Raw genomic sequence first — 144,179 nt, forward strand, 5'->3', positions numbered from 1 at the left:
ATTCGCAAAGAAGAGCACGAAATCTACAAAATCATCATTTTTTACCAAGATTCAACAGCTGAATTGCAAGAAAACAGCAGAATTCTGCACGAAATTATCAAAATTCTTACAGAAAACCGCATATTTCGATGCAAAACGACGATTTCTCGCCGATTTTCGTTGTTTTGTGGCTTGAATTCGCAAAGAAAAGCACGAAATCTACAAAATCATGACTTTTTACCAAGATTCAACGCTTGAATTGCAAGAAAACAGCAGAATTCTGCACGAAATCATCAAAATTCTTACAGAAAACCGCATATTTCGATGCAAAACGACGATTTCTCGCCGATTTTGGTTGTTTTCTGGCTTGAATTCGCAAAGAAGAGCACGAAATCTACAAAATCATGACTTTTTACCAAGATTCAACGGCTGAATTGCAAGAAAACAGCAGAATTCTGCACGAAATCATCAAAATTCTTACAGAAAACCGCATTTTTCGATGCAAAACGACGATTTTTCGCCGATTTTCGTTGTTTTCTGGCTTGAATTCGCAAAGAAGAGCACGAAATCTACAAAATCATGACTTTTTACCAAGATTCAACGGCTGAATTGCAAGAAAACAGCAGAATTCTGCACGAAATCATCAAAATTCTTAGAGAAAACCGCATATTTCGATACAAAACGACGATTTTTTGCCGATTTTCGTGGTTTTCTGGCTTGAATTCGCAAAGAAGAGCACGAAATCTACAAAATCATCACTTTTTACCAAGATTCAACGGCTGAATTGCAAGAAAACAGCAGAATTCTGCACGAAATCATCAAAATTCTTAGAGAAAACCGCATATTTCGATGCAAAACAACGATTTCTCGCTGATTTTCGTTGTTTACTGGCTTGAATTCGCAAAGAAGAGCACGAAATCTACAAAATCATGACTTTTTACTAAGATTCAACGGCTGAATTGCAAGAAAACAGCAGAATTCTGCACGAAATCGTCAAAATTCTTACAGAAAACCGCATATTTCGATGCAAAATGACGATTTCTCGGCGATTTTCGTTGTTTTCTGGCTTGAATTCGCAAAGAAGAGCACGAAATCTACAAAATCATGACTTTTTACCAAGATTCAACGGCTGAATTGCAAGAAAACAGCAGAATTCTGCACGAAATCATCAAAATTCTTACAGAAAACCGCATATTTCGATGCAAAACAACGATTTCTCGCCGATTTTTGTTGTTTTCTGGCTTCAATTCGCAAAGAAGAGCACGAAATCTACAAAATCATCACTTTTTACCAAGATTCAACGGCTGAATTGCAAGAAAACAGCAGAATTCTGCACGAAATCATCAAAATTCTTACAGAAAACCGCATATTTCGATGCAAAACGACGATTTTTCGCCGATTTTCGTTGTTTTCTGGCATGAATTCGCAAAGAAGAGCACGAAATCTACAAAATCATGATTTTTTACCAAGATTCAACGCTTGAATTGCAAGAAAACGGGAGAATTCTGCACGAAATCATCAAAATTCTTACAGAAAACCGCATATTTCGATGCAAAACGACGATTTCTCGCCGACTTTCGTTGTTTTCTGGCATGAATTCGCAAAGAAGAGCACGAAATCTACAAAATCATGACTTTTTACCAAGATTCAACGGCTGAATTGCAAGAAAACAGCAGAATTCTGCACGAAATCATCAAAATTCTTAGAGAAAACCGCATATTGCGATGCAAAACGGCGATTTCTCGCTGATTTTCGTTGTTTTCTATCTTGAGTTCGCAAAGAAGAGCACGAAATCTTCAAAATCATGACTTTTTACCAAGATTCAACGGCTGAATTGCAAGAAAACAGCAGAATTCTGCACGAAATCATCAAAATTCTTAGAGAAAACCGCATATTTCGATGCAAAACGACGATTTCTCGCCGATTTTCGTTGTTTTCTGGCTTGAATTCGCAACGAAGAGCACGAAATCTACAAAATCATCACTTTTTACCAAGATTCAACAGCTGAATTGCAAGAAAACAGCAGAATTCTGCACGAAATCATCAAAATTCTTACAGAAAACCGCATTTTTCGATGCAAAACAACGATTTATCGCCGATTTTCGTTGTTTTCTGGCTTGAATTCGCAAATAAGAGCACGAAATTTACAAAATCATGATTTTTTACCAAGATTCAACGCATGAATTGCAAGAAAACAGCAGAATTCTGCACGAAATCATCAAAATTCTTACAGAAAACCGCATATTTCGATGCAAAACAACGATTTCTCGCCGATTTTCGTTGTTTTCTGGCTTCAATTCGCAAAGAAGAGCACGAAATCTACAAAATCATCACTTTTTACCAAGATTCAACGGCTGAATTGCAAGAAAACAGCAGAATTCTGCACGAAATCATCAATATTCTTACAGAAAACCGCATATTTCGATGCAAAACGACGATTTCTCGCCGATTTTCGTTGTTTTCTGGCATGAATTCGCAAAGAAGAGCACGAAATCTACAAAATCATGATTTTTTTACCAAGATTCAACGCTTGAATTGCAAGAAAACAGCAGAATTCTGCACGAAATCATCAAAATTCTTACAGAAAACCGCATATTTCGATGCAAAACGACGATTTCTCGCCGATTTTCGTTGTTTTCTGGCATGAATTCGCAAAGAAGAGCACGAAATCTACAAAATCATGACTTTTTACCAAGATTCAACGGCTGAATTGCAAGAAAACAGCAGAATTCTGCACGAAATTATCAAAATTCTTAGAGAAAACCGCATATTTCGATGCAAAACGACGATTTCTCGCTGATTTTCGTTGTTTTCTATCTTGAATTCGCAAAGAAAAGCACGAAATCTTCAAAATCATGACTTTTTACCAAGATTCAACGGCTGAATTGCAAGAAAACAGCAGAATTCTGCACGAAATCATCAAAATTCTTACAGAAAACCGCATATTTCGATGCAAAACGACGATTTCTCGCCGATTTTCGTTGTTTTCTGGCTTGAATTCGCAAAGAAGAGCACGAAATCTACAAAATCATCACTTTTTACCAAGATTCAACAGCTGAATTGCAAGAAAACAGCAGAATTCTGCACGAAATCATCAAAATTCTTACAGAAAACCGCATATTTCGATGCAAAACGACGATTTCTCGCCGATTTTCGTTGTTTTCTGGCTTGAATTCGCAAAGAAAAGCACGAAATCTACAAAATCATAACTTTTTACCAAGATTCAACGGCTGAATTGCAAGAAAACAGCAGAATTCTGCACGAAATCATCAAAATTCTTACAGAAAACCGCATTTTTCGATGCAAAACAACGATTTATCGCCGATTTTCGTTGTTTTCTGGCTTGAATTCGCAAATAAGAGCACGAAATTTACAAAATCATGATTTTTTACCAAGATTCAACGCATGAATTGCAAGAAAACAGCAGAATTTTGCACGAAATCATCAAAATTCTTACAGAAAACCGCATATTTCGATGCAAAACAACGATTTCTCGCCGATTTTCGTTGTTTTCTGGCTTCAATTCGCAAAGAAGAGCACGAAATCTACAAAATCATCACTTTTTACCAAGATTCAACGGCTGAATTGCAAGAAAACAGCAGAATTCTGCACGAAATCATCAAAATTCTTACAGAAAACCGCATATTTCGATGCAAAACGACGATTTCTCGCCGATTTTCGTTGTTTTCTGGCTTGAATTCGCAAAGAGGAGCACGAAATCTATAAAATCATGACTTTTTACCAAGATTCAACGGCTGAATTGCAAGAAAACAGCAGAATTCTGCACGAACTCATCAAAATTCTTACAGAAAACCGCATATTTCGATGCAAAACGACGATTTCTCGCCGATTTTCGTTGTTTTCTGGCTTGAATTCGCAAAGAAGAGCACGAAATCTACAAAATCATGACTTTTTACTAAGATTCAACGGCTGAATTGCAAGAAAACAGCAGAATTCTGCACGAAATCATCAAAATTCTTAGAGAAAACCGCATATTTCGATGTAAAACGACGATTGTTCGCTGATTTTCGTTGTTTTCTATCTTGAATTCGCCAAGAAGAGCACGAAATCTACAAAATCATGACTTTTTACCAAGATTCAACGGCTGAATTGCAAGAAAACAGCAGAATTCTGCACGAACTCATCAAAATTCTTACAGAAAAGCGCATATTTCGATGCGAAACGACGATTTCTCGCCGATTTTCGTTGTTTTCTGGCTTGAATTCGCAAAGAAGAGCACGAAATCTACAAAATCATGACTTTTTACTAAGATTCAACGGCTCAATTGCGAGAAAACAGCAGAATTCTGCACGAAATCATCAAAATTCTTAGAGAAAACCGCATATTTCGATGTAAAACGATGATTGTTCGCTGATTTTCGTTGTTTTCTATCTTGAATTAGCCAAGAAGAGCACGAAATCTACAAAATCATGACTTTTTACCAACATTCAACGGCTGAATTGCAAGAAAACAGCAGAATTCTGCACGAAATCATCAAAATTCTTAGAGAAAACCGCATATTTCGATGCAAAACGACGATTTCTCGCCGATCTTCGTGGTTTTCTGGCTTGAATTCGCAAAGCAGAGCACGAAATCTACAAAATCATGACTTTTTACCAAGATTTAACGGCTGAATTGCAAGAAAACAGCAGAATTCTGCACGAAATCATCAAAATTCTTACAGAAAACCGCATATTTCGATGCAAAACGACGATTTCTCGCCGATTTTCGTTGTTTTCTGGCTTGAATTCGCAAAGAAGAGCACGAAATCTACAAAATCATCATTTTTTACCAAGATTCAACAGCTGAATTGCTAGAAAACAGCAGAATTCTGCACGAAATTATCAAAATTCTTACAGAAAACCGCATATTTCGATGCTAAACGACGATTTCTCGCCGATTTTCGTTGTTTTCTGGCTTGAATTCGCAAAGAAGAGCACGAAATCTACAAAATCATGACTTTTTACTAAGATTCAACGGCTGAATTGCAAGAAAACAGCAGAATTCTGCACGAAATCATCAAAATACTTAGAGAAAGCCGCATATTTCGATGTAAAACGACGATAGTTCGCTGATTTTCGTTGTTTTCTATCTTGAATTCGCCAAGAAGAGCACGAAATCGACAAAATCATGACTTTTTACCAAGATTCAACGGCTGAATTGCAAGAAAACAGCAGAATTCTGCACGAACTCATCAAAATTCTTACAGAAAACCGCATATTTCGATGCAAAACGACGATTGTTCGCTGATTTTCGTTGTTTTCTATCTTGAATTCGCCAAGAAGAGCACGAAATCTACAAAATCATGACTTTTTACCAAGATTCAACGGCTGAATTGCAAGAAAACAGCAGAATTCTGCACGAACTCATCAAAATTCTTACAGAAAAGCGCATATTTCGATGCGAAACGACGATTTCTCGCCGATTTTCGTTGTTTTCTGGCTTGAATTCGCAAAGAAGAGCACGAAATCTACAAAATCATGACTTTTTACTAAGGCCCGAATTCATAGTCAGTTCTCAAGTCATTGCTTGAGTCAAACTTAATGAAGTCGAACTTATTGAATAAGTCTGTCTTATTCGGAGTACTGTTCCATAGTTGCAATATAAGTACGACTTGATTAAGAAATGCTTGTTTCTTATTTCTTGTTTAAAATAAGTTTTTCTTGAATAAATAGCAAAATAAGAAGACGTTTTGTATATCGACGTGAAATAATTTGTCAAATATAAACAGACTGGTCTATAAAATTTTACCGGAGAATTGTGCAGTGATTCCTGAAGGGAAATCGCTTTGTCATATTGAAATCGAAGCTTATTTGGTCTTATCCAATTCCATTAATATTCATTTTCTTTAGTACTACCCAAAAAAAGAAATGCCATTTTTCAAAATTTTAGATAATAGACTTATCCTTGAACCAGAGAACATGAAAATGTAATCATTATGATATTTGCGAAAAACGTAGGCATGCATTTTGTAAAATACTGTTTTTTGAGATTTCTGACTTTAATAAAATGATAAATGCTAATATATACAATGCATACTTAAATATAATCTTTTGACTACTTTAGTACACATTTTTGCCTGCAACAATTACAGTTGAATGTCGATAATTCTAATTATCACTGAGTACTTTAATTTAGCGAGTTTTCTTTCTTTTGAAATTAGTTTTATAAAAAAAATTGGATTAAGAAAAAATTTTTTTTAAATATAAACATAAAACAATAATTAAATGATTTGCCAAATAATCGTGGCAAAATACAACAAGAATTTTTTGTAACCATTTGGAAAAATTCGATTTACTTATAAAGATTTGTAAAGTAAAAGTCTCTGTTTGAATTATTATCAATCAATTCTTCTCATTTCCAAGAAAAAATTGTTTTAACGAGTAATAAATTCAGAGTTTGTTCGAATTATACAAGGGGTCAAGTATTTAGTTCGAATTATCGAGAGTTATTAAGAGATCTAAAAACTTAAGGATTGATGCATGTTATAAGACATTATAACTAAAAGAATAACTTGCATTTCTTAATGCAGCGGTTGTAAATTTACAGGAAATTTTAAAATCGTAAGTGCCTGTAAAATTTGTGATCCGCATTTAGAAATATAATACAACTTGCGATAATGTGGACGATTCATCACTACAAATGCAATCTACTGAAAAGTTTTAAGTTAATTTCGAAGAACAATAGATCAAAAAATAAAAGGGAAAGGAATTTTTAATTTTTTATCTGATATTCAGAATTGTCTGCATAATCAGGTCGTACACTGTTGATGCGCCATTTTTGATACATCCTGTTTAAGAAAAGAATAAGAAATTCTTAAGTCGACCTATGGGTGGACTTGGCCAAGTTCGACTTATCTATCAAATAAGTTAGAAACATATGCTCAAGTTGTGACTATGAAATCGTATGTGCATAATAAGTTTCTCTCCAAATAAGATTTACTTCATTAAGTTTTTTCAAATAAGAATTACTTGTTTGGCGACTATGAATCAATAACATCGTCTTAAGCACGCAAATAAGATCGACTTGATCAAGCAATTGCTTAAGCAAGGACTATGAATTCGGGCCTAAGATTCAACGGCTCAATTGCGAGAAAACAGCAGAATTCTGCACGAAATCATCAAAATTCTTAGAGAAAACCGCATATTTCGATGTAAAACGATGATTGTTCGCTGATTTTCGTTGTTTTCTATCTTGAATTAGCCAAGAAGAGCACGAAATCTACAAAATCATGACTTTTTACCAACATTCAACGGCTGAATTGCAGGAAAACAGCAGAATTCTGCACGAAATCATCAAAATTCTTAGAGTAAACCGCATATTTCGATGCAAAACGACGATTTCTCGCCGATCTTCGTGGTTTTCTGGCTTGAATTCGCAAAGCAGAGCACGAAATCTACAAAATCATGACTTTTTACCAAGATTTAACGGCTGAATTGCAAGAAAACAGCAGAATTCTGCACGAAATCATCAAAATTCTTACAGAAAACCGCATATTTCGATGCAAAACGACGATTTCTCGCCGATTTTCGTTGTTTTCTGGCTTGAATTCGCAAAGAAGAGCACGAAATCTACAAAATCATCATTTTTTACCAAGATTCAACAGCTGAATTGCAAGAAAACAGCAGAATTCTGCACGAAATTATCAAAATTCTTACAGAAAACCGCATATTTCGATGCAAAACGACGATTTCTCGCCGATTTTCGTTGTTTTGTGGCTTGAATTCGCAAAGAAAAGCACGAAATCTACAAAATCATGACTTTTTACCAAAATTCAACGCTTGAATTGCAAGAAAACAGCAGAATTCTGCACGAAATCATCAAAATTCTTACAGAAAACCGCATATTTCGATGCAAAACGACGATTTCTCGCCGATTTTGGTTGTTTTCTGGCTTGAATTCGCAAAGAAGAGCACGAAATCTACAAAATCATGACTTTTTACCAAGATTCAACGGCTGAATTGCAAGAAAACAGCAGAATTCTGCACGAAATCATCAAAATTCTTACAGAAAACCGGATTTTTCGATGCAAAACGACGATTTTTCGCCGATTTTCGTTGTTTTCTGGCTTGAATTCGCAAAGAAGAGCACGAAATCTACAAAATCATGACTTTTTACCAAGATTCAACGGCTGAATTGCAAGAAAACAGCAGAATTCTGCACGAAATCATCAAAATTCTTAGAGAAAACCGCATATTTCGATACAAAACGACGATTTTTTGCCGATTTTCGTGGTTTTCTGGCTTGAATTCGCAAAGAAGAGCACGAAATCTACAAAATCATCACTTTTTACCAAGATTCAACGGCTGAATTGCAAGAAAACAGCAGAATTCTGCACGAAATCATCAAAATTCTTAGAGAAAACCGCATATTTCGATGCAAAACGACGATTTCTCGCCGATTTTCGTTGTTTTCTGGCTTGAATTCGCAAAGAAGAGCACGAAATCTACAAAATCATGACTTTTTACCAAGATTCAACAGCTGAATTGGAAGAAAACAGCAGAATTCTGCACGAAATCATCAAAATTCTTACAGAAAACCGCATATTTCGATGCAAAACAACGATTTCTCGCTGATTTTCGTTGTTTACTGGCTTGAATTCGCAAAGAAGAGCACGAAATCTACAAAATCATGACTTTTTACTAAGATTCAACGGCTGAATTGCAAGAAAACAGCAGAATTCTGCACGAAATCGTCAAAATTCTTACAGAAAACCGCATATTTCGATGCAAAATGACGATTTCTCGGCGATTTTCGTTGTTTTCTGGCTTGAATTCGCAAAGAAGAGCACGAAATCTACAAAATCATGACTTTTTACCAAGATTCAACGGCTGAATTGCAAGAAAACAGCAGAATTCTGCACGAAATCATCAAAATTCTTACAGAAAACCGCATATTTCGATGCAAAACAACGATTTCTCGCCGATTTTTGTTGTTTTCTGGCTTCAATTCGCAAAGAAGAGCACGAAATCTACAAAATCATCACTTTTTACCAAGATTCAACGGCTGAATTGCAAGAAAACAGCAGAATTCTGCACGAAATCATCAAAATTCTTACAGAAAACCGCATATTTCGATGCAAAACGACGATTTTTCGCCGATTTTCGTTGTTTTCTGGCTTGAATTCGCAAAGAAGAGCACGAAATCTACAAAATTATGACTTTTTAGCAAGATTCAACGGCTGAATTGCAAGAAAACAGCAGAATTCTGCACGAAATCATCAAAATTCTTACAGAAAACCGCATATTTCGATGCAAAACGACGATTTCTCGCTGATTTTCGTTGTTTTCTATCTTGAATTCGCAAAGAAGAGCACGAAATCTACAAAATCATGACTTTTTACCAAGATTCAACGGCTGAATTGCAAGAAAACAGCAGAATTCTGCACGAAATCATCAAAATTCATAGAGAAAACCGCATATTTCGATGCAAAACGACGATTTCTCGCTGATTTTCGTTGTTTTCTATCTTGAATTCGCAAAGAAGAGCACGAAATCTACAAAATCATGACTTTTTACCAAGATTCAACGGCTGAATTGCAAGAAAACAGCAGAATTCTGCACGAAATCGTCAAAATTCTTAGAGAAAACCGCATATTTCGATGCAAAACGACGATTTCTCGCCGATTTTCGTTGTTTTCTGGCTTGAATTTGCAAATAAGAGCACGAAATCTACAAAATCATCACTTTTTACCAAGATTCAACGGCTGAATTGCAAGAAAACAGCAGAATTCTGCACGAAATCATCAAAATTCTTAGAGAAAACCGCATGTTTCGATGCAAAACGACGATTTCTCGCCGATTTTCGTTGTTTTCTGGCTTGAATTCGCAAAGAAGAGCACGAAATCTACAAAATCATGATTTTTTACCAAGGTTCAACGGCTGAATTGCAAGAAAACAGCAGAATTCTGCACGAAATCATCAAAATTCTTACAGAAAACCGCATATTTCGATGCAAAACGACGATTTCTCGCCGATTTTCGTTGTTATCTGGCTTCAATTCGCAAAGAAGAGCACGAAATCTACAAAATTATGACTTTTTACCAAGATTCAACAGCTGAATTGCAAGAAAACAGCAGAATTCTGCACGAAATCATCAAAATTCTTACAGAAAACCGCATATTTCGATGCAAAACGACGATTTCTCGCCGATTTTCGTTGTTTTCTGGCTTGAATTCGCAAAGAAGAGCACGAAATCTACATAATTATGACTTTTTACCAAGATTCAACAGCTGAATTGCAAGAAAACAGCAGAATTCTGCACGAAATCATCAAAATTCTTACAGAAAACCGCATATTTCGATGCAAAACGACGATTTTTCGCCGATTTTCGTTGTTTTCTGGCTTGAATTCGCAAAGAAGAGCACGAAATCTACAAAATTATGACTTTTTACCAAGATTCAACGGCTGAATTGCAAGAAAACAGCAGAATTCTGCACGAAATCATCAAAATTCTTAGAGAAAACTGCATATTTCGATGCAAAACAACGATTTCTCGCTGATTATTGTTGTTTTCTATCTAGAATTTGCCAAGAAAAGCACGAAATCTACAAAATCATGACTTTTTACCAAGATTCAACGGCTGAATTGCAAGAAAACAGCAGAATTCTGCACGAAATCATCAAAATTCTTACAGAAAACCGCATATTTCGATGCAAAACGACGATTTCTCGCCGATTTTCGTTGTTTTCTGGCTTGAATTCGCAAACAAGAGCACGAAATCTACAAAATCATGATTTTTTACCAAGATTCAACGCTTGAATTGCAAGAAAACAGCAGAATTCTGCACGAAATCATCAAAATTCTTACAGAAAACCGCATATTTCGATGCAAAACGACGATTTCTCGCCGATTTTCGTTGTTTTCTGGCATGAATTCGCAAAGGAGCACGAAATCTACAAAATCATGACTTTTTACCAAGATTCAACGGCTGAATTGCAAGAAAACAGCAGAATTCTGCACGAAATCATCAAAATTCTTAGAGAAAACCGCATATTTCGATGCAAAACGACGATTTCTCGCCGATTTTCGTTGTTTTCTGGCTTCAATTCGCAAAGAAGAGCACGAAATCTACAAAATCATCACTTTTTACCAAGACTCAACGGCTGAATTGCAAGAAAACAGCAGAATTCTGCACGAAATCATCAAAATTCTTACAGAAAACCGCATATTTCGATGCAAAACGACGATTTTTCGCCGATTTTCGTTGTTTTCTGGCTTGAATTCGCAAAGAGGAGCACGAAATCTACAAAATCATGACTTTTTACCAAGATTCAACGGCTGAATTGCAAGAAAACAGCAGAATTCTGCACGAACTCATCAAAATTCTTACAGCAAACCGCATATTTCGATGCAAAACGACGATTTCTCGCCGATTTTCGTTGTTTTCTGGCTTGAATTTGCAAAGAAGAGCACGAAATCTACAAAATCATGACTTTTTACTAAGATTCAACGGCTGAATTGCAAGAAAACAGCAGAATTTTGCCCGAAATCATCAATATTCTTAGAGAAAACCGCACATTTCGATGTAAAACGACGATTGTTCGCTGATTTTCGTTGTTTTCTATCTTGAATTCGCCAAGAAGAGCACGAAATCTACAAAATCATGACTTTTTACCAAGATTCAACGGCTGAATTGCAAGAAAACAGCAGAATTCTGCACGAACTCATCAAAATTCTTACAGAAAAGCGCATATTTCGATGCGAAACGACGATTTCTCGGCGATTTTCGTTGTTTTCTGGCTTGAATTCGCAAAGAAGAGCACGAAATCTACAAAATCATGACTTTTTACTAAGATTCAACGGCTCAATTGCGAGAAAACAGCAGAATTCTGCACGAAATCATCAAAATTCTTAGAGAAAACCGCATATTTCGATGTAAAACGACGATTGTTCGCTGATTTTCGTTGTTTTCTATCTTGAATTCGCCAAGAAGAGCACGAAATCTACAAAATCATGACTTTTTACCAACATTCAACGGCTGAATTGCAAGAAAACAGCAGAATTCTGCACGAAATCATCAAAATTCTTAGAGAAAACCGCATATTTCGATGCAAAACGACGATTTCTCGCCGATTTTCGTTGTTATCTGGCTTCAATTCGCAAAGAAGAGCACGAAATCTACAAAATTATGACTTTTTACCAAGATTCAACAGCTGAATTGCAAGAAAACAGCAGAATTCTGCACGAAATCATCAAAATTCTTACAGAAAACCGCATATTTCGATGCAAAACGACGATTTCTCGCCGATTTTCGTTGTTATCTGGCTTCAATTCGCAAAGAAGAGCACGAAATCTACAAAATTATGACTTTTTACCAAGATTCAACAGCTGAATTGCAAGAAAACAGCAGAATTCTGCACGAAATCATCAAAATTCTTACAGAAAACCGCATATTTCGATGCAAAACGACGATTTCTCGCCGATTTTCGTTGTTTTCTGGCTTGAATTCGCAAAGAAGAGCACGAAATCTACATAATTATGACTTTTTACCAAGATTCAACAGCTGAATTGCAAGAAAACAGCAGAATTCTGCACGAAATCATCAAAATTCTTACAGAAAACCGCATATTTCGATGCAAAACGACGATTTTTCGCCGATTTTCGTTGTTTTCTGGCTTGAATTCGCAAAGAAGAGCACGAAATCTACAAAATTATGACTTTTTACCAAGATTCAACGGCTGAATTGCAAGAAAACAGCAGAATTCTGCACGAAATCATCAAAATTCTTAGAGAAAACTGCATATTTCGATGCAAAACAACGATTTCTCGCTGATTATTGTTGTTTTCTATCTAGAATTTGCCAAGAAAAGCACGAAATCTACAAAATCATGACTTTTTACCAAGATTCAACGGCTGAATTGCAAGAAAACAGCAGAATTCTGCACGAAATCATCAAAATTCTTACAGAAAACCGCATATTTCGATGCAAAACGACGATTTCTCGCCGATTTTCGTTGTTTTCTGGCTTGAATTCGCAAACAAGAGCACGAAATCTACAAAATCATGATTTTTTACCAAGATTCAACGCTTGAATTGCAAGAAAACAGCAGAATTCTGCACGAAATCATCAAAACTCTTACAGAAAACCGCATATTTCGATGCAAAACGACGATTTCTCGCCGATTTTCGTTGTTTTCTGGCATGAATTCGCAAAGGAGCACGAAATCTACAAAATCATGACTTTTTACCAAGATTCAACGGCTGAATTGCAAGAAAACAGCAGAATTCTGCACGAAATCATCAAAATTCTTAGAGAAAACCGCATATTTCGATGCAAAACGATGATTTCTCGCTGATTTTCGTTGTTTTCTATCTTGAATTCGCAAAGAAGAGCACGAAATCTTCAAAATCATGACTTTTTACCAAGATTCAACGGCTGAATTGCAAGAAAACAGCAGAATTCTGCACGAAATCATAAAAATTCTTACAGAAAACCGCATATTTCGATGCAAAACGACGATTTCTCGCCGATTTTCGTTGTTTTCTGGCTTGAATTCACAAAGAAGAGCACGAAATCTACAAAATCATCACTTTTTACCAAGATTCAACAGCTGAATTGCAAGAAAACAGCAGAATTCTGCACGAAATCATCAAAATTCTTACAGAAAACCGCATATTTCGATGCAAAACGACGATTTCTCGCCGATTTTCGTAGTTTTCTGGCTTGAGTTCGCAAAGAAGGGCACGAAATCTACAAAATCATAACTTTTTACCAAGATTCAACGGCTGAATTGCAAGAAAACAGCAGAATTCTGCACGAAATCATCAAAATTCTTACAGAAAACCGCATTTTTCGATGCAAAACAACGATTTATCGCCGATTTTCGTTGTTTTCTGGCTTGAATTCGCAAATAAGAGCACGAAATTTACAAAATCATGATTTTTTACCAAGATTCAACGCATGAATTGCAAGAAAACAGCAGATTTCTGCACGAAATCATCAAAATTCTTACAGAAAACCGCATATTTCGATGCAAAACAACGATTTCTCGCCGATTTTCGTTGTTTTCTGGCTTCAATTCGCAAAGAAGAGCACGAAATCTACAAAATCATCACTTTTTACCAAGACTCAACGGCTGAATTGCAAGAAAACAGCAGAATTCTGCACGAAATCATCAAAATTCTTACAGAAAACCGCATATTTCGATGCAAAACGACGATTTTTCGCCGATTTTCGTTGTTTTCTGGCTTGAATTCGCAAAGAGGAGCACGAAATCTACAAAATCATGACTTTTTACCAAGATTCAACGGCTGAATTGCAAGAAAACAGCAGAATTCTGCACGAACTCATCAAAATTCTTACAGAAAACCGCATATTTCGATGCAAAACGACGATTTCTCGCCGATTTTCGTTGTTTTCTGGCTTGAATTTGCAAAGAAGAGCACGAAATCTACAAAATCATGACTTTTTACTAAGATTCAACGGCTGAATTGCAAGAAAACAGCAGAATTTTGCCCGAAATCATCAATATTCTTAGAGAAAACCGCATATTTCGATGTAAAACGACGATTGTTCGCTGATTTTCGTTGTTTTCTATCTTGAATTCGCCAAGAAGAGCACGAAATCTACAAAATCATGACTTTTTACCAAGATTCAACGGCTGAATTGCAAGAAAACAGCAGAATTCTGCACGAACTCATCAAAATTCTTACAGAAAAGCGCATATTTCGATGCGAAACGACGATTTCTCGGCGATTTTCGTTGTTTTCTGGCTTGAATTCGCAAAGAAGAGCACGAAATCTACAAAATCATGACTTTTTACTAAGATTCAACGGCTCAATTGCGAGAAAACAGCAGAATTCTGCACGAAATCATCAAAATTCTTAGAGAAAACCGCATATTTCGATGTAAAACGACGATTGTTCGCTGATTTTCGTTGTTTTCTATCTTGAATTCGCCAAGAAGAGCACGAAATCTACAAAATCATGACTTTTTACCAACATTCAACGGCGGAATTGCAAGAAAACAGCAGAATTCTGCACGAAATCATCAAAATTCTTAGAGAAAACCGCATATTTCGATGCAAAACGACGATTTCTCGCCGATCTTCGTGGTTTTCTGGCTTGAATTCGCAAAGAAGAGCACGAAATCTACAAAATCATGACTTTTTACCAAGATTTAACGGCTGAATTGCAAGAAAACAGCAGAATTCAGCACGAAATCATCAAAATTCTTACAGAAAACCGCATATTTCGATGCAAATCGACGATTTCTCGCCGATTTTCGTTGTTTTCTGGCTTAAATTCGCAAAGAAGAGCACGAAATCTACAAAATCATCATTTTTTACCAAGATTCAACAGCTGAATTGCAAGAAAACAGCAGAATTCTGCACGAAATTATCAAAATTCTTACAGAAAACCGCATATTTCGATGCAAAACGACAATTTCTCGCCGATTTTCGTTGTTTTCTGGCTTGAATTCGCAAAGAAGAGCACGAAATCTACAAAATCATGACTTTTTACTAAGATTCAACGGCTGAATTGCAAGAAAACAGCAGAATTCTGCACGAAATCATCAAAATTCTTAGAGAGAACCGCATATTTCGATGTAAAACGACAATAGTTCGCTGATTTTCGTTGTTTTCTATCTTGAATTCGCCAAGAAGAGCACCAACGGCTGAATTGCAAGAAAACAGCAGAATTCTGCACGAACTCATCAAAATTCTTACAGAAAACCGCATATTTCGATGCAAAACGACGATTTCTCGCCGATTTTCGTTGTTTTGTGGCTTGAATTCGCAAAGAAAAGCACGAAATCTACAAAATCATGACTTTTTACCAAGATTCAACGCTTGAATTGCAAGAAAACAGCAGAATTCTGCACGAAATCATCAAAATTCTTACAGAAAACCGCATATTTCGATGCAAAACGACGATTTCTCGCCGATTTTCGTTGTTTTCTGGCTTGAATTCGCAAAGAAGAGCACGAAATCTACAAAATCATGACTTTTTACCAAGATTCAACGGCTGAATTGCAAGAAAACAGCAGAATTCTGCACGAAATCATCAAAGTTCTTACAGAAAACCGCATTTTTCGATGCAAAACGACGATTTTTCGCCGATTTTCGTTGTTTTCTGGCTTGAATTCGCAAAGAAGAGCACGAAATATACAAAATCATGACTTTTTACCAAGATTCAACAGCTGAATTGCAAGAAAACAGCAGAATTCTGCACGAAATCATCAAAATTCTTAAAGAAAACCGCATATTTCGATACAAAACGACGATTTTTCGCCGATTTTCGTGGTTTTCTGGCTTGAATTCGCAAAGAAGAGCACGAAATCCACAAAATCATGACTTTTTACCAAGATTCAACGGCTGAATGCAAGAAAACAGCAGAATTTTGCACGAAATCATCAAAATTCTTAGAGAAAACCGCATATTTCGATACAAAACGGCGATTTCTCGCCGATTTTCGTGGTTTTCTGGCTTGAATTCGCAAAGAAGAGCACGAAATCCACAAAATCATGACTTTTTACCAAGATTCAACGGCTGAATTGCAAGAAAACAGCAGAATTCTGCTCGAAATCATCAAAATTCTTAGAAAAAACCGCATATTTCGATGCAAAACGACGATTTCTCGCCGATCTTCGTGGTTTTCTGGCTTGAATTCGCAAAGAAGTGCACGAAATCTACAAAATCATGACTTTTTACCAAGATTTAACGGCTGAATTGCAAGAAAACAGCAGAATTCTGCACGAAATCATCAAAATTCTTACAGAAAACCGCATATTTCGATGCAAAACGACGATTTCTCGCCGATTTTCGTTGTTTTCTGGCTTGAATTCGCAAAGAAGAGCACGAAATCTACAAAATCATGACTTTTTACTAAGATTCAACGGCTGAATTGCAAGAAAACAGCAGAATTCTGCACGAAATCATCAAAATTCTTAGAGAAAACCGCATATTTCGATGTAAAACGACGATTGTTCGCTGATTTTTGTTGTTTTCTATCTTGAATTAGCCAAGAAGAGCACGAAATCTACAAAATCATGACTTTTTACCAAGATTCAACGGCTGAATTGCAAGAAAACAGCAGAATTCTGCACGATCTCATCAAAATTCTTACAGAAAACCGCATATTTCGATGCAAAACGACGATTTCTCGCCGATTTTCGTTGTTTTCTGGCTTAAATTCGCAAAGAAGAGCACGAAATCTACAAAATCATGACTTTTTACTAAGATTCAACGGCTGAATTGCAAGAAAACAGCAGAATTCTGCACGAAATCATCAAAATTCTTAGAGAAAACCGCATGTTTCGATGTAAAACGACGATAGTTCGCTGATTTTCGTTGTTTTCTATCTTGAATTCGCCAAGAAGAGCACGAAATCTACAAAATCATGACTTTTTACCAAGATTCAACGTCTGAATTGCAAGAAAACAGCAGATTTCTGCACGAACTCATCAAAATTCTTACAGAAAACCGCATATTTCGATGCAAAACGACGATTTCTCGCCGATTTTCGTTGTTTTGTGGCTTGAATTCGCAAAGAAAAGCACGAAATCTACAAAATCATGACTTTTTACCAAGATTCAACGCTTGAATTGCAAGAAAACAGCAGAATTCTGCACGAAATCATCAAAATTCTTACAGAAAACCGCATATTGCGATGCAAAACGACGATTTCTCGCCGATTTTCGTTGTTTTCTGGCTTGAATTCGCAAAGAAGAGCACGAAATCTACAAAATCATGACTTTTTACCAAGATTCAACGGCTGAATTGCAAGAAAACAGCAGAATTCTGCACGAAATCATCAAAATTCTTACAGAAAACCGCATTTTTCGATGCAAAACGACGATTTCTCGCCGATTTTCGTTGTTTTCTGGCTTGAATTCGCAAAGAAGAGCACGAAATCTACAAAATCATGACTTTTTCCAAGATTCAACGGCTGAATTGCAAGAAAACAGCAGAATTCTGCACGAAATCATCAAAATTCTTAGAGAAAACCGCATATTTCGATACAAAACGACGATTTCTCGCCGATTTTCGTGGTTTTCTGGCTTGAATTCGCAAAGAAGAGCACGAAATCCACAAAATCATGACTTTTTACCAAGATTCAACGGCTGAATTGCAAGAAAACAGCAGAATTCTGCTCGAAATCATCAAAATTCTTAGAGAAAACCGCATATTTCGATGCAAAACGACGATTTCTCGCCGATCTTCGTGGTTTTCTGGCTTGAATTCGCAAAGAAGTGCACGAAATCTACAAAATCATGACTTTTTACCAAGATTTAACGGCTGAATTGCAAGAAAACAGCAGAATTCTGCACGAAATCATCAAAATTCTTACAGAAAACCGCATATTTCGATGCAAAACGACGATTTCTCGCCGATTTTCGTTGTTTTCTGGCTTGAATTCGCAAAGAAGAGCACGAAATCTACAAAATCATGACTTTTTACTAAGATTCAACGGCTGAATTGCAAGAAAACAGCAGAATTCTGCACGAAATCATCAAAATTCTTAGAGAAAACCGCATATTTCGATGTAAAACGACGATTGTTCGCTGATTTTTGTTGTTTTCTATCTTGAATTAGCCAAGAAGAGCACGAAATCTACAAAATCATGACTTTTTACCAAGATTCAACGGCTGAATTGCAAGACAACAGCAGAATTCTGCACGATCTCATCAAAATTCTTACAGAAAACCGCATATTTCGATGCAAAACGACGATTTCTCGCCGATTTTCGTTGTTTTCTGGCTTAAATTCGCAAAGAAGAGCACGAAATCTACAAAATCATGACTTTTTACTAAGATTCAACGGCTGAATTGCAAGAAAACAGCAGAATTCTGCACGAAATCATCAAAATTCTTAGAGAAAACCGCATGTTTCGATGTAAAACGACGATAGTTCGCTGATTTTCGTTGTTTTCTATCTTGAATTCGCCAAGAAGAGCACGAAATCTACAAAATCATGACTTTTTACCAAGATTCAACGTCTGAATTGCAAGAAAACAGCAGATTTCTGCACGAACTCATCAAAATTCTTACAGAAAACCGCATATTTCGATGCAAAACGACGATTTCTCGCCGATTTTCGTTGTTTTGTGGCTTGAATTCGCAAAGAAAAGCACGAAATCTACAAAATCATGACTTTTTACCAAGATTCAACGCTTGAATTGCAAGAAAACAGCAGAATTCTGCACGAAATCATCAAAATTCTTACAGAAAACCGCATATTTCGATGCAAAACGACGATTTCTCGCCGATTTTCGTTGTTTTCTGGCTTGAATTCGCAAAGAAGAGCACGAAATCTACAAAATCATGACTTTTTACCAAGATTCAACGGCTGAATTGCAAGAAAACAGCAGAATTCTGCAAGAAATCATCAAAATTCTTACAGAAAACCGCATTTTTCGATGCAAAACGACGATTTCTCGCCGATTTTCGTTGTTTTCTGGCTTGAATTCGCAAAGAAGAGCACGAAATCTACAAAATCATGACTTTTTACCAAGATTCAACGGCTGAATTGCAAGAAAACAGCAGAATTCTGCACGAAATCATCAAAATTCTTAGAGAAAACCGCATATTTCGATACAAAACGACGATTTCTCGCCGATTTTCGTGGTTTTCTGGCTTGAATTCGCAAAGAAGAGCACGAAATCCACAAAATCATGACTTTTTACCAAGATTCAACGGCTGAATTGCAAGAAAACAGCAGAATTCTGCACGAAATCATCAAAATTCTTAGAGAAAACCGCATATTTCGATACAAAACGACGATTTCTCGCCGATTTTCGTGGTTTTCTGGCTTGAATTCGCAAAGAAGAGCACAAAATCCACAAAATCATGACTTTTTACCAAGATTTAACGGCTGAATTGCAAGAAAACAGCAGAATTCTGCAGGAAATCATCAAAATTCTTACAGAAAACCGCATATTTCGATGCAAAACGACGATTTCTCGCCGATTTTCGTTGTTTTCTGGCTTGAATTCGCAAAGAAGAGCACGAAATCTACAAAATCATGACTTTTTACTAAGAGTCAACGGCTGAATTGCAAGAAAACAGCAGAATTCTGCACGAAATCATCAAAATTCTTAGAGAAAACCGCATATTTCGATGTAAAACGACGATTGTTCGCTGATTTTCGTTGTTTTCTATCTTGAATTAGCCAAGAAGAGCACGAAATCGACAAAACCATGACTTTTTACCAAAATTCAACGGCTGAATTGCAAGAAAACAGCAGAATTCTGCACGATCTCATCAAAATTCTTACAGAAAACCGCATATTTCGATGCAAAACGACGATTTCTCGCCGATTTTCGTTGTTTTCTGGCTTGAATTCGCAAAGAAGAGCACGAAATCTACAAAATCATGACTTTTTACTAAGATTCAACGGCTGAATTGCAAGAAAACAGCAGAATTCTGCACGAAATCATCAAAATTCTTAGAGAAAACCGCATATTTCGATGTAAAACGACGATAGTTCGCTGATTTTCGTTGTTTTCTATCTTGAATTCGCCAAGAAGAGCACGAAATCTACAAAATCATGACTTCTTACCCAGATTCAACGTCTGAATTGCAAGAAAACAGCAGATTTCTGCACGAACTCATCAAAATTCTTACAGAAAACCGCATATTTCGATGCAAAACGACGATTTCTCGCCGATTTTCGTTGTTTTGTGGCTTGAATTCGCAAAGAAAAGCACGAAATCTACAAAATCATGACTTTTTACCAAGATTCATCGCTTGAATTGCAAGAAAACAGCAGAATTCTGCACGAAATCATCAAAATTCTTACAGAAAATCGCATATTTCGATGCAAAACGACGATTTCTCGCCGATTTTCCTTGTTTTCTGGCTTGAATTCGCAAAGAAGAGCACGAAATCTACAAAATCATGACTTTTTACCAAGATTCAACGGCTGAATTGCAAGAAAACAGCAGAATTCTGCACGAAATCATCAAAATTCTTACAGAAAACCGCATTTTTCGATGCAAAACGACGATTTCTCGCCGATTTTCGTTGTTTTCTGGCTTGAATTTGCAAAGAAGAGCACGAAATCTACAAAATCATGACTTTTTACCAAGATTCAACGGCTGAATTGCAAGAAAACAGCAGAATTCTGCACGAAATCATCAAAATTCTTAGAGAAAACCGCATATTTCGATACAAAACGACGATTTCTCGCCGATTTTCGTGGTTTTCTGGCTTGAATTCGCAAAGAAAAGCACGAAATCCACAAAATCATGACTTTTTACCAAGATTCAACGGCTGAATTGCAAGAAAACAAGCAGAATTCTGCACGAAATCATCAAAATTCTTAGAGAAAACCGCATATTTCGATGCAAAACGACGATTTCTCGCTGATTTTCGTTGTTTTCTATCTTGAATTCGCAAAGAAGAGCACGAAATCCACAAAATCATGACTTTTTACCAAGATTCAACGGCTGAATTGCAAGAAAACAGCAGAATTCTTCACGAAATCATCAAAATTCTTTCAGAAAACCGCATATTTCGATGCAAAACGACGATTTCTCGCCGATTTTCGTTGTTTTCTGGCTTGAATTCGCAAAGAAGAGCACGAAATCTACAGAATCATGACTTTTACCAAGATTCAACGGCTGAATTGCAAGAAAACAAGCAGAATTCTGCACGAAATCATCAAAATTCTTAGAGAAAACCGCATATTTCGATGCAAAACGACGATTTCTCGCTGATTTTCGTTGTTTTCTATCTTGAATTCGCAAAGAAGAGCACGAAATCCACAAAATCATGACTTTTTACCAAGATTCAACGGCTGAATTGCAAGAAAACAGCAGAATTCTTCACGAAATCATCAAAATTCTTTCAGAAAACCGCATATTTCGATGCAAAACGACGATTTCTCGTCGATTTTCGATGTTTTCTGGCTTGAATTCGCAAAGAAGAGCACGAAATCTACAAAATCATGACTTTTACCAAGATTCAACGGCTGAATTGCAAGAAAACAGCAGAATTCTGCACGAAATCGTCAAAATTCTTAGAGAAAACCGCATATTTCGATGCAAAACGACGATTTCTCGCCGATTTTCGTTGTTTTCTGGCTTGAATTTGCAAATAAGAGCACGAAATCTACAAAATCATCACTTTTTACCAAGATTCAACGGCTGAATTGCAAGAAAACAGCAGAATTCTGCACGAAATCATCAAAATTCTTAGAGAAAACCGCATATTTCGATGCAAAACGACGATTTCTCGCTGATTTTCGTTGTTTTCTATCTTGAATTCGCAAAGAAGAGCACGAAATCTACAAAATCATGACTTTTTACCAAGATTCAACGGCTGAATTGCAAGAAAACAGCGGAATTCTGCACGAAATCATCAAAATTCTTACAGAAAACCGCATATTTCGATGCAAAACGACGATTTCTCGCCGATTTTTGTTGTTTTCTGGCTTGAATTCGCAAAGAAGAGCACGAAATCTACAAAATAATGATTTTTTACCAAGATTCAACGGCTGAATTGCAAGAAAACAGCAGAATTCTGCACGAAATCATCAAAATTCTTAAAGAAAACCGCATATTTCCTGCAAAACAACGATTTCTCGCCGATTTTCGTTGTTTTCTGGCTTCAATTCGCAAAGAGGAGCACGAAATCTACAAAATCATCACTTTTTACCAAGATTCAACGGCTGAATTGCAAGAAAACAGCAGAATTCTGCACGAAATCATCAAAATTCTTACAGAAAACCGCATATTTCGATGCAAAACGACGATTTCTCGCCGGTTTTCGTTGTTTTCTGGCTTGAATTCGCAAAGAAGAGCACGAAATCTACAAAATTATGACTTTTTACCAAGATTCAACAGCTGAATTGCAAGAAAACAGCAGAATTCTGCACGAAATCATCAAAATTCTTAGAGAAAACTGCATATTTCGATGGAAAACGACGATTTCTCGCTGATTTTCGTTGTTTTCTATCTTGAATTCGCAAAGAAGAGCACGAAATCTACAAAATCATGACTTTTTACCAAGATTCAACGGCTGAATTGCAAGAAAACAGCAGAATTCTGCACGAAATCATCAAAATTCTTACAGAAAACCGCATATTTCGATGCAAAACGACGATTTTTCGCCGATTTTCGTTGTTTTCTGGCTTGAATTCGCAAAGAAGAGCACGAAATCTACAAAATTATGACTTTTTACCAAGATTCAACGGCTGAATTGCAAGAAAACAGCAGAATTCTGCACGAAATCATCAAAATTCTTAGAGAAAACTGCATATTTCGATGTAAAACAACGATTTCTCGCTGATTATCGTTGTTTTCTATCTTGAATTTGCCAAGAAAAGCACGAAATCTACAAAATCATGACTTTTTACCAAGATTCAACGGCTGAATTGCAAGAAAACAGCAGAATTCTGCACGAAATCATCAAAATTCTTACAGAAAACCGCATATTTCGATGCAAAACGACGATTTCTCGCCGATTTTCGTTGTTTTCTGGCGTGAATTCGCAAAGAAGAGCACGAAATCTACAAAATCATGATTTTTTACCAAGATTCAACGCTTGAATTGCAAGAAAACAGCAGAATTCTGCACGAAATCATCAAAATTCTTACAGAAAACCGCATATTTTGATGCAAAACGACGATTTCTCGCCGATTTTCGTTGTTTTCTGGCATGAATTCGCAAAGAAGAGCACGAAATTTACAAAATCATGACTTTTTACCAAGATTCAACGGCTGAATTGCCAGAAAACAGCAGAATTCTGCACGAAATCATCAAAATTCTTAGAGAAAACCGCATATTTCGATGCAAAACGACGATTTCTCGCTGATTTTCGTTGTTTTCTATCTTGAATTCGCAAAGAAGAGCACGAAATCTTCAAAATCATGACTTTTTACCAAGATTCAACGGCTGAATTGCAAGAAAACAGCAGAATTCTGCACGAAATCATCAAAATTCTTAGAGAAAACCGCATATTTCGATGTAAAACGACGATTGTTCGCTGATTTTCGTTGTTTTCTATCTTGAATTAGCCAAGAAGAGCACGAAATCTACAAAATCATGACTTTTTACCAAGATTCAACGGCTGAATTGCAAGAAAACAGCAGAATTCTGCACGATCTCATCAAAATTCTTACAGAAAACCGCATATTTCGATGCAAAACGACGATTTCTCGCCGATTTTCGTTGTTTTCTGGCTTGAATTCGCAAAGAAGAGCACGAAATCTACAAAATCATGACTTTTTACTAAGATTCAACGGCTGAATTGCAAGAAAACAGCAGAATTCTGCACGAAATCATCAAAATTCTTAGAGAAAACCGCATATTTCGATGTAAAACGACGATAGTTCGCTGATTTTCGTTGTTTTCTATCTTGAATTCGCCAAGAAGAGCACGAAATCTACAAAATCATGACTTTTTACCAAGATTCAACGTCTGAATTGCAAGAAAACAGCAGATTTCTGCACGAACTCATCAAAATTCTTACAGAAAACCGCATATTTCGATGCAAAACGACGATTTCTCGCCGATTTTCGTTGTTTTGTGGCTTGAATTCGCAAAGAAAAGCACGAAATCTACAAAATCATGACTTTTTACCAAGATTCAACGCTTGAATTGCAAGAAAACAGCAGAATTCTGCACGAAATCATCAAAATTCTTACAGAAAACCGCATATTTCGATGCAAAACGACGATTTCTCGCCGATTTTCGTTGTTTTCTGGCTTGAATTCGCAAAGAAGAGCACGAAATCTACAAAATCATGACTTTTTACCAAGATTCAACGGCTGAATTGCAAGAAAACAGCAGAATTCTGCACGAAATCATCAAAATTCTTACAGAAAACCGCATTTTTCGATGCAAAACGACGATTTCTCGACGATTTTCGTTGTTTTCTGGCTTGAATTTGCAAAGAAGAGCACGAAATCTACAAAATCATGACTTTTTACCAAGATTCAACGGCTGAATTGCAAGAAAACAGCAGAATTCTGCACGAAATCATCAAAATTCTTAGAGAAAACCGCATATTTCGATACAAAACGACGATTTCTCGCCGATTTTCGTGGTTTTCTGGCTTGATTTCGCAAAGAAGAGCACGAAATCCACAAAATCATGACTTTTTACCAAGATTCAACGGCTGAATTGCAAGAAAACAGCAGAATTCTGCACGAAATCATCAAAATTCTTAGAGAAAACCGCATATTTCGATACAAAACGACGATTTCTCGCCGATTTTCGTGGTTTTCTGGCTTGAATTCGCAAAGAAGAGCACGAAATCCACAAAATCATGACTTTTTACCAAGATTCAACGGCTGAATTGCAAGAAAACAGCAGAATTCTGCACGAAATCATCAAAATTCTTAGAGAAAACCGCATATTTCGATGCAAAACGACGATTTCTCGCCGATCTTCGTGGTTTTCTGGCTTGAATTCGCAAAGAAGAGCACGAAATCTACAAAATCATGACTTTTTACCAAGATTTAACGGCTGAATTGCAAGAAAACAGCAGAATTCTGCAGGAAATCATCAAAATTCTTACAGAAAACCGCATATTTCGATGCAAAACGACGATTTCTCGCCGATTTTCGTTGTTTTCTGGCTTGAATTCGCAAAGAAGAGCACGAAATCTACAAAATCATGACTTTTTACTAAGATTCAACGGCTGAATTGCAAGAAAACAGCAGAATTCTGCACGAAATCATCAACATTCTTAGAGAAAACCGCATATTTCGATGTAAAACGACGATTGTTCGCTGATTTTCGTTGTTTTCTATCTTGAATTCGCAAAGAAGAGCACGAAATCTACAAAATCATGACTTTTTACCAAGATTCAACGGCTGAATTGCAAGAAAACAGCGGAATTCTGCACGAAATCATCAAAATTCTTACAGAAAACCGCATATTTCGATGCAAAACGACGATTTCTCGCCGATTTTTGTTGTTTTCTGGCTTGAATTCGCAAAGAAGAGCACGAAATCTACAAAATCATGATTTTTTACCAAGATTCAACGGCTGAATTGCAAGAAAACAGCAGAATTCTGCACGAAATCATCAAAATTCTTAAAGAAAACCGCATATTTCCTGCAAAACAACGATTTCTCGCCGATTTTCGTTGTTTTCTGGCTTCAATTCGCAAAGAGGAGCACGAAATCTACAAAATCATCACTTTTTACCAAGATTCAACGGCTGAATTGCAAGAAAACAGCAGAATTCTGCACGAAATCATCAAAATTCTTACAGAAAACCGCATATTTCGATGCAAAACGACGATTTCTCGCCGGTTTTCGTTGTTTTCTGGCTTGAATTCGCAAAGAAGAGCACGAAATCTACAAAATTATGACTTTTTACCAAGATTCAACAGCTGAATTGCAAGAAAACAGCAGAATTCTGCACGAAATCATCAAAATTCTTAGAGAAAACTGCATATTTCGATGGAAAACGACGATTTCTCGCTGATTTTCGTTGTTTTCTATCTTGAATTCGCAAAGAAGAGCACGAAATCTACAAAATCATGACTTTTTACCAAGATTCAACGGCTGAATTGCAAGAAAACAGCAGAATTCTGCACGAAATCATCAAAATTCTTACAGAAAACCGCATATTTCGATGCAAAACGACGATTTTTCGCCGATTTTCGTTGTTTTCTGGCTTGAATTCGCAAAGAAGAGCACGAAATCTACAAAATTATGACTTTTTACCAAGATTCAACGGCTGAATTGCAAGAAAACAGCAGAATTCTGCACGAAATCATCAAAATTCTTAGAGAAAACTGCATATTTCGATGTAAAACAACGATTTCTCGCTGATTATCGTTGTTTTCTATCTTGAATTTGCCAAGAAAAGCACGAAATCTACAAAATCATGACTTTTTACCAAGATTCAACGGCTGAATTGCAAGAAAACAGCAGAATTCTGCACGAAATCATCAAAATTCTTACAGAAAACCGCATATTTCGATGCAAAACGACGATTTCTCGCCGATTTTCGTTGTTTTCTGGCGTGAATTCGCAAAGAAGAGCACGAAATCTACAAAATCATGATTTTTTACCAAGATTCAACGCTTGAATTGCAAGAAAACAGCAGAATTCTGCACGAAATCATCAAAATTCTTACAGAAAACCGCATATTTTGATGCAAAACGACGATTTCTCGCCGATTTTCGTTGTTTTCTGGCATGAATTCGCAAAGAAGAGCACGAAATTTACAAAATCATGACTTTTTACCAAGATTCAACGGCTGAATTGCCAGAAAACAGCAGAATTCTGCACGAAATCATCAAAATTCTTAGAGAAAACCGCATATTTCGATGCAAAACGACGATTTCTCGCTGATTTTCGTTGTTTTCTATCTAGAATTCGCAAAGAAGAGCACGAAATCTTCAAAATCATGACTTTTTACCAAGATTCAACGGCTGAATTGCAAGAAAACAGCAGAATTCTGCACGAAATCATCAAAATTCTTAGAGAAAACCGCATATTTCGATGTAAAACGACGATTGTTCGCTGATTTTCGTTGTTTTCTATCTTGAATTAGCCAAGAAGAGCACGAAATCTACAAAATCATGACTTTTTACCAAGATTCAACGGCTGAATTGCAAGAAAACAGCAGAATTCTGCACGATCTCATCAAAATTCTTACAGAAAACCGCATATTTCGATGCAAAACGACGATTTCTCGCCGATTTTCGTTGTTTTCTGGCTTGAATTCGCAAAGAAGAGCACGAAATCTACAAAATCATGACTTTTTACTAAGATTCAACGGCTGAATTGCAAGAAAACAGCAGAATTCTGCACGAAATCATCAAAATTCTTAGAGAAAACCGCATATTTCGATGTAAAACGACGATAGTTCGCTGATTTTCGTTGTTTTCTATCTTGAATTCGCCAAGAAGAGCACGAAATCTACAAAATCATGACTTTTTACCAAGATTCAACGTCTGAATTGCAAGAAAACAGCAGATTTCTGCACGAACTCATCAAAATTCTTACAGAAAACCGCATATTTCGATGCAAAACGACGATTTCTCGCCGATTTTCGTTGTTTTGTGGCTTGAATTCGCAAAGAAAAGCACGAAATCTACAAAATCATGACTTTTTACCAAGATTCAACGCTTGAATTGCAAGAAAACAGCAGAATTCTGCACGAAATCATCAAAATTCTTACAGAAAACCGCATATTTCGATGCAAAACGACGATTTCTCGCCGATTTTCGTTGTTTTCTGGCTTGAATTCGCAAAGAAGAGCACGAAATCTACAAAATCATGACTTTTTACCAAGATTCAACGGCTGAATTGCAAGAAAACAGCAGAATTCTGCACGAAATCATCAAAATTCTTACAGAAAACCGCATTTTTCGATGCAAAACGACGATTTCTCGCCGATTTTCGTTGTTTTCTGGCTTGAATTTGCAAAGAAGAGCACGAAATCTACAAAATCATGACTTTTTACCAAGATTCAACGGCTGAATTGCAAGAAAACAGCAGAATTCTGCACGAAATCATCAAAATTCTTAGAGAAAACCGCATATTTCGATACAAAACGACGATTTCTCGCCGATTTTCGTGGTTTTCTGGCTTGATTTCGCAAAGAAGAACACGAAATCCACAAAATCATGACTTTTTACCAAGATTCAACGGCTGAATTGCAAGAAAACAGCAGAATTCTGCACGAAATCATCAAAATTCTTAGAGAAAACCGCATATTTCGATACAAAACGACGATTTCTCGCCGATTTTCGTGGTTTTCTGGCTTGAATTCGCAAAGAAGAGCACGAAATCCACAAAATCATGACTTTTTACCAAGATTCAACGGCTGAATTGCAAGAAAACAGCAGAATTCTGCACGAAATCATCAAAATTCTTAGAGAAAACCGCATATTTCGATGCAAAACGACGATTTCTCGCCGATCTTCGTGGTTTTCTGGCTTGAATTCGCAAAGAAGAGCACGAAATCTACAAAATCATGACTTTTTACCAAGATTTAACGGCTGAATTGCAAGAAAACAGCAGAATTCTGCAGGAAATCATCAAAATTCTTACAGAAAACCGCATATTTCGATGCAAAACGACGATTTCTCGCCGATTTTCGTTGTTTTCTGGCTTGAATTCGCAAAGAAGAGCACGAAATCTACAAAATCATGACTTTTTACTAAGATTCAACGGCTGAATTGCAAGAAAACAGCAGAATTCTGCACGAAATCATCAACATTCTTAGAGAAAACCGCATATTTCGATGTAAAACGACGATTGTTCGCTGATTTTCGTTGTTTTCTATCTTGAATTAGCCAAGAAGAGCACGAAATCGACAAAATCATGACTTTTTACCAAAATTCAACGGCTGAATTGCAAGAAAACAGCAGAATTCTGCACGATCTCATCAAAATTCTTACAGAAAACCGCATATTTCGATGCAAAACGACGATTTCTCGCCGATTTTCGTTGTTTTCTGGCTTGAATTCGCAAAGAAGAGCACGAAATCTACAAAATCATGACTTTTTACTAAGATTCAACGGCTGAATTGCAAGAAAACAGCAGAATTCTGCACGAAATCATCAAAATTCTTAGAGAAAACCGCATATTTCGATGTAAAACGACGATAGTTCGCTGATTTTCGTTGTTTTCTATCTTGAATTCGCCAAGAAGAGCACGAAATCTACAAAATCATGACTTTTTACCAAGATTCAACGTCTGAATTGCAAGAAAACAGCAGATTTCTGCACGAACTCATCAAAATTCTTACAGAAAACCGCATATTTCGATGCAAAACGACGATTTCTCGCCGATTTTCGTTGTTTTGTGGCTTGAATTCGCAAAGAAAAGCACGAAATCTACAAAATCATGACTTTTTACCAAGATTCATCGCTTGAATTGCAAGAAAACAGCAGAATTCTGCACGAAATCATCAAAATTCTTACAGAAAACCGCATATTTCGATGCAAAACGACGATTTCTCGCCGATTTTCGTTGTTTTCTGGCTTGAATTCGCAAAGAAGAGCACGAAATCTACAAAATCATGACTTTTTACCAAGATTCAACGGCTGAATTGCAAGAAAACAGCAGAATTCTGCACGAAATCATCAAAATTCTTACAGAAAACCGCATTTTTCGATGCAAAACGACGATTTCTCGCCGATTTTCGTTGTTTTCTGGCTTGAATTTGCAAAGAAGAGCACGAAATCTACAAAATCATGACTTTTTACCAAGATTCAACGGCTGAATTGCAAGAAAACAGCAGAATTCTGCACGAAATCATCAAAATTCTTAGAGAAAACCGCATATTTCGATACAAAACGACGATTTCTCGCCGATTTTCGTGGTTTTCTGGCTTGAATTCGCAAAGAAGAGCACGAAATCCACAAAATCATGACTTTTTACCAAGATTCAACGGCTGAATTGCAAGAAAACAGCAGAATTCTGCACGAAATCATCAAAATTCTTAGAGAAAACCGCATATTTCGATGCAAAACGACGATTTCTCGCTGATTTTCGTTGTTTTCTATCTTGAATTCGCAAAGAAGAGCACGAAATCTACAAAATCATGACTTTTTACCAAGATTCAACGGCTGAATTGCAAGAAAACAGCGGAATTCTGCACGAAATCATCAAAATTCTTACAGAAAACCGCATATTTCGATGCAAAACGACGATTTCTCGCCGATTTTCGTTGTTTTCTGGCTTGAATTCGCAAAGAAGAGCACGAAATCTACAAAATCATGATTTTTTACCAAGATTCAACGGCTGAATTGCAAGAAAACAGCAGAATTCTGCACGAAATCATCAAAATTCTTAAAGAAAACCGCATATTTCCTGCAAAACAACGATTTCTCGCCGATTTTCGTTGTTTTCTGGCTTCAATTCGCAAAGAGGAGCACGAAATCTACAAAATCATCACTTTTTACCAAGATTCAACGACTGAATTGCAAGAAAACAGCAGAATTCTGCACGAAATCATCAAAATTCTTACAGAAAACCGCATATTTCGATGCAAAACGACGATTTCTCGCCGATTTTCGTTGTTTTCTGGCTTGAATTCGCAAAGAAGAGCACGAAATCTACAAAATTATGACTTTTTACCAAGATTCAACAGCTGAATTGCAAGAAAACAGCAGAATTCTGCACGAAATCATCAAAATTCTTAGAGAAAACTGCATATTTCGATGGAAAACGACGATTTCTCGCTGATTTTCGTTGTTGTCTATCTTGAATTCGCAAAGAAGAGCACGAAATCTACAAAATCATGACTTTTTACCAAGATTCAACGGCTGAATTGCAAGAAAACAGCAGAATTCTGCACGAAATCATCAAAATTCTTACAGAAAACCGCATATTTCGATGCAAAACGACGATTTTTCGCCGATTTTCGTTGTTTTCTGGCTTGAATTCGCAAAGAAGAGCACGAAATCTACAAAATTATGACTTTTTACCAAGATTCAACGGCTGAATTGCAAGAAAACAGCAGAATTCTGCACGAAATCATCAAAATTCTTAGAGAAAACTGCATATTTCGATGCAAAACAACGATTTCTCGCTGATTATCGTTGTTTTCTATCTTGAATTTGCCAAGAAAAGCACGAAATCTACAAAATCATGACTTTTTACCAAGATTCAACGGCTGAATTGCAAGAAAACAGCAGAATTCTGCACGAAATCATCAAAATTCTTACAGAAAACCGCATATTTCGATGCAAAACGACGATTTCTCGCCGATTTTCGTTGTTTTCTGGCGTGAATTCGCAAAGAAGAGCACGAAATCTACAAAATCATGATTTTTTACCAAGATTCAACGCTTGAATTGCAAGAAAACAGCAGAATTCTGCACGAAATCATCAAAATTCTTACAGAAAACCGCATATTTTGATGCAAAACGACGATTTCTCGCCGATTTTCGTTGTTTTCTGGCATGAATTCGCAAAGAACAGCACGAAATCTACAAAATCATGACTTTTTACCAAGATTCAACGGCTGAATTGCCAGAAAACAGCAGAATTCTGCACGAAATCATCAAAATTCTTAGAGAAAACCGCATATTTCGATGCAAAACGACAATTTCTCGCTGATTTTCGTTGTTTTCTATCTTGAATTCGCAAAGAAGAGCACGAAATCTACAAAATTATGACTTTTTACCAAGATTCAACGGCTGAATTGCAAGAAAACAGCAGAATTCTGCACGAAATCATCAAAATTCTTAGAGAAAACTGCATATTTCGATGCAAAACAACGATTTCTCGCCGATTTTCGTTGTTTTCTGGCTTGAGTTCGCAAAGAAGAGCACGAAATCTACAAAATCATAACTTTTTACCAAGATTCAACGGCTGAATTACAAGAAAACAGCAGAATTCTGCACGAAATCATCAAAATTCTTACAGAAAACCGCATTTTTCGATGCAAAACAACGATTTATCGCCGATTTTCGTTGTTTTCTGGCTTGAATTCGCAAATAAGAGCACGAAATTTACAAAATCATGATTTTTTACCAAGATTCAACGCATGAATTGCAAGAAAACAGCAGAATTCTGCACGAAATCATCAAAATTCTTACAGAAAACCGCATATTTCGATGCAAAACAACGATTTCTCGCCGATTTTCGTTGTTTTCTGGCTTCAATTCGCAAAGAAGAGCACGAAATCTACAAAATCATCACTTTTTACCAAGATTCAACGGCTGAATTGCAAGAAAACAGCAGAATTCTGCACGAAATCATCAAAATTCTTACAGAAAACCGCATATTTCGATGCAAAACGACGATTTCTCGCCGATTTTCGTTGTTTTCTGGCATGAATTCGCAAAGAAGAGCACGAAATCTACAAAATCATGACTTTTTACCAAGATTCAACGGCTGAATTGCCAGAAAACAGCAGAATTCTGCACGAAATCATCAAAATTCTTAGAGAAAACCGCATATTTCGATGCAAAACGACGATTTCTCGCTGATTTTCGTTGTTTTCTATCTTGAATTCGCAAAGAAGAGCACGAAATCTTCAAAATCATGACTTTTTACCAACATTCAACGGCTGAATTGCAAGAAAACAGCAGAATTCTGCACGAAATCATAAAAATTCTTACAGAAAACCACATATTTCGATGCAAAACGACGATTTCTCGCCGATTTTCGTTGTTTTCTGGCTTGAATTCGCAAAGAAGAGCACGAAATCTTCAAAATCATGACTTTTTACCAAGATTCAACGGCTGAATTGCAAGAAAACAGCAGAATTCTGCACGAAATCATCAAAATTCTTACAGAAAACCGCATATTTCGATGCAAAACGACGATTTCTCGCCGATTTTCGTTGTTTTCTGGCTTGAATTCGCAAAGAAGAGCACGAAATCTACAAAATCATGACTTTTTACCAAGATTCAACGGCTGAATTGCCAGAAAACAGCAGAATTCTGCACGAAATCATCAAAATTCTTAGAGAAAACCGCATATTTCGATGCAAAACGACGATTTCTCGCTGATTTTCGTTGTTTTCTATCTTGAATTCGCAAAGAAGAGCACGAAATCTTCAAAATCATGACTTTTTACCAACATTCAACGGCTGAATTGCAAGAAAACAGCAGAATTCTGCACGAAATCATCAAAATTCTTAGAGAAAACTGCATATTTCGATGCAAAACAACGATTTCTCGCCGATTTTCGTTGTTTTCTGGCTTGAGTTCGCAAAGAAGAGCACGAAATCTACAAAATCATAACTTTTTACCAAGATTCAACGGCTGAATTACAAGAAAACAGCAGAATTCTGCACGAAATCATCAAAATTCTTACAGAAAACCGCATTTTTCGATGCAAAACAACGATTTATCGCCGATTTTCGTTGTTTTCTGGCTTGAATTCGCAAATAAGAGCACGAAATTTACAAAATCATGATTTTTTACCAATATTCAACGCATGAATTGCAAGAAAACAGCAGAATTCTGCACGAAATCATCAAAATTCTTACAGAAAACCGCATATTTCGATGCAAAACAACGATTTCTCGCCGATTTTCGTTGTTTTCTGGCTTCAATTCGCAAAGAAGAGCACGAAATCTACAAAATCATCACTTTTTACCAAGATTCAACGGCTGAATTGCAAGAAAACAGCAGAATTCTGCACGAAATCATCAAAATTCTTACAGAAAACCGCATATTTCGATGCAAAACGACGATTTCTCGCCGATTTTCGTTGTTTTCTGGCATGAATTCGCAAAGAAGAGCACGAAATCTACAAAATCATGACTTTTTACCAAGATTCAACGGCTGAATTGCCAGAAAACAGCAGAATTCTGCACGAAATCATCAAAATTCTTAGAGAAAACCGCATATTTCGATGCAAAACGACGATTTCTCGCTGATTTTCGTTGTTTTCTATCTTGAATTCGCAAAGAAGAGCACGAAATCTTCAAAATCATGACTTTTTACCAACATTCAACGGCTGAATTGCAAGAAAACAGCAGAATTCTGCACGAAATCATAAAAATTCTTACAGAAAACCACATATTTCGATGCAAAACGACGATTTCTCGCCGATTTTCGTTGTTTTCTGGCTTGAATTCGCAAAGAAGAGCACGAAATCTTCAAAATCATGACTTTTTACCAAGATTCAACGGCTGAATTGCAAGAAAACAGCAGAATTCTGCACGAAATCATCAAAATTCTTACAGAAAACCGCATATTTCGATGCAAAACGACGATTTCTCGCCGATTTTCGTTGTTTTCTGGCTTGAATTCGCAAAGAAGAGCACGAAATCTACAAAATCATAACTTTTTACCAAGATTCAACGGCTGAATTACAAGAAAACAGCAGAATTCTGCACGAAATCATCAAAATTCTTACAGAAAACCGCATTTTTCGATGCAAAACAACGATTTATCGCCGATTTTCGTTGTTTTCTGGCTTGAATTCGCAAATAAGAGCACGAAATTTACAAAATCATGATTTTTTACCAAGATTCAACGCATGAATTGCAAGAAAACAGCAGAATTCTGCACGAAATCATCAAAATTCTTACAGAAAACCGCATATTTCGATGCAAAACAACGATTTCTCGCCGATTTTCGTTGTTTTCTGGCTTCAATTCGCAAAGAAGAGCACGAAATCTACAAAATCATCACTTTTTACCAAGATTCAACGGCTGAATTGCAAGAAAACAGCAGAATTCTGCACGAAATCATCAAAATTCTTACAGAAAACCGCATATTTCGATGCAAAACGACGATTTTTCGCCGATTTTGGTTGTTTTCTGGCTTGAATTCGCAAAGAAGAGCACGAAATCTACAAAATTATGACTTTTTACCAAGATTCAACGGCTGAATTGCAAGAAAACAGCAGAATTCTGCACGAAATCATCAAAATTCTTAGAGAAAACTGCATATTTCGATGCAAAACAACGATTTCTCGCTGATTATCGTTGTTTTCTATCTTGAATTTGCCAAGAAAAGCACGAAATCTACAAAATCATGACTTTTTACCAAGATTCAACGGCTGAATTGCAAGAAAACAGCAGAATTCTGCACGAAATCATCAAAATTCTTACAGAAAACCGCATATTTCGATGCAAAACGACGATTTCTCGCCGATTTTCGTTGTTTTCTGGCGTGAATTCGCAAAGAAGAGCACGAAATCTACAAAATCATGATTTTTTACCAAGATTCAACGCTTGAATTGCAAGAAAACAGCAGAATTCTGCACGAAATCATCAAAATTCTTAGAGAAAACCGCATATTTCGATGCAAAACGACGATTTCTCGCTGATTTTCGTTGTTTTCTATCTTGAATTCGCAAAGAAGAGCACGAAATCTTCAAAATCATGACTTTTTACCAAGATTCAACGGCTGAATTGCAAGAAAACAGCAGAATTCTGCACGAAATCATAAAAATTCTTACAGAAAACCGCATATTTCGATGCAAAACGACGATTTCTCGCCGATTTTCGTTGTTTTCTGGCTTGAATTCGCAAAGAAGAGCACGAAATCTACAAAATCATCACTTTTTACCAAGATTCAACAGCTGAATTGCAAGAAAACAGCAGAATTCTGCACGAAATCATCAAAATTCTTACAGAAAACCGCATATTTCGATGCAAAACGACGATTTCTCGCCGATTTTCGTTGTTTTCTGGCTTGAATTCGCAAAGAAGAGCACGAAATCTACAAAATCATGACTTTTTACTAAGATTCAACGGCTGAATTGCAAGAAAACAGCAGAATTCTGCACGAAATCATCAAAATTCTTAGAGAAAACCGCATATTTCGATGTAAAACGACGATAGTTCGCTGATTTTCGTTGTTTTCTATCTTGAATTCGCCAAGAAGAGCACGAAATCTACAAAATCATGACTTTTTACCAAGATTCAACGTCTGAATTGCAAGAAAACAGCAGATTTCTGCACGAACTCATCAAAATTCTTACAGAAAACCGCATATTTCGATGCAAAACGACGATTTCTCGCCGATTTTCGTTGTTTTGTGGCTTGAATTCGCAAAGAAAAGCACGAAATCTACAAAATCATGACTTTTTACCAAGATTCAACGCTTGAATTGCAAGAAAACAGCAGAATTCTGCACGAAATCATCAAAATTCTTACAGAAAACCGCATATTTCGATGCAAAACGACGATTTCTCGCCGATTTTCGTTGTTTTCTGGCTTGAATTCGCAAAGAAGAGCACGAAATCTACAAAATCATGACTTTTTACCAAGATTCAACGGCTGAATTGCAAGAAAACAGCAGAATTCTGCACGAAATCATCAAAATTCTTACAGAAAACCGCATTTTTCGATGCAAAACGACGATTTCTCGCCGATTTTCGTTGTTTTCTGGCTTGAATTCGCAAAGAAGAGCACGAAATCTACAAAATCATGACTTTTTACCAAGATTCAACGGCTGAATTGCAAGAAAACAGCAGAATTCTGCACGAAATCATCAAAATTCTTAGAGAAAACCGCATATTTCGATACAAAACGACGATTTCTCGCCGATTTTCGTGGTTTTCTGGCTTGAATTCGCAAAGAAGAGCACGAAATCCACAAAATCATGACTTTTTACCAAGATTCAACGGCTGAATTGCAAGAAAACAGCAGAATTCTGCACGAAATCATCAAAATTCTTAGAGAAAACCGCATATTTCGATACAAAACGACGATTTCTCGCCGATTTTCGTGGTTTTCTGGCTTGAATTCGCAAAGAAGAGCACGAAATCCACAAAATCATGACTTTTTACCAAGTTTCAACGGCTGAATTGCAAGAAAACAGCAGAATTCTGCACGAAATCATCAAAATTCTTAGAGAAAACCGCATATTTCGATGCAAAACGACGATTTCTCGCCGATCTTCGTGGTTTTCTGGCTTGAATTCGCAAAGAAGAGCACGAAATCTACAAAATCATGACTTTTTACCAAGATTTAACGGCTGAATTGCAAGAAAACAGCAGAATTCTGCACGAAATCATCAAAATTCTTACAGAAAACCGCATATTTCGATGCAAAACGACGATTTCTCGCCGATTTTCGTTGTTTTCTGGCTTGAATTCGCAAAGAAGAGCACGAAATCTACCAAATCATCATTTTTTACCAAGATTCAACAGCTGAATTGCAAGAAAACAGCAGAATTCTGCACGAAATCATCAAAATTCTTACAGAAAACCGCATATTTCGATGCAAAACGACGATTTCTCGCCGATTTTCGTTGTTTTCTGGCTTGAATTCGCAAAGAAGAGCACAAAATCTACAAAATCATGACTTTTTACTAAGATTCAACGGCTGAATTGCCAGAAAACAGCAGAATTCTGCACGAAATCATCAAAATTCTTAGAGAAAACCGCATATTTCGATGTAAAACGACGATTGTTCGCTGATTTTCGTTGTTTTCTATCTTGAATTAGCCAAGAAGAGCACGAAATCGACAAAATCATGACTTTTTACCAAGATTCAACGGCTGAATTGCAAGAAAACAGCAGAATTCTGCACGATCTCATCAAAATTCTTACAGAAAACCGCATATTTCGATGCAAAACGACGATTTCTCGCCGATTTTCGTTGTTTTCTGGCTTGAATTCGCAAAGAAGAGCACGGAATCTACAAAATCATGACTTTTTACTAAGATTCAACGGCTGAATTGCAAGAAAACAGCAGAATTCTGCACGAAATCATCAAAATTCTTAGAGAAAACCGCATATTTCGATGTAAAACGACGATAGTTCGCTGATTTTCGTTGTTTTCTATCTTGAATTCGCCAAGAAGAGCACGAAATCTACAAAATCATGACTTTTTACCAAGATTCAACGTCTGAATTGCAAGAAAACAGCAGATTTCTGCACGAACTCATCAAAATTCTTACAGAAAACCGCATATTTCGATGCAAAACGACGATTTCTCGCCGATTTTCGTTGTTTTCTGGCTTGAATTCGCAAAGAAGAGCACGAAATCTACAAAATCATGACTTTTTACCAAGATTCAACGGCTGAATTGCAAGAAAACAGCAGAATTCTGCACGAAATCATCAAAATTCTTACAGAAAACCGCATTTTTCGATGCAAAACGACGATTTCTCGCCGATTTTCGTTGTTTTCTGGCTTGAATTTGCAAAGAAGAGCACGAAATCTACAAAATCATGACTTTTTACCAAGATTCAACGGCTGAAATGCAAGAAAACAGCAGAATTCTGCACGAAATCATCAAAATTCTTAGAGAAAACCGCATATTTCGATACAAAACGACGATTTCTCGCCGATTTTCGTGGTTTTCTGGCTTGAATTCGCAAAGAAGAGCACGAAATCCACAAAATCATGACTTTTTACCAAGATTCAACGGCTGAATTGCAAGAAAACAGCAGAATTCTGCACGAAATCATCAAAATTCTTACAGAAAACCGCATATTTCGATGCAAAACGACGATTTCTCGCCGATTTTCGTTGTTTTCTGGCATGAATTCGCAAAGAAGAGCACGAAATCTACAAAATCATGACTTTTTACCAAGATTCAACGGCTGAATTGCCAGAAAACAGCAGAATTCTGCACGAAATCATCAAAATTCTTAGAGAAAACCGCATATTTCGATGCAAAACGACGATTTCTCGCTGATTTTCGTTGTTTTCTATCTTGAATTCGCAAAGAAGAGCACGAAATCTTCAAAATCATGACTTTTTACCAAGATTCAACGGCTGAATTGCAAGAAAACAGCAGAATTCTGCACGAAATCATAAAAATTCTTACAGAAAACCGCATATTTCGATGCAAAACGACGATTTCTCGCCGATTTTCGTTGTTTTCTGGCTTGAATTCGCAAAGAAGAGCACGAAATCTACAAAATCATCACTTTTTACCAAGATTCAACAGCTGAATTGCAAGAAAACAGCAGAATTCTGCACGAAATCATCAAAATTCTTACAGAAAACCGCATATTTCGATGCAAAACGACGATTTCTCGCCGATTTTCGTTGTTTTCTGGCTTGAATTCGCAAAGAAGAGCACGAAATCTACAAAATCATGACTTTTTACTAAGATTCAACGGCTGAATTGCAAGAAAACAGCAGAATTCTGCACGAAATCATCAAAATTCTTAGAGAAAACCGCATATTTCGATGTAAAACGACGATAGTTCGCTGATTTTCGTTGTTTTCTATCTTGAATTCGCCAAGAAGAGCACGAAATCTACAAAATCATGACTTTTTACCAAGATTCAACGTCTGAATTGCAAGAAAACAGCAGATTTCTGCACGAACTCATCAAAATTCTTACAGAAAACCGCATATTTCGATGCAAAACGACGATTTCTCGCCGATTTTCGTTGTTTTGTGGCTTGAATTCGCAAAGAAAAGCACGAAATCTACAAAATCATGACTTTTTACCAAGATTCAACGCTTGAATTGCAAGAAAACAGCAGAATTCTGCACGAAATCATCAAAATTCTTACAGAAAACCGCATATTTCGATGCAAAACGACGATTTCTCGCCGATTTTCGTTGTTTTCTGGCTTGAATTCGCAAAGAAGAGCACGAAATCTACAAAATCATGACTTTTTACCAAGATTCAACGGCTGAATTGCAAGAAAACAGCAGAATTCTGCACGAAATCATCAAAATTCTTACAGAAAACCGCATTTTTCGATGCAAAACGACGATTTCTCGCCGATTTTCGTTGTTTTCTGGCTTGAATTTGCAAAGAAGAGCACGAAATCTACAAAATCATGACTTTTTACCAAGATTCAACGGCTGAATTGCAAGAAAACAGCAGAATTCTGCACGAAATCATCAAAATTCTTAGAGAAAACCGCATATTTCGATACAAAACGACGATTTCTCGCCGATTTTCGTGGTTTTCTGGCTTGAATTCGCAAAGAAGAGCACGAAATCCACAAAATCATGACTTTTTACCAAGATTCAACGGCTGAATTGCAAGAAAACAGCAGAATTCTGCACGAAATCATCAAAATTCTTAGAGAAAACCGCATATTTCGATACAAAACGACGATTTCTCGCCGATTTTCGTGGTTTTCTGGCTTGAATTCGCAAAGAAGAGCACGAAATCCACAAAATCATGACTTTTTACCAAGTTTCAACGGCTGAATTGCAAGAAAACAGCAGAATTCTGCACGAAATCATCAAAATTCTTAGAGAAAACCGCATATTTCGATGCAAAACGACGATTTCTCGCCGATCTTCGTGGTTTTCTGGCTTGAATTCGCAAAGAAGAGCACGAAATCTACAAAATCATGACTTTTTACCAAGATTTAACGGCTGAATTGCAAGAAAACAGCAGAATTCTGCACGAAATCATCAAAATTCTTACAGAAAACCGCATATTTCGATGCAAAACGACGATTTCTCGCCGATTTTCGTTGTTTTCTGGCTTGAATTCGCAAAGATGAGCACGAAATCTACCAAATCATCATTTTTTACCAAGATTCAACAGCTGAATTGCAAGAAAACAGCAGAATTCTGCACGAAATCATCAAAATTCTTACAGAAAACCGCATATTTCGATGCAAAACGACGATTTCTCGCCGATTTTCGTTGTTTTCTGGCTTGAATTCGCAAAGAAGAGCACAAAATCTACAAAATCATGACTTTTTACTAAGATTCAACGGCTGAATTGCCAGAAAACAGCAGAATTCTGCACGAAATCATCAAAATTCTTAGAGAAAACCGCATATTTCGATGTAAAACGACGATTGTTCGCTGATTTTCGTTGTTTTCTATCTTGAATTAGCCAAGAAGAGCACGAAATCTACAAAATCATGACTTTTTACCAAGATTCAACGGCTGAATTGCAAGAAAACAGCAGAATTCTGCACGAAATCATCAAAATTCTTACAGAAAACCGCATTTTTCGATGCAAAACGACGATTTCTCGCCGATTTTCGTTGTTTTCTGGCTTGAATTTGCAAAGAAGAGCACGAAATCTACAAAATCATGACTTTTTACCAAGATTCAACGGCTGAATTGCAAGAAAACAGCAGAATTCTGCACGAAATCATCAAAATTCTTAGAGAAAACCGCATATTTCGATACAAAACGACGATTTCTCGCCGATTTTCGTGGTTTTCTGGCTTGAATTCGCAAAGAAGAGCACGAAATCTACAAAATCATGACTTTTTACTAAGATTCAACGGCTGAATTGCAAGAAAACAGCAGAATTCTGCACGAAATCATCAAAATTCTTAGAGAAAACCGCATATTTCGATGTAAAACGACGATAGTTCGCTGATTTTCGTTGTTTTCTATCTTGAATTCGCCAAGAAGAGCACGAAATCTACAAAATCATGACTTTTTACCAAGATTCAACGTCTGAATTGCAAGAAAACAGCAGATTTCTGCACGAACTCATCAAAATTCTTACAGAAAACCGCATATTTCGATGCAAAACGACGATTTCTCGCCGATTTTCGTTGTTTTCTGGCTTGAATTCGCAAAGAAGAGCACGAAATCTACAAAATCATGACTTTTTACCAAGATTCAACGGCTGAATTGCAAGAAAACAGCAGAATTCTGCACGAAATCATCAAAATTCTTACAGAAAACCGCATTTTTCGATGCAAAACGACGATTTCTCGCCGATTTTCGTTGTTTTCTGGCTTGAATTTGCAAAGAAGAGCACGAAATCTACAAAATCATGACTTTTTACCAAGATTCAACGGCTGAAATGCAAGAAAACAGCAGAATTCTGCACGAAATCATCAAAATTCTTAGAGAAAACCGCATATTTCGATACAAAACGACGATTTCTCGCCGATTTTCGTGGTTTTCTGGCTTGAATTCGCAAAGAAGAGCACGAAATCCACAAAATCATGACTTTTTACCAAGATTCAACGGCTGAATTGCAAGAAAACAGCAGAATTTTGCACGAAATCATCAAAATTTTTACAGAAAACCGCATATTTCGATGCAAAACGACGATTTCTCGCCGATTTTCGTTGTTTTCTGGCTTGAATTCGCAAAGAAGAGCACGAAATCTACAAAATCATGACTTTTTTCCAAGATTCAACGGCTGAATTGCAAGAAAACAGCAGAATTCTGCACGAAATCGTCAAAATTCTTAAAGAAAAACGCATAATTCGATGCAAAACAACGATTTCTCGCCGATTTTTGTTGTTTTCTGGCTTGAATTTGCAAAGAAGAGCACGAAATCTAGAAAATCATCACTTTTTACCAAGATTCTACGGCTGAATTGCAAGAAAACAGCAGAATTCTGCACGAAATCATCAAAATTCTTACAGAAAACCGCATAGTTCGATGCAAAACGACGATTTCTCGCCGATTTTTGTTGTTTTCTGGCTTGAATTCGCAAAGAAGAGCACGAAATCTACAAAATCATGACTTTTACCAAGATTCAACGGCTGAATTGCAAGAAAACAGCAGAATTCTGCACGAAATCATCAAAATTCTTAGAGAAAACCGCATATTTCGATGCAAAACGACGATTTCTCGCTGATTTTCGTTGTTTTCTATCTTGAATTCGTAAAGAAGAGCACGAAATCTACAAAATCATGACTTTTTACCAAGATTCAACGGCTGAATTGCAAGAAAACAGCAGAATTCTTCACGAAATCGTCAAAATTCTTAGAGAAAACCGCATATTTCGATGCAAAACGACGATTTCTCGCTGATTTTCGTTGTTTTCTATCTTGAATTCGCAAAGAAGAGCACGAAATCTACAAAATCATGACTTTTTACCAAGATTCAACAGCTGAATTGCAAGAAAACAGCAGAATTCTGCACGAAATCATCAAAATTCTTACAGAAAACCGCATATTTCGATGCAAAACGACGATTTCTCACCGATTTTCGTGGTTTTCTGGCTTGAATTCGCAAAGAAGAGCACGAAATCCACAAAATCATGATTTTTTACCAAGATTCAACGGCTGAATTGCAAGAAAACAGCAGAATTCTGCACGAAATCATCAAAATTCTTACAGAAAACCGCATATTTCGATGCAAAACGACGATTTCTCGCCGATTTTCGTTGTTTTCTGGCTTGAATTCGCAAAGAAGAGCACGAAATCTACAAAATCATGATTTTTTACCAAGATTCAACGGCTGAATTGCAAGAAAACAGCAGAATTCTGCACGAAATCGTCAAAATTCTTAAAGAAAAACGCATAATTCGATGCAAAGCAACGATTTCTCGCCGATTTTTGTTGTTTTCTGGCTTGAATTTGCAAAGAAAAGCACGAAATCTAGAAAATCATCACTTTTTACCAAGATTCTACGGCTGAATTGCAAGGAAACAGCAGAATTCTGCACGAAATCATCAAAATTCTTACAGAAAACCGCATACATCGATGCAAAACGACGATTTCTCGCCGATTCTCGTTGTTTTCTGGCTTGAATTCGCAAAGAAGAGCACGAAATCTACAAAATCATGACTTTTACCAAGATTCAACGGCTGAATTGCAAGAAAACAGCAGAATTCTGCACGAAATCATCAAAATTCTTAGAGAAAACCGCATATTTCGATGCAAAACGACGATTTCTCGCTGATTTTCGTTGTTTTCTATCTTGAATTCGCAAAGAAGAGCACGAAATCTACAAAATCATGACTTTTTACCAAGATTCAACGGCTGAATTGCAAGAAAACAGCAGAATTCTGCACGAAATCGTCAAAATTCTTAGAGAAAACCGCATATTTCGATGCAAAACGACGATTTCTCGCCGATCTTCGTGGTTTTCTGGCTTGAATTCGCAAAGAAGAGCACGAAATCTACAAAATCATGACTTTTTACCAAGATTCAATGGCTGAATTGCAAGAAAACAGCAGAATTCTGCACGAAATCATCAAAATTCTTACAGAAAACCGCATATTTCGATGCAAACCGACGATTTCTCGCCGATTTTCGTTGTTTTCTGGCTTGAATTCGCAAAGAAGAGCACGAAATCTACAAAATCATTACTTTTTACCAAGATTCAACGGCTGAATTGCAAGAAAACAGCAGAATTCAGCACGAAATCGTCAAAATTCTTAGAGAAAACCGCATATTTCGATGCAAAACGACGATTTCTCGCTGATTTTCGTTGTTATCTATCTTGAATTCGTAAAGAAGAGCACGAAATCTACAAAATCATGACTTTTTACCAAGATTCAACGGCTGAATTGCAAGAAAACAGCAGAATTCTTCACGAAATCGTCAAAATTCTTAGAGAAAACCGCATATTTCGATGCAAAACGACGATTTCTCGCTGATTTTCGTTGTTTTCTATCTTGAATTCGCAAAGAAGAGCACGAAATCTACAAAATCATGAATTTTTACCAAGATTCAACAGCTGAATTGCAAGAAAACAGCTGAATTCTGCACGAAATCATCAAAATTCTTACAGAAAACCGCATATTTCGATGCAAAACGACGATTTCTCGCTGATTTTCGTTGTTTTCTATCTTGAATTCGTAAAGAAGAGCACGAAATCTACAAAATCATGACTTTTTACCAAGATTCAACGGCTGAATTGCAAGAAAACAGCAGAATTCTTCACGAAATCGTCAAAATTCTTAGAGAAAACCGCATATTTCGATGCAAAACGACGATTTCTCGCCGATCTTCGTGGTTTTCTGGCTTGAATTCGCAAAGAAGAGCACGAAATCTACAAAATCATGACTTTTTACCAAGATTTAACGGCTGAATTGCAAGAAAACAGCAGAATTCTGCACGAAATCATCAAAATTCTTACAGAAAACCGCATATTTCGATGCAAAACGACGATTTCTCGCCGATTTTCGTTGTTTTCTGGCTTGAATTCGCAAAGAAGAGCACGAAATCTACAAAATCATGATTTTTTACCAAGATTCAACGGCTGAATTGCAAGAAAACAGCAGAATTCTGCACGAAATCATCAAAATTCTTAAAGAAAACCGCATATTTCCTGCAAAACAACGATTTCTCGCCGATTTTCGTTGTTTTCTGGCTTCAATTCGCAAAGAGGAGCACGAAATCTACAAAATCATCACTTTTTACCAAGATTCAACGGCTGAATTGCAAGAAAACAGCAGAATTCTGCACGAAATCATCAAAATTCTTACAGAAAACCGCATATTTCGATGCAAAACGACGATTTCTCGCCGATTTTCGTTGTTTTCTGGCTTGAATTCGCAAAGAAGAGCACGAAATCTACAAAATTATGACTTTTTACCAAGATTCAACAGCTGAATTGCAAGAAAACAGCAGAATTCTGCACGAAATCATCAAAATTCTTAGAGAAAACTGCATATTTCGATGGAAAACGACGATTTCTCGCTGATTTTCGTTGTTTTCTATCTTGAATTCGCAAAGAAGAGCACGAAATCTACAAAATCATGACTTTTTACCAAGATTCAACGGCTGAATTGCAAGAAAACAGCAGAATTCTGCACGAAATCATCAAAATTCTTACAGAAAACCGCATATTTTGATGCAAAACGACGATTTTTCGCCGATTTTCGTTGTTTTCTGGCTTGAATTCGCAAAGAAGAGCACGAAGTCTACAAAATTATGACTTTTTACCAAGATTCAACGGCTGAATTGCAAGAAAACAGCAGAATTCTGCACGAAATCATCAAAATTCTTAGAGAAAACTGCATATTTCGATGCAAAACAACGATTTCTCGCTGATTATCGTTGTTTTCTATCTTGAATTTGCCAAGAAAAGCACGAAATCTACAAAATCATGACTTTTTACCAAGATTCAACGGCTGAATTGCAAGAAAACAGCAGAATTCTGCACGAAATCATCAAAATTCTTACAGAAAACCGCATATTTCGATGCAAAACGACGATTTCTCGCCGATTTTCGTTGTTTTCTGGCGTGAATTCGCAAAGAAGAGCACGAAATCTACAAAATCATGATTTTTTACCAAGATTCAACGCCTGAATTGCAAGAAAACAGCAGAATTCTGCACGAAATCATCAAAATTCTTACAGAAAACCGCATATTCTGATGCAAAACGACGATTTCTCGCCGATTTTCGTTGTTTTCTGGCATGAATTCGCAAAGAAGAGCACGAAATCTACAAAATCATGACTTTTTACCAAGATTCAACGGCTGAATTGCCAGAAAACAGCAGAATTCTGCACGAAATCATCAAAATTCTTAGAGAAAACCGCATATTTCGATGCAAAACGACAATTTCTCGCTGATTTTCGTTGTTTTCTATCTTGAATTCGCAAAGAAGAGCACGAAATCTTCAAAATCAAGACTTTTTACCAAGATTCAACGGCTGAATTGCAAGAAAACAGCAGAATTCTGCACGAAATCATCAAAATTCTTACAGAAAACCGCATATTTCGATGCAAACCGACGATTTCTCGCCGATTTTCGTTGTTTTCTGGCTTGAATTCGCAAAGAAGAGCACGAAATCTACAAAATCATTACTTTTTACCAAGATTCAACGGCTGAATTGCAAGAAAACAGCAGAATTCTGCACGAAATCGTCAAAATTCTTAGAGAAAACCGCATATTTCGATGCAAAACGACGATTTCTCGCTGATTTTCGTTGTTTTCTATCTTGAATTCGTAAAGAAGAGCACGAAATCTACAAAATCATGACTTTTTACCAAGATTCAACGGCTGAATTGCAAGAAAACAGCAGAATTCTTCACGAAATCGTCAAAATTCTTAGAGAAAACCGCATATTTCGATGCAAAACGACGATTTCTCGCTGATTTTCGTTGTTTTCTATCTTGAATTCGCAAAGAAGAGCACGAAATCTACAAAATCATGACTTTTTACCAAGATTCAACAGCTGAATTGCAAGAAAACAGCAGAATTCTGCACGAAATCATCAAAATTCTTACAGAAAACCGCATATTTCGATGCAAAACGACGATTTCTCGCTGATTTTCGTTGTTTTCTATCTTGAATTCGTAAAGAAGAGCACGAAATCTACAAAATCATGACTTTTTACCAAGATTCAACGGCTGAATTGCAAGAAAACAGCAGAATTCTTCACGAAATCGTCAAAATTCTTAGAGAAAACCGCATATTTCGATGCAAAACGACGATTTCTCGCCGATCTTCGTGGTTTTCTGGCTTGAATTCGCAAAGAAGAGCACGAAATCTACAAAATCATGACTTTTTACCAAGATTTAACGGCTGAATTGCAAGAAAACAGCAGAATTCTGCACGAAATCATCAAAATTCTTACAGAAAACCGCATATTTCGATGCAAAACGACGATTTCTCGCCGATTTTCGTTGTTTTCTGGCTTGAATTTGCTAATAAGAGCACGAAATCTACAAAATCATCACTTTTTACCAAGATTCAACGGCTGAACTGCAAGAAAACAGCAGAATTCTGCACGAAATCATCAAAATTCTTAGAGAAAACCGCATATTTCGATGCAAAACGACGATTTCTCGCTGATTTTCGTTGTTTTCTATCTTGAATTCGCAAAGAAGAGCACGAAATCTACAAAATCATGACTTTTTACCAAGATTCAACAGCTGAATTGCAAGAAAACAGCAGAATTCTGCACGAAATCATCAAAATTCTTACAGAACACCGCATATTTCGATGCAAAACGACGATTTCTCGCCGATTTTCGTTGTTTTCTGGCTTGAATTCGCAAAGAAGAGCACGAAATCTACAAAATCATGATTTTTTACCAAGATTCAACGGCTGAATTGCAAGAAAACAGCAGAATTCTGCACGAAATCATCAAAATTCTTAAAGAAAACCGCATATTTCCTGCAAAACAACGATTTCTCGCCGATTTTCGTTGTTTTCTGGCTTCAATTCGCAAAGAGGAGCACGAAATCTACAAAATCATCACTTTTTACCAAGATTCAACGGCTGAATTGCAAGAAAACAGCAGAATTCTGCACGAAATCATCAAAATTCTTACAGAAAACCGCATATTTCGATGCAAAACGACGATTTCTCGCCGATTTTCGTTGTTTTCTGGCTTGAATTCGCAAAGAAGAGCACGAAATCTACAAAATTATGACTTTTTACCAAGATTCAACAGCTGAATTGCAAGAAAACAGCAGAATTCTGCACGAAATCATCAAAATTCTTAGAGGAAACTGCATATTTCGATGGAAAACGACGATTTCTCGCTGATTTTCGTTGTTTTCTATCTTGAATTCGCAAAGAAGAGCACGAAATCTACAAAATCATGACTTTTTACCAAGATTCAACGGCTGAATTGCAAGAAAACAGCAGAATTCTGCACGAAATCATCAAAATTCTTACAGAAAACCGCATATTTTGATGCAAAACGACGATTTTTCGCCGATTTTCGTTGTTTTCTGGCTTGAATTCGCAAAGAAGAGCACGAAGTCTACAAAATTATGACTTTTTACCAAGATTCAACGGCTGAATTGCAAGAAAACAGCAGAATTCTGCACGAAATCATCAAAATTCTTAGAGAAAACTGCATATTTCGATGCAAAACAACGATTTCTCGCTGATTATCGTTGTTTTCTATCTTGAATTTGCCAAGAAAAGCACGAAATCTACAAAATCATGACTTTTTACCAAGATTCAACGGCTGAATTGCAAGAAAACAGCAGAATTCTGCACGAAATCATCAAAATTCTTACAGAAAACCGCATATTTCGATGCAAAACGACGATTTCTCGCCGATTTTCGTTGTTTTCTGGCGTGAATTCGCAAAGAAGAGCACGAAATCTACAAAATCATGATTTTTTACCAAGATTCAACGCTTGAATTGCAAGAAAACAGCAGAATTCTGCACGAAATCATCAAAATTCTTACAGAAATCCGCATATTCTGATGCAAAACGACGATTTCTCGCCGATTTTCGTTGTTTTCTGGCATGAATTCGCAAAGAAGAGCACGAAATCTACAAAATCATGACTTTTTACCAAGATTCAACGGCTGAATTGCCAGAAAACAGCAGAATTCTGCACGAAATCATCAAAATTCTTAGAGAAAACCGCATATTTCGATGCAAAACGACAATTTCTCGCTGATTTTCGTTGTTTTCTATCTTGAATTCGCAAAGAAGAGCACGAAATCTTCAAAATCATGACTTTTTACCAAGATTCAACGGCTGAATTGCAAGAAAACAGCAGAATTCTGCACGAAATCATCAAAATTCTTACAGAAAACCGCATATTTCGATGCAAAACGACGATTTCTCGCCGATTTTCGTTGTTTTCTGGCTTGAATTCGCAAAGAAGAGCACGAAATCTACAAAATCATAACTTTTTACCAAGGTTCAACGGCTGAATTACAAGAAAACAGCAGAATTCTGCACGAAATCATCAAAATTCTTACAGAAAACCGCATTTTTCGATGCAAAACAACGATTTATCGCCGATTTTCGTTGTTTTCTGGCTTGAATTCGCAAATAAGAGCCCGAAATTTACAAAATCATGATTTTTTACCAAGATTCAACGCATGAATTGCAAGAAAACAGCAGAATTCTGCACGAAATCATCAAAATTCTTACAGAAAACCGCATATTTCGATGCAAAACAACGATTTCTCGCCGATTTTCGTTGTTTTCTGGCTTCAATTCGCAAAGAAGAGCACGAAATCTACAAAATCATCACTTTTTACCAAGATTCAACGGCTGAATTGCAAGAAAACAGCAGAATTCTGCACGAAATCATCAAAATTCTTACAGAAAACCGCATATTTCGATGCAAAACGACGATTTTTCGCCGATTTTCGTTGTTTTCTGGCTTGAATTCGCAAAGAAGAGCACGAAATCTACAAAATTATGACTTTTTACCAAGATTCAACGGCTGAATTGCAAGAAAACAGCAGAATTCTGCACGAAATCATCAAAATTCTTAGAGAAAACTGCATATTTCGATGCAAAACAACGATTTCTCGCTGATTATCGTTGTTTTCTATCTTGAATTTGCCAAGAAAAGCACGAAATCTACAAAATCATGACTTTTTACCAAGATTCAACGGCTGAATTGCAAGAAAACAGCAGAATTCTGCACGAAATCATCAAAATTCTTACAGAAAACCGCATATTTCGATGCAAAACGACGATTTCTCGCCGATTTTCGTTGTTTTCTGGCGTGAATTCGCAAAGAAGAGCACGAAATCTACAAAATCATGATTTTTTAACAAGATTCAACGCTTGAATTGCAAGAAAACAGCAGAATTCTGCACGAAATCATCAAAATTCTTACAGAAAACCGCATATTTCGATGCAAAACGACGATTTCTCGCCGATTTTCGTTGTTTTCTGGCATGAATTCGCAAAGAAGAGCACGAAATCTACAAAATCATGACTTTTTACCAAGATTCAACGGCTGAATTGCCAGAAAACAGCAGAATTCTGCACGAAATCATCAAAATTCTTAGAGAAAACCGCATATTTCGATGCAAAACGACGATTTCTCGCTGATTTTCGTTGTTTTCTATCTTGAATTCGCAAAGAAGAGCACGAAATCTTCAAAATCATGACTTTTTACCAAGATTCAACGGCTGAATTGCAAGAAAACAGCAGAATTCTGCACGAAATCATAAAAATTCTTACAGAAAACCGCATATTTCGATGCAAAACGACGATTTCTCGCCGATTTTCGTTGTTTTCTGGCTTGAATTCGCAAAGAAGAGCACGAAATCTACAAAATCATGACTTTTTACTAAGATTCAACGGCTGAATTGCAAGAAAACAGCAGAATTCTGCACGAAATCATCAAAATTCTTAGAGAAAACCGCATATTTCGATGTAAAACGACGATAGTTCGCTGATTTTCGTTGTTTTCTATCTTGAATTCGCCAAGAAGAGCACGAAATCTACAAAATCATGACTTTTTACCAAGATTCAACGTCTGAATTGCAAGAAAACAGCAGATTTCTGCACGAACTCATCAAAATTCTTACAGAAAACCGCATATTTCGATGCAAAACGACGATTTCTCGCCGATTTTCGTTGTTTTGTGGCTTGAATTCGCAAAGAAAAGCACGAAATCTACAAAATCATGACTTTTTACCAAGATTCAACGCTTGAATTGCAAGAAAACAGCAGAATTCTGCACGAAATCATCAAAATTCTTACAGAAAACCGCATATTTCGATGCAAAACGACGATTTCTCGCCGATTTTCGTTGTTTTCTGGCTTGAATTCGCAAAGAAGAGCACGAAATCTACAAAATCATGACTTTTTACCAAGATTCAACGGCTGAATTGCAAGAAAACAGCAGAATTCTGCACGAAATCATCAAAATTCTTACAGAAAACCGCATTTTTCGATGCAAAACGACGATTTCTCGCCGATTTTCGTTGTTTTCTGGCTTGAATTCGCAAAAAAGAGCACGAAATCTACAAAATCATGACTTTTTACCAAGATTCAACGGGTGAATTGCAAGAAAACAGCAGAATTCTGCACGAAATCATCAAAATTCTTAGAGAAAACCGCATATTTCGATACAAAACGACGATTTCTCGCCGATTTTCGTGGTTTTCTGGCTTGAATTCGCAAAGAAGAGCACGAAATCCACAAAATCATGACTTTTTACCAAGATTCAACGGCTGAATTGCAAGAAAACAGCAGAATTCTGCACGAAATCATCAAAATTCTTAGAGAAAACCGCATATTTCGATACAAAACGACGATTTCTCGCCGATTTTCGTGGTTTTCTGGCTTGAATTCGCAAAGAAGTGCACGAAATCCACAAAATCATGACTTTTTACCAAGTTTCAACGGCTGAATTGCAAGAAAACAGCAGAATTCTGCACGAAATCATCAAAATTCTTAGAGAAAACCGCATATTTCGATGCAAAACGACGATTTCTCGCCGATCTTCGTGGTTTTCTGGCTTGAATTCGCAAAGAAGAGCACGAAATCTACAAAATCATGACTTTTTACCAAGATCTAACGGCTGAATTGCAAGAAAACAGCAGAATTCTGCACGAAATCATCAAAATTCTTACAGAAAACCGCATATTTCGATGCAAAACGACGATTTCTCGCCGATTTTCGTTGTTTTCTGGCTTGAATTCGCAAAGAAGAGCACGAAATCTACCAAATCATCATTTTTTACCAAGATTCAACAGCTGAATTGCAAGAAAACAGCAGAATTCTGCACGAAATCATCAAAATTCTTACAGAAAACCGCATATTTCGATGCAAAACGACGATTTCTCGCCGATTTTCGTTGTTTTCTGGCTTGAATTCGCAAAGAAGAGCACAAAATCTACAAAATCATGACTTTTTACTAAGATTCAACGGCTGAATTGCAAGAAAACAGCAGAATTCTGCACGAAATCATCAAAATTCTTAGAGAAAACCGCATATTTCGATGTAAAACGACGATTGTTCGCTGATTTTCGTTGTTTTCTATCTTGAATTAGCCAAGAAGAGCACGAAATCGACAAAATCATGACTTTTTACCAAGATTCAACGGCTGAATTGCAAGAAAACAGCAAAATTCTGCACGATCTCATCAAAATTCTTACAGAAAACCGCATATTTCGATGCAAAACGACGATTTCTCGCCGATTTTCGTTGTTTTCTGGCTTGAATTCGCAAAGAAGAGCACGAAATCTACAAAATCATGACTTTTTACTAAGATTCAACGGCTGAATTGCAAGAAAACAGAAGAATTCTGCACGAAATCATCAAAATTCTTAGAGAAAACCGCATATTTCGATGTAAAACGACGATAGTTCGCTGATTTTCGTTGTTTTCTATCTTGAATTCGCCAAGAAGAGCACGAAATCTACAAAATCATGACTTTTTACCAAGATTCAACGTCTGAATTGCAAGAAAACAGCAGATTTCTGCACGAACTCATCAAAATTCTTACAGAAAACCGCATATTTCGATGCAAAACGACGATTTCTCGCCGATTTTCGTTGTTTTCTGGCTTGAATTCGCAAAGAAGAGCACGAAATCTACAAAATCATGACTTTTTACCAAGATTCAACGGCTGAATTGCAAGAAAACAGCAGAATTCTGCACGAAATCATCAAAATTCTTACCGAAAACCGCATTTTTCGATGCAAAACGACGATTTCTCGCCGATTTTCGTTGTTTTCTGGCTTGAATTTGCAAAGAAGAGCACGAAATCTACAAAATCATGACTTTTTACCAAGATTCAACGGCTGAATTGCAAGAAAACAGCAGAATTCTGCACGAAATCATCAAAATTCTTAGAGAAAACCGCATATTTCGATACAAAACGACGATTTCTCGCCGATTTTCGTGGTTTTCTGGCTTGAATTCGCAAAGAAGAGCACGAAATCCACAAAATCATGACTTTTTACCAAGATTCAACGGCTGAATTGCAAGAAAACAGCAGAATTTTGCACGAAATCATCAAAATTTTTACAGAAACCGCATATTTCGATGCAAAACGACGATTTCTCGCCGATTTTCGTTGTTTTCTGGCTTGAATTCGCAAAGAAGAGCACGAAATCTACAAAATCATGACTTTTTACCAAGATTCAACGGCTGAATTGCAAGAAAACAGCAGAATTCTGCACGAAATCGTCAAAATTCTTAAAGAAAAACGCATAATTCGATGCAAAACAACGATTTCTCGCCGATTTTTGTTGTTTTCTGGCTTGAATTTGCAAAGAAGAGCACGAAATCTAGAAAATCATCACTTTTTACCAAGATTCTACGGCTGAATTGCAAGAAAACAGCAGAATTCTGCACGAAATCATCAAAATTCTTACAGAAAACCGCATACTTCGATGCAAAACGACGATTTCTCGCCGATTTTTGTTGTTTTCTGGCTTGAATTCGCAAAGAAGTGCATGAAATCTACAAAATCATGACTTTTACCAAGATTCAACGGCTGAATTGCAAGAAAACAGCAGAATTCTGCACGAAATCATCAAAATTCTAAGAGAAAACCGCATATTTCGATGCAAAACGACGATTTCTCGCTGATTTTCGTTGTTTTCTATCTTGAATTCGTAAAGAAGAGCACGAAATCTACAAAATCATGACTTTTTACCAAGATTCAACGGCTGAATTGCAAGAAAACAGCAGAATTCTTCACGAAATCGTCAAAATTCTTAGAGAAAACCGCATATTTCGATGCAAAACGACGATTTCTCGCTGATTTTCGTTGTTTTCTATCTTGAATTCGCAAAGAAGAGCACGAAATCTACAAAATCATGACTTTTTACCAAGATTCAACAGCTGAATTGCAAGAAAACAGCAGAATTCTGCACGAAATCATCAAAATTCTTACAGAAAACCGCATATTTCGATGCAAAACGACGATTTCTCACCGATTTTCGTGGTTTTCTGGCTTGAATTCGCAAAGAAGAGCACGAAATCTACAAAATCATGATTTTTTACCAAGATTCAACGGCTGAATTGCAAGAAAACAGCAGAATTCTGCACGAAATCATCAAAATTCTTACAGAAAACCGCATATTTCGATGCAAAACGACGATTTCTCGCCGATTTTCGTTGTTTTCTGGCTTGAATTCGCAAAGAAGAGCACGAAATCTACAAAATCATGATTTTTTACCAAGATTCAACGGCTGAATTGCAAGAAAACAGCAGAATTCTGCACGAAATCGTCAAAATTCTTAAAGAAAAACGCATAATTCGATGCAAAACAACGATTTCTCGCCGATTTTTGCTGTTTTCTGGCTTGAATTTGCAAAGAAAAGCACGAAATCTAGAAAATCATGACTTTTTACCAAGATTCAATGGCTGAATTGCAAGAAAACAGCAGAATTCTGCACGAAATCGTCAAAATTCTTAAAGAAAAACGCATAATTCGATGCAAAACAACGATTTCTCGCCGATTTTTGTTGTTTTCTGGCTTGAATTTGCAAAGAAGAGCACGAAATCTAGAAAATCATCACTTTTTACCAAGATTCTACGGCTGAATTGCAAGGAAACAGCAGAATTCTGCACGAAATCATCAAAATTCTTACAGAAAACCGCATACTTCGATGCAAAACGACGATTTCTCGCCGATTTTCGTTGTTTTCTGGCTTGAATTCGCAAAGAAGAGCACGAAATCTATAAAATCATGACTTTTACCAAGATTCAACGGCTGAATTGCAAGAAAACAGCAGAATTCTGCACGAAATCATCAAAATTCTTAGAGAAAACCGCATATTTCGATGCAAAACGACGATTTCTCGCTGATTTTCGTTGTTTTCTATCTTGAATTCGCAAAGAAGAGCACGAAATCTACAAAATCATGACTTTTTACCAAGATTCAACGGCTGAATTGCAAGAAAACAGCAGAATTCTGCACGAAATCGTCAAAATTCTTAGAGAAAACCGCATATTTCGATGCAAAACGACGATTTCTCGCCGATCTTCGTGGTTTTCTGGCTTGAATTCGCAAAGAAGAGCACGAAATCTACAAAATCATGACTTTTTACCAAGATTCAATGGCTGAATTGCAAGAAAACAGCAGAATTCTGCACGAAATCATCAAAATTCTTACAGAAAACCGCATATTTCGATGCAAACCGACGATTTCTCGCCGATTTTCGTTGTTTTCTGGCTTGAATTCGCAAAGAAGAGCACGAAATCTACAAAATCATTACTTTTTACCAAGATTCAACGGCTGAATTGCAAGAAAACAGCAGAATTCTGCAGGAAATCATCAAAATTCTTACAGAAAACCGCATATTTCGATGCAAAACGACGATTTCTCGCCGATTTTCGTTGTTTTCTGGCTTGAATTCGCAAATAAGAGCACGAAATCTACAAAATCATGATTTCTTACCAAGATTCAACGGCTGAATTGCAAGAAAACAGCAGAATTCGGCACGAAATCATCAAAATTCTTACAGAAAACCGCATATTTCGATGCAAAACAACGATTTCTCGCCGATTTTCGTTGTTTTCTGGCTTCAATTCGCAAAGAAGAGCACGAAATCTACAAAATCATCACTTTTTACCAAGATTCAACGGCTGAATTGCAAGAAAACAGCAGAATTCTGCACGAAATCATCAAAATTCTTACAGAAAACCGCATATTTCGATGCAAAACGACGATTTCTCGCCGATTTTCGTTGTTTTCTGGCTTGAATTCGCAAAGAAGAGCACGAAATCTACAAAATCATGACTTTTTACTAAGATTCAACGGCTGAATTGCAAGAAAACAGCAGAATTCTGCACGAAATCATCAAAATTCATAGAGAAAACCGCATATTTCGATGTAAAACGACGATTGTTCGCTGATTTTCGTTGTTTTCTATCTTGAATTAGCCAAGAAGAGCACGAAATCTACAAAATCATGACTTTTTACCAAGATTCAACGGCTGAATTGCAAGAAAACAGCAGAATTCTGCACGATCTCATCAAAATTCTTACAGAAAACCGCATATTTCGATGCAAAACGACGATTTCTCGCCGATTTTCGTTGTTTTCTGGCTTGAATTCGCAAAGAAGAGCACGAAATCTACAAAATCATGACTTTTTACTAAGATTCAACGGCTGAATTGCAAGAAAACAGCAGAATTCTGCACGAAATCATCAAAATTCTTAGAGAAAACCGCATATTTCGATGTAAAACGATGATTGTTCGCTGATTTTCGTTGTTTTCTATCTTGAATTAGCCAAGAAGAGCACGAAATCTACAAAATCATGACTTTTTACCAAGATTCAACGGCTGAATTGCAAGAAAACAGCAGAATTCTGCACGAACTCATCAAAATTCTTACAGAAAAGCGCATATTTCGATGCGAAACGACGTTTTCTCGGCGATTTTCGTTGTTTTCTGGCTTGAATTCGCAAAAAAGAGCACGAAATCTACAAAATCATGACTTTTTACCAAGATTTAACGGCTGAATTGCAAGAAAACAGCAGAATTCTGCACGAAATCATCAAAATTCTGACAGAAAACCGCATATTTCGATGCAAAACGACGATTTCTCGCCGATTTTCGTTGTTTTCTGGCTTGAATTCGCAAAGAAGAGCACGAAATCTACAAAATCATCATTTTTTACCAAGATTCAACAGCTGAATTGCAAGAAAACAGCAGAATTCTGCACGAAATTATCAAAATTCTTACAGAAAACCGCATATTTCGATGCAAAACGACGATTTCTCGCCAATTTTCGTTGTTTTCTGGCTTGAATTCGCAAAGAAGAGCACGAAATCTACAAGATCATGACTTTTTACTAAGATTCAACGGCTGAATTGCAAGAAAACAGCAGAATTCTGCACGAAATCATCAAAATTCTTAGAGAAAACCGCATATTTCGATGTAAAACGACGATAGTTCGCTGATTTTCGTTGTTTTCTATCTTGAATTCGCCAAGAAGAGCACGAAATCTACAAAATCATGACTTTTTACCAAGATTCAACGTCTGAATTGCAAGAAAACAGCAGATTTCTGCACGAACTCATCAAAATTCTTACAGAAAACCGCATATTTCGATGCAAAACGACGATTTCTCGCCGATTTTCGTTGTTTTGTGGCTTGAATTCGCAAAGAAAAGCACGAAATCTACAAAATCATGACTTTTTACCAAGATTCAACGGCTGAATTGCAAGAAAACAGCAGAATTCTGCACGAAATCATCAAAATTCTTACAGAAAACCGCATTTTTCGATGCAAAACGACGATTTCTCGCCGATTTTCGTTGTTTTCTGGCTTGAATTCGCAAAGAAGAGCACGAAATCTACAAAATCATGACTTTTTACCAAGATTCAACGGCTGAATTGCAAGAAAACAGCAGAATTCTGCACGAAATCATCAAAATTCTTAGAGAAAACCGCATATTTCGATACAAAACGACGATTTCTCGCCGATTTTCGTGGTTTTCTGGCTTGAATTCGCAAAGAAGAGCACGAAATCCACAAAATCATGACTTTTTACCAAGATTCAACGGCTGAATTGCAAGAAAACAGCAGAATTCTGCACGAAATCATCAAAATTCTTAGAGAAAACCGCATATTTCGATGCAAAACGACGATTTATCGCCGATCTTCGTGGTTTTCTGGCTTGAATTCGCAAAGAAGAGCACGAAATCTACAAAATCATGACTTTTTACCAAGATTTAACGGCTGAATTGCAAGAAAACAGCAGAATTCTGCACGAAAACATCAAAATTCTTACAGAAAACCGCATATTTCGATGCAAAACGACGATTTCTCGCCGATTTTCGTTGTTTTCTGGCTTGAATTCGCAAAGAAGAGCACGAAATCTACCAAATCATCATTTTTTACCAAGATTCAACAGCTGAATTGCAAGAAAACAGCAGAATTCTGCACGAAATCATCAAAATTCTTACAGAAAACCGCATATTTCGATGCAAAACGACGATTTCTCGCCGATCATTGTTGTTTTCTGGCTTGAATTCGCAAAGAAGAGCACGAAATCTACAAAATCATGACTTTTTACTAAGATTCAACGGCTGAATTGCAAGAAAACAGCAGAATTCTGCACGAAATCATCAAAATTCTTAGAGAAAACCGCATATTTCGATGTAAAACGACGATTGTTCGCTGATTTTCGTTGTTTTCTATCTTGAATTAGCCAAGAAGAGCACGAAATCGACAAAATCATGACTTTTTACCAAGATTCAACGGCTGATTTGCAAGAAAACAGCAGAATTCTGCACGATCTCATCAAAATTCTTACAGAAAACCGCATATTTCGATGCAAAACGACGATTTCTCGCCGATTTTCGTTGTTTTCTGGCTTGAATTCGCAAAGAAGAGCACGAAATCTACAAAATCATGACTTTTTACTAAGATTCAACGGCTGAATTGCAAGAAAACAGCAGAATTCTGCACGAAATCATCAAAATTCTTAGAGAAAACCGCATATTTCGATGTAAAACGACGATAGTTCGCTGATTTTCGTTGTTTTCTATCTTGAATTTGCCAAGAAGAGCACGAAATCTACAAAATCATGACTTTTTACCAAGATTCAACGTCTGAATTGCAAGAAAACAGCAGATTTCTGCACGAACTCATCAAAATTCTTACAGAAAACCGCATATTTCGATGCATAACGACGATTTCTCGCCGATTTTCGTTGTTTTGTGGCTTGAATTCGCAAAGAAAAGCACGAAATCTACAAAATCATGACTTTTTACCAAGATTCATCGCTTGAATTGCAAGAAAACAGCAGAATTCTGCACGAAATCATCAAAATTCTTACAGAAAACCGCATATTTCGATGCAAAACGACGATTTCTCGCCGATTTTCGTTGTTTTCTGGCTTGAATTCGCAAAGAAGAGCACGAAATCTACAAAATCATGACTTTTTACCAAGATTCAACGGCTGAATTGCAAGAAAACAGCAGAATTCTGCACGAAATCATCAAAATTCTTACAGAAAACCGCATTTTTCGATGCAAAACGACGATTTCTCGCCGATTTTCGTTGTTTTCTGGCTTGAATTTGCAAAGAAGAGCACGAAATCTACAAAATCATGACTTTTTACCAAGATTCAACGGCTGAATTGCAAGAAAACAGCAGAATTCTGCACGAAATCATCAAAATTCTTAGAGAAAACCGCATATTTCGATACAAAACGACGATTTCTCGCCGATTTTCGTGGTTTTCTGGCTTGAATTCGCAAAGAAGAGCACGAAATCCACAAAATCATGACTTTTTACCAAGATTCAACAGCTGAATTGCAAGAAAACAGCAGAATTCTGCACGAAATCATCAAAATTCTTAGAGAAAACCGCATTATTCGATACAAAACGACGATTTCTCGCCGATTTTCGTGGTTTTCTGGCTTGAATTCGCAAAGAAGAGCACGAAATCCACAAAATCATGACTTTTTACCAAGATTCAACGGCTGAATTGCAAGAAAACAGCAGAATTTTGCACGAAATCATCAAAATTCTTACAGAAAACCGCATATTTCGATGCAAAACGACGATTTCTCGCCGATTTTCGTTGTTTTCTGACTTGAATTCGCAAAGAAGAGCACGAAATCTACAAATCATGACTTTTTACCAAGATTCAACGGCTGAATTGCAAGAAAACAGCAGAATTCTGCACGAAATCGTCAAAATTCTTAAAGAAAAACGCATGATTCGTTCCAAAACAACGATTTCTCGCCGATTTTTGTTGTTTTCTGGCTTGAATTTGCAAAGAAGAGCACGAAATCTAGAAAATCATCACTTTTTACCAAGATTCTACGGCTGAATTGCAAGAAAACAGCAGAATTCTGCACGAAATCATCAAAATTCTTACAGAAAACCGCATACTTCGATGCAAAACGACGACTTCTCGCCGATTTTTGTTGTTTTCTGGCTTGAATTCGCAAAGAAGAGCACGAAATCTACAAAATCATGACTTTTACCAAGATTCAACGGCTGAATTGCAAGAAAACAGCAGAATTCTGCACGAAATCATCAAAATTCTTAGAGAAAACCGCATATTTCGATGCAAAACGACGATTTCTCGCTGATTTTCGTTGTTTTCTATCTTGAATTCGTAAAGAAAAGCACGAAATCTACAAAATCATGACTTTTTACCAAGATTCAACGGCTGAATTGCAAGAAAACAGCAGAATTCTTCACGAAATCGTCAAAATTCTTAGAGAAAACCGCATATTTCGATGCAAAACGACGATTTCTCGCTGATTTTCGTTGTTTTCTATCTTGAATTCGCAAAGAAGAGCACGAAATCTACAAAATCATGACTTTTTACCAAGATTCAACAGCTGAATTGCAAGAAAACAGCAGAATTCTGCACGAAATCATCAAAATTCATACAGAAAACCGCATATTTCTATACAAAACGACGATTTCTCGACGATTTTCGTGGTTTTCTGGCTTGAATTCGCAAAGAAGAGCACGAAATCTACAAAATCATGACTTTTTACCAAGATTCAACGGCTGAATTGCAAGAAAACAGCAGAATTCTGCACGAAATCATCAAAATTCTTACAGAAAACCGCATATTTCGATGCAAAACGACGATTTCTCGCCGATTTTCGTTGTTTTCTGGCTTGAATTCGCAAAGAAGAGCACGAAATCTACAAAATCATGACTTTTTACTAAGATTCAACGGCTGAATTGCAAGAAAACAGCAGAATTCTGCACGAAATCATCAAAATTCATAGAGAAAACCGCATATTTCGATGTAAAACGACGATTGTTCGCTGATTTTCGTTGTTTTCTATCTTGAATTAGCCAAGAAGAGCACGAAATCTACAAAATCATGACTTTTTACCAAGATTCAACGGCTGAATTGCAAGAAAACAGCAGAATTCTGCACGATCTCATCAAAATTCTTACAGAAAACCGCATATTTCGATGCAAAACGACGATTTCTCGCCGATTTTCGTTGTTTTCTGGCTTGAATTCGCAAAGAAGAGCACGAAATCTACAAAATCATGACTTTTTACTAAGATTCAACGGCTGAATTGCAAGAAAACAGCAGAATTCTGCACGAAATCATCAAAATTCTTAGAGAAAACCGCATATTTCGATGTAAAACGATGATTGTTCGCTGATTTTCGTTGTTTTCTATCTTGAATTAGCCAAGAAGAGCACGAAATCTACAAAATCATGACTTTTTACCAAGATTCAACGGCTGAATTGCAAGAAAACAGCAGAATTCTGCACGAACTCATCAAAATTCTTACAGAAAAGCGCATATTTCGATGCGAAACGACGTTTTCTCGGCGATTTTCGTTGTTTTCTGGCTTGAATTCGCAAAAAAGAGCACGAAATCTACAAAATCATGACTTTTTACCAAGATTTAACGGCTGAATTGCAAGAAAACAGCAGAATTCTGCACGAAATCATCAAAATTCTGACAGAAAACCGCATATTTCGATGCAAAACGACGATTTCTCGCCGATTTTCGTTGTTTTCTGGCTTGAATTCGCAAAGAAGAGCACGAAATCTACAAAATCATCATTTTTTACCAAGATTCAACAGCTGAATTGCAAGAAAACAGCAGAATTCTGCACGAAATTATCAAAATTCTTACAGAAAACCGCATATTTCGATGCAAAACGACGATTTCTCGCCAATTTTCGTTGTTTTCTGGCTTGAATTCGCAAAGAAGAGCACGAAATCTACAAGATCATGACTTTTTACTAAGATTCAACGGCTGAATTGCAAGAAAACAGCAGAATTCTGCACGAAATCATCAAAATTCTTAGAGAAAACCGCATATTTCGATGTAAAACGACGATAGTTCGCTGATTTTCGTTGTTTTCTATCTTGAATTCGCCAAGAAGAGCACGAAATCTACAAAATCATGACTTTTTACCAAGATTCAACGTCTGAATTGCAAGAAAACAGCAGATTTCTGCACGAACTCATCAAAATTCTTACAGAAAACCGCATATTTCGATGCAAAACGACGATTTCTCGCCGATTTTCGTTGTTTTGTGGCTTGAATTCGCAAAGAAAAGCACGAAATCTACAAAATCATGACTTTTTACCAAGATTCAACGGCTGAATTGCAAGAAAACAGCAGAATTCTGCACGAAATCATCAAAATTCTTACAGAAAACCGCATTTTTCGATGCAAAACGACGATTTCTCGCCGATTTTCGTTGTTTTCTGGCTTGAATTCGCAAAGAAGAGCACGAAATCTACAAAATCATGACTTTTTACCAAGATTCAACGGCTGAATTGCAAGAAAACAGCAGAATTCTGCACGAAATCATCAAAATTCTTAGAGAAAACCGCATATTTCGATACAAAACGACGATTTCTCGCCGATTTTCGTGGTTTTCTGGCTTGAATTCGCAAAGAAGAGCACGAAATCCACAAAATCATGACTTTTTACCAAGATTCAACGGCTGAATTGCAAGAAAACAGCAGAATTCTGCACGAAATCATCAAAATTCTTAGAGAAAACCGCATATTTCGATGCAAAACGACGATTTATCGCCGATCTTCGTGGTTTTCTGGCTTGAATTCGCAAAGAAGAGCACGAAATCTACAAAATCATGACTTTTTACCAAGATTTAACGGCTGAATTGCAAGAAAACAGCAGAATTCTGCACGAAAACATCAAAATTCTTACAGAAAACCGCATATTTCGATGCAAAACGACGATTTCTCGCCGATTTTCGTTGTTTTCTGGCTTGAATTCGCAAAGAAGAGCACGAAATCTACCAAATCATCATTTTTTACCAAGATTCAACAGCTGAATTGCAAGAAAACAGCAGAATTCTGCACGAAATCATCAAAATTCTTACAGAAAACCGCATATTTCGATGCAAAACGACGATTTCTCGCCGATCATTGTTGTTTTCTGGCTTGAATTCGCAAAGAAGAGCACGAAATCTACAAAATCATGACTTTTTACTAAGATTCAACGGCTGAATTGCAAGAAAACAGCAGAATTCTGCACGAAATCATCAAAATTCTTAGAGAAAACCGCATATTTCGATGTAAAACGACGATTGTTCGCTGATTTTCGTTGTTTTCTATCTTGAATTAGCCAAGAAGAGCACGAAATCGACAAAATCATGACTTTTTACCAAGATTCAACGGCTGATTTGCAAGAAAACAGCAGAATTCTGCACGATCTCATCAAAATTCTTACAGAAAACCGCATATTTCGATGCAAAACGACGATTTCTCGCCGATTTTCGTTGTTTTCTGGCTTGAATTCGCAAAGAAGAGCACGAAATCTACAAAATCATGACTTTTTACTAAGATTCAACGGCTGAATTGCAAGAAAACAGCAGAATTCTGCACGAAATCATCAAAATTCTTAGAGAAAACCGCATATTTCGATGTAAAACGACGATAGTTCGCTGATTTTCGTTGTTTTCTATCTTGAATTTGCCAAGAAGAGCACGAAATCTACAAAATCATGACTTTTTACCAAGATTCAACGTCTGAATTGCAAGAAAACAGCAGATTTCTGCACGAACTCATCAAAATTCTTACAGAAAACCGCATATTTCGATGCATAACGACGATTTCTCGCCGATTTTCGTTGTTTTGTGGCTTGAATTCGCAAAGAAAAGCACGAAATCTACAAAATCATGACTTTTTACCAAGATTCATCGCTTGAATTGCAAGAAAACAGCAGAATTCTGCACGAAATCATCAAAATTCTTACAGAAAACCGCATATTTCGATGCAAAACGACGATTTCTCGCCGATTTTCGTTGTTTTCTGGCTTGAATTCGCAAAGAAGAGCACGAAATCTACAAAATCATGACTTTTTACCAAGATTCAACGGCTGAATTGCAAGAAAACAGCAGAATTCTGCACGAAATCATCAAAATTCTTACAGAAAACCGCATTTTTCGATGCAAAACGACGATTTCTCGCCGATTTTCGTTGTTTTCTGGCTTGAATTTGCAAAGAAGAGCACGAAATCTACAAAATCATGACTTTTTACCAAGATTCAACGGCTGAATTGCAAGAAAACAGCAGAATTCTGCACGAAATCATCAAAATTCTTAGAGAAAACCGCATATTTCGATACAAAACGACGATTTCTCGCCGATTTTCGTGGTTTTCTGGCTTGAATTCGCAAAGAAGAGCACGAAATCCACAAAATCATGACTTTTTACCAAGATTCAACAGCTGAATTGCAAGAAAACAGCAGAATTCTGCACGAAATCATCAAAATTCTTAGAGAAAACCGCATTATTCGATACAAAACGACGATTTCTCGCCGATTTTCGTGGTTTTCTGGCTTGAATTCGCAAAGAAGAGCACGAAATCCACAAAATCATGACTTTTTACCAAGATTCAACGGCTGAATTGCAAGAAAACAGCAGAATTTTGCACGAAATCATCAAAATTCTTACAGAAAACCGCATATTTCGATGCAAAACGACGATTTCTCGCCGATTTTCGTTGTTTTCTGACTTGAATTCGCAAAGAAGAGCACGAAATCTACAAATCATGACTTTTTACCAAGATTCAACGGCTGAATTGCAAGAAAACAGCAGAATTCTGCACGAAATCGTCAAAATTCTTAAAGAAAAACGCATGATTCGTTCCAAAACAACGATTTCTCGCCGATTTTTGTTGTTTTCTGGCTTGAATTTGCAAAGAAGAGCACGAAATCTAGAAAATCATCACTTTTTACCAAGATTCTACGGCTGAATTGCAAGAAAACAGCAGAATTCTGCACGAAATCATCAAAATTCTTACAGAAAACCGCATACTTCGATGCAAAACGACGACTTCTCGCCGATTTTTGTTGTTTTCTGGCTTGAATTCGCAAAGAAGAGCACGAAATCTACAAAATCATGACTTTTACCAAGATTCAACGGCTGAATTGCAAGAAAACAGCAGAATTCTGCACGAAATCATCAAAATTCTTAGAGAAAACCGCATATTTCGATGCAAAACGACGATTTCTCGCTGATTTTCGTTGTTTTCTATCTTGAATTCGTAAAGAAAAGCACGAAATCTACAAAATCATGACTTTTTACCAAGATTCAACGGCTGAATTGCAAGAAAACAGCAGAATTCTTCACGAAATCGTCAAAATTCTTAGAGAAAACCGCATATTTCGATGCAAAACGACGATTTCTCGCTGATTTTCGTTGTTTTCTATCTTGAATTCGCAAAGAAGAGCACGAAATCTACAAAATCATGACTTTTTACCAAGATTCAACAGCTGAATTGCAAGAAAACAGCAGAATTCTGCACGAAATCATCAAAATTCATACAGAAAACCGCATATTTCTATACAAAACGACGATTTCTCGACGATTTTCGTGGTTTTCTGGCTTGAATTCGCAAAGAAGAGCACGAAATCTACAAAATCATGACTTTTTACCAAGATTCAACGGCTGAATTGCAAGAAAACAGCAGAATTCTGCACGAAATCATCAAAATTCTTACAGAAAACCGCATATTTCGATGCAAAACGACGATTTCTCGCCGATTTTCGTTGTTTTCTGGCTTGAATTCGCAAAGAAGGGCACGAAATCTACAAAATCATGACTTTTTACTAAGATTCAACAGCTGAATTGCAAGAAAACAGCAGAATTCTGCACGAAATCATCAAAATTCTTAGAGAAAACCGCATATTTCGATGTAAAACGACGATTGTTCGCTGATTTTCGTTCTTTTCTATCTTGAATTAGCCAAGAAGAGCACGAAATCTACAAAATCATGACTTTTTACCAAGATTCAACGGCTGAATTGCAAGAAAACAGCAGAATTCTGCACGATCTCATCAAAATTCTTACAGAAAACCGCATATTTCGATGCAAAACGACGATTTCTCGCCGATTTTCGTTGTTTTCTGGCTTGAATTCGCAAAGAAGAGCACGAAATCTACAAAATCATGACTTTTTACTAAGATTCAACGGCTGAATTGCAAGAAAACAGCAGAATTCTGCACGAAATCATCAAAATTCTTAGAGAAAACCGCATATTTCGATGTAAAACGACGATAGTTCGCTGATTTTCGTTGTTTTCTATCTTGAATTCGCCAAGAACAGCACGAAATCTACAAAATCATGACTTTTTACCAAGATTCAACGTCTGAATTGCAAGAAAACAGCAGATTTCTGCACGAACTCATCAAAATTCTTACAGAAAACCGCATATTTCGATGCAAAACGACGATTTCTCGCCGATTTTCGTTGTTTTGTGGCTTGAATTCGCAAAGAAGAGCACGAAATCTACAAAATCATGACTTTTTACTAAGATTCAACGGCTCAATTGCGAGAAAACAGCAGAATTCTGCACGAAATCATCAAAATTCTTAGAGAAAACCGCATATTTCGATGTAAAACGATGATTGTTCGCTGATTTTCGTTGTTTTCTATCTTGAATTAGCCAAGAAGAGCACGAAATCTACAAAATCATGACTTTTTACTAAGATTCAACGGCTGAATTGCAAGAAAACAGCAGAATTCTGCACGAACTCATCAAAATTCTTACAGAAAAGCGCATATTTCGATGCGAAACGACGTTTTCTCGGCGATTTTCGTTGTTTTCTGGCTTGAATTCGCAAAGAAGAGCACGAAATCTACAAAATCATGACTTTTTACTAAGATTCAACGGCTCAATTGCGAGAAAACAGCAGAATTCTGCACGAAATCATCAAAATTCTTAGAGAAAACCGCATATTTCGATGGAAAACGATGATTGTTCGCTGATTTTCGTTGTTTTCTATCTTGAATTAGCCAAGAAGAGCACGAAATCTACAAAATCATGACTTTTTACCAACATTCAACGGCTGAATTACAAGAAAACAGCAGAATTCTGCACGAAATCATCAAAATTCTTAGAGAAAACCGCATATTTCGATGCAAAACGACGATTTCTCGCCGATCTTCGTGGTTTTCTGGCTTGAATTCGCAAAGAAGAGCACGAAATCTACAAAATCATGACTTTTTACCAAGATTTAACGGCTGAATTGCAAGAAAACGGCAGAATTCTGCACGAAATCATCAAAATTCTGACAGAAAACCGCATATTTCGATGCAAAACGACGATTTCTCGCCGATTTTCGTCGTTTTCTGGCTTGAATTCGCAAAGAAGAGCACGAAATCTACAAAATCATCATTTTTTACCAAGATTCAACAGCTGAATTGCAAGAAAACAGCAGAATTCTGCACGAAATTATCAAAATTCTTACAGAAAACCGCATATTTCGATGCAAAACGACGATTTCTCGCCGATTTTCGTTGTTTTCTGGCTTGAATTCGCAAAGAAGAGTACGAAATCTACAAAATCATCATTTTTTACCAAGATTCAACAGCTGAATTGCAAGAAAACAGCAGAATTCTGCACGAAATCATCAAAATTCTTAGAGAAAACCGCATATTTCGATGTAAAACGACGATAGTTCGCTGATTTTTGTTGTTTTCTATCTTGAATTCGCCAAGAAGAGCACGAAATCTACCAAATCATGACTTTTTACCAAGATTCAACGACTGAATTGCAAGAAAACAGCAGATTTCTGCACGAACTCATCAAAATTCTTACAGAAAACCGCATATTTCGATGCAAAACGACGATTTCTCGCCGATTTTCGTTGTTTTGTGGCTTGAATTCGCAAAGAAAAGCACGAAATCTACAAAATCATGACTTTTTACCAAAATTCAACGCTTGAATTGCAAGAAAACAGCAGAATTCTGCACGAAATCATCAAAATTCTTACAGAAAACCGCATATTTCGATGCAAAACGACGATTTCTCGCCGATTTTCGTTGTTTTCTGGCTTGAATTCGCAAAGAAGAGCACGAAATCTACAAAATCATGACTTTTTACCAAGATTCAACGGCTGAATTGCAAGAAAACAGCAGAATTCTGCACGAAATCATCAAAATTCTTACAGAAAACCGCATTTTTCGAAGCAAAACGACGATTTCTCGCCGATTTTCGTTGTTTTCTGGCTTGAATTCGCAAAGAAGAGCACGAAATCTACAAAATCATGACTTTTTACCAAGATTCAACGGCTGAATTGCAAGAAAACAGCAGAATTCTGCACGAAATCATCAAAATTCTTAGAGAAAACCGCATATTTCGATACAAAACGACGATTTCTCGCCGATTTTCGTAGATTTCTGGCTTGAATTTGCAAAGAAGAGCACGAAATCCACAAAATCATGACTTTTTACCAAGATTCAACGGCTGAATTGCAAGAAAACAGCAGAATTCTGCACGAAATCATCAAAATTCTTAGAGAAAACCGCATATTTCGATACAAAACGACGATTTCTCGCCGATTTTCGTGGTTTTCTGGCTTGAATTCGCAAAGAAGAGCACGAAATCCACAAAATCATGACTTTTTACCAAAATTCAACGCTTGAATTGCAAGAAAACAGCAGAATTCTGCACGAAATCATCAAAATTCTTACAGAAAACCGCATATTTCGATGCAAAACGACGATTTCTCGCCGATTTTCGTTGTTTTCTGGCTTGAATTCGCAAAGAAGAGCACGAAATCTACAAAATCATGACTTTTTACCAAGATTCAACGGCTGAATTGCAAGAAAACAGCAGAATTCTGCACGAAATCATCAAAATTCTTACAGAGAACCGCATTTTTCGATGCAAAACGACGATTTCTCGCCGATTTTCGTTGTTTTCTGGCTTGAATTCGCAAAGAAGAGCACGAAATCTACAAAATCATGACTTTTTACCAAGATTCAACGGCTGAATTGCAAGAAAACAGCAGAATTCTGCACGAAATCATCAAAATTCTTAGAGAAAACCGCATATTTCGATACAAAACGACGATTTCTCGCCGATTTTCGTTGTTTTCTGGCTTGAATTCGCAAAGAAGAGCACGAAATCTACAAAATCATCATTTTTTACCAAGATTCAACAGCTGAATTGCAAGAAAACAGCAGAATTCTGCACGAAATCATCAAAATTCTTAGAGAAAACCGCATATTTCGATGTAAAACGACGATAGTTCGCTGATTTTTGTTGTTTTCTATCTTGAATTCGCCAAGAAGAGCACGAAATCTACCAAATCATGACTTTTTACCAAGATTCAACGACTGAATTGCAAGAAAACAGCAGATTTCTGCACGAACTCATCAAAATTCTTACAGAAAACCGCATATTTCGATGCAAAACGACGATTTCTCGCCGATTTTCGTTGTTTTGTGGCTTGAATTCGCAAAGAAAAGTACGAAATCTACAAAATCATGACTTTTTACCAAAATTCAACGCTTGAATTGCAAGAAAACAGCAGAATTCTGCACGAAATCATCAAAATTCTTACAGAAAACCGCATATTTCGATGCAAAACGACGATTTCTCGCCGATTTTCGTTGTTTTCTGGCTTGAATTCGCAAAGAAGAGCACGAAATCTACAAAACCATGACTTTTTACCAAGATTCAACGGCTGAATTGCAAGAAAACAGCAGAATTCTGCACGAAATCATCAAAATTCTTACAGAAAACCGCATTTTTCGAAGCAAAACGACGATTTCTCGCCGATTTTCGTTGTTTTCTGGCTTGAATTCGCAAAGAAGAGCACGAAATCTACAAAATCATGACTTTTTACCAAGATTCAACGGCTGAATTGCAAGAAAACAGCAGAATTCTGCACGAAATCATCAAAATTCTTAGAGAAAACCGCATATTTCGATACAAAACGACGATTTCTCGCCGATTTTCGTAGATTTCTGGCTTGAATTTGCAAAGAAGAGCACGAAATCCACAAAATCATGACTTTTTACCAAGATTCAACGGCTGAATTGCAAGAAAACAGCAGAATTCTGCACGAAATCATCAAAATTCTTACAGAAAACCGCATATTTCGATGCAAAACGACGATTTCTCGCCGATTTTCGTTGTTTTCTGGCTTGAATTCGCAAAGAAGAGCACGAAATCTACAAAATCATGACTTTTTACCAAGATTCAACGGCTGAATTGCAAGAAAACAGCAGAATTCTGCACGAAATCATCAAAATTCTTACAGAGAACCGCATTTTTCGATGCAAAACGACGATTTCTCGCCGATTTTCGTTGTTTTCTGGCTTGAATTCGCAAAGAAGAGCACGAAATCTACAAAATCATGACTTTTTACCAAGATTCAACGGCTGAATTGCAAGAAAACAGCAGAATTCTGCACGAAATCATCAAAATTCTTAGAGAAAACCGCATATTTCGATACAAAACGACGATTTCTCGCCGATTTTCGTTGTTTTCTGGCTTGAATTCGCAAAGAAGAGCACGAAATCTACAAAATCATCATTTTTTACCAAGATTCAACAGCTGAATTGCAAGAAAACAGCAGAATTCTGCACGAAATCATCAAAATTCTTAGAGAAAACCGCATATTTCGATGTAAAACGACGATAGTTCGCTGATTTTTGTTGTTTTCTATCTTGAATTCGCCAAGAAGAGCACGAAATCTACCAAATCATGACTTTTTACCAAGATTCAACGACTGAATTGCAAGAAAACAGCAGATTTCTGCACGAACTCATCAAAATTCTTACAGAAAACCGCATATTTCGATGCAAAACGACGATTTCTCGCCGATTTTCGTTGTTTTGTGGCTTGAATTCGCAAAGAAAAGTACGAAATCTACAAAATCATGACTTTTTACCAAAATTCAACGCTTGAATTGCAAGAAAACAGCAGAATTCTGCACGAAATCATCAAAATTCTTACAGAAAACCGCATATTTCGATGCAAAACGACGATTTCTCGCCGATTTTCGTTGTTTTCTGGCTTGAATTCGCAAAGAAGAGCACGAAATCTACAAAACCATGACTTTTTACCAAGATTCAACGGCTGAATTGCAAGAAAACAGCAGAATTCTGCACGAAATCATCAAAATTCTTACAGAAAACCGCATTTTTCGAAGCAAAACGACGATTTCTCGCCGATTTTCGTTGTTTTCTGGCTTGAATTCGCAAAGAAGAGCACGAAATCTACAAAATCATGACTTTTTACCAAGATTCAACGGCTGAATTGCAAGAAAACAGCAGAATTCTGCACGAAATCATCAAAATTCTTAGAGAAAACCGCATATTTCGATACAAAACGACGATTTCTCGCCGATTTTCGTAGATTTCTGGCTTGAATTTGCAAAGAAGAGCACGAAATCCACAAAATCATGACTTTTTACCAAGATTCAACGGCTGAATTGCAAGAAAACAGCAGAATTCTGCACGAAATCATCAAAATTCTTAGAGAAAACCGCATATTTCGATACAAAACGACGATTTCTCGCCGATTTTCGTGGTTTTCTGGCTTGAATTCGCAAAGAAGAGCACGAAATCCACAAAATCATGACTTTTTACCAAGATTCAACGGCTGAATTGCAAGAAAACAGCAGAATTCTGCACGAAATCATCAAAATTCTTAGAGAAAACCGCATATTTCGATACAAAACGACGATTTTTCGCCGATTTTCGTGGATTTCTGGCTTGAATTCGCAAAGAAGAGCACGAAATCCACAAAATCATGACTTTTTACCAAGATTCAACGGCTGAATTGCAAGAAAACAGCAGAATTCTGCACGAAATCATCAAAATTCTTAGAGAAAACCGCATATTTCGATACAAAACGACGATTTCTCGCCGATTTTCGTGGTTTTCTGGCTTGAATTCGCAAAGAAGAGCACGAAATCCACAAAATCATGACTTTTTACCAAGATTCAACGGCTGAATTGCAAGAAAACAGCAGAATTCTGCACGAAATCATCAAAATTCTTAGAGAAAACCGCATATCTCGATGCAAAACGACGATTTCTCGCCGATCTTCGTGGTTTTCTGGCTTGAATTCGCAAAGAAAAGCACGAAATCTACAAAATCATGACTTTTTACCAAGATTTAACGGCTGAATTGCAAGAAAACAGCAGAATTCTGCACGAAATCATCAAAATTCTTACAGAAAACCGCATATTTCGATGCAAAACGACGATTTCTCGCCGATTTTCGTTGTTTTCTGGCTTGAATTCGCAAAGAAGAGCACGAAATCTACCAAATCATCATTTTTTACCAAGATTCAACAGCTGAATTGCAAGAAAACAGCAGAATTCTGCACGAAATCATCAAAATTCTTACAGAAAACCGCATATTTCGATGCAAAACGACGATTTCTCGCCGATTTTCGTTGTTTTCTGGCTTGAATTCGCAAAGAAGATCACGAAATCTACAAAATCATGACTTTTTACTAAGATTCAACGGCTGAATTGCAAGAAAACAGCAGAATTCTGCACGAAATCATCAAAATTCTTAGAGAAAACCGCATATTTCGATGTAAAACGACGATTGTTCGCTGATTTTTGTTGTTTTCTATCTTGAATTAGCCAAGAAGAGCACGAAATCGACAAAATCATGACTTTTTACCAAGATTCAACGGCTGAATTGCAAGAAAACAGCAGAATTCTGCACGAAATCATCAAAATTCTTAGAGAAAACCGCATATTTCGATACAAAACGACGATTTCTCGCCGATTTTCGTGGTTTTCTGGCTTGAATTCGCAAAGAAAAGCACGAAATCCACAAAATCATGACTTTTTACCAAGATTCAACGGCTGAATTGCAAGAAAACAGCAGAATTCTGCACGAAATCATCAAAATTCTTAGAGAAAACCGCATTATTCGATACAAAACGACGATTTCTCGCCGATTTTCGTGGTTTTCTGGCTTGAATTCGCAAAGAAGAGCACGAAATCCACAAAATCATGACTTTTTACCAAGATTCAACGGCTGAATTGCAAGAAAACAGCAGAATTTTGCACGAAATCATCAAAATTCTTACAGAAAACCGCATATTTCGATGCAAAACGACGATTTCTCGCCGATTTTCGTTGTTTTCTGACTTGAATTCGCAAAGAAGAGCACGAAATCTACAAATCATGACTTTTTACCAAGATTCAACGGCTGAATTGCAAGAAAACAGCAGAATTCTGCACGAAATCGTCAAAATTCTTAAAGAAAAACGCATGATTCGTTGCAAAACAACGATTTCTCGCCGATTTTTGTTGTTTTCTGGCTTGAATTTGCAAAGAAGAGCACGAAATCTAGAAAATCATCACTTTTTACCAAGATTCTACGGTTGAATTGCAAGAAAACAGCAGAATTCTGCACGAAATCATCAAAATTCTTACAGAAAACCGCATACTTCGATGCAAAACGACGACTTCTCGCCGATTTTTGTTGTTTTCTGGCTTGAATTCGCAAAGAAGAGCACGAAATCTACAAAATCATGACTTTTACCAAGATTCAACGGCTGAATTGCAAGAAAACAGCAGAATTCTGCACGAAATCATCAAAATTCTTAGAGAAAACCGCATATTTCGATGCAAAACGACGATTTCTCGCTGATTTTCGTTGTTTTCTATCTTGAATTCGTAAAGAAAAGCACGAAATCTACAAAATCATGACTTTTTACCAAGATTCAACGGCTGAATTGCAAGAAAACAGCAGAATTCTTCACGAAATCGTCAAAATTCTTAGAGAAAACCGCATATTTCGATGCAAAACGACGATTTCTCGCTGATTTTCGTTGTTTTCTATCTTGAATTCGCAAAGAAGAGCACGAAATCTACAAAATCATGACTTTTTACCAAGATTCAACAGCTGAATTGCAAGAAAACAGCAGAATTCTGCACGAAATCATCAAAATTCATACAGAAAACCGCATATTTCTATACAAAACGACGATTTCTCGACGATTTTCGTGGTTTTCTGGCTTGAATTCGCAAAGAAGAGCACGAAATCTACAAAATCATGACTTTTTACCAAGATTCAACGGCTGAATTGCAAGAAAACAGCAGAATTCTGCACGAAATCATCAAAATTCTTACAGAAAACCGCATATTTCGATGCAAAACGACGATTTCTCGCCGATTTTCGTTGTTTTCTGGCTTGAATTCGCAAAGAAGAGCACGAAATCTACAAAATCATGACTTTTTACTAAGATTCAACAGCTGAATTGCAAGAAAACAGCAGAATTCTGCACGAAATCATCAAAATTCTTAGAGAAAACCGCATATTTCGATGTAAAACGACGATTGTTCGCTGATTTTCGTTGTTTTCTATCTTGAATTAGCCAAGAAGAGCACGAAATCTACAAAATCATGACTTTTTACCAAGATTCAACGGCTGAATTGCAAGAAAACAGCAGAATTCTGCACGATCTCATCAAAATTCTTACAGAAAACCGCATATTTCGATGCAAAACGACGATTTCTCTCCGATTTTCGTTGTTTTCTGGCTTGAATTCGCAAAGAAGAGCACGAAATCTACAAAATCATGACTTTTTACTAAGATTCAACGGCTGAATTGCAAGAAAACAGCAGAATTCTGCACGAAATCATCAAAATTCTTAGAGAAAACCGCATATTTCGATGTAAAACGACGATAGTTCGCTGATTTTCGTTGTTTTCTATCTTGAATTCGCCAAGAACAGCACGAAATCTACAAAATCATGACTTTTTACCAAGATTCAACGTCTGAATTGCAAGAAAACAGCAGATTTCTGCACGAACTCATCAAAATTCTTACAGAAAACCGCATATTTCGATGCAAAACGACGATTTCTCGCCGATTTTCGTTGTTTTGTGGCTTGAATTCGCAAAGAAGAGCACGAAATCTACAAAATCATGACTTTTTACTAAGATTCAACGGCTCAATTGCGAGAAAACAGCAGAATTCTGCACGAAATCATCAAAATTCTTAGAGAAAACCGCATATTTCGATGTAAAACGATGATTGTTCGCTGATTTTCGTTGTTTTCTATCTTGAATTAGCCAAGAAGAGCACGAAATCTACAAAATCATGACTTTTTACCAAGATTCAACGGCTGAATTGCAAGAAAACAGCAGAATTCTGCACGAACTCATCAAAATTCTTACAGAAAAGCGCATATTTCGATGCGAAACGACGTTTTCTCGGCGATTTTCGTTGTTTTCTGGCTTGAATTCGCAAAGAAGAGCACGAAATCTACAAAATCATGACTTTTTACTAAGATTCAACGGCTCAATTGCGAGAAAACAGCAGAATTCTGCACGAAATCATCAAAATTCTTAGAGAAAACCGCATATTTCGATGGAAAACGATGATTGTTCGCTGATTTTCGTTGTTTTCTATCTTGAATTAGCCAAGAAGAGCACGAAATCTACAAAATCATGACTTTTTACCAACATTCAACGGCTGAATTACAAGAAAACAGCAGAATTCTGCACGAAATCATCAAAATTCTTAGAGAAAACCGCATATTTCGATGCAAAACGACGATTTCTCGCCGATCTTCGTGGTTTTCTGGCTTGAATTCGCAAAGAAGAGCACGAAATCTACAAAATCATGACTTTTTACCAAGATTTAACGGCTGAATTGCAAGAAAACAGCAGAATTCTGCACGAAATCATCAAAATTCTGACAGAAAACCGCATATTTCGATGCAAAACGACGATTTCTCGCCGATTTTCGTCGTTTTCTGGCTTGAATTCGCAAAGAAGAGCACGAAATCTACAAAATCATCATTTTTTACCAAGATTCAACAGCTGAATTGCAAGAAAACAGCAGAATTCTGCACGAAATTATCAAAATTCTTACAGAAAACCGCATATTTCGATGCAAAACGACGATTTCTCGCCGATTTTCGTTGTTTTCTGGCTTGAATTCGCAAAGAAGAGCACGAAATCTACAAAATCATCATTTTTTACCAAGATTCAACAGCTGAATTGCAAGAAAACAGCAGAATTCTGCACGAAATCATCAAAATTCTTAGAGAAAGCCGCATATTTCGATGTAAAACGACGATAGTTCGCTGATTTTTGTTGTTTTCTATCTTGAATTCGCCAAGAAGAGCACGAAATCTACCAAATCATGACTTTTTACCAAGATTCAACGTCTGAATTGCAAGAAAACAGCAGATTTCTGCACGAACTCATCAAAATTCTTACAGAAAACCGCATATTTCGATGCAAAACGACGATTTCTCGCCGATTTTCGTTGTTTTGTGGCTTGAATTCGCAAAGAAAAGCACGAAATCTACAAAATCATGACTTTTTACCAAAATTCAACGCTTGAATTGCAAGAAAACAGCAGAATTCTGCACGAAATCATCAAAATTCTTACAGAAAACCGCATATTTCGATGCAAAACGACGATTTCTCGCCGATTTTCGTTGTTTTCTGGCTTGAATTCGCAAAGAAGAGCACGAAATCTACAAAATCATGACTTTTTACCAAGATTCAACGGCTGAATTGCAAGAAAACAGCAGAATTCTGCACGAAATCATCAAAATTCTTACAGAAAACCGCATTTTTCGAAGCAAAACGACGATTTCTCGCCGATTTTCGTTGTTTTCTGGCTTGAATTCGCAAAGAAGAGCACGAAATCTACAAAATCATGACTTTTTACCAAGATTCAACGGCTGAATTGCAAGAAAACAGCAGAATTCTGCACGAAATCATCAAAATTCTTAGAGAAAACCGCATATTTCGATACAAAACGACGATTTCTCGCCGATTTTCGTAGATTTCTGGCTTGAATTTGCAAAGAAGAGCACGAAATCCACAAAATCATGACTTTTTACCAAGATTCAACGGCTGAATTGCAAGAAAACAGCAGAATTCTGCACGAAATCATCAAAATTCTTAGAGAAAACCGCATATTTCGATACAAAACGACGATTTCTCGCCGATTTTCGTGGTTTTCTGGCTTGAATTCGCAAAGAAGAGCACGAAATCCACAAAATCATGACTTTTTACCAAAATTCAACGCTTGAATTGCAAGAAAACAGCAGAATTCTGCACGAAATCATCAAAATTCTTACAGAAAACCGCATATTTCGATGCAAAACGACGATTTCTCGCCGATTTTCGTTGTTTTCTGGCTTGAATTCGCAAAGAAGAGCACGAAATCTACAAAATCATGACTTTTTACCAAGATTCAACGGCTGAATTGCAAGAAAACAGCAGAATTCTGCACGAAATCATCAAAATTCTTACAGAGAACCGCATTTTTCGATGCAAAACGACGATTTCTCGCCGATTTTCGTTGTTTTCTGGCTTGAATTCGCAAAGAAGAGCACGAAATCTACAAAATCATGACTTTTTACCAAGATTCAACGGCTGAATTGCAAGAAAACAGCAGAATTCTGCACGAAATCATCAAAATTCTTAGAGAAAACCGCATATTTCGATACAAAACGACGATTTCTCGCCGATTTTCGTGGATTTCTGGCTTGAATTCGCAAAGAAGAGCACGAAATCCACAAAATCATGACTTTTTACCAAGATTCAACGGCTGAATTGCAAGAAAACAGCAGAATTCTGCACGAAATCATCAAAATTCTTAGAGAAAACCGCATATTTCGATACAAAACGACGATTTCTCGCCGATTTTCGTGGTTTTCTGGCTTGAATTCGCAAAGAAGAGCACGAAATCCACAAAATCATGACTTTTTACCAAGATTCAACGGCTGAATTGCAAGAAAACAGCAGAATTCTGCACGAAATCATCAAAATTCTTAGAGAAAACCGCATATCTCGATGCAAAACGACGATTTCTCGCCGATCTTCGTGGTTTTCTGGCTTGAATTCGCAAAGAAAAGCACGAAATCTACAAAATCATGACTTTTTACCAAGATTTAACGGCTGAATTGCAAGAAAACAGCAGAATTCTGCACGAAATCATCAAAATTCTTACAGAAAACCGCATATTTCGATGCAAAACGACGATTTCTCGCCGATTTTCGTTGTTTTCTGGCTTGAATTCGCAAAGAAGAGCACGAAATCTACCAAATCATCATTTTTTACCAAGATTCAACAGCTGAATTGCAAGAAAACAGCAGAATTCTGCACGAAATCATCAAAATTCTTACAGAAAACCGCATATTTCGATGCAAAACGACGATTTCTCGCCGATTTTCGTTGTTTTCTGGCTTGAATTCGCAAAGAAGATCACGAAATCTACAAAATCATGACTTTTTACTAAGATTCAACGGCTGAATTGCAAGAAAACAGCAGAATTCTGCACGAAATCATCAAAATTCTTAGAGAAAACCGCATATTTCGATGTAAAACGACGATTGTTCGCTGATTTTTGTTGTTTTCTATCTTGAATTAGCCAAGAAGAGCACGAAATCGACAAAATCATGACTTTTTACCAAGATTCAACGGCTGAATTGCAAGAAAACAGCAGAATTCTGCACGATCTCATCAAAATTCTTACAGAAAACCGCATATTTCGATGCAAAACGACGATTTCTCGCCGATTTTCGTTGTTTTCTGGCTTGAATTCGCAAAGAAGAGCACGAAATATACAAAATCATGACTTTTTACTAAGATTCAACGGCTGAATTGCAAGAAAACAGCAGAATTCTGCACGAAATCATCAAAATTCTTAGAGAAAACCGCATATTTCGATGTAAAACGACGATAGTTCGCTGATTTTCGTTGTTTTCTATCTTGAATTCGCCAAGAAGAGCACGAAATCTACAAAATCATGACTTTTTACCAAGATTCAACGTCTGAATTGCAAGAAAACAGCAGATTTCTGCACGAACTCATCAAAATTCTTACAGAAAACCGCATATTTCGATGCAAAACGACGATTTCTCGCCGATTTTCGTTGTTTTGTGGCTTGAATTCGCAAAGAAAAGCACGAAATCTACAAAATCATGACTTTTTACCAAGATTCATCGCTTGAATTGCAAGAAAACAGCAGAATTCTGCACGAAATCATCAAAATTCTTACAGAAAACCGCATATTTCGATGCAAAACGACGATTTCTCGCCGATTTTCGTTGTTTTCTGGCTTGAATTCGCAAAGAAGAGCACGAAATCTACAAAATCATGACTTTTTACCAAGATTCAACGGCTGAATTGCAAGAAAACAGCAGAATTCTGCACGAAATCATCAAAATTCTTACAGAAAACCGCATTTTTCGATGCAAAACGACGATTTCTCGCCGATTTTCCTTGTTTTCTGGCTTGAATTTGCAAAGAAGAGCACGAAATCTACAAAATCATGACTTTTTACCAAGATTCAACGGCTGAATTGCAAGAAAACAGCAGAATTCTGCACGAAATCATCAAAATTCTTAGAGAAAACCGCATATTTCGATACAAAACGACGATTTCTCGCCGATTTTCGTGGTTTTCTGGCTTGAATTCGCAAAGAAGAGCACGAAATCCACAAAATCATGACTTTTTACCAAGATTCAACGGCTGAATTGCAAGAAAACAGCAGAATTCTGCACGAAATCATCAAAATTCTTAGAGAAAACCGCATATTTCGATACAAAACGACGATTTCTCGCCGATTTTCGTGGTTTTCTGGCTTGAATTCGCAAAGAAGAGCACGAAATCCACAAAATCATGACTTTTTACCAAGATTCTACGGCTGAATTGCAAGAAAACAGCAGAATTCTGCACGAAATCATCAAAATTCTTACAGAAAACCGCATACTTCGATGCAAAACGACGATTTCTCGCCGATTTTCGTTGTTTTCTGGCTTGAATTCGCAAAGAAGAGCACGAAATCTACAAAATCATGACTTTTTACCAAGATTCAACGGCTGAATTGCAAGAAAACAGCAGAATTCTGCCCGAAATCGTCAAAATTCTTAAAGAAAAACGCATGATTCGATGCAAACCGACGATTTCTCGCCGATTTTTGTTGTTTTCTGGCTTGAATTCGCAAAGAAGAGCACGAAATCTACAAAATCATTACTTTTTACCAAGATTCAACGGCTGAATTGCAAGAAAACAGCAGAATTCTGCACGAAATCATCAAAATTCTTACAGAAAACCGCATATTTCGATGCAAAACGACGATTTCTCGCCGATTTTCGTTGTTTTCTGGCTTGAATTCGCAAAAAAGAGCACGAAATCTACAAAATCATGACTTTTTACCAAGATTCAACGGCTGAATTGCAAGAAAACAGCAGAATTCTGCACGAAATCATCAAAATTCTTACAGAAAACCGCATTTTTCGATGCAAAACAACGATTTATTGCCGATTTTCGTTGTTTTCTAGCTTGAATTCGCAAATAAGAGCACGAAATCTACAAAATCATGATTTCTTACCCAGATTCAACGGCTGAATTGCAAGAAAACAGCAGAATTCGGCACGAAATCATCAAAATTCTTACAGAAAACCGCATATTTCGATGCAAAACAACGATTTCTCGCCGATTTTCGTTGTTTTCTGGCTTCAATTCGCAAAGAAGAGCCCGAAATTTACAAAATCATCACTTTTTACCAAGATTCAACGGCTGAATTGCAAGAAAACAGCAGAATTCTGCACGAAATCATCAAAATTCTTAGAGAAAACTGCATATTTCGATGGACAACGACGATTTCTCGCTGATTTTCGTTGTTTTCTATCTTGAATTCGCAAAGAAGAGCACGAAATCTACAAAATCATGACTTTTTACCAAGATTCAACGGCTGAATTGCAAGAAAACAGCAGAATTCTGCACGAAATCATCAAAATTCTTACAGAAAACCGCATATTTCGATGCAAAACGACGATTTTTTGCCGATTTTCGTTGTTTTCTGGCTTGAATTCGCAAAGAAGAGCACGAAATCTACAAAATTATGACTTTTTACCAAGATTCAACGGCTGAATTGCAAGAAAACAGCAGAATTCTGCACGAAATCATCAAAATTCTTAGAGAAAACTGCATATTTCGATGCAAAACAACGATTTCTCGCTGATTATCGTTGTTTTCTATGTTGAATTTGCCAAGAAAAGCACGAAATCTACAAAATCATGACTTTTTACCAAGATTCAACGGCTGAATTGCAAGAAAACAGCAGAATTCTGCACGAAATCATCAAAATTCTTACAGAAAACCGCATATTTCGATGCAAAACGACGATTTCTCGCCGATTTTCGTTGTTTTCTGGCTTGAATTCGCAAAGAAGAGCACGAAATCTACAAAATCATGACTTTTTACCAAGATTCAACGCTTGAATTGCAAGAAAACAGCAGAATTCTGCACGAAATCATCAAAATTCTTACAGAAAACCGCATATTTCGATGCAAAACGACGATTTCTCGCCGATCTTCGTGGTTTTCTGGCTTGAATTCGCAAAGAAGTGCACGAAATCTACAAAATCATGACTTTTTACCAAGATTTAACGGCTGAATTGCAAGAAAACAGCAGAATTCTGCACGAAATCATCAAAATTCTTACAGAAAACCGCATATTTCGATGCAAAACGACGATTTCTCGCCGATTTTCGTTGTTTTCTGGCTTGAATTCGCAAAGAAGAGCACGAAATCTACAAAATCATGACTTTTTACCAAGATTCAACGGCTGAATTGCAAGAAAACAGCAGAATTCTGCACGATCTCATCAAAATTCTTACAGAAAACCGCATATTTCGATGCAAAACGACGATTTCTCGCCGATTTTCGTTGTTTTCTGGCTTGAATTCGCAAAGAAGAGCACGAAATCTACAAAATCATGACTTTTTACTAAGATTCAACGGCTGAATTGCAAGAAAACAGCAGAATTCTGCACGAAATCATCAAAATTCTTAGAGAAAACCGCATATTTCGATGTAAAACGACGATAGTTCGCTGATTTTCGTTGTTTTCTATCTTGAATTCGCCAAGAAGAGCACGAAATCTACAAAATCATAACTTTTTACCAAGATTCAACGTCTGAATTGCAAGAAAACAGCAGATTTCTGCACGAACTCATCAAAATTCTTACAGAAAACCGCATATTTCGATGCAAAACGACGATTTCTCGCCGATTTTCGTTGTTTTGTGGCTTGAATTCGCAAAGAAAAGCACGAAATCTACAAAATCATGACTTTTTACCAAGATTCAACGCTTGAATTGCAAGAAAACAGCAGAATTCTGCACGAAATCATCAAAATTCTTACAGAAAACCGCATATTTCGATGCAAAACGACGATTTCTCGCCGATTTTCGTTGTTTTCTGGCTTGAATTCGCAAAGAAGAGCACGAAATCTACAAAATCATGACTTTTTACCAAGATTCAACGGCTGAATTGCAAGAAAACAGCAGAATTCTGCACGAAATCATCAAAATTCTTACAGAAAACCGCATTTTTCGATGCAAAACGACGATTTCTCGCCGATTTTCATTGTTTTCTGGCTTGAATTCGCAAAGAAGAGCACGAAATCTACAAAATCATGACTTTTTACCAAGATTCAACGGCTGAATTGCAAGAAAACAGCAGAATTCTGCACGAAATCATCAAAATTCTTAGAGAAAACCGCATATTTCGATACAAAACGACGATTTCTCGCCGATTTTCGTGGTTTTCTGGCTTGAATTCGCAAAGAAGAGCACGAAATCCACAAAATCATGACTTTTTACCAAGATTCAACGGCTGAATTGCAAGAAAACAGCAGAATTCTGCACGATCTCATCAAAATTCTTACAGAAAACCGCATATTTCGATGCAAAACGACGATTTCTCGCCGATTTTCGTTGTTTTCTGGCTTGAATTCGCAAAGAAGAGCACGAAATCTACAAAATCATGACTTTTTACTAAGATTCAACGGCTGAATTGCAAGAAAACAGCAGAATTCTGCACGAAATCATCAAAATTCTTAGAGAAAACCGCATATTTCGATGTAAAACGACGATAGTTCGCTGATTTTCGTTGTTTTCTATCTTGAATTCGCCAAGAAGAGCACGAAATCTACAAAATCATGACTTTTTACCAAGATTCAACGTCTGAATTGCAAGAAAACAGCAGATTTCTGCACGAACTCATCAAAATTCTTACAGAAAACCGCATATTTCGATGCAAAACGACGATTTCTCGCCGATTTTCGTTGTTTTGTGGCTTGAATTCGCAAAGAAAAGCACGAAATCTACAAAATCATGACTTTTTACCAAGATTCAACGCTTGAATTGCAAGAAAACAGCAGAATTCTGCACGAAATCATCAAAATTCTTACAGAAAACCGCATATTTCGATGCAAAACGACGATTTCTCGCCGATTTTCGTTGTTTTCTGGCTTGAATTCGCAAAGAAGAGCACGAAATCTACAAAATCATGACTTTTTACCAAGATTCAACGGCTGAATTGCAAGAAAACAGCAGAATTCTGCACGAAATCATCAAAATTCTTACAGAAAACCGCATTTTTCGATGCAAAACGACGATTTCTCGCCGATTTTCATTGTTTTCTGGCTTGAATTCGCAAAGAAGAGCACGAAATCTACAAAATCATGACTTTTTACCAAGATTCAACGGCTGAATTGCAAGAAAACAGCAGAATTCTGCACGAAATCATCAAAATTCTTAGAGAAAACCGCATATTTCGATACAAAACGACGATTTCTCGCCGATTTTCGTGGTTTTCTGGCTTGAATTCGCAAAGAAGAGCACGAAATCCACAAAATCATGACTTTTTACCAAGATTCAACGGCTGAATTGCAAGAAAACAGCAGAATTCTGCACGAAATCATCAAAATTCTTAGAGAAAACCGCATATTTTGATACAAAACGACGATTTCTCGCCGATTTTCTTGGTTTTCTGGCTTGAATTCGCAAAGAAGAGCACGAAATCCACAAAATCATGACTTTTTACCAAGATTCAACGGCTGAATTGCAAGAAAACAGCAGAATTCTGCACGAAATCATCAAAATTCTTAGAGAAAACCGCATATTTCGATGCAAAACGACGATTTCTCGCCGATCTTCGTGGTTTTCTGGCTTGAATTCGCAAAGAAGAGCACGAAATCTACAAAATCATGACTTTTTACCAAGATTTAACGGCTGAATTGCAAGAAAACAGCAGAATTCTGCACGAAATCATCAAAATTCTTACAGAAAACCGCATATTTCGATGCAAAACGACGATTTCTCGCCGATTTTCGTTGTTTTCTGGCTTGAATTCGCAAAGAAGAGCACGAAATCTACCAAATCATCATTTTTTACCAAGATTCAACAGCTGAATTGCAAGAAAACAGCAGAAATCTGCACGAAATCATCAAAATTCTTACAGAAAACCGCATATTTCGATGCAAAACGACGATTTCTCGCCGATTTTCGTTGTTTTCTGGCTTGAATTCGCAAAGAAGAGCACGAAATCTACAAAATCATGACTTTTTACTAAGATTCAACGGCTGAATTGCAAGAAAACAGCAGAATTCTGCACGAAATCATCAAAATTCTTAGAGAAAACCGCATATTTCGATGTAAAACGACGATTGTTCGCTGATTTTCGTTGTTTTCTATCTTGAATTCGCCAAGAAGAGCACGAAATCTACAAAATCATGACTTTTTACCTAGATTCAACGTCTGAATTGCAAGAAAACAGCAGATTTCTGCACGAACTCATCAAAATTCTTACAGAAAACCGCATATTTCGATGCAAAACGACGATTTCTCGCCGATTTTCGTTGTTTTGTGGCTTGAATTCGCAAAGAAAAGCACGAAATCTACAAAATCATGACTTTTTACCAAGATTCAACGGCTGAATTGCAAGAAAACAGCAGAATTCTGCACGAAATCATCAAAATTCTTACAGAAAACCGCATATTTCGATGCAAAACGTCGATTTCTCGCCGATTTTCGTTGTTTTCTGGCTTGAATTCGCAAAGAAGAGCACGAAATCTACAAAATCATGACTTTTTACTAAGATTCAACGGCTGAATTGCAAGAAAACAGCAGAATTCTGCACGAAATCATCAAAATTCTTAGAGAAAACCGCATATTTCGATGCAAAACGACGATTTCTCGCCGATTTTCGTTGTTTTCTGGCTTGAATTTGCAAAGAAGAGCACGAAATCTACAAAATCATGACTTTTTACTAACATTCAACGGCTGAATTGCAAGAAAACAGCAGAATTCTTCACGAATTCATCAAAATTCTTACAGAAAACCGCATATTTCGATGCAAAACGACGATTTCTCGCCGATTTTCGTTGTTTTCTGGCTTGAATTCGCAAAGAAGAGCACGAAATCTACAAAATCATGACTTTTTACCAAGATTCAACGGCTGAATTGCAAGAAAACAGCAGAATTCTACACGAAATCATCAAAATTCTTAGAGAAAACCGCATATTTCGATGCAAAACAACGATTTCTCGCCGATTTTCGTTGTTTTCTATCTTGAATTCGCAAAGAAGAGCACGAAATCTACAAAATCATGACTTTTTACTAAGATTCAACGGCTGAATTGCAAGAAAACAGCAGAATTCTGCACGAAATCATCAAAATTCTTAGAGAAAACCGCATATTTCGATGTAAAACGACGATAGTTCGCTGATTTTCGTTGTTTTCTATCTTGAATTCGCCAAGAAGAGCACGAAATCCACAAAATCATGACTTTTTACCAAAATTCAACGCTTGAATTGCAAGAAAACAGCAGAATTCTGCACGAAATCATCAAAATTCTTACAGAAAACCGCATATTTCGATGCAAAACGACGATTTCTCGCCGATTTTCGTTGTTTTCTGGCTTGAATTCGCAAAGAAGAGCACGAAATCTACAAAATCATGACTTTTTACCAAGATTCAACGGCTGAATTGCAAGAAAACAGCAGAATTCTGCACGAAATCATCAAAATTCTTACAGAGAACCGCATTTTTCGATGCAAAACGACGATTTCTCGCCGATTTTCGTTGTTTTCTGGCTTGAATTCGCAAAGAAGAGCACGAAATCTACAAAATCATGACTTTTTACCAAGATTCAACGGCTGAATTGCAAGAAAACAGCAGAATTCTGCACGAAATCATCAAAATTCTTAGAGAAAACCGCATATTTCGATACAAAACGACGATTTCTCGCCGATTTTCGTGGATTTCTGGCTTGAATTCGCAAAGAAGAGCACGAAATCCACAAAATCATGACTTTTTACCAAGATTCAACGGCTGAATTGCAAGAAAACAGCAGAATTCTGCACGAAATCATCAAAATTCTTAGAGAAAACCGCATATTTCGATACAAAACGACGATTTCTCGCCGATTTTCGTGGTTTTCTGGCTTGAATTCGCAAAGAAGAGCACGAAATCCACAAAATCATGACTTTTTACCAAGATTCAACGGCTGAATTGCAAGAAAACAGCAGAATTCTGCACGAAATCATCAAAATTCTTAGAGAAAACCGCATATCTCGATGCAAAACGACGATTTCTCGCCGATCTTCGTGGTTTTCTGGCTTGAATTCGCAAAGAAAAGCACGAAATCTACAAAATCATGACTTTTTACCAAGATTTAACGGCTGAATTGCAAGAAAACAGCAGAATTCTGCACGAAATCATCAAAATTCTTACAGAAAACCGCATATTTCGATGCAAAACGACGATTTCTCGCCGATTTTCGTTGTTTTCTGGCTTGAATTCGCAAAGAAGAGCACGAAATCTACCAAATCATCATTTTTTACCAAGATTCAACAGCTGAATTGCAAGAAAACAGCAGAATTCTGCACGAAATCATCAAAATTCTTACAGAAAACCGCATATTTCGATGCAAAACGACGATTTCTCGCCGATTTTCGTTGTTTTCTGGCTTGAATTCGCAAAGAAGATCACGAAATCTACAAAATCATGACTTTTTACTAAGATTCAACGGCTGAATTGCAAGAAAACAGCAGAATTCTGCACGAAATCATCAAAATTCTTAGAGAAAACCGCATATTTCGATGTAAAACGACGATTGTTCGCTGATTTTTGTTGTTTTCTATCTTGAATTAGCCAAGAAGAGCACGAAATCGACAAAATCATGACTTTTTACCAAGATTCAACGGCTGAATTGCAAGAAAACAGCAGAATTCTGCACGATCTCATCAAAATTCTTACAGAAAACCGCATATTTCGATGCAAAACGACGATTTCTCGCCGATTTTCGTTGTTTTCTGGCTTGAATTCGCAAAGAAGAGCACGAAATATACAAAATCATGACTTTTTACTAAGATTCAACGGCTGAATTGCAAGAAAACAGCAGAATTCTGCACGAAATCATCAAAATTCTTAGAGAAAACCGCATATTTCGATGTAAAACGACGATAGTTCGCTGATTTTCGTTGTTTTCTATCTTGAATTCGCCAAGAAGAGCACGAAATCTACAAAATCATGACTTTTTACCAAGATTCAACGTCTGAATTGCAAGAAAACAGCAGATTTCTGCACGAACTCATCAAAATTCTTACAGAAAACCGCATATTTCGATGCAAAACGACGATTTCTCGCCGATTTTCGTTGTTTTGTGGCTTGAATTCGCAAAGAAAAGCACGAAATCTACAAAATCATGACTTTTTACCAAGATTCATCGCTTGAATTGCAAGAAAACAGCAGAATTCTGCACGAAATCATCAAAATTCTTACAGAAAACCGCATATTTCGATGCAAAACGACGATTTCTCGCCGATTTTCGTTGTTTTCTGGCTTGAATTCGCAAAGAAGAGCACGAAATCTACAAAATCATGACTTTTTACCAAGATTCAACGGCTGAATTGCAAGAAAACAGCAGAATTCTGCACGAAATCATCAAAATTCTTACAGAAAACCGCATTTTTCGATGCAAAACGACGATTTCTCGCCGATTTTCCTTGTTTTCTGGCTTGAATTTGCAAAGAAGAGCACGAAATCTACAAAATCATGACTTTTTACCAAGATTCAACGGCTGAATTGCAAGAAAACAGCAGAATTCTGCACGAAATCATCAAAATTCTTAGAGAAAACCGCATATTTCGATACAAAACGACGATTTCTCGCCGATTTTCGTGGTTTTCTGGCTTGAATTCGCTAAGAAGAGCACGAAATCCACAAAATCATGACTTTTTACCAAGATTCAACGGCTGAATTGCAAGAAAACAGCAGAATTCTGCACGAAATCATCAAAATTCTTAGAGAAAACCGCATATTTCGATACAAAACGACGATTTCTCGCCGATTTTCGTGGTTTTCTGGCTTGAATTCGCAAAGAAGAGCACGAAATCCACAAAATCATGACTTTTTACCAAGATTCTACGGCTGAATTGCAAGAAAACAGCAGAATTCTGCACGAAATCATCAAAATTCTTACAGAAAACCGCATACTTCGATGCAAAACGACGATTTCTCGCCGATTTTCGTTGTTTTCTGGCTTGAATTCGCAAAGAAGAGCACGAAATCTACAAAATCATGACTTTTTACCAAGATTCAACGGCTGAATTGCAAGAAAACAGCAGAATTCTGCCCGAAATCGTCAAAATTCTTAAAGAAAAACGCATGATTCGATGCAAACCGACGATTTCTCGCCGATTTTTGTTGTTTTCTGGCTTGAATTCGCAAAGAAGAGCACGAAATCTACAAAATCATTACTTTTTACCAAGATTCAACGGCTGAATTGCAAGAAAACAGCAGAATTCTGCACGAAATCATCAAAATTCTTACAGAAAACCGCATATTTCGATGCAAAACGACGATTTCTCGCCGATTTTCGTTGTTTTCTGGCTTGAATTCGCAAAAAAGAGCACGAAATCTACAAAATCATGACTTTTTACCAAGATTCAACGGCTGAATTGCAAGAAAACAGCAGAATTCTGCACGAAATCATCAAAATTCTTACAGAAAACCGCATTTTTCGATGCAAAACAACGATTTATTGCCGATTTTCGTTGTTTTCTAGCTTGAATTCGCAAATAAGAGCACGAAATCTACAAAATCATGATTTCTTACCCAGATTCAACGGCTGAATTGCAAGAAAACAGCAGAATTCGGCACGAAATCATCAAAATTCTTACAGAAAACCGCATATTTCGATGCAAAACAACGATTTCTCGCCGATTTTCGTTGTTTTCTGGCTTCAATTCGCAAAGAAGAGCACGAAATTTACAAAATCATCACTTTTTACCAAGATTCAACGGCTGAATTGCAAGAAAACAGCAGAATTCTGCACGAAATCATCAAAATTCTTAGAGAAAACTGCATATTTCGATGGACAACGACGATTTCTCGCTGATTTTCGTTGTTTTCTATCTTGAATTCGCAAAGAAGAGCACGAAATCTACAAAATCATGACTTTTTACCAAGATTCAACGGCTGAATTGCAAGAAAACAGCAGAATTCTGCACGAAATCATCAAAATTCTTACAGAAAACCGCATATTTCGATGCAAAACGACGATTTTTTGCCGATTTTCGTTGTTTTCTGGCTTGAATTCGCAAAGAAGAGCACGAAATCTACAAAATTATGACTTTTTACCAAGATTCAACGGCTGAATTGCAAGAAAACAGCAGAATTCTGCACGAAATCATCAAAATTCTTAGAGAAAACTGCATATTTCGATGCAAAACAACGATTTCTCGCTGATTATCGTTGTTTTCTATGTTGAATTTGCCAAGAAAAGCACGAAATCTACAAAATCATGACTTTTTACCAAGATTCAACGGCTGAATTGCAAGAAAACAGCAGAATTCTGCACGAAATCATCAAAATTCTTACAGAAAACCGCATATTTCGATGCAAAACGACGATTTCTCGCCGATTTTCGTTGTTTTCTGGCTTGAATTCGCAAAGAAGAGCACGAAATCTACAAAATCATGACTTTTTACCAAGATTCAACGCTTGAATTGCAAGAAAACAGCAGAATTCTGCACGAAATCATCAAAATTCTTACAGAAAACCGCATATTTCGATGCAAAACGACGATTTCTCGCCGATCTTCGTGGTTTTCTGGCTTGAATTCGCAAAGAAGTGCACGAAATCTACAAAATCATGACTTTTTACCAAGATTTAACGGCTGAATTGCAAGAAAACAGCAGAATTCTGCACGAAATCATCAAAATTCTTACAGAAAACCGCATATTTCGATGCAAAACGACGATTTCTCGCCGATTTTCGTTGTTTTCTGGCTTGAATTCGCAAAGAAGAGCACGAAATCTACAAAATCATGACTTTTTACCAAGATTCAACGGCTGAATTGCAAGAAAACAGCAGAATTCTGCACGATCTCATCAAAATTCTTACAGAAAACCGCATATTTCGATGCAAAACGACGATTTCTCGCCGATTTTCGTTGTTTTCTGGCTTGAATTCGCAAAGAAGAGCACGAAATCTACAAAATCATGACTTTTTACTAAGATTCAACGGCTGAATTGCAAGAAAACAGCAGAATTCTGCACGAAATCATCAAAATTCTTAGAGAAAACCGCATATTTCGATGTAAAACGACGATAGTTCGCTGATTTTCGTTGTTTTCTATCTTGAATTCGCCAAGAAGAGCACGAAATCTACAAAATCATAACTTTTTACCAAGATTCAACGTCTGAATTGCAAGAAAACAGCAGATTTCTGCACGAACTCATCAAAATTCTTACAGAAAACCGCATATTTCGATGCAAAACGACGATTTCTCGCCGATTTTCGTTGTTTTGTGGCTTGAATTCGCAAAGAAAAGCACGAAATCTACAAAATCATGACTTTTTACCAAGATTCAACGCTTGAATTGCAAGAAAACAGCAGAATTCTGCACGAAATCATCAAAATTCTTACAGAAAACCGCATATTTCGATGCAAAACGACGATTTCTCGCCGATTTTCGTTGTTTTCTGGCTTGAATTCGCAAAGAAGAGCACGAAATCTACAAAATCATGACTTTTTACCAAGATTCAACGGCTGAATTGCAAGAAAACAGCAGAATTCTGCACGAAATCATCAAAATTCTTACAGAAAACCGCATTTTTCGATGCAAAACGACGATTTCTCGCCGATTTTCATTGTTTTCTGGCTTGAATTCGCAAAGAAGAGCACGAAATCTACAAAATCATGACTTTTTACCAAGATTCAACGGCTGAATTGCAAGAAAACAGCAGAATTCTGCACGAAATCATCAAAATTCTTAGAGAAAACCGCATATTTCGATACAAAACGACGATTTCTCGCCGATTTTCGTGGTTTTCTGGCTTGAATTCGCAAAGAAGAGCACGAAATCCACAAAATCATGACTTTTTACCAAGATTCAACGGCTGAATTGCAAGAAAACAGCAGAATTCTGCACGATCTCATCAAAATTCTTACAGAAAACCGCATATTTCGATGCAAAACGACGATTTCTCGCCGATTTTCGTTGTTTTCTGGCTTGAATTCGCAAAGAAGAGCACGAAATCTACAAAATCATGACTTTTTACTAAGATTCAACGGCTGAATTGCAAGAAAACAGCAGAATTCTGCACGAAATCATCAAAATTCTTAGAGAAAACCGCATATTTCGATGTAAAACGACGATAGTTCGCTGATTTTCGTTGTTTTCTATCTTGAATTCGCCAAGAAGAGCACGAAATCTACAAAATCATGACTTTTTACCAAGATTCAACGTCTGAATTGCAAGAAAACAGCAGATTTCTGCACGAACTCATCAAAATTCTTACAGAAAACCGCATATTTCGATGCAAAACGACGATTTCTCGCCGATTTTCGTTGTTTTGTGGCTTGAATTCGCAAAGAAAAGCACGAAATCTACAAAATCATGACTTTTTACCAAGATTCAACGCTTGAATTGCAAGAAAACAGCAGAATTCTGCACGAAATCATCAAAATTCTTACAGAAAACCGCATATTTCGATGCAAAACGACGATTTCTCGCCGATTTTCGTTGTTTTCTGGCTTGAATTCGCAAAGAAGAGCACGAAATCTACAAAATCATGACTTTTTACCAAGATTCAACGGCTGAATTGCAAGAAAACAGCAGAATTCTGCACGAAATCATCAAAATTCTTACAGAAAACCGCATTTTTCGATGCAAAACGACGATTTCTCGCCGATTTTCATTGTTTTCTGGCTTGAATTCGCAAAGAAGAGCACGAAATCTACAAAATCATGACTTTTTACCAAGATTCAACGGCTGAATTGCAAGAAAACAGCAGAATTCTGCACGAAATCATCAAAATTCTTAGAGAAAACCGCATATTTCGATACAAAACGACGATTTCTCGCCGATTTTCGTGGTTTTCTGGCTTGAATTCGCAAAGAAGAGCACGAAATCCACAAAATCATGACTTTTTACCAAGATTCAACGGCTGAATTGCAAGAAAACAGCAGAATTCTGCACGAAATCATCAAAATTCTTAGAGAAAACCGCATATTTTGATACAAAACGACGATTTCTCGCCGATTTTCTTGGTTTTCTGGCTTGAATTCGCAAAGAAGAGCACGAAATCCACAAAATCATGACTTTTTACCAAGATTCAACGGCTGAATTGCAAGAAAACAGCAGAATTCTGCACGAAATCATCAAAATTCTTAGAGAAAACCGCATATTTCGATGCAAAACGACGATTTCTCGCCGATCTTCGTGGTTTTCTGGCTTGAATTCGCAAAGAAGAGCACGAAATCTACAAAATCATGACTTTTTACCAAGATTTAACGGCTGAATTGCAAGAAAACAGCAGAATTCTGCACGAAATCATCAAAATTCTTACAGAAAACCGCATATTTCGATGCAAAACGACGATTTCTCGCCGATTTTCGTTGTTTTCTGGCTTGAATTCGCAAAGAAGAGCACGAAATCTACCAAATCATCATTTTTTACCAAGATTCAACAGCTGAATTGCAAGAAAACAGCAGAAATCTGCACGAAATCATCAAAATTCTTACAGAAAACCGCATATTTCGATGCAAAACGACGATTTCTCGCCGATTTTCGTTGTTTTCTGGCTTGAATTCGCAAAGAAGAGCACGAAATCTACAAAATCATGACTTTTTACTAAGATTCAACGGCTGAATTGCAAGAAAACAGCAGAATTCTGCACGAAATCATCAAAATTCTTAGAGAAAACCGCATATTTCGATGTAAAACGACGATTGTTCGCTGATTTTCGTTGTTTTCTATCTTGAATTCGCCAAGAAGAGCACGAAATCTACAAAATCATGACTTTTTACCTAGATTCAACGTCTGAATTGCAAGAAAACAGCAGATTTCTGCACGAACTCATCAAAATTCTTACAGAAAACCGCATATTTCGATGCAAAACGACGATTTCTCGCCGATTTTCGTTGTTTTGTGGCTTGAATTCGCAAAGAAAAGCACGAAATCTACAAAATCATGACTTTTTACCAAGATTCAACGGCTGAATTGCAAGAAAACAGCAGAATTCTGCACGAAATCATCAAAATTCTTACAGAAAACCGCATATTTCGATGCAAAACGTCGATTTCTCGCCGATTTTCGTTGTTTTCTGGCTTGAATTCGCAAAGAAGAGCACGAAATCTACAAAATCATGACTTTTTACTAAGATTCAACGGCTGAATTGCAAGAAAACAGCAGAATTCTGCACGAAATCATCAAAATTCTTAGAGAAAACCGCATATTTCGATGCAAAACGACGATTTCTCGCCGATTTTCGTTGTTTTCTGGCTTGAATTTGCAAAGAAGAGCACGAAATCTACAAAATCATGACTTTTTACTAACATTCAACGGCTGAATTGCAAGAAAACAGCAGAATTCTTCACGAATTCATCAAAATTCTTACAGAAAACCGCATATTTCGATGCAAAACGACGATTTCTCGCCGATTTTCGTTGTTTTCTGGCTTGAATTCGCAAAGAAGAGCACGAAATCTACAAAATCATGACTTTTTACCAAGATTCAACGGCTGAATTGCAAGAAAACAGCAGAATTCTACACGAAATCATCAAAATTCTTAGAGAAAACCGCATATTTCGATGCAAAACAACGATTTCTCGCCGATTTTCGTTGTTTTCTATCTTGAATTCGCAAAGAAGAGCACGAAATCTACAAAATCATGACTTTTTACTAAGATTCAACGGCTGAATTGCAAGAAAACAGCAGAATTCTGCACGAAATCATCAAAATTCTTAGAGAAAACCGCATATTTCGATGTAAAACGACGATAGTTCGCTGATTTTCGTTGTTTTCTATCTTGAATTCGCCAAGAAGAGCACGAAATCTACAAAATCATGACTTTTTACCTAGATTCAACGTCTGAATTGCAAGAAAACAGCAGATTTCTGCACGAACTCATCAAAATTCTTACAGAAAACCGCATATTTCGATGCAAAACGACGATTTCTCGCCGATTTTCGTTGTTTTGTGGCTTGAATTCGCAAAGAAAAGCACGAAATCTACAAAATCATGACTTTTTACCAAGATTCATCGCTTGAATTGCAAGAAAACAGCAGAATTCTGCACGAAATCATCAAAATTCTTAGAGAAAACCGCATATTTCGATGTAAAACGACGATTGTTCGCTGATTTTCGTTGTTTTCTATCTTGAATTAGCCAAGAAGAGCACGAAATCGACAAAATCATGACTTTTTACCAAGATTCAACGGCTGAATTGCAAGAAAACAGCAGAATTCTACACGAAATCATCAAAATTCTTAGAGAAAACCGCATATTTCGATGCAAAACAACGATTTCTCGCCGATTTTCGTTGTTTTCTATCTTGAATTCGCAAAGAAGAGCACGAAATCTACAAAATCATGACTTTTTACTAAGATTCAACGGCTGAATTGCAAGAAAACAGCAGAATTCTGCACGAAATCATCAAAATTCTTAGAGAAAACCGCATATTTCGATGTAAAACGACAATTGTTCGCTGATTTTCGTTGTTTTCTATCTTGAATTCGCCAAGAAGAGCACGAAATCTATAAAATCATGACTTTTTACCAAGATTCAACGGCTTAATTGCAAGAAAACAGCAGAATTCTTCACGAATTCATCAAAATTCTTACAGAAAACCGCATATTTCGATGCAAAACGACGATTTCTCGCCGATTTTCGTTGTTTTCTGGCTTGAATTCGCAAAGAAGAGCACGAAATCTACAAAATCATGACTTTTTACCAAGATTCAACGGCTGAATTGCAAGAAAACAGCAGAATTCTACACGAAATCATCAAAATTCTTAGAGAAAACCGCATATTTCGATGCAAAACAACGATTTCTCGCCGATTTTCGTTGTTTTCTATCTTGAATTCGCAAAGAAGAGCACGAAATCTACAAAATCATGACTTTTTACTAAGATTCAACGGCTGAATTGCAAGAAAACAGCAGAATTCTGCACGAAATCATCAAAATTCTTAGAGAAAACCGCATATTTCGATGTAAAACGACGATTGTTCGCTGATTTTCGTTGTTTTCTATCTTGAATTCGCCAAGAAGAGCACGAAATCTACAAAATCATGACTTTTTACCAAGATTCAACGGCTGAATTGCAAGAAAACATCAGAATTCTGCACGAAATCATCAAAATTCTAACAGAAAACCGCATATTTCGATGCAAAACGACGATTTCTCGCCGATTTTCGTTGTTTTCTGGCTTGAATTTGCAAAGAAGAGCACGAAATCTACAAAATCATGACTTTTTACCAAGATTCAACGGCTGAATTGCAAGAAAACAGCAGAATTCTGCACGAAATCATCACAATTCTTAGAGAAAACCGCATATTTCGTTGCAAAACAACGATTTCTCGCCGATTTTCGTTGTTTTCTATCTTGAATTCGCAAAGAAGAGCACGAAATCTACAAAATCATGACTTTTTACTAAGATTCAACGGCTGAATTGCAAGAAAACAGCAGAATTCTGCACGAAATCGTCAAAATTCTTAGAGAAAACCGCATATTTCGATGCAAAACGACGATTTCTCGTCGATTTTCGTTGTTTTCTGGCTTGAATTCGCAAAGAAGAGCACGAAATCTACAAAATCATCACTTTTTACCAAGATTCAACAGCTGAATTGCAAAAAAACAGCAGAATTCTGCACGAAATCATCAAAATTCTTACAGAAAACCGCATATTTCGATGCAAAACGACGATTTCTCGCTGATTTTCGTTGTTTTCTATCTTGAATTCGCAAAGAAGAGCACGAAATCTACAAAATCATGACTTTTTACCAAGATTCAACGGCTGAATTGCAAGAAAACAGCAGAATTCTGCACGAAATCATCAAAATTCTTACAGAAAACCGCATATTTCGATGCAAAACGTCGATTTCTCGCCGATTTTCGTTGTTTTCTGGCTTGAATTTGCAAAGAAGAGCACGAAATCTACAAAATCATGACTTTTTACCAAGATTCAACGGCTGAATTGCAAGAAAACAGCAGAATTCTGCACGAAATCATCACAATTCTTAGAGAAAACCGCATATTTCGATGCAAAACAACGATTTCTCGCCGATTTTCGTTGTTTTCTATCTTGAATTCGCAAAGAAGAGCACGAAATCTACAAAATCATGACTTTTTACTAAGATTCAACGGCTGAATTGCAAGAAAACAGCAGAATTCTGCACGAAATCGTCAAAATTCTTAGAGAAAACCGCATATTTCGATGCAAAACGACGATTTCTCGTCGATTTTCGTTGTTTTCTGGCTTGAATTCGCAAAGAAGAGCACGAAATCTACAAAATCATCACTTTTTACCAAGATTCAACAGCTGAATTGCAAAAAAACAGCAGAATTCTGCACGAAATCATCAAAATTCTTACAGAAAACCGCATATTTCGATGCAAAACGACGATTTCTCGCTGATTTTCGTTGTTTTCTATCTTGAATTCGCAAAGAAGAGCACGAAATCTACAAAATCATGACTTTTTACCAAGATTCAACGGCTGAATTGCAAGAAAACAGCAGAATTCTGCACGAAATCATCAAAATTCTTACAGAAAACCGCATATTTCGATGCAAAACGTCGATTTCTCGCCGATTTTCGTTGTTTTCTGGCTTGAATTCGCAAAGAAGAGCACGAAATCTACAAAATCATGACTTTTTACTAAGATTCAACGGCTGAATTGCAAGAAAACAGCAGAATTCTGCACGAAATCATCAAAATTCTTAGAGAAAACCGCATATTTCGATGCAAAACGACGATTTCTCGCCGATTTTCGTTGTTTTCTGGCTTGAATTTGCAAAGAAGAGCACGAAATCTACAAAATCATGACTTTTTACTAAGATTCAACGGCTGAATTGCAAGAAAACAGCAGAATTCTTCACGAATTCATCAAAATTCTTACAGAAAACCGCATATTTCGATGCAAAACGACGATTTCTCGCCGATTTTCGTTGTTTTCTGGCTTGAATTCGCAAAGAAGAGCACGAAATCTACAAAATCATGACTTTTTACTAAGATTCAACGGCTGAATTGCAAGAAAACAGCAGAATTCTGCACGAAATCATCAAAATTCTTAGAGAAAACCGCATATTTCGATGTAAAACGACGATAGTTCGCTGATTTTCGTTGTTTTCTATCTTGAATTCGCCAAGAAGAGCACGAAATCTACAAAATCATGACTTTTTACCTAGATTCAACGTCTGAATTGCAAGAAAACAGCAGATTTCTGCACGAACTCATCAAAATTCTTACAGAAAACCGCATATTTCGATGCAAAACGACGATTTCTCGCCGATTTTCGTTGTTTTGTGGCTTGAATTCGCAAAGAAAAGCAGGAAATCTACAAAATCATGACTTTTTACCAAGATTCATCGCTTGAATTGCAAGAAAACAGCAGAATTCTGCACGAAATCATCAAAATTCTTAGAGAAAACCGCATATTTCGATGTAAAACGACGATTGTTCGCTGATTTTCGTTGTTTTCTATCTTGAATTAGCCAAGAAGAGCACGAAATCGACAAAATCATGACTTTTTACCAAGATTCAACGGCTGAATTGCAAGAAAACAGCAGAATTCTACACGAAATCATCAAAATTCTTAGAGAAAACCGCATATTTCGATGCAAAACAACGATTTCTCGCCGATTTTCGTTGTTTTCTATCTTGAATTCGCAAAGAAGAGCACGAAATCTACAAAATCATGACTTTTTACTAAGATTCAACGGCTGAATTGCAAGAAAACAGCAGAATTCTGCACGAAATCATCAAAATTCTTAGAGAAAACCGCATATTTCGATGTAAAACGACAATTGTTCGCTGATTTTCGTTGTTTTCTATCTTGAATTCGCCAAGAAGAGCACGAAATCTATAAAATCATGACTTTTTACCAAGATTCAACGGCTTAATTGCAAGAAAACAGCAGAATTCTTCACGAATTCATCAAAATTCTTACAGAAAACCGCATATTTCGATGCAAAACGACGATTTCTCGCCGATTTTCGTTGTTTTCTGGCTTGAATTCGCAAAGAAGAGCACGAAATCTACAAAATCATGACTTTTTACCAAGATTCAACGGCTGAATTGCAAGAAAACAGCAGAATTCTACACGAAATCATCAAAATTCTTAGAGAAAACCGCATATTTCGATGCAAAACAACGATTTCTCGCCGATTTTCGTTGTTTTCTATCTTGAATTCGCAAAGAAGAGCACGAAATCTACAAAATCATGACTTTTTACTAAGATTCAACGGCTGAATTGCAAGAAAACAGCAGAATTCTGCACGAAATCATCAAAATTCTTAGAGAAAACCGCATATTTCGATGTAAAACGACGATTGTTCGCTGATTTTCGTTGTTTTCTATCTTGAATTCGCCAAGAAGAGCACGAAATCTACAAAATCATGACTTTTTACCAAGATTCAACGGCTGAATTGCAAGAAAAGAGCAGAATTCTGCACGAAATCATCAAAATTCTAACAGAAAACCGCATATTTCGATGCAAAACGACGATTTCTCGCCGATTTTCGTTGTTTTCTGGCTTGAATTTGCAAAGAAGAGCACGAAATCTACAAAATCATGACTTTTTACCAAGATTCAACGGCTGAATTGCAAGAAAACAGCAGAATTCTGCACGAAATCATCACAATTCTTAGAGAAAACCGCATATTTCGTTGCAAAACAACGATTTCTCGCCGATTTTCGTTGTTTTCTATCTTGAATTCGCAAAGAAGAGCACGAAATCTACAAAATCATGACTTTTTACTAAGATTCAACGGCTGAATTGCAAGAAAACAGCAGAATTCTGCACGAAATCGTCAAAATTCTTAGAGAAAACCGCATATTTCGATGCAAAACGACGATTTCTCGTCGATTTTCGTTGTTTTCTGGCTTGAATTCGCAAAGAAGAGCACGAAATCTACAAAATCATCACTTTTTACCAAGATTCAACAGCTGAATTGCAAAAAAACAGCAGAATTCTGCACGAAATCATCAAAATTCTTACAGAAAACCGCATATTTCGATGCAAAACGACGATTTCTCGCTGATTTTCGTTGTTTTCTATCTTGAATTCGCAAAGAAGAGCACGAAATCTACAAAATCATGACTTTTTACCAAGATTCAACGGCTGAATTGCAAGAAAACAGCAGAATTCTGCACGAAATCATCAAAATTCTTACAGAAAACCGCATATTTCGATGCAAAACGTCGATTTCTCGCCGATTTTCGTTGTTTTCTGGCTTGAATTTGCAAAGAAGAGCACGAAATCTACAAAATCATGACTTTTTACCAAGATTCAACGGCTGAATTGCAAGAAAACAGCAGAATTCTGCACGAAATCATCACAATTCTTAGAGAAAACCGCATATTTCGATGCAAAACAACGATTTCTCGCCGATTTTCGTTGTTTTCTATCTTGAATTCGCAAAGAAGAGCACGAAATCTACAAAATCATGACTTTTTACTAAGATTCAACGGCTGAATTGCAAGAAAACAGCAGAATTCTGCACGAAATCGTCAAAATTCTTAGAGAAAACCGCATATTTCGATGCAAAACGACGATTTCTCGTCGATTTTCGTTGTTTTCTGGCTTGAATTCGCAAAGAAGAGCACGAAATCTACAAAATCATCACTTTTTACCAAGATTCAACAGCTGAATTGCAAAAAAACAGCAGAATTCTGCACGAAATCATCAAAATTCTTACAGAAAACCGCATATTTCGATGCAAAACGACGATTTCTCGCTGATTTTCGTTGTTTTCTATCTTGAATTCGCAAAGAAGAGCACGAAATCTACAAAATCATGACTTTTTACCAAGATTCAACGGCTGAATTGCAAGAAAACAGCAGAATTCTGCACGAAATCATCAAAATTCTTACAGAAAACCGCATATTTCGATGCAAAACGTCGATTTCTCGCCGATTTTCGTTGTTTTCTGGCTTGAATTCGCAAAGAAGAGCACGAAATCTACAAAATCATGACTTTTTACTAAGATTCAACGGCTGAATTGCAAGAAAACAGCAGAATTCTGCACGAAATCATCAAAATTCTTAGAGAAAACCGCATATTTCGATGCAAAACGACGATTTCTCGCCGATTTTCGTTGTTTTCTGGCTTGAATTTGCAAAGAAGAGCACGAAATCTACAAAATCATGACTTTTTACTAAGATTCAACGGCTGAATTGCAAGAAAACAGCAGAATTCTTCACGAATTCATCAAAATTCTTACAGAAAACCGCATATTTCGATGCAAAACGACGATTTCTCGCCGATTTTCGTTGTTTTCTGGCTTGAATTCGCAAAGAAGAGCACGAAATCTACAAAATCATGACTTTTTACTAAGATTCAACGGCTGAATTGCAAGAAAACAGCAGAATTCTGCACGAAATCATCAAAATTCTTAGAGAAAACCGCATATTTCGATGTAAAACGACGATAGTTCGCTGATTTTCGTTGTTTTCTATCTTGAATTCGCCAAGAAGAGCACGAAATCTACAAAATCATGACTTTTTACCTAGATTCAACGTCTGAATTGCAAGAAAACAGCAGATTTCTGCACGAACTCATCAAAATTCTTACAGAAAACCGCATATTTCGATGCAAAACGACGATTTCTCGCCGATTTTCGTTGTTTTGTGGCTTGAATTCGCAAAGAAAAGCAGGAAATCTACAAAATCATGACTTTTTACCAAGATTCATCGCTTGAATTGCAAGAAAACAGCAGAATTCTGCACGAAATCATCAAAATTCTTAGAGAAAACCGCATATTTCGATGTAAAACGACGATTGTTCGCTGATTTTCGTTGTTTTCTATCTTGAATTAGCCAAGAAGAGCACGAAATCGACAAAATCATGACTTTTTACCAAGATTCAACGGCTGAATTGCAAGAAAACAGCAGAATTCTACACGAAATCATCAAAATTCTTAGAGAAAACCGCATATTTCGATGCAAAACAACGATTTCTCGCCGATTTTCGTTGTTTTCTATCTTGAATTCGCAAAGAAGAGCACGAAATCTACAAAATCATGACTTTTTACTAAGATTCAACGGCTGAATTGCAAGAAAACAGCAGAATTCTGCACGAAATCATCAAAATTCTTAGAGAAAACCGCATATTTCGATGTAAAACGACAATTGTTCGCTGATTTTCGTTGTTTTCTATCTTGAATTCGCCAAGAAGAGCACGAAATCTATAAAATCATGACTTTTTACCAAGATTCAACGGCTTAATTGCAAGAAAACAGCAGAATTCTTCACGAATTCATCAAAATTCTTACAGAAAACCGCATATTTCGATGCAAAACGACGATTTCTCGCCGATTTTCGTTGTTTTCTGGCTTGAATTCGCAAAGAAGAGCACGAAATCTACAAAATCATGACTTTTTACCAAGATTCAACGGCTGAATTGCAAGAAAACAGCAGAATTCTACACGAAATCATCAAAATTCTTAGAGAAAACCGCATATTTCGATGCAAAACAACGATTTCTCGCCGATTTTCGTTGTTTTCTATCTTGAATTCGCAAAGAAGAGCACGAAATCTACAAAATCATGACTTTTTACTAAGATTCAACGGCTGAATTGCAAGAAAACAGCAGAATTCTGCACGAAATCATCAAAATTCTTAGAGAAAACCGCATATTTCGATGTAAAACGACGATTGTTCGCTGATTTTCGTTGTTTTCTATCTTGAATTCGCCAAGAAGAGCACGAAATCTACAAAATCATGACTTTTTACCAAGATTCAACGGCTGAATTGCAAGAAAACAGCAGAATTCTGCACGAAATCATCAAAATTCTAACAGAAAACCGCATATTTCGATGCAAAACGACGATTTCTCGCCGATTTTCGTTGTTTTCTGGCTTGAATTTGCAAAGAAGAGCACGAAATCTACAAAATCATGACTTTTTACCAAGATTCAACGGCTGAATTGCAAGAAAACAGCAGAATTCTGCACGAAATCATCACAATTCTTAGAGAAAACCGCATATTTCGATGCAAAACAACGATTTCTCGCCGATTTTCGTTGTTTTCTATCTTGAATTCGCAAAGAAGAGCACGAAATCTACAAAATCATGACTTTTTACTAAGATTCAACGGCTGAATTGCAAGAAAACAGCAGAATTCTGCACGAAATCGTCAAAATTCTTAGAGAAAACCGCATATTTCGATGCAAAACGACGATTTCTCGTCGATTTTCGTTGTTTTCTGGCTTGAATTCGCAAAGAAGAGCACGAAATCTACAAAATCATCACTTTTTACCAAGATTCAACAGCTGAATTGCAAAAAAACAGCAGAATTCTGCACGAAATCATCAAAATTCTTACAGAAAACCGCATATTTCGATGCAAAACGACGATTTCTCGCTGATTTTCGTTGTTTTCTATCTTGAATTCGCAAAGAAGAGCACGAAATCTACAAAATCATGACTTTTTACTAAGATTCAACGGCTGAATTGCAAGAAAACAGCAGAATTCTGCACGAAATCATCAAAATTCTTAGAGAAAACCGCATATTTCGATACAAAACGACGATTTCTCGCCGATTTTCGTGGTTTTCTGGCTTGAATTCGCAAAGAAGAGCACGAAATCCACAAAATCATGACTTTTTACCAAGATTCAACGGCTGAATTGCAAGAAAACAGCAGAATTCTGCACGAAATCATCAAAATTCTTAGAGAAAACCGCATATTTCGATACAAAACGACGATTTCTCGCCGATTTTCGTGGTTTTCTGGCTTGACTTCGCAAAGAAGAGCACGAAATCCACAAAATCATGACTTTTTACCAAGATTCTACGGCTGAATTGCAAGAAAACAGTAGAATTCTGCACGAAATCATCAAAATTCTTACAGAAAACCGCATACTTCGATGCAAAACGACGATTTCTCGCCGATTTTCGTTGTTTTCTGGCTTGAATTCGCAAAGAAGAGCACGAAATCTACAAAATCATGACTTTTTACCAAGATTCAACGGCTGAATTGCAAGAAAACAGCAGAATTCTGCCCGAAATCGTCAAAATTCTTAAAGAAAAACGCATGATTCGATGCAAACCGACGATTTCTCGCCGATTTTTGTTGTTTTCTGGCTTGAATTCGCAAAGAAGAGCACGAAATCTACAAAATCATTACTTTTTACCAAGATTCAACGGCTGAATTGCAAGAAAACAGCAGAATTCTGCACGAAATCATCAAAATTCTTAGAGAAAACCGCATATTTCGATGTAAAACGACGATTGTTCGCTGATTTTCGTTGTTTTCTATCTTGAATTCGCCAAGAAGAGCACGAAATCTACAAAATCATGACTTTTTACCAAGATTCAACGGCTGAATTGCAAGAAAACAGCAGAATTCTGCACGAAATCATCAAAATTCTAACAGAAAACCGCATATTTCGATGCAAAACGACGATTTCTCGCCGATTTTCGTTGTTTTCTGGCTTGAATTTGCAAAGAAGAGCACGAAATCTACAAAATCATGACTTTTTACCAAGATTCAACGGCTGAATTGCAAGAAAACAGCAGAATTCTGCACGAAATCATCACAATTCTTAGAGAAAACCGCATATTTCGATGCAAAACAACGATTTCTCGCCGATTTTCGTTGTTTTCTATCTTGAATTCGCAAAGAAGAGCACGAAATCTACAAAATCATGACTTTTTACTAAGATTCAACGGCTGAATTGCAAGAAAACAGCAGAATTCTGCACGAAATCGTCAAAATTCTTAGAGAAAACCGCATATTTCGATGCAAAACGACGATTTCTCGTCGATTTTCGTTGTTTTCTGGCTTGAATTCGCAAAGAAGAGCACGAAATCTACAAAATCATCACTTTTTACCAAGATTCAACAGCTGAATTGCAAAAAAACAGCAGAATTCTGCACGAAATCATCAAAATTCTTACAGAAAACCGCATATTTCGATGCAAAACGACGATTTCTCGCTGATTTTCGTTGTTTTCTATCTTGAATTCGCAAAGAAGAGCACGAAATCTACAAAATCATGACTTTTTACTAAGATTCAACGGCTGAATTGCAAGAAAACAGCAGAATTCTGCACGAAATCATCAAAATTCTTAGAGAAAACCGCATATTTCGATACAAAACGACGATTTCTCGCCGATTTTCGTGGTTTTCTGGCTTGAATTCGCAAAGAAGAACACGAAATCCACAAAATCATGACTTTTTACCAAGATTCAACGGCTGAATTGCAAGAAAACAGCAGAATTCTGCACGAAATCATCAAAATTCTTAGAGAAAACCGCATATTTCGATACAAAACGACGATTTCTCGCCGATTTTCGTGGTTTTCTGGCTTGAATTCGCAAAGAAGAGCACGAAATCCACAAAATCATGACTTTTTACCAAGATTCAACGGCTGAATTGCAAGAAAACAGCAGAATTCTGCACGAAATCATCAAAATTCTTACAGAAAACCGCATACTTCGATGCAAAACGACGATTTCTCGCCGATTTTCGTTGTTTTCTGGCTTGAATTCGCAAAGAAGAGCACGAAATCTACAAAATCATGACTTTTTACTAAGATTCAACGGCTGAATTGCAAGAAAACAGCAGAATTCTGCACGAAATCATCAAAATTCTTAGAGAAAACCGCATATTTCGATGTAAAACGACGATAGTTCGCTGATTTTCGTTGTTTTCTATCTTGAATTCGCCAAGAAGAGCACGAAATCTACAAAATCATGACTTTTTACCTAGATTCAACGTCTGAATTGCAAGAAAACAGCAGATTTCTGCACGAACTCATCAAAATTCTTACAGAAAACCGCATATTTCGATGCAAAACGACGATTTCTCACCGATTTTCGTTGTTTTGTGGCTTGAATTCGCAAAGAAAAGCAGGAAATCTACAAAATCATGACTTTTTACCAAGATTCATCGCTTGAATTGCAAGAAAACAGCAGAATTCTGCACGAAATCATCAAAATTCTTAGAGAAAACCGCATATTTCGATGTAAAACGACGATTGTTCGCTGATTTTCGTTGTTTTCTATCTTGAATTAGCCAAGAAGAGCACGAAATCGACAAAATCATGACTTTTTACCAAGATTCAACGGCTGAATTGCAAGAAAACAGCAGAATTCTACACGAAATCATCAAAATTCTTAGAGAAAACCGCATATTTCGATGCAAAACAACGATTTCTCGCCGATTTTCGTTGTTTTCTATCTTGAATTCGCAAAGAAGAGCACGAAATCTACAAAATCATGACTTTTTACTAAGATTCAACGGCTGAATTGCAAGAAAACAGCAGAATTCTGCACGAAATCATCAAAATTCTTAGAGAAAACCGCATATTTCGATGTAAAACGACAATTGTTCGCTGATTTTCGTTGTTTTCTATCTTGAATTCGCCAAGAAGAGCACGAAATCTATAAAATCATGACTTTTTACCAAGATTCAACGGCTTAATTGCAAGAAAACAGCAGAATTCTTCACGAATTCATCAAAATTCTTACAGAAAACCGCATATTTCGATGCAAAACGACGATTTCTCGCCGATTTTCGTTGTTTTCTGGCTTGAATTCGCAAAGAAGAGCACGAAATCTACAAAATCATGACTTTTTACCAAGATTCAACGGCTGAATTGCAAGAAAACAGCAGAATTCTACACGAAATCATCAAAATTCTTAGAGAAAACCGCATATTTCGATGCAAAACAACGATTTCTCGCCGATTTTCGTTGTTTTCTATCTTGAATTCGCAAAGAAGAGCACGAAATCTACAAAATCATGACTTTTTACTAAGATTCAACGGCTGAATTGCAAGAAAACAGCAGAATTCTGCACGAAATCATCAAAATTCTTAGAGAAAACCGCATATTTCGATGTAAAACGACGATTGTTCGCTGATTTTCGTTGTTTTCTATCTTGAATTCGCCAAGAAGAGCACGAAATCTACAAAATCATGACTTTTTACCAAGATTCAACGGCTGAATTGCAAGAAAACAGCAGAATTCTGCACGAAATCATCAAAATTCTAACAGAAAACCGCATATTTCGATGCAAAACGACGATTTCTCGCCGATTTTCGTTGTTTTCTGGCTTGAATTTGCAAAGAAGAGCACGAAATCTACAAAATCATGACTTTTTACCAAGATTCAACGGCTGAATTGCAAGAAAACAGCAGAATTCTGCACGAAATCATCACAATTCTTAGAGAAAACCGCATATTTCGATGCAAAACAACGATTTCTCGCCGATTTTCGTTGTTTTCTATCTTGAATTCGCAAAGAAGAGCACGAAATCTACAAAATCATGACTTTTTACTAAGATTCAACGGCTGAATTGCAAGAAAACAGCAGAATTCTGCACGAAATCGTCAAAATTCTTAGAGAAAACCGCATATTTCGATGCAAAACGACGATTTCTCGTCGATTTTCGTTGTTTTCTGGCTTGAATTCGCAAAGAAGAGCACGAAATCTACAAAATCATCACTTTTTACCAAGATTCAACAGCTGAATTGCAAAAAAACAGCAGAATTCTGCACGAAATCATCAAAATTCTTACAGAAAACCGCATATTTCGATGCAAAACGACGATTTCTCGCTGATTTTCGTTGTTTTCTATCTTGAATTCGCAAAGAAGAGCACGAAATCTACAAAATCATGACTTTTTACTAAGATTCAACGGCTGAATTGCAAGAAAACAGCAGAATTCTGCACGAAATCATCAAAATTCTTAGAGAAAACCGCATATTTCGATACAAAACGACGATTTCTCGCCGATTTTCGTGGTTTTCTGGCTTGAATTCGCAAAGAAGAGCACGAAATCCACAAAATCATGACTTTTTACCAAGATTCAACGGCTGAATTGCAAGAAAACAGCAGAATTCTGCACGAAATCATCAAAATTCTTAGAGAAAACCGCATATTTCGATACAAAACGACGATTTCTCGCCGATTTTCGTGGTTTTCTGGCTTGACTTCGCAAAGAAGAGCACGAAATCCACAAAATCATGACTTTTTACCAAGATTCTACGGCTGAATTGCAAGAAAACAGTAGAATTCTGCACGAAATCATCAAAATTCTTACAGAAAACCGCATACTTCGATGCAAAACGACGATTTCTCGCCGATTTTCGTTGTTTTCTGGCTTGAATTCGCAAAGAAGAGCACGAAATCTACAAAATCATGACTTTTTACCAAGATTCAACGGCTGAATTGCAAGAAAACAGCAGAATTCTGCCCGAAATCGTCAAAATTCTTAAAGAAAAACGCATGATTCGATGCAAACCGACGATTTCTCGCCGATTTTTGTTGTTTTCTGGCTTGAATTCGCAAAGAAGAGCACGAAATCTACAAAATCATTACTTTTTACCAAGATTCAACGGCTGAATTGCAAGAAAACAGCAGAATTCTGCACGAAATCATCAAAATTCTTAGAGAAAACCGCATATTTCGATGTAAAACGACGATTGTTCGCTGATTTTCGTTGTTTTCTATCTTGAATTCGCCAAGAAGAGCACGAAATCTACAAAATCATGACTTTTTACCAAGATTCAACGGCTGAATTGCAAGAAAACAGCAGAATTCTGCACGAAATCATCAAAATTCTAACAGAAAACCGCATATTTCGATGCAAAACGACGATTTCTCGCCGATTTTCGTTGTTTTCTGGCTTGAATTTGCAAAGAAGAGCACGAAATCTACAAAATCATGACTTTTTACCAAGATTCAACGGCTGAATTGCAAGAAAACAGCAGAATTCTGCACGAAATCATCACAATTCTTAGAGAAAACCGCATATTTCGATGCAAAACAACGATTTCTCGCCGATTTTCGTTGTTTTCTATCTTGAATTCGCAAAGAAGAGCACGAAATCTACAAAATCATGACTTTTTACTAAGATTCAACGGCTGAATTGCAAGAAAACAGCAGAATTCTGCACGAAATCGTCAAAATTCTTAGAGAAAACCGCATATTTCGATGCAAAACGACGATTTCTCGTCGATTTTCGTTGTTTTCTGGCTTGAATTCGCAAAGAAGAGCACGAAATCTACAAAATCATCACTTTTTACCAAGATTCAACAGCTGAATTGCAAAAAAACAGCAGAATTCTGCACGAAATCATCAAAATTCTTACAGAAAACCGCATATTTCGATGCAAAACGACGATTTCTCGCTGATTTTCGTTGTTTTCTATCTTGAATTCGCAAAGAAGAGCACGAAATCTACAAAATCATGACTTTTTACTAAGATTCAACGGCTGAATTGCAAGAAAACAGCAGAATTCTGCACGAAATCATCAAAATTCTTAGAGAAAACCGCATATTTCGATACAAAACGACGATTTCTCGCCGATTTTCGTGGTTTTCTGGCTTGAATTCGCAAAGAAGAGCACGAAATCCACAAAATCATGACTTTTTACCAAGATTCAACGGCTGAATTGCAAGAAAACAGCAGAATTCTGCACGAAATCATCAAAATTCTTAGAGAAAACCGCATATTTCGATACAAAACGACGATTTCTCGCCGATTTTCGTGGTTTTCTGGCTTGACTTCGCAAAGAAGAGCACGAAATCCACAAAATCATGACTTTTTACCAAGATTCTACGGCTGAATTGCAAGAAAACAGTAGAATTCTGCACGAAATCATCAAAATTCTTACAGAAAACCGCATACTTCGATGCAAAACGACGATTTCTCGCCGATTTTCGTTGTTTTCTGGCTTGAATTCGCAAAGAAGAGCACGAAATCTACAAAATCATGACTTTTTACCAAGATTCAACGGCTGAATTGCAAGAAAACAGCAGAATTCTGCCCGAAATCGTCAAAATTCTTAAAGAAAAACGCATGATTCGATGCAAACCGACGATTTCTCGCCGATTTTTGTTGTTTTCTGGCTTGAATTCGCAAAGAAGAGCACGAAATCTACAAAATCATTACTTTTTACCAAGATTCAACGGCTGAATTGCAAGAAAACAGCAGAATTCTGCACGAAATCATCAAAATTCTTACAGAAAACCGCATATTTCGATGCAAAACGACGATTTCTCGCCGATTTTCGTTGTTTTCTGGCTTGAATTCGCAAAAAAGAGCACGAAATCTACAAAATCATGACTTTTTACCAAGATTCAACGGCTGAATTGCAAGAAAACAGCAGAATTCTGCACGAAATCATCAAAATTCTTACAGAAAACCGCATTTTTCGATGCAAAACAACGATTTATTGCCGATTTTCGTTGTTTTCTGGCTTGAATTCGCAAAGAAGAGCACGAAATCTACAAAATCATGACTTTTTACCAAGATTCAACGGCTGAATTGCAAGAAAACAGCAGAATTCTACACGAAATCATCAAAATTCTTAGAGAAAACCGCATATTTCGATGCAAAACAACGATTTCTCGCCGATTTTCGTTGTTTTCTATCTTGAATTCGCAAAGAAGAGCACGAAATCTACAAAATCATGACTTTTTACTAAGATTCAACGGCTGAATTGCAAGAAAACAGCAGAATTCTGCACGAAATCATCAAAATTCTTAGAGAAAACCGCATATTTCGATGTAAAACGACGATTGTTCGCTGATTTTCGTTGTTTTCTATCTTGAATTCGCCAAGAAGAGCACGAAATCTACAAAATCATGTCTTTTTACCAAGATTCAACGGCTGAATTGCAAGAAAACAGCAGAATTCGGCACGAAATCATCAAAATTCTTACAGAAAACCGCATATTTCGATGCAAAACGACGATTTCTCGCCGATTTTCGTTGTTTTCTGGCTTGAATTCGCAAAGAAGAGCACGAAATCTACAAAATCATGACTTTTTACCAAGATTCAACGGCTGAATTGCAAGAAAACAGCAGAATTCTACACGAAATCATCAAAATTCTTAGAGAAAACCGCATATTTCGATGCAAAACAACGATTTCTCGCCGATTTTCGTTGTTTTCTATCTTGAATTCGCAAAGAAGAGCACGAAATCTACAAAATCATGACTTTTTACTAAGATTCAACGGCTGAATTGCAAGAAAACAGCAGAATTCTGCACGAAATCATCAAAATTCTTAGAGAAAACCGCATATTTCGATGTAAAACGACGATAGTTCGCTGATTTTCGTTGTTTTCTATCTTGAATTCGCCAAGAAGAGCACGAAATCTACAAAATCATGACTTTTTACCTAGATTCAACGTCTGAATTGCAAGAAAACAGCAGATTTCTGCACGAACTCATCAAAATTCTTACAGAAAACCGCATATTTCGATGCAAAACGACGATTTCTCGCCGATTTTCGTTGTTTTGTGGCTTGAATTCGCAAAGAAAAGCACGAAATCTACAAAATCATGACTTTTTACCAAGATTCATCGCTTGAATTGCAAGAAAACAGCAGAATTCTGCACGAAATCATCAAAATTCTTAGAGAAAACCGCATATTTCGATGTAAAACGACGATTGTTCGCTGATTTTCGTTGTTTTCTATCTTGAATTAGCCAAGAAGAGCACGAAATCGACAAAATCATGACTTTTTACCAAGATTCAACGGCTGAATTGCAAGAAAACAGCAGAATTCTACACGAAATCATCAAAATTCTTAGAGAAAACCGCATATTTCGATGCAAAACAACGATTTCTCGCCGATTTTCGTTGTTTTCTATCTTGAATTCGCAAAGAAGAGCACGAAATCTACAAAATCATGACTTTTTACTAAGATTCAACGGCTGAATTGCAAGAAAACAGCAGAATTCTGCACGAAATCATCAAAATTCTTAGAGAAAACCGCATATTTCGATGTAAAACGACAATTGTTCGCTGATTTTCGTTGTTTTCTATCTTGAATTCGCCAAGAAGAGCACGAAATCTATAAAATCATGACTTTTTACCAAGATTCAACGGCTTAATTGCAAGAAAACAGCAGAATTCTTCACGAATTCATCAAAATTCTTACAGAAAACCGCATATTTCGATGCAAAACGACGATTTCTCGCCGATTTTCGTTGTTTTCTGGCTTGAATTCGCAAAGAAGAGCACGAAATCTACAAAATCATGACTTTTTACCAAGATTCAACGGCTGAATTGCAAGAAAACAGCAGAATTCTACACGAAATCATCAAAATTCTTAGAGAAAACCGCATATTTCGATGCAAAACAACGATTTCTCGCCGATTTTCGTTGTTTTCTATCTTGAATTCGCAAAGAAGAGCACGAAATCTACAAAATCATGACTTTTTACTAAGATTCAACGGCTGAATTGCAAGAAAACAGCAGAATTCTGCACGAAATCATCAAAATTCTTAGAGAAAACCGCATATTTCGATGTAAAACGACGATTGTTCGCTGATTTTCGTTGTTTTCTATCTTGAATTCGCCAAGAAGAGCACGAAATCTACAAAATCATGTCTTTTTACCAAGATTCAACGGCTGAATTGCAAGAAAACAGCAGAATTCTGCACGAAATCATCAAAATTCTAACAGAAAACCGCATATTTCGATGCAAAACGACGATTTCTCGCCGATTTTCGTTGTTTTCTGGCTTGAATTTGCAAAGAAGAGCACGAAATCTACAAAATCATGACTTTTTACCAAGATTCAACGGCTGAATTGCAAGAAAACAGCAGAATTCTGCACGAAATCATCACAATTCTTAGAGAAAACCGCATATTTCGATGCAAAACAACGATTTCTCGCCGATTTTCGTTGTTTTCTATCTTGAATTCGCAAAGAAGAGCACGAAATCTACAAAATCATGACTTTTTACTAAGATTCAACGGCTGAATTGCAAGAAAACAGCAGAATTCTGCACGAAATCGTCAAAATTCTTAGAGAAAACCGCATATTTCGATGCAAAACGACGATTTCTCGTCGATTTTCGTTGTTTTCTGGCTTGAATTCGCAAAGAAGAGCACGAAATCTACAAAATCATCACTTTTTACCAAGATTCAACAGCTGAATTGCAAAAAAACAGCAGAATTCTGCACGAAATCATCAAAATTCTTACAGAAAACCGCATATTTCGATGCAAAACGACGATTTCTCGCTGATTTTCGTTGTTTTCTATCTTGAATTCGCAAAGAAGAGCACGAAATCTACAAAATCATGACTTTTTACTAAGATTCAACGGCTGAATTGCAAGAAAACAGCAGAATTCTGCACGAAATCATCAAAATTCTTAGAGAAAACCGCATATTTCGATACAAAACGACGATTTCTCGCCGATTTTCGTGGTTTTCTGGCTTGAATTCGCAAAGAAGAGCACGAAATCCACAAAATCATGACTTTTTACCAAGATTCAACGGCTGAATTGCAAGAAAACAGCAGAATTCTGCACGAAATCATCAAAATTCTTAGAGAAAACCGCATATTTCGATACAAAACGACGATTTCTCGCCGATTTTCGTGGTTTTCTGGCTTGACTTCGCAAAGAAGAGCACGAAATCCACAAAATCATGACTTTTTACCAAGATTCTACGGCTGAATTGCAAGAAAACAGTAGAATTCTGCACGAAATCATCAAAATTCTTACAGAAAACCGCATACTTCGATGCAAAACGACGATTTCTCGCCGATTTTCGTTGTTTTCTGGCTTGAATTCGCAAAGAAGAGCACGAAATCTACAAAATCATGACTTTTTACCAAGATTCAACGGCTGAATTGCAAGAAAACAGCAGAATTCTGCCCGAAATCGTCAAAATTCTTAAAGAAAAACGCATGATTCGATGCAAACCGACGATTTCTCGCCGATTTTTGTTGTTTTCTGGCTTGAATTCGCAAAGAAGAGCACGAAATCTACAAAATCATTACTTTTTACCAAGATTCAACGGCTGAATTGCAAGAAAACAGCAGAATTCTGCACGAAATCATCAAAATTCTTAGAGAAAACCGCATATTTCGATGTAAAACGACGATTGTTCGCTGATTTTCGTTGTTTTCTATCTTGAATTCGCCAAGAAGAGCACGAAATCTACAAAATCATGACTTTTTACCAAGATTCAACGGCTGAATTGCAAGAAAACAGCAGAATTCTGCACGAAATCATCAAAATTCTAACAGAAAACCGCATATTTCGATGCAAAACGACGATTTCTCGCCGATTTTCGTTGTTTTCTGGCTTGAATTTGCAAAGAAGAGCACGAAATCTACAAAATCATGACTTTTTACCAAGATTCAACGGCTGAATTGCAAGAAAACAGCAGAATTCTGCACGAAATCATCACAATTCTTAGAGAAAACCGCATATTTCGATGCAAAACAACGATTTCTCGCCGATTTTCGTTGTTTTCTATCTTGAATTCGCAAAGAAGAGCACGAAATCTACAAAATCATGACTTTTTACTAAGATTCAACGGCTGAATTGCAAGAAAACAGCAGAATTCTGCACGAAATCGTCAAAATTCTTAGAGAAAACCGCATATTTCGATGCAAAACGACGATTTCTCGTCGATTTTCGTTGTTTTCTGGCTTGAATTCGCAAAGAAGAGCACGAAATCTACAAAATCATCACTTTTTACCAAGATTCAACAGCTGAATTGCAAAAAAACAGCAGAATTCTGCACGAAATCATCAAAATTCTTACAGAAAACCGCATATTTCGATGCAAAACGACGATTTCTCGCTGATTTTCGTTGTTTTCTATCTTGAATTCGCAAAGAAGAGCACGAAATCTACAAAATCATGACTTTTTACTAAGATTCAACGGCTGAATTGCAAGAAAACAGCAGAATTCTGCACGAAATCATCAAAATTCTTAGAGAAAACCGCATATTTCGATACAAAACGACGATTTCTCGCCGATTTTCGTGGTTTTCTGGCTTGAATTCGCAAAGAAGAGCACGAAATCCACAAAATCATGACTTTTTACCAAGATTCAACGGCTGAATTGCAAGAAAACAGCAGAATTCTGCACGAAATCATCAAAATTCTTAGAGAAAACCGCATATTTCGATACAAAACGACGATTTCTCGCCGATTTTCGTGGTTTTCTGGCTTGACTTCGCAAAGAAGAGCACGAAATCCACAAAATCATGACTTTTTACCAAGATTCTACGGCTGAATTGCAAGAAAACAGTAGAATTCTGCACGAAATCATCAAAATTCTTACAGAAAACCGCATACTTCGATGCAAAACGACGATTTCTCGCCGATTTTCGTTGTTTTCTGGCTTGAATTCGCAAAGAAGAGCACGAAATCTACAAAATCATGACTTTTTACCAAGATTCAACGGCTGAATTGCAAGAAAACAGCAGAATTCTGCCCGAAATCGTCAAAATTCTTAAAGAAAAACGCATGATTCGATGCAAACCGACGATTTCTCGCCGATTTTTGTTGTTTTCTGGCTTGAATTCGCAAAGAAGAGCACGAAATCTACAAAATCATTACTTTTTACCAAGATTCAACGGCTGAATTGCAAGAAAACAGCAGAATTCTGCACGAAATCATCAAAATTCTTACAGAAAACCGCATTTTTCGATGCAAAACAACGATTTATTGCCGATTTTCGTTGTTTTCTAGCTTGAATTCGCAAATAAGAGCACGAAATCTACAAAATCATGATTTCTTACCAAGATTCAACGGCTGAATTGCAAGAAAACAGCAGAATTCGGCACGAAATCATCAAAATTCTTACAGAAAACCGCATATTTCGATGCAAAACGACGATTTCTCGCCGATTTTCGTTGTTTTCTGGCTTGAATTCGCAAAGAAGAGCACGAAATCTACAAAATCATGACTTTTTACCAAGATTCAACGGCTGAATTGCAAGAAAACAGCAGAATTCTACACGAAATCATCAAAATTCTTAGAGAAAACCGCATATTTCGATGCAAAACAACGATTTCTCGCCGATTTTCGTTGTTTTCTATCTTGAATTCGCAAAGAAGAGCACGAAATCTACAAAATCATGACTTTTTACTAAGATTCAACGGCTGAATTGCAAGAAAACAGCAGAATTCTGCACGAAATCATCAAAATTCTTAGAGAAAACCGCATATTTCGATGTAAAACGACGATAGTTCGCTGATTTTCGTTGTTTTCTATCTTGAATTCGCCAAGAAGAGCACGAAATCTACAAAATCATGACTTTTTACCTAGATTCAACGTCTGAATTGCAAGAAAACAGCAGATTTCTGCACGAACTCATCAAAATTCTTACAGAAAACCGCATATTTCGATGCAAAACGACGATTTCTCGCCGATTTTCGTTATTTTGTGGCTTGAATTCGCAAAGAAAAGCACGAAATCTACAAAATCATGACTTTTTACCAAGATTCATCGCTTGAATTGCAAGAAAACAGCAGAATTCTGCACGAAATCATCAAAATTCTTAGAGAAAACCGCATATTTCGATGTAAAACGACGATTGTTCGCTGATTTTCGTTGTTTTCTATCTTGAATTAGCCAAGAAGAGCACGAAATCGACAAAATCATGACTTTTTACCAAGATTCAACGGCTGAATTGCAAGAAAACAGCAGAATTCTACACGAAATCATCAAAATTCTTAGAGAAAACCGCATATTTCGATGCAAAACAACGATTTCTCGCCGATTTTCGTTGTTTTCTATCTTGAATTCGCAAAGAAGAGCACGAAATCTACAAAATCATGACTTTTTACTAAGATTCAACGGCTGAATTGCAAGAAAACAGCAGAATTCTGCACGAAATCATCAAAATTCTTAGAGAAAACCGCATATTTCGATGTAAAACGACAATTGTTCGCTGATTTTCGTTGTTTTCTATCTTGAATTCGCCAAGAAGAGCACGAAATCTATAAAATCATGACTTTTTACCAAGATTCAACGGCTTAATTGCAAGAAAACAGCAGAATTCTTCACGAATTCATCAAAATTCTTACAGAAAACCGCATATTTCGATGCAAAACGACGATTTCTCGCCGATTTTCGTTGTTTTCTGGCTTGAATTCGCAAAGAAGAGCACGAAATCTACAAAATCATGACTTTTTACCAAGATTCAACGGCTGAATTGCAAGAAAACAGCAGAATTCTACACGAAATCATCAAAATTCTTAGAGAAAACCGCATATTTCGATGCAAAACAACGATTTCTCGCCGATTTTCGTTGTTTTCTATCTTGAATTCGCAAAGAAGAGCACGAAATCTACAAAATCATGACTTTTTACTAAGATTCAACGGCTGAATTGCAAGAAAACAGCAGAATTCTGCACGAAATCATCAAAATTCTTAGAGAAAACCGCATATTTCGATGTAAAACGACGATTGTTCGCTGATTTTCGTTGTTTTCTATCTTGAATTCGCCAAGAAGAGCACGAAATCTACAAAATCATGACTTTTTACCAAGATTCAACGGCTGAATTGCAAGAAAACAGCAGAATTCTGCACGAAATCATCAAAATTCTAACAGAAAACCGCATATTTCGATGCAAAACGACGATTTCTCGCCGATTTTCGTTGTTTTCTGGCTTGAATTTGCAAAGAAGAGCACGAAATCTACAAAATCATGACTTTTTACCAAGATTCAACGGCTGAATTGCAAGAAAACAGCAGAATTCTGCACGAAATCATCACAATTCTTAGAGAAAACCGCATATTTCGATGCAAAACAACGATTTCTCGCCGATTTTCGTTGTTTTCTATCTAGAATTCGCAAAGAAGAGCACGAAATCTACAAAATCATGACTTTTTACTAAGATTCAACGGCTGAATTGCAAGAAAACAGCAGAATTCTGCACGAAATCGTCAAAATTCTTAGAGAAAACCGCATATTTCGATGCAAAACGACGATTTCTCGTCGATTTTCGTTGTTTTCTGGCTTGAATTCGCAAAGAAGAGCACGAAATCTACAAAATCATCACTTTTTACCAAGATTCAACAGCTGAATTGCAAAAAAACAGCAGAATTCTGCACGAAATCATCAAAATTCTTACAGAAAACCGCATATTTCGATGCAAAACGACGATTTCTCGCTGATTTTCGTTGTTTTCTATCTTGAATTCGCAAAGAAGAGCACGAAATCTACAAAATCATGACTTTTTACTAAGATTCAACGGCTGAATTGCAAGAAAACAGCAGAATTCTGCACGAAATCATCAAAATTCTTAGAGAAAACCGCATATTTCGATACAAAACGACGATTTCTCGCCGATTTTCGTGGTTTTCTGGCTTGAATTCGCAAAGAAGAGCACGAAATCCACAAAATCATGACTTTTTACCAAGATTCAACGGCTGAATTGCAAGAAAACAGCAGAATTCTGCACGAAATCATCAAAATTCTTAGAGAAAACCGCATATTTCGATACAAAACGACGATTTCTCGCCGATTTTCGTGGTTTTCTGGCTTGACTTCGCAAAGAAGAGCACGAAATCCACAAAATCATGACTTTTTACCAAGATTCTACGGCTGAATTGCAAGAAAACAGTAGAATTCTGCACGAAATCATCAAAATTCTTACAGAAAACCGCATACTTCGATGCAAAACGACGATTTCTCGCCGATTTTCGTTGTTTTCTGGCTTGAATTCGCAAAGAAGAGCACGAAATCTACAAAATTATGACTTTTTACCAAGATTCAACGGCTGAATTGCAAGAAAACAGCAGAATTCTGCCCGAAATCGTCAAAATTCTTAAAGAAAAACGCATGATTCGATGCAAACCGACGATTTCTCGCCGATTTTTGTTGTTTTCTGGCTTGAATTCGCAAAGAAGAGCACGAAATCTACAAAATCATTACTTTTTACCAAGATTCAACGGCTGAATTGCAAGAAAACAGCAGAATTCTGCACGAAATCATCAAAATTCTTAGAGAAAACCGCATATTTCGATGTAAAACGACGATTGTTCGCTGACTTTCGTTGTTTTCTATCTTGAATTCGCCAAGAAGAGCACGAAATCTACAAAATCATGACTTTTTACCAAGATTCAACGGCTGAATTGCAAGAAAACAGCAGAATTCTGCACGAAATCATCAAAATTCTAACAGAAAACCGCATATTTCGATGCAAAACGACGATTTCTCGCCGATTTTCGTTGTTTTCGGGCTTGAATTTGCAAAAAAGAGCACGAAATCTACAAAATCATGACTTTTTACCAAGATTCAACGGCTGAATTGCAAGAAAACAGCAGAATTCTGCACGAAATCATCACAATTCTTAGAGAAAACCGCATATTTCGATGCAAAACAACGATTTCTCGCCGATTTTCGTTGTTTTCTATCTTGAATTCGCAAAGAAGAGCACGAAATCTACAAAATCATGACTTTTTACTAAGATTCAACGGCTGAATTGCAAGAAAACAGCAGAATTCTGCACGAAATCGTCAAAATTCTTAGAGAAAACCGCATATTTCGATGCAAAACGACGATTTCTCGTCGATTTTCGTTGTTTTCTGGCTTGAATTCGCAAAGAAGAGCACGAAATCTACAAAATCATCACTTTTTACCAAGATTCAACAGCTGAATTGCAAAAAAACAGCAGAATTCTGCACGAAATCATCAAAATTCTTACAGAAAACCGCATATTTCGATGCAAAACGACGATTTCTCGCTGATTTTCGTTGTTTTCTATCTTGAATTCGCAAAGAAGAGCACGAAATCTACAAAATCATGACTTTTTACTAAGATTCAACGACTGAATTGCAAGAAAACAGCAGAATTCTGCACGAAATCATCAAAATTCTTAGAGAAAACCGCATATTTCGATACAAAACGACGATTTCTCGCCGATTTTCGTGGTTTTCTGGCTTGAATTCGCAAAGAAGAGCACGAAATCCACAAAATCATGACTTTTTACCAAGATTCAACGGCTGAATTGCAAGAAAACAGCAGAATTCTGCACGAAATCATCAAAATTCTTAGAGAAAACCGCATATTTCGATACAAAACGACGATTTCTCGCCGATTTTCGTGGTTTTCTGGCTTGACTTCGCAAAGAAGAGCACGAAATCCACAAAATCATGACTTTTTACCAAGATTCTACGGCTGAATTGCAAGAAAACAGTAGAATTCTGCACGAAATCATCAAAATTCTTACAGAAAACCGCATACTTCGATGCAAAACGACGATTTCTCGCCGATTTTCGTTGTTTTCTGGCTTGAATTCGCAAAGAAGAGCACGAAATCTACAAAATCATGACTTTTTACCAAGATTCAACGGCTGAATTGCAAGAAAACAGCAGAATTCTGCCCGAAATCGTCAAAATTCTTAAAGAAAAACGCATGATTCGATGCAAACCGACGATTTCTCGCCGATTTTTGTTGTTTTCTGGCTTGAATTCGCAAAGAAGAGCACGAAATCTACAAAATCATTACTTTTTACCAAGATTCAACGGCTGAATTGCAAGAAAACAGCAGAATTCTGCACGAAATCATCAAAATTCTTACAGAAAACCGCATATTTCGATGCAAAACGACGATTTCTCGCCGATTTTCGTTGTTTTCTGGCTTGAATTCGCAAAAAAGAGCACGAAATCTACAAAATCATGACTTTTTACCAAGATTCAACGGCTGAATTGCAAGAAAACAGCAGAATTCTGCACGAAATCATCAAAATTCTTACAGAAAACCGCATACTTCGATACAAAACGACGATTTCTCGCCGATTTTCGTTGTTTTCTGGCTTGAATTCGCAAAGAAGAGCACGAAATCTACAAAATCATGACTTTTTACCAAGATTCAACGGCTGAATTGCAAGAAAACAGCAGAATTCTGCCCGAAATCGTCAAAATTCTTAAAGAAAAACGCATGATTCGATGCAAACCGACGATTTCTCGCCGATTTTTGTTGTTTTCTGGCTTGAATTCGCAAAGAAGAGCACGAAATCTACAAAATCATTACTTTTTACCAAGATTCAACGGCTGAATTGCAAGAAAACAGCAGAATTCTGCACGAAATCATCAAAATTCTTACAGAAAACCGCATATTTCGATGCAAAACGACGATTTCTCGCCGATTTTCGTTGTTTTCTGGCTTGAATTCGCAAAAAAGAGCACGAAATCTACAAAATCATGACTTTTTACCAAGATTCAACGGCTGAATTGCAAGAAAACAGCAGAATTCTGCACGAAATCATCAAAATTCTTACAGAAAACCGCATTTTTCGATGCAAAACAACGATTTATTGCCGATTTTCGTTGTTTTCTAGCTTGAATTCGCAAATAAGAGCACGAAATCTACAAAATCATGATTTCTTACCAAGATTCAACGGCTGAATTGCAAGAAAACAGCAGAATTCGGCACGAAATCATCAAAATTCTTACAGAAAACCGCATATTTCGATGCAAAACGACGATTTCTCGCCGATTTTCGTTGTTTTCTGGCTTGAATTCGCAAAGAAGAGCACGAAATCTACAAAATCATGACTTTTTACCAAGATTCAACGGCTGAATTGCAAGAAAACAGCAGAATTCTACACGAAATCATCAAAATTCTTAGAGAAAACCGCATATTTCGATGCAAAACAACGATTTCTCGCCGATTTTCGTTGTTTTCTATCTTGAATTCGCAAAGAAGAGCACGAAATCTACAAAATCATTACTTTTTACTAAGATTCAACGGCTGAATTGCAAGAAAACAGCAGAATTCTGCACGAAATCATCAAAATTCTTAGAGAAAACCGCATATTTCGATGTAAAACGACGATAGTTCGCTGATTTTCGTTGTTTTCTATCTTGAATTCGCCAAGAAGAGCTCGAAATCTACAAAATCATGACTTTTTACCTAGATTCAACGTCTGAATTGCAAGAAAACAGCAGATTTCTGCACGAACTCATCAAAATTCTTACAGAAAACCGCATATTTCGATGCAAAACGACGATTTCTCGCCGATTTTCGTTGTTTTGTGGCTTGAATTCGCAAAGAAAAGCACGAAATCTACAAAATCATGACTTTTTACCAAGATTCATCGCTTGAATTGCAAGAAAACAGCAGAATTCTGCACGAAATCATCAAAATTCTTAGAGAAAACCGCATATTTCGATGTAAAACGACGATTGTTCGCTGATTTTCGTTGTTTTCTATCTTGAATTAGCCAAGAAGAGCACGAAATCGACAAAATCATGACTTTTTACCAAGATTCAACGGCTGAATTGCAAGAAAACAGCAGAATTCTACACGAAATCATCAAAATTCTTAGAGAAAACCGCATATTTCGATGCAAAACAACGATTTCTCGCCGATTTTCGTTGTTTTCTATCTTGAATTCGCAAAGAAGAGCACGAAATCTACAAAATCATGACTTTTTACTAAGATTCAACGGCTGAATTGCAAGAAAACAGCAGAATTCTGCACGAAATCATCAAAATTCTTAGAGAAAACCGCATATTTCGATGTAAAACGACAATTGTTCGCTGATTTTCGTTGTTTTCTATCTTGAATTCGCCAAGAAGAGCACGAAATCTATAAAATCATGACTTTTACCAAGATTCAACGGCTTAATTGCAAGAAAACAGCAGAATTCTTCACGAATTCATCAAAATTCTTACAGAAAACCGCATATTTCGATGCAAAACGACGATTTCTCGCCGATTTTCGTTGTTTTCTGGCTTGAATTCGCAAAGAAGAGCACGAAATCTACAAAATCATGACTTTTTACCAAGATTCAACGGCTGAATTGCAAGAAAACAGCAGAATTCTACACGAAATCATCAAAATTCTTAGAGAAAACCGCATATTTCGATGCAAAACAACGATTTCTCGCCGATTTTCGTTGTTTTCTGGCTTGAATTCGCAAAGAAGAGCACGAAATCTACAAAATCATGACTTTTTACTAAGATTCAACGGCTGAATTGCAAGAAAACAGCAGAATTCTGCACGAAGTCATCAAAATTCTTAGAGAAAACCGCATATTTCGATGTAAAACGACGATTGTTCGCTGATTTTCGTTGTTTTCTATCTTGAATTAGCCAAGAAGAGCACGAAATCTACAAAATCATGACTTTTTACCAAGATTCAACGGCTGAATTGCAAGAAAACAGCAGAATTCTGCACGATCTCATCAAAATTCTTACAGAAAACCGCATATTTCGATGCAAAACGACGATTTCTCGCCGATTTTCGTTGTTTTCTGGCTTGAATTCGCAAAGAAGAGCACGAAATCTACAAAATCATGACTTTTTACTAAGATTCAACGGCTGAATTGCAAGAAAACAGCAGAATTCTGCACGAAATCATCAAAATTCTTAGAGAAAACCGCATATTTCGATGTAAAACGACGATAGTTCGCTGATTTTCGTTGTTTTCTATCTTGAATTCGCCAAGAAGAGCACGAAATCTACAAAATCATGACTTTTTACCAAGATTCAACGTCTGAATTGCAAGAAAACAGCAGATTTCTGCACGAACTCATCAAAATTCTTACAGAAAACCGCATATTTCGATGCAAAACGACGATTTCTCGCCGATTTTCGTTGTTTTGTGGCTTGAATTCGCAAAGAAAAGCACGAAATCTACAAAATCATGACTTTTTACCAAGATTCAACGCTTGAATTGCAAGAAAACAGCAGAATTCTGCACGAAATCATCAAAATTCTTACAGAAAACCGCATATTTTGATGCAAAACGACGATTTCTCGCCGATTTTCGTTGTTTTCTATCTTGAATTCGCAAAGAAAAGCACGAAATCTACAAAATCATGACTTTTTACCAAGATTCAACGGCTGAATTGCAAGAAAACAGCAGAATTCTGCACGATCTCATCAAAATTCTTACAGAAAACCGCATATTTCGATGCAAAACGACGATTTCTCGCCGATTTTCGTTGTTTTCTGGCTTGAATTCGCAAAGAAGAGCACGAAATCTACAAAATCATGACTTTTTACCAAGATTCAACGGCTGAATTGCAAGAAAACAGCAGAATTCTGCACGAAATCATCAAAATTCTTAGAGAAAACCGCATATTTCGATACAAAACGACGATTTCTCGCCGATTTTCGTGGTTTTCTGGCTTGAATTCGCAAAGAAGAGCACGAAATCCACAAAATCATGACTTTTTACCAAGATTCAACGGCTGAATTGCAAGAAAACAGCAGAATTCTGCACGAAATCATCAAAATTCTTAGAGAAAACCGCATATTTTGATACAAAACGACGATTTCTCGCCGATTTTCGTGGTTTTCTGGCTTGAATTCGCAAAGAAGAGCACGAAATCCACAAAATCATGACTTTATACCAAGATTCAACGGCTGAATTGCAAGAAAACAGCAGAATTCTGCACGAAATCATCAAAATTCTTAGAGAAAACCGCATATTTCGATGCAAAACGACGATTTCTCGCCGATTTTCGTGGTTTTCTGGCTTGAATTCGCAAAGAAGAGCACGAAATCTACAAAATCATGACTTTTTACCAAGATTTAACGGCTGAATTGCAAGAAAACAGCAGAATTCTGCACGAAATCATCAAAATTCTTACAGAAAACCGCATATTTCGATGCAAAACGACGATTTCTCGCCGATTTTCGTTGTTTTCTGGCTTGAATTCGCAAAGAAGAGCACGAAATCTACCAAATCATCATTTTTTACCAAGATTCAACAGCTGAATTGCAAGAAAACAGCAGAATTCTGCACGAAATCATCAAAATTCTTACAGAAAACCGCATATTTCGATGCAAAACGACGATTTCTCGCCGATTTTCGTTGTTTTCTGGCTTGAATTCGCAAAGAAGAGCACGAAATCTACAAAATCATGACTTTTTACTAAGATTCAACGGCTGAATTGCAAGAAAACAGCAGAATTCTGCACGAAATCATCAAAATTCTTAGAGAAAACCGCATATTTCGATGTAAAACGACGATTGTTCGCTGATTTTCGTTGTTTTCTATCTTGAATTAGCCAAGAAGAGCACGAAATCGACAAAATCATGACTTTTTACCAAGATTCAACGGCTGAATTGCAAGAAAACAGCAGAATTCTGCACGATCTCATCAAAATTCTTACAGAAAACCGCATATTTCGATGCAAAACGACGATTTCTCGCCGATTTTCGTTGTTTTCTGGCTTGAATTCGCAAAGAAGAGCACGAAATCTACAAAATCATGACTTTTTACTAAGATTCAACGGCTGAATTGCAAGAAAACAGCAGAATTCTGCACGAAATCATCAAAATTCTTAGAGAAACCCGCATATTTCGATGTAAAACGACGATAGTTCGCTGATTTTCGTTGTTTTCTATCTTGAATTCGCCAAGAAGAGCACGAAATCTACAAAATCATGACTTTTTACCTAGATTCAACGTCTGAATTGCAAGAAAACAGCAGATTTCTGCACGAACTCATCAAAATTCTTACAGAAAACCGCATATTTCGATGCAAAACGACGATTTCTCGCCGATTTTCGTTGTTTTGTGGCTTGAATTCGCAAAGAAAAGCACGAAATCTACAAAATCATGACTTTTTACCAAGATTCATCGCTTGAATTGCAAGAAAACAGCAGAATTCTGCACGAAATCATCAAAATTCTAACAGAAAACCGCATATTTCGATGCAAAACGACGATTTCTCGCCGATTTTCGAGGTTTTCTGGCTTGAATTCGCAAAGAAGAGCACGAAATCTACAAAATCATGACTTTTTACCAAGATTCAACGGCTGAATTGCAAGAAAACAGCAGAATTCTGCACGAAATCATCAAAATTCTTACAGAAAACCGCATACTTCGATGCAAAACGACGATTTCTCGCCGATTTTCGTTGTTTTCTGGCTTGAATTCGCAAAGAAGAGCACGAAATCTACAAAATCATGACTTTTTACTAAGATTCAACGGCTGAATTGCAAGAAAACAGCAGAATTCTGCACGAAATCATCAAAATTCTTAGAGAAAACCGCATATTTCGATGCAAAACGACGATTTCTCGCCGATTTTCGTTGTTTTCTGGCTTGAATTTGCAAAGAAGAGCACGAAATCTACAAAATCATGACTTTTTACTAAGATTCAACGGCTGAATTGCAAGAAAGCAGCAGAATTCTGCACGAAATCATCAAAATTCTTAGAGAAAACCGCATATTTCGATGTAAAACGACGATTGTTCGCTGATTTTCGTTGTTTTCTATCTTGAATTAGCCAAGAAGAGCACGAAATTGACAAAATCATGACTTTTTACCAAGATTCAACGGCTGAATTGCAAGAAAACAGCAGAATTCTACACGAAATCATCAAAATTCTTAGAGAAAACCGCATATTTCGATGCAAAACAACGATTTCTCGCCGATTTTCGTTGTTTTCTATCTTGAATTCGCAAAGAAGAGCACGAAATCTACAAAATCATGACTTTTTACTAAGATTCAACGGCTGAATTGCAAGAAAACAGCAGAATTCTGCACGAAATCATCAAAATTCTTAGAGAAAACCGCATATTTCGATGTAAAACGACAATTGTTCGCTGATTTTCGTTGTTTTCTATCTTGAATTCGCCAAGAAGAGCACGAAATCTATAAAATCATGACTTTTTACCAAGATTCAACGGCTTAATTGCAAGAAAACAGCAGAATTCTTCACGAAATCATCAAAATTCTAACAGAAAACCGCATATTTCGATGCAAAATGACGATTTCTCGCCGATTTTCGTTGTTTTCTGGCTTGAATTCGCAAAGAAGAGCACGAAATCTACAAAATCATGACTTTTTACCAAGATTCAACGGCTGAATTGCAAGAAAACAGCAGAATTCTACACGAAATCATCAAAATTCTTAGAGAAAACCGCATATTTCGATGCAAAACAACGATTTCTCGCCGATTTTCGTTGTTTTCTATCTTGAATTCGCAAAGAAGAGCACGAAATCTACAAAATCATGACTTTTTACTAAGATTCAACGGCTGAATTGCAAGAAAACAGCAGAATTCTGCACGAAATCATCAAAATTCTTAGAGAAAACCGCATATTTCGATGTAAAACGACGATTGTTCGCTGATTTTCGTTGTTTTCTATCTTGAATTCGCCAAGAAGAGCACGAAATCTACAAAATCATGACTTTTTACCAAGATTCAACGGCTGAATTGCAAGAAAACAGCAGAATTCTGCACGAAATCATCAAAATTCTAACAGAAAACCGCATATTTCGATGCAAAACGACGATTTCTCGCCGATTTTCGTTGTTTTCTGGCTTGAATTTGCAAAGAAGAGCACGAAATCTACAAAATCATGACTTTTTACCAAGATTCAACGGCTGAATTGCAAGAAAACAGCAGAATTCTGCACGAAATCATCACAATTCTTAGAGAAAACCGCATATTTCGATGCAAAACAACGATTTCTCGCCGATTTTCGTTGTTTTCTATCTTGAATTCGCAAAGAAGAGCACGAAATCTACAAAATCATGACTTTTTACTAAGATTCAACGGCTGAATTGCAAGAAAACAGCAGAATTCTGCACGAAATCGTCAAAATTCTTAGAGAAAACCGCATATTTCGATGCAAAACGACGATTTCTCGTCGATTTTCGTTGTTTTCTGGCTTGAATTCGCAAAGAAGAGCACGAAATCTACAAAATCATCACTTTTTACCAAGATTCAACAGCTGAATTGCAAAAAAACAGCAGAATTCTGCACGAAATCATCAAAATTCTTACAGAAAACCGCATATTTCGATGCAAAACGACGATTTCTCGCTGATTTTCGTTGTTTTCTATCTTGAATTCGCAAAGAAGAGCACGAAATCTACAAAATCATGACTTTTTACTAAGATTCAACGGCTGAATTGCAAGAAAACAGCAGAATTCTGCACGAAATCGTCAAAATTCTTAGAGAAAACCGCATATTTCGATGCAAAACGACGATTTCTCGTCGATTATCGTTGTTTTCTGGCTTGAATTCGCAAAGAAGAACACGAAATCTACAAAATCATCACTTTTTACCAAGATTCAACGGCTGAATTGCAAAAAAACAGCAGAATTCTGCACGAAATCATCAAAATTCTTACAGAAAACCGCATGTTTCGATGCAAAACGACGATTTCTCGCTGATTTTCGTTGTTTTCTATCTTGAATTCGCAAAGAAGAGCACGAAATCTACAAAATCATGACTTTTTACCAAGATTCAACGGCTGAATTGCAAGAAAACAGCAGAATTCTGCACGAAATCATCAAAATTCTTACAGAAAACCGCATATTTCGATGCAAAACGACGATTTCTCGCCGATTTTCGTTGTTTTCTGGCTTGAATTCGCAAAGAAGAGCACGAAATCTACAAAATCATGACTTTTTACTAAGATTCAACGGCTGAATTGCAAGAAAACAGCAGAATTCTGTACGAAATCGTCAAAATTCTTAGAGAAAACCGCATATTTCGATGCAAAACGACGATTTCTCGCCGATTTTCGTGGTTTTCTGGCTTGAATTCGCAAAGAAGAGCACGAAATCTACAAAATCATGACTTTTTACCAAGATTCAACGGCTGAATTGCAAGAAAACAGCAGAATTCTGCACGAAATCATCAAAATTCTTACAGAAAACCGCATATTTCGATGCAAAACGACGATTTCTCGCCGATTTTCGTTGTTTTCTGGCTTGAATTCGCAAAGAAGAGCACGAAATCTACAAAATCATGACTTTTTACTAAGATTCAACGGCTGAATTGCAAGAAAACAGCAGAATTCTGCACGAAATCATCAAAATTCTTAGAGAAAACCGCATATTTCGATGTAAAACGACGATTGTTCGCTGATTTTCGTTGTTTTCTATCTTGAATTCGCCAAGAAGAGCACGAAATCTACAAAATCATTACTTTTTACCAAGATTCAACGGCTGAATTGCAAGAAAACAGCAGAATTCTACACGAAATCATCAAAATTCTTAGAGAAAACCGCATATTTCGATGCAAAACAATGATTTCTCGCCGATTTTCATTGTTTTCTATCTTGAATTTGCAAAGAAGAGCACGAAATCTACAAAATCATGACTTTTTACTAAGATTCAACGGCTGAATTGCAAGAAAACAGCAGAATTCAGCACGAAATCGTCAAAATTCTTAGAGAAAACCGCATATTTCGATGCAAAACGACGATTTCTCGCCGATTTTCGTTGTTTACTGGCTTGAATTCGCAAAGAAGAGCACGAAATCTACTAAATGATCACTTTTTACCAAGATTCAACGGCTGAATTGCAAGAAAACAGCAGAATTCTGCACGAAATCATCAAAATTCTTACAGAAAACCGCATATTTCGATGCAAAACGACGATCTCTCGCTGATTTTCGTTGTTTTCTATCTTGAATTCGCAAAGAAGAGCACGAAATCTACAAAATCATGACTTTTTACCAAGATTCAACGGCTGAATTGCAAGAAAACAGCAGAATTCTGCACGAAATCATCAAAATTCTTAGAGAAAACCGCATATTTCGATGTAAAACGACGATTGTTCGCTGATTTTCGTTGTTTTCTATCTTGAATTCGCCAAGAAGAGCACGAAATCTACAAAATCATGACTTTTTACCAAGATTCAACGGCTGAATGCAAGAAAACAGCAGAATTCTGCACGAAATCATCAAAATTCTAACAGAAAACCGCATATTTCGATGCAAAACGACGATTTCTCGCCGATTTTCGTTGTTTTCTGGCTTGAATTTGCAAAGAAGAGCACGAAATCTACAAAATCATGACTTTTTACCAAGATTCAACGGCTGAATTGCAAGAAAACAGCAGAATTCTGCACGAAATCATCACAATTCTTAGAGAAAACCGCATATTTCGATGCAAAACAACGATTTCTCGCCGATTTTCGTTGTTTTCTATCTTGAATTCGCAAAGAAGAGCACGAAATCTACAAAATCATGACTTTTTACTAAGATTCAACGGCTGAATTGCAAGAAAACAGCAGAATTCTGCACGAAATCGTCAAAATTCTTAGAGAAAACCGCATATTTCGATGCAAAACGACGATTTCTCGTCGATTTTCGTTGTTTTCTGGCTTGAATTCGCAAAGAAGAGCACGAAATCTACAAAATCATCACTTTTTACCAAGATTCAACGGCTGAATTGCAAAAAAACAGCAGAATTCTGCACGAAATCATCAAAATTCTTACAGAAAACCGCATATTTCGATGCAAAACGTCGATTTCTCGCTGATTTTCGTTGTTTTCTATCTTGAATTCGCAAAGAAGAGCACGAAATCTACAATATCATGACTTTTTACCAAGATTCAACGGCTGAATTGCAAGAAAACAGCAGAATTCTGCACGAAATCATCAAAATTCTTGCAGAAAACCGCATATTTCGATGCAAAACAACGATTTCTCGCCGATTTTCGTTGTTTTCTGTCTTGAATTCGCCAAGAAGAGCACGAAATCTACAAAATTATGACTTTTTACTAAGATTCAACGGCTGAATTGCAAGAAAACAGCAGAATTCTGCACGAAATCATCAAAATTCTTAGAGAAAACCGCATATTTCGAGGCAAAACAACTATTTCTCGCCGATTTTCGTTGTTTTCTCTCTTGAATTCGCCAAGAAGAGCACGAAATCTACAAAATCATGACTTTTTATCAAGATTCAACGGCTGAATTGCAAGAAAACAGCAGAATTCTGCTCGAAATCATCAAAATTCTTAGAGAAAACCGCATATTTCGATGTAAAACGACGATTGTTCGCTGATTTTCCTTGTTTTCTATCTTAAATTCGCCAAGAAGAGCACGAAATCTACAAAATCATGACTTTTTACCAAGATTCAACGGCTGAATTGCAAGAAAACAGCAAAATTCTGCACGAAATCATCAAAATTCTCACAGAAAACCGCATATTTCGATGCAAAACGACGATTTCTCGCCGATTTTCGTTGTTTTCTGGCTTGAATTTGCAAAGAAGAGCACGAAATCTACAAAATCATGACTTTTTACCAAGATTCAACGGCTGAATTGCAAGAAAACAGCAGAATTCTGCACGAAATCATCACAATTCTTAGAGAAAACCGCATATTTCGATGCAAAACAACGATTTCTCGCCGATTTTCGTTGTTTTCTATCTTGAATTCGCAAAGAAGAGCACGAAATCTACAAAATCATGACTTTTTACTAAGATTCAACGGCTGAATTGCAAGAAAACAGCAGAATTCTGCACGAAATCATCAAAATTCTTACAAAAAACCGCATATTTCGATGCAAAACGACGATTTTTCGCCGATTTTCGTTGTTTTCTGGCTTGAATTCGCAAAGAAGAGCACGAAATCTACAAAATTATGACTTTTTACCAAGATTCAACGGCTGAAATGCAAGAAAACAGCAAAATTCTGCACGAAATCATCAAAATTCTTAGAGAAAACTGCATATGTCGATGCAAAACAACGATTTCTCGCTGATTATCGTTGTTTTCTATCTTGAATTTGCCAAGAAAAGCACGAAATCTACAAAATCATGACTTTTTACCAAGATTCAACGCTTGAATTGCAAGAAAACAGCAGAATTCTGCACGAAATCATCAAAATTCTTACAGAAAACCGCATATTTCGATGCAAAACGACGATTTCTCGCCGATTTTCGTTGTTTTCTGGCATGAATTCGCAAAGAAGAGCACGAAATCTACAAAATCATGACTTTTTACCAAGATTCAACGGCTGAATTGCAAGAAAACAGCAGAATTCTGCACGAAATCATCAAAATTCTTAGAGAAAACCGCATATTTCGATGCAAAACGACGATTTCTCGCTGATTTTCATTGTTTTCTATCTTGAATTTGCAAAGAAGAGCACGAAATCTACAAAATCATGACTTTTTACCAAGATTCAACGGCTGAATTGCAAGAAAACAGCAGAATTCTGCACGAAATCATCAAAATTCTTAGAGAAAACCGCATATTTCGATGTAAAACGACGATTGTTCGCTGATTTTCGTTGTTATCTATCTTGAATTCGCCAAGAAGAGCACGAAATCTACAAAATCATGACTTTTTACCAAGATTCAACGGCTGAATGCAAGAAAACAGCAGAATTCTGCACGAAATCATCAAAATTCTAACAGAAAACCGCATATTTCGATGCAAAACGACGATTTCTCGCCGATTTTCGTTGTTTTCTGGCTTGATTTTGCAAAGAAGAGCACGAAATCTACAAAATCATGACTTTTTACCAAGATTCAACGGCTGAATTGCAAGAAAACAGCAGAATTCTGCACGAAATCATCACAATTCTTAGAGAAAACCGCATATTTCGATGCAAAACAACGATTTCTCGCCGATTTTCGTTGTTTTCTATCTTGAATTCGCAAAGAAGAGCACGAAATCTACAAAATCATGACTTTTTACTAAGATTCAACGGCTGAATTGCAAGAAAACAGCAGAATTCTGCACGAAATCGTCAAAATTCTTAGAGAAAACCGCATATTTCGATGCAAAACGACGATTTCTCGTCGATTTTCGTTGTTTTCTGGCTTGAATTCGCAAAGAAGAGCACGAAATCTACAAAATCATCACTTTTTACCAAGATTCAACGGCTGAATTGCAAAAAAACAGCAGAATTCTGCACGAAATCATTAAAATTCTTAGAGAAAACCGCATATTTCGAGGCAAAACAACGATTTCTCGCCGATTTTCGTTGTTTTCTGTCTTGAATTCGCCAAGAAGAGCACGAAATCTACAAAATTATGACTTTTTACTAAGATTCAACACTGAATTGCAAGAAAACAGCAGAATTCTGCACGAAATCATCAAAATTCTTAGAGAAAACCGCATATTTCGAGGCAAAACAACGATTTCTCGCCGATTTTCGTTGTTTTCTCTCTTGAATTCGCCAAGAAGAGCACGGAATCTACAAAATCATGACTTTTTATCAAGATTCAACGGCTGAATTGCAAGAAAACAGCAGAATTCTGCACGAAATCATCAAAATTCTAAGAGAAAACCGCATATTTCGATGTAAAACGACGATTGTTCGCTGATTTTCCTTGTTTTCTATCTTGAATTCGCCAAGAAGAGCACGAAATCTACATAATCATGACTTTTTACCAAGATTCAACGGCTGAATTGCAAGAAAACAGCAAAATTCTGCACGAAATCATCAAAATTCTCACAGAAAACCGCATATTTCGATGCAAAACGACGATTTCTCGCCGATTTTCGTGGTTTTCTGGCTTGAATTCGCAAAAAAGAGCACGAAATCTACAAAATCATGACTTTTTACCAAAATTCAACGGCTGAGTTGCAAGAAAACAGCAGAATTCTGCACGAAATCATCAAAATTCTTACAGAAAACCGCATATTTCGATGCAAAACGACGATTTCTCGCCGATTTTCGTTGTTTTCTGGCTTGAATTCGCAAAGAAGAGCACGAAATCTACAAAATCATGACTTTTTACTAAGATTCAACGGCTGAATTGCAAGAAAACAGCAGAATTCTGCACGAAATCATCAAAATTCTTAGAAAAAACCGCATATTTCGATGTAAAACGACGATTGTTCGCTGATTTTCGTTGTTTTCTATCTTGAATTTGCCAAGAAGAGCACGAAATCTACAAAATCATGACTTTTTACCAAGATTCAACGGCTGAATTGCAAGAAAACAGCAAAATTCTGCACGAAATCATCAAAATTCTCACAGAAAACCGCATATTTCGATGCAAAACGACGATTTCTCGCCGATTTTCGTGGTTTTCTGGCTTGAATTCGCAAAAAAGAGCACGAAATCTACAAAATCATGACTTTTTACCAAGATTCAACAGCTGAATTGCAAGAAAACAGCAGAATTCTACACGAAATCATCAAAATTCTTAGAGAAAACCGCATATTTCGATGCAAAACGACGATTTCTCGCCGATTTTCGTGGTTTTCTGGCTTGAATTCGCAAAGAAGAGCACGAAATCTACAAAATCATGACTTTTTACCAAGATTCAACGGCTGAATTGCAAGAAAACAGCAGAATTCTGCACGAAATCATCAAAATTCTTACAGAAAACCGCATATATCGATGCAAAACGACGATTTCTCGCTGATTTTCGTTGTTTTCTATCTTGAATTCGCAAAGAAGAGCACGAAATCTACAAAATCATGACTTTTTACTAAGATTCAACGGCTGAATTGCAAGAAAACAGCAGAATTCTGCACGAAATCGTCAAAATTCTTAGAGAAAACCGCATATTTCGATGCAAAACGACGATTTCTCGTCGATTTTCGTTGTTTTCTGGCTTGAATTCGCAAAGAAGAGCACGAAATCTACAAAATCATCACTTTTTACCAAGATTCAACGGCTGAATTGCAAAAAAACAGCAGAATTCTGCACGAAATCATCAAAATTCTTACAGAAAACCGCATATTTCGATGCAAAACGACGATTTCTCGCTGATTTTCGTTGTTTTCTATCTTGAATTCGCAAAGAAGAGCACGAAATCTACAAAATCATGACTTTTTACTAAGATTCAACGGCTGAATTGCAAGAAAACAGCAGAATTCTGCACGAAATCGTCAAAATTCTTAGAGAAAACCGCATATTTCGATGCAAAACGACGATTTCTCGTCGATTTTCGCTGTTTTCTGGCTTGAATTCGCAAAGAAGAGCACGAAATCTACAAAATCATCAGTTTTTACCAAGATTCAACGGCTGAATTGCAAAAAAACAGCAGAATTCTGCACGAAATCATCAAAATTCTTACAGAAAACCGCATATATCGATGCAAAACGACGATTTCTCGCTGATTTTCGTTGTTTTCTATCTTGAATTCGCAAAGAAGAGCACGAAATCTACAAAACCATGACTTTTTACCAAGATTCAACGGCTGAATTGCAAGAAAACAGCAGAATTCTGCACGAAATAATCAAAATTCTTGCAGAAAACCGCATATTTCGATGCAAAACAACAATTTCTCGCCGATTTTCGTTGTTTTCTGTCTTGAATTCGCCAAGAAGAGCACGAAATCTACAAAATTATGACTTTTTACTAAGATTCAACGGCTGAATTGCAAGAAAACAGCAGAATTCTGCACGAAATCATCAAAATTCTTAGAGAAAACCGCATATTTCGATGTAAAACGACGATTGTTCGCTGATTTTCCTTGTTTTCTATCTTGAATTCGCCAAGAAGAGCACGAAATCTATAAAATCATGACTTTTTACCAAGATTCAACGGCTGAATTGCAAGAAAACAGCAGAATTCTGCACGAAATCATCAAAAATTCTCACAGAAAACCGCATATTTCGATGCAAAACGACGATTTCTCGCCGATTTTCGTTGTTTTCTGGCTTGAATTTGCAAAGAAGAGCACGAAATCTACAAAATCATGACTTTTTACCAAGATTCAACGGCTGAATTGCAAGAAAACAGCAGAATTCTACACGAAATCATCAAAATTCTTAGAGAAAACCGCATATTTCGATGCAAAACAACGATTTCTCGCCGATTTTCGTTGTTTTCTATCTTGAATTCGCAAAGAAGAGCACGAAATCTACAAAATCATGACTTTTTACTAAGATTCAACGGCTGAATTGCAAGAAAACAGCAGAATTCAGCACGAAATCATCAAAATTCTTAGAGAAAACCGCATATTTCGATGTAAAACGACGATTGTTCCCTGATTTTCGTTGTTTTCTATCTTGAATTCGCCAAGAAGAGCACGAAATCTACAAAATCATGACTTTTTACCAAGATTCAACGGCTGAATTGCAAGAAAACAGCAGAATTCTGCACGAAATCATCAAAATTCTAACAGAAAACCGCATATTTCGATGCAAAACGACGATTTCTCGCCGATTTTCGTTGTTTTTTGGCTTGAATTTGCAAAGAAGAGCACGAAATCTACAAAATCATGACTTTTTACCAAGATTCAACGGCTGAATTGCAAGAAAACAGCAGAATTCTGCACGAAATCATCACAATTCTTAGAGAAAACCGCATATTTCGATGCAAGACAACGATTTCTCGCCGATTTTCGTTGTTTTCTATCTTGAATTCGCAAAGAAGAGCACGAAATCTACAAAATCATGACTTTTTACTAAGATTCAACGGCTGAATTGCAAGAAAACAGCAGAATTCTGCACGAAATCGTTAAAATTCTTAGAGAAAACCGCATATTTCGATGCAAAACGACGATTTCTCGTCGATTTTCGTTGTTTTCTGGCTTGAATTCGCAAAGAAGAGCACGAAATCTACAAAATCATCACTTTTTACCAAGATTCAACGGCTGAATTGCAAAAAAACAGCAGAATTCTGCACGAAATCATCAAAATTCTTACAGAAAACCGCATATTTCGATGCAAAACGACGATTTCTCGCTGATTTTCGGTGTTTTCTATCTTGAATTCGCAAAGAAGAGCACGAAATCTACAAAATCATGACTTTTTACCAAGATTCAACGGCTGAATTGCAAGAAAACAGCAGAATTCTGCACGAAATAATCAAAATTCTTGCAGAAAACCGCATATTTCGAGGCAAAACAACGATTTCTCGCCGATTTTCGTTGTTTTCTGTCTTGAATTCGCCAAGAAGAGCACGAAATCTACAAAATTATGACTTTTTACTAAGATTCAACGGCTGAATTGCAAGAAAACAGCAGAATTCTGCACGAAATCATCAAAGTTCTTAGAGAAAACCGCATATTTCGATGTAAAACGACGATTGTTCGCTGATTTTCCTTGTTTTCTATCTTGAATTCGCCAAGAAGAGCACGAAATCTATAAAATCATGACTTTTTACCAAGATTCAACGGCTGAATTGCAAGAAATCAGCAGAATTCTGCACGAAATCATCAAAATTCTCACAGAAAACCGCATATTTCGATGCAAAACGACGATTTCTCGCCGATTTTCGTTGTTTTCTGGCTTGAATTTGCAAAGAAGAGCACGAAATCTACAAAATCATGACTTTTTACAAAGATTCAACAGCTGAATTGCAAGAAAACAGCAGAATTCTGCACGAAATCATCACAATTCTTAGAGAAAACCGCATATTTCGATGCAAAACAACGATTTCTCGCCGATTTTCGTTGTTTTCTATCTTGAATTCGCAAAGAAGAGCACGAAAGCTACAAAATCATGACTTTTTACCAAGATTCAACGGCTGAATTGCAAGAAAACAGCAGAATTCTGCACGAAATCATCAAAATTCTTAGAGAAAACTGCATATGTCGATGCAAAACAACGATTTCTCGCTGATTATCGTTGTTTTCTATCTTGAATTTGCCAAGAAAAGCACGAAATCTACAAAATCATGACTTTTTACCAAGATTCAACGGCTGAATTGCAAGAAAACAGCAGAATTCTGCACGAAATCATCAAAATTCTTACAGAAAACCCCATATTTCGATGCAAAACGACGATTTCTCGCCGATTTTCGTTGTTTTCTGGCTTGAATTCGCAAAGAAGAGCACGAAATCTACAAAATCATGACTTTTTACCAAGATTCAACGCTTGAATTGCAAGAAAACAGCAGAATTCTGCACGAAATCATCAAAATTCTTACAGAAAACCGCATATTTCGATGCAAAACGACGATTTCTCGCCGATTTTCGTTGTTTTCTGGCATGAATTTGCAAAGAAGAGCACTAAATCTACAAAATCATGACTTTTTACCAAGATTCAACGGCTGAATTGCAAGAAAACAGCAGAATTCTGCACGAAATCATCAAAATTCTTAGAGAAAACTGCATATGTCGATGCAAAACAACGATTTCTCGCTGATTATCGTTGTTTTCTATCTTGAATTTGCCAAGAAAAGCACGAAATCTACAAAATCATGACTTTTTACCAAGATTCAACGGCTGAATTGCAAGAAAACAGCAGAATTCTGCACGAAATCATCAAAATTCTTACAGAAAACCCCATATTTCGATGCAAAACGACGATTTCTCGCCGATTTTCGTTGTTTTCTATCTTGAATTTGCAAAGAAGAGCACGAAATCTACAAAATCATGACTTTTTACCAAGATTCAACGGCTGAATTGCAAGAAAACAACAGAATTCTGCACGAAATCATCAAAATTCTTACAGAAAACCGCATATTTCGATGCAAAACGACGATTTCTCGCCGATTTTCGTGGTTTTCTGGCTTGAATTCGCAAAGAAGAGCACGAAATCTACAAAATCATGACTTTTTACCAAGATTCAACGGCTGAATTGCAAGAAAACAGCAGAATTCTGCACGAAATCATCAAAATTCTTACAGAAAACCGCATATTTCGATGCAAAACGACGATTTCTCGCCGATTTTCGTTGTTTTCTGGCTTGAATTCGCAAAGAAGAGCACGAAATCTACAAAATCATGACTTTTTACTAAGATTCAACGGCTGAATTGCAAGAAAACAGCAGAATTCTGCACGAAATCATCAAAATTCTTAGAAAAAACCGCATATTTCGATGTAAAACGACGATTGTTCGCTGATTTTCGTTGTTTTATATCTTGAATTCGCCAAGAAGAGCACAAAATCTACAAAATCATGACTTTTCACCAAGATTCAACGGCTGAATTGCAAGAAAACAGCAGAATTCTGCACGAAATCATCAAAATTCTTACAGAAAACCGCATATTTCGATGCAAAACGACGATTTCTCGCCGATTTTCGTTGTTTTCTGGCTTGAATTCGCAAAGAAGAGCACGAAATCTACAAAATCATGACTTTTTACCAAGATTCAACGGCTGAATTGCAAGAAAACAGCAGAATTCTACACGAAATCATCAAAATTCTTAAAGAAAACCGCATATTTCGATGCAAAACGACGATTTCTCGCCGATTTTCGTGGTTTTCTGGCTTGAATTCGCAAAGAAGAGCACGAAATCTACAAAATCATGACTTTTTACCAAGATTCAACGGCTGAATTGCAAGAAAACAGCAGAATTCTGCACGAAATCATCAAAATTCTTACAGAAAACCGCATACTTCGATGCAAAACGACGATTTCTCGCCGATTTTCGTTGTTTTCTGGCTTGAATTCGCAAAGAAGAGCACGAAATCTACAAAATCATGACTTTTTACTAAGATTCAACGGCTGAATTGCAAGAAAACAGCAGAATTCTGCACGAAATCATCAAAATTCTTAGAGAAAACCGCATATTTCGATGTAAAACGACGATTGTTCGCTGATTTTCGTTGTTTTCTATCTTGAATTCGCCAAGAAGAGCACGAAATCTACAAAATCATGACTTTTTACCAAGATTCAACGGCTGAATTGCAAGAAAACAGCAGAATTCTTCACGAAATCATCAAAATTCTTACAGAAAACCGCATATTTCGATGCAAAACGACGATTTCTCGCCGATTTTCGTTGTTTTCTGGCTTGAATTCGCAAAGAAAATCACGAAATCTACAAAATCATGACTTTTTACCAAGATTCAACGGCTGAATTGCAAGGAAACAGCAGAATTCTACACGAAATCATCAAAATTCTTAGAGAAAACCCCATATTTCGATGCAAAACAACGATTTCTCGCCGATTTTCGTTGTTTTCTATCTTGAATTCGCAAAGAAGAGCACGAAATCTACAAAATCATGACTTTTTACTAAGATTCAACGGCTGAATTGCAAGAAAACAGCAGAATTCTGCACGAAATCATCAAAATTCTTACAGAAAACCGCATATTTCGATGCAAAACGACGATTTTTCGCCGATTTTCGTTGTTTTCTGGCTTGAATTCGCAAAGAAGAGCACGAAATCTACAAAATTATGACTTTTTACCAAGATTCAACAGCTGAATTGCAAGAAAACAGCAGAATTCTGCACGAAATCATCAAAATTCTTACAGAAAACCGCATATATCGATGCAAAACGACGATTTCTCGCTGATTTTCGTTGTTTTCTATCTTGAATTCGCAAAGAAGAGCACGAAATCTACAAAATCATGACTTTTTACCAAGATTCAACGGCTGAATTGCAAGAAAACAGCAGAATTCTGCACGAAATCATCAAAATTCTAACAGAAAACCGCATATTTCGATGCAAAACGACGATTTCTCGCCGATTTTCGTTGTTTTCTGGCTTGAATTCGCAAAGAAGAGCACGAAATCTACAAAGTCATGACTTTTTACCAAGATTCAACGGCTGAATTGCAAGAAAACAGCAGAATTCTACACGAAATCATCAAAATTCTTAGAGAAAACCGCATATTTCGATGCAAAACGACGATTTCTCGCCGATTTTCGTGGTTTTCTGGCTTGAATTCGCAAAGAAGAGCACGAAATCTACAAAATCATGACTTTTTACCAAGATTCAACGGCTGAATTGCAAGAAAACAGCAGAATTCTGCACGAAATCATCAAAATTCTTACAGAAAACCCCATATTTCGATGCAAAACGACGATTTCTCGCCGATTTTCGTTGTTTTCTGGCTTGAATTCGCAAAGAAGAGCACGAAATCTACAAAATCATGACTTTTTACCAAGATTCAACGCTTGAATTGCAAGAAAACAGCAGAATTCTGCACGAAATCATCAAAATTCTTACAGAAAACCGCATATTTCGATGCAAAACGACGATTTCTCGCCGATTTTCGTTGTTTTCTGGCATGAATTTGCAAAGAAGAGCACTAAATCTACAAAATCATGACTTTTTACCAAGATTCAACGGCTGAATTGCAAGAAAACAGCAGAATTCTGCACGAAATCATCAAAATTCTTAGAGAAAACTGCATATGTCGATGCAAAACAACGATTTCTCGCTGATTATCGTTGTTTTCTATCTTGAATTTGCCAAGAAAAGCACGAAATCTACAAAATCATGACTTTTTACCAAGATTCAACGGCTGAATTGCAAGAAAACAGCAGAATTCTGCACGAAATCATCAAAATTCTTACAGAAAACCCCATATTTCGATGCAAAACGACGATTTCTCGCCGATTTTCGTTGTTTTCTATCTTGAATTTGCAAAGAAGAGCACGAAATCTACAAAATCATGACTTTTTACCAAGATTCAACGGCTGAATTGCAAGAAAACAACAGAATTCTGCACGAAATCATCAAAATTCTTACAGAAAACCGCATATTTCGATGCAAAACGACGATTTCTCGCCGATTTTCGTGGTTTTCTGGCTTGAATTCGCAAAGAAGAGCACGAAATCTACAAAATCATGACTTTTTACCAAGATTCAACGGCTGAATTGCAAGAAAACAGCAGAATTCTGCACGAAATCATCAAAATTCTTACAGAAAACCGCATATTTCGATGCAAAACGACGATTTCTCGCCGATTTTCGTTGTTTTCTGGCTTGAATTCGCAAAGAAGAGCACGAAATCTACAAAATCATGACTTTTTACTAAGATTCAACGGCTGAATTGCAAGAAAACAGCAGAATTCTGCACGAAATCATCAAAATTCTTAGAAAAAACCGCATATTTCGATGTAAAACGACGATTGTTCGCTGATTTTCGTTGTTTTATATCTTGAATTCGCCAAGAAGAGCACAAAATCTACAAAATCATGACTTTTCACCAAGATTCAACGGCTGAATTGCAAGAAAACAGCAGAATTCTGCACGAAATCATCAAAATTCTTACAGAAAACCGCATATTTCGATGCAAAACGACGATTTCTCGCCGATTTTCGTTGTTTTCTGGCTTGAATTCGCAAAGAAGAGCACGAAATCTACAAAATCATGACTTTTTACCAAGATTCAACGGCTGAATTGCAAGAAAACAGCAGAATTCTACACGAAATCATCAAAATTCTTAAAGAAAACCGCATATTTCGATGCAAAACGACGATTTCTCGCCGATTTTCGTGGTTTTCTGGCTTGAATTCGCAAAGAAGAGCACGAAATCTACAAAATCATGACTTTTTACCAAGATTCAACGGCTGAATTGCAAGAAAACAGCAGAATTCTGCACGAAATCATCAAAATTCTTACAGAAAACCGCATACTTCGATGCAAAACGACGATTTCTCGCCGATTTTCGTTGTTTTCTGGCTTGAATTCGCAAAGAAGAGCACGAAATCTACAAAATCATGACTTTTTACTAAGATTCAACGGCTGAATTGCAAGAAAACAGCAGAATTCTGCACGAAATCATCAAAATTCTTAGAGAAAACCGCATATTTCGATGTAAAACGACGATTGTTCGCTGATTTTCGTTGTTTTCTATCTTGAATTCGCCAAGAAGAGCACGAAATCTACAAAATCATGACTTTTTACCAAGATTCAACGGCTGAATTGCAAGAAAACAGCAGAATTCTTCACGAAATCATCAAAATTCTTACAGAAAACCGCATATTTCGATGCAAAACGACGATTTCTCGCCGATTTTCGTTGTTTTCTGGCTTGAATTCGCAAAGAAAATCACGAAATCTACAAAATCATGACTTTTTACCAAGATTCAACGGCTGAATTGCAAGGAAACAGCAGAATTCTACACGAAATCATCAAAATTCTTAGAGAAAACCCCATATTTCGATGCAAAACAACGATTTCTCGCCGATTTTCGTTGTTTTCTATCTTGAATTCGCAAAGAAGAGCACGAAATCTACAAAATCATGACTTTTTACTAAGATTCAACGGCTGAATTGCAAGAAAACAGCAGAATTCTGCACGAAATCATCAAAATTCTTACAGAAAACCGCATATTTCGATGCAAAACGACGATTTTTCGCCGATTTTCGTTGTTTTCTGGCTTGAATTCGCAAAGAAGAGCACGAAATCTACAAAATTATGACTTTTTACCAAGATTCAACAGCTGAATTGCAAGAAAACAGCAGAATTCTGCACGAAATCATCAAAATTCTTACAGAAAACCGCATATATCGATGCAAAACGACGATTTCTCGCTGATTTTCGTTGTTTTCTATCTTGAATTCGCAAAGAAGAGCACGAAATCTACAAAATCATGACTTTTTACCAAGATTCAACGGCTGAATTGCAAGAAAACAGCAGAATTCTGCACGAAATCATCAAAATTCTAACAGAAAACCGCATATTTCGATGCAAAACGACGATTTCTCGCCGATTTTCGTTGTTTTCTGGCTTGAATTCGCAAAGAAGAGCACGAAATCTACAAAGTCATGACTTTTTACCAAGATTCAACGGCTGAATTGCAAGAAAACAGCAGAATTCTACACGAAATCATCAAAATTCTTAGAGAAAACCGCATATTTCGATGCAAAACGACGATTTCTCGCCGATTTTCGTGGTTTTCTGGCTTGAATTCGCAAAGAAGAGCACGAAATCTACAAAATCATGACTTTTTACCAAGATTCAACGGCTGAATTGCAAGAAAACAGCAGAATTCTGCACGAAATCATCAAAATTCTTACAGAAAACCGCATATATCGATGCAAAACGACGATTTCTCGCTGATTTTCGTTGTTTTCTATCTTGAATTCGCAAAGAAGAGCACGAAATCTACAAAATCATGACTTTTTACTAAGATTCAACGGCTGAATTGCAAGAAAACAGCAGAATTCTGCACGAAATCGTCAAAATTCTTAGAGAAAACCGCATATTTCGATGCAAAACGACGATTTCTCGTCGATTATCGTTGTTTTCTGGCTTGAATTCGCAAAGAAGAGCACGAAATCTACAAAATCATCACTTTTTACCAAGATTCAACGGCTGAATTGCAAAAAAACAGCAGAATTCTGCACGAAATCATCAAAATTCTTACAGAAAACCGCATATTTCGATGCAAAACGACGATTTCTCGCTGATTTTCGTTGTTTTCTATCTTGAATTCGCAAAGAAGAGCACGAAATCTACAAAATCATGACTTTTTACTAAGATTCAACGGCTGAATTGCAAGAAAACAGCAGAATTCTGCACGAAATCGTCAAAATTCTTAGAGAAAACCGCATATTTCGATGCATAACGACGATTTCTCGTCGATTTTCGTTGTTTTCTGGCTTGAATTCGCAAAGAAGAGCACGAAATCTACAAAATCATCAGTTTTTACCAAGATTCAACGGCTGAATTGCAAAAAAACAGCAGAATTCTGCACGAAATCATCAAAATTCTTACAGAAAACCGCATATATCGATGCAAAACGACGATTTCTCGCTGATTTTCGTTGTTTTCTATCTTGAATTCGCAAAGAAGAGCACGAAATCTACAAAACCATGACTTTTTACCAAGATTCAACGGCTGAATTGCAAGAAAACAGCAGAATTCTGCACGAAATAATCAAAATTCTTGCAGAAAACCGCATATTTCGATGCAAAACAACAATTTCTCGCCGATTTTCGTTGTTTTCTGTCTTGAATTCGCCAAGAAGAGCACGAAATCTACAAAATTATGACTTTTTACTAAGATTCAACGGCTGAATTGCAAGAAAACAGCAGAATTCTGCACGAAATCATCAAAATTCTTAGAGAAAACCGCATATTTCGATGTAAAACGACGATTGTTCGCTGATTTTCCTTGTTTTCTATCTTGAATTCGCCAAGAAGAGCACGAAATCTATAAAATCATGACTTTTTACCAAGATTCAACGGCTGAATTGCAAGAAAACAGCAGAATTCTGCACGAAATCATCAAAAATTCTCACAGAAAACCGCATATTTCGATGCAAAACGACGATTTCTCGCCGATTTTCGTTGTTTTCTGGCTTGAATTTGCAAAGAAGAGCACGAAATCTACAAAATCTTGACTTTTTACCAAGATTCAACGGCTGAATTGCAAGAAAACAGCAGAATTCTACACGAAATCATCAAAATTCTTAGAGAAAACCGCATATTTCGATGCAAAACAACGATTTCTCGCCGATTTTCGTTGTTTTCTATCTTGAATTCGCAAAGAAGAGCACGAAATCTACAAAATCAT

The sequence above is a fragment of the Gnatocerus cornutus genome, chromosome 7 (assembly GCF_029298725.1).
Source record: "Gnatocerus cornutus isolate USDA-ARS CGAHR chromosome 7, icGnaCorn1.1, whole genome shotgun sequence".
NCBI classification, from domain to species: domain Eukaryota; kingdom Metazoa; phylum Arthropoda; class Insecta; order Coleoptera; family Tenebrionidae; genus Gnatocerus; species Gnatocerus cornutus.